Genomic DNA, 103,625 nt, shown 5'->3' on the forward strand with positions numbered 1-103,625 from the left:
TGAAAAATGTAAAAGAATATAATATGGTTATTGGTTATGTCACCTCAACACTGAATAGAGTCTAAAGAAGAAAAACATTTAGCAAGACTATTTATTAGCACGGTGCCCAGTCTAACATCATACTGTGCTTACATCTGTGATGAGAGACAAACTCAGTACCAAACTGTGAATCTGAGTTATTGACAACAGCAGCAACCTCGGTTCAGGTTTACGGTCCTCGTGCAGCTGGTCGCACGTTCATCTGTTAACATTTGGGGGCGCGGTGGGGGATGTTAATCAGAGGAGCAGTGCCTGAGAGAGGGCCTCTTTCTCACACACTGCCGAGTCCCCGCAAACAAGGAAGAGGGTAATGCCCTAGGCAGCACTGCATGGAGCCCCGTGGCCTGGTCGCTCCGGAACGGAGGAGAAGCTCTAGCTGCCAGAGCCTGGGAATCGCCTCTTCTCAGGAGATGGCTTCGTCCCTGCGTTCGCCTGCGCGCTGCAGTGTCAGCTGACAACCGTCCCTCCCCTCACAGCAGCGGAGCGGCCACTCAATAATGTGCGATGCGTGTGGAAGGCCGGAACAAAGCCTGTTGGAATCCTGCGGTGCTCCTGGAGGATCGCCTAGACGACCCAGCCCAGCCCCACCCACAGCGCCTGGCAACCTAGACCAGTCAAGGACGCAGCAGGAGATGGAAGAGCCTCCACGAGAGGCTCCGGCTAAACCCTTGGAACATGAAATTCCAGCCGCTCCCTCAACTGCTGGACACACTAATGGCCAGGAAGAAGACGACCAGAAGAACCAGGCCGAAAGGAAGGCAGATAACCAAAATGCTCACAGAATAGCTGACCAGATTGCCCTAAAAGTGCCTAGCCAGGCTGAATCCAACATATTTAGCCAAGCTACCAATGGAGTAGCTAAACAAAATGGGCATAGTACACCTGGTACTATGCCTGGCGGCAGAGTATCCAACCCTGCTAATGCTTCTGACCTTAGAGCATATGATCAGGTTGACCAAACACCGTCTGAACAGACTGAAAGCAAGGCATCTAGCCAACCTAATAATGTACGGTATGAACAGAGTGATGGCCAGGTGTCTGGCCTGACTGAGGAAAGAACAGCTGAACAGATTGAACGACATTTACCTAGCCAGGCTGAGAGAAGAACTTCTGAGCAGATTGATGGTGAACTGTCTATGCCATCTGACGGGAGAGGTTCCAGACAGACTGACCACAGAATGTCAGGCCAGGCTGAGAGAAGAACTTCTGAGCAGACTGGTGATAGATTATCTATACAGTCTAACCGAAGAGGTTCTGAACAGACCGACAACAAAATGGCAGGCCAGTCTGAGAGAAGAGCTTCTGAGCAGATGGACTGCAGAATATCTGGCCAGGATGAGCAAAGAACTTCTGAGCAGATACCCCACAGATTATCCAGCCTATCTGAGGGAAGAACTTCCAGGCAGATTGACAGTGTATCGTCCATATCATCTGACCAAAGACCTTCTGTACAGATTGACCGCAGAATGTCAGGCAAAGTTGAGAGAAGAACTCACCACAGATCGGCTGGCCTGGCTGACCAAGGAACTTCTGAGCAGACTGACCTCAGATTGTATGACCTGGTTGACCACAAAACATCTGTAAAAACTCACCACCAAGTGTATGGCCAAGCCACTCAAATAGCTGAACACCAGGCTATTGACCAAGCTCATAGTAATGCTGATCAATTTCCGGTTGACAACGCTGACTACAGTGAAACTGACCAGACTGACCACTTAGCAGACAGACAAACTAATCACAAAGTCCAACTGTCTTACTATGGAACACGTGGCCAGTCTGAAGGCAGAACATTTCCCCTGTTAGGCAATGGCAAGGAACACAAAGAGGCTGACTACAGAGTTCAACCCTGCAAATTTGAGGATAGCCAAGTAAACCCCAAGTCCAAGCTTTCAGCTGAAATGGAAATTCAACATGCAACCACTATCCCAGCCTGCAACCCAGTTGATGCCAGATTCACCAGTAATTTCCAAGCAAAAGACCAAGCCCTTTTCCCAAGACTCCCCTCCATTTCATCCAAATTGAACTATAGCAGCAGTCAAGAAAAAGCTCAAGCCTTAGTAACCAAATCTGTAAGTTAAATGGGCGTTTGAAACCTACCTGGGAGATCAGAGATCAAGATGGGGCCTGGGGAGTAGAAATAGGGGTAAACGATGGAAGGGCACATATTGCTTCAAGGATAAAGAATAAACCCACATGTTGTGGTATGTATGACCCATAATTTCAGAAAGGGCATGAGAAGGATGGGAAATAAAAGAGAAGTATGTCCTTCTCTACCACCCAAAGGCCATTCAGGAAGGATTACTAAACCAGGATTCAGGAAACCTGCATTTTAAGTCCTGGTTCTGCAACTAACTCTGTGATACTGTCATTCTCCCTCTCTGGGCTTCTACCAGGAGAAGGGAATTTGGAGTCAATTAGAGATCCCTATGAAGGGAAAAGTACTTGAAGTAGATTGGTAATGCCTAGGGTACCGCCCAGGACATGAGGTACATTATATTGCACCTGGAGTCCTGGAGGATTATCCAAGTGTCTCATAAAAATGTGTCTTTTCTCCAACTCCTGATGTTAAGTTCTCATCAACATCAGATTTCACTGATAATGACAATTCCTAGGCCCTTCAGGTTTGCTGAGGACTCTTTGGTGGGGGGATTTAAATTTCAGGATGAATTTTCGGAAGCTGAGCGCAGAAAGAGTTATCATATATGCAATCAAGCTTATAGGAGGTTCCCTTCTATAGTTTATGAAGATCCTTATCAAGTTTCACTCCAATACATGGAAAAACACCACATTCTGCAAATATTCCAGGTAAACCTCTCAATTCCTCTTTTTAATTATAAGTTTTTCAAGAGGTATAAGAAAGGGTGTATTCTGTTAAAAGGGATATATTCTAATTGAGAAGACAATAAGTGCATTAAAATGTAGTTACCATAAGTAGTAGTAAATGATAAACACCAAATAGATGATACCATCATATGAAGCCATTCAGAGGGATTAGAGGTCAGGTAGGTTGGCTGATAGGGAAAAACCTAGCCAAGAGTTAAACTTATAGCTAGTCTAGGAAGGAAGGACAAAATATTATCAATTGAAAAGAAGAGAAAACGGCAATCCAGGCAGAAGTATTATACTGTCACGTGTTGTTAATAACGAGGATATATTCTGAGAGGTCTGAAACATGCATCATTAGGCGATTTTGTCACTCTGTGAACATCAGTATACTTAACACAAATCTAGATGATATAGCCTACCATACACTTAGGCTGTATGGTATAGCCTATTGCTCCTGGGCCACAAACATGTGTTGTACATTATTTTAATGAATACTGTAGGCAATTGTAACACAATGGGAAGTATTTGTGTATCTAAACATATCTAAACATAGAAAACATACAGTAAAATTTCCATACGAAAGATTAAAAAGTGGTACACCTTTATGGAGTACTTAACTATGTATGGAGCTTGCAGGCCTGCAAGTTGCTCTGAGCGAGTCAGTGAGTGAGTGGTGAGTCAGTGTAAAGGCCTTGGATGTTACCACACAATACTGTAGACTTTATAAACATTGTACACTTAGGCTACACTAAATGTTCTTAAATTTTTTGTTTTTTCAAAAATAACCTTAGGTTACTGTAGCTTTTTTACTTCATAAACTTTAAAAAATTTTTAATCTTTGGTTTTGTGATAACGCTTGGCTTAAAATACACATTGTATAGCTCTACAAAAATATTTTTCTTTACATTCTTATTCTATAATCTTGGTTCCATTTTTAATTATTTTTACTTTTATTTTTCTACTATTTAAACATTCTTACGAAAACTAAGACACAAATACACTCATTAGCCTACACCTACACAGGGTCAGGATCATCAGCATCACTGTCTTCCACCTTCACAACTTGTCCCACCGGAAGGTCTTCAGAGGCAATAACATACATGGAGCTGCATCTCCCGTGATAACAATGCCTTCTTCTGGAATACCACCTAAAAAACCTCCCTGCTGGCTTACAGTTAACGTTTTTAAATAGGTAGACATAGTACTTTCTAAATAAATCACATAGTAAGTACCTAAACCAGCAAGATAGTCATCTATTTTCAAGTATGACATATTGTACATACTTCATGTGCTATATTTTTATACGACTGGCACCAAAATAGGTTTGTTTACACCAGCATCACCACAAACCCGTGAGTAATGTTTTGCACTATGATGTTAAGACAGCTACGATGTCACTGGACAATAGGAATTTTTCAGCTCCATTAGAATCTTTCAACACATCCCTATATGGAACATGACTAAACTTTCAAAAGATGACCAATCTCATGACCATCTAAGAATCCACATTCTCTAGAGGGGAAAAGAAATACTTTAAAATTGCTTCTAATTCTTCAAATTACAAATCTCATTGACCTCAGGATGTGGTGCTGGAACTTTATGATATCCCTTGACCTCACAAGAGATTATTGCCTGGTATGTTTATTTTTATGTTAATATTATTTACCCCCAGCAATGTACATGAACATATATCAACAAAGGTGTAAAACAAGAATGGCTTACCTCAAATGAAAACCTTTATTCTGAAATTTTTTTAATTTAAAGAAATAGAGCATAGACGAAAGAGCACAGATTTTACAATCTTTTGCAGTTAGGACTGAGCCCAAGACTCAAATCCTAACTTTGCACGTCTTAGCTTTGTGATTTGAGAAAAATTACTTAACTTCTGTGAACCTCATATTCTTCATATAAAATAAAGATAAATGATGTCTACTTCATTAACCCTGGTCTATGCCTTTTCCTTTTTCAAATGTCTTTTTGTTGGGAGAGTACTAATGGCCAGGTTTCTGGCTTTAATTAAGGAACTACTAATTATTAAACTGAAGGCTGAAACCTGTTGAGACAGTAGAGTTTTAATCATTTCATAATTTTCTTCACCTGTGAAGAAAAAATGCTTATGCATGCAACATTGTGGTAAGAAAAAGTAGTAATCAAATATGTGTTCAACAGAAATAAAGATAAAATACATAATGGAATGATGTTGGTGCCTTAAGTAGACCTGAATATTCTATCCTGAAATTTGCCTGATTGTTATGTTCTGCAAATGAGAATTGTGCTTTATTATAATTTTTAATTTATTCAATAACAACAAAAAATGGAAGTGAATCTAAAGTTTTATATATGCTTTTTCATAATATTGCAGTACTGAACATCATTTTTACCATTTAGAATCAAATGCCTCAGAAGCAAGTTTCTATGCAAAATTATGCAGTTTTAAATTTTTTATTCAAAATGCTTTCCTCTTACTGTTCTTCAAAGCAAATAATTTATTAATTTCTCAATCTAGCGAGATCACAATTCTCAAAACAAAGATTTTCTTCCAAATCTCCTCACTATCTCTTTGATCTTGGAAACCAGTAAAAATATCCATTGCTATTTATTATAAAACTTTTACTCTTCTAAATTTTACCTTAATTTGCCTAACTTTCTTAGTAATAATAAAGTAAGCTGTTACTTTTTAGAAATACATGAATTTATTCAAAATACCATAGTGAGCTGGAAATAGTGGTGTGCACCTATAGTCCTAGCTACTCAGGAGGCTGAGGCAGGAGGATCCCTTGAGCCCAGGAGTTTGAAGCTGCAGTGAACTATGTATGAGCTATGACAGTACCACTGCATTCCATCTTGGGTGACAGAGTGAGACCCCATCTCTGAAAAAACAAAAGCTATGGTATGTGTTAGATTAGTGGGAAAGATAGCATCAAATATAACCTGACCACATAACTTTTGCTCAGAGCCATAATGTGATGCCTTATGCTCTCTCTCTCAGCAGATTACTGAAAACTTAGTCTATGAAAAGCCAGAGGACCCCCTGAATTTTATGCTGTGCCAGGTATAGAATTGAAGAAAAAGAACAACCTTTTTATTCTCTTTATTGTAAAATACAGCACACATACAGCAAAGTGTATAGAACAAAGTATGTACAACTCTGAATTATTATGAAGTAAACATACCTGTAACTACCATTCAAGTTTTTAAAAAATAAATAAAACATGACTGGCATACCAGAAGCCCCCATCCTTTCCCTCACAGTTATTACTTCCCACAAAGGGATTATTTATGACCTTTATGATAATGATCTTCTCACTTTTCTTTAAAATTTTATCACTAAACCTAAATCATGAAACACTTTTGTTTAGATGTGTCAACTTTTGAACTGTATATAAAGGGAACCAAATAGTATGTAATCATTTGTGTCTGGTTTCTTATGCTCAAAATTATGTCATTGGGATTGATCCATGCTGTTGTACGTGGCTGTAGTTCATTCATTTTAATTGGCAGGGGTGTCCAATCTTTTGAATTCTTTGGGGCCACACATAAAATACACCAACAACAGTAACTGATGATAAAAAAATGCAAAAATCTCATAATATTTTAAGAAAGTTTATGAATTTGTGTTGGGCCTTATTCAAAGCTGTTCTGGGCCACATGCAGCCCACAAACTGCAGGTTGGAAGAGCCTGCTGTACAGTACTCATTGTGTAGAATACCATAATTTATTCCACTCTCTATGGGAATTCAGGTGGTTTCCAACTTGGAGCTATTACAAAATTTTTTGCTATAAACTTTCTTGCACATGTCTTTTGGTAACACATTTCTCTTGAGTGCATACCTTGAAGAGTAATTGCTGGATCATAGAGTATGTGTTTACTCAGCTTTAGTAGATTATTTCAAACAATTTCCCAAAGTGATTATACCAATTTATGTTCCCACCAGCAGTATGTAAGAGTTCCAGTTGTTCCACATGCTTACCAATGCTTACTACTATCAGTGTTTTTAGCATCAACCATTTTGATAAGTGAATAGTAATATATCATTACAGTTTCATTTTGCTTTTTCCTGATTACTAAGGCAGTTGCATATCTTTTCATTTGTTTATTGGCCATTTGAAAGACTTATTTTTCTATTGTATTGTCTTTTTCTTAATCATTGGCAACAGTTTTCCATATATTCTGGTTATAACTTTTTTGTTGATTATGCTTGTTGCAGGTGTCTTTTCACTATGTCTTCCCTTTCTTCCTCTTAACTGTATTTTTTCATGAACAGAAATTCTTAATTTTAATGTAGTCAAATTTAACAATCTTTTGTTTTATGATTAGCATTTCCAGTGTCCTATTTTAGAAGCTTCCCCTTAGCCCAAGCTCTTGACGGAGTCTGGCTCTGTTGCCCAGGTTGAAGTGCAGTGACACCATCTCGGCTCACTGCAACCTCCACCTCCTGGGTTCAAGCGGTTCTCCTGCCTCCCAAGTAGCTGGGACTACAGGCATGCACCACTATGCCTGGCTAAATTTTTTGTATTTTTAGTAGAGATAGGGTTTCAGCATGTTGGTCAAATTCGTCTCAAACTCCTGACCTCAAATGATCCTCCCAACTGGGCCTCTCAAAGTGCTGGGATTATGGGCATGAGCCACTGTGCCCAGTCAACCATAGTTTTCCATATCTCATAAAAGTTTCTTTGTGGTTGGCCTTTTTAAAGAGCAGGGGGTTGGGGTTGGTTTTGTTTGTTTATTTGTTTGTTTGTGGCGTTTCACATTTATATCCATAAGTGGTCTGGAATTGATTTTGTGCAGGGTGTAAGGTGGGATCAAGTTTCACTTTCTTCCAGTCAGATATTGACTTGACCAAGCGCCTTTTAGTAAAATCACTGTAACTTCCATATTGCTCTACTTGAATTATATAGTATATTTGTCCATCTTTGCTTCAGAACAAGACTGTCTTAGTGTGCATTACAATGTCTTAACATCTAGTAGAGCAAGTCCTCCCACTTTATTCTTCCTTTAAAGCACCTTAGCTGTTCTTGGACCTATGTATTTCCATATCAGTTTTTAGACTGACTTGTCAAGTTATAGAAACATACACACGTGTACACACACAAGCACACAGTAGTGGGATTTTTATTGGGATTTTGTTGAATCTGTAGATCAGTTTAGGGAAATCTGACAGCTTTAAAATGAGTATTTCAAATTGGTTATCCTCTCCATTTATTTAGGTCTTCTAAAATTTATCTTAGTACAGTCATTGTTTCCATAACAGTTTACATCTCTTTTGATAAATTTATTCATAGCTCTTTCATATTTTGTGCTATTGTAAATAAAATACTTACAATTTTAGTATCTAATTGCTTGTACAAAGTAAAACTAAGCTTTTTGTTAATCTTACATCCCGCAACCTTACTAAACTTATTAATCCCAATAACATATGTGTTTATTCTTTAGGTGTTTCTACAGATATATGTAAATAGTAACAGTTTTATTTTGACCTTTACAATTCTTTTCCTTTTTTCCTCCTTGTTTTATTGCATGTATTATACATCTTCTCTTTGACTCTTCAGATCCATCTTCCCGTCTTCTCTACCACAAAAATACTAACTTGGAATTACCAAATCAACAAGCTCTCATTCCTTCTGACTTGCAATTGGGTCAAGCCAATGGGAAACCCTGGAGGAAGATTATAAGAAGGAAGCAAGGTGAAATCAGGTTTATTCTCCTCGGCTTCTCCCCTATGAGGTTACCTTGATCTGTCTGTCTTAAGCTGTCTCAAGGCATCTTATTTTACATGACTATTTTTTCTGTATTCCAGCTGTTCTCTCTCCTTGACCCTTCCACCCTAAAGTAAGTTCAACTGCTGCTATCTTTAGATTACTGTATTGTTCCATGTGACTCCCAATGCCTAATCCTTTTAAAATAGCCCCTTTATAAATAAACTCTCATTGAATTCTATTATAAGTATGCCATCCATTTCCTGTTGGAATGCTGACTGATACAGTACACTGGTTAGGGATCTCCTGTTTAATTAATGCTGAATAGAAGTAGCTACAGTGGCTCACTTTACTTGCTTTTGTAATTTTCTCATTAATATATAATAGTTGCACATATTTTAAGGTGCATGTGATATTTTCATACATATATGTAATATGTAATGGTCAAATCAGGATAAGTAGGATATTTACTACCTAAAACATTTACCTTTTTTTCTTTTAGGAACATTATAATTCTTCTCTTCTAGCTATTTTGAAATACACAAGAAAATTTTTTTAACTATAATTTTCCTACTGTACTAAATACTAGAACTTACTCCTTTTAACTATATTTTGTACCCCATAACCAATTTCTTTACATCTTCCCCTCTCCTTTTCCCTTCCTGGCCTCTGGTAACCATGATTCTACTCTCTGCCTCCATGAGATCCACTTTTTTAGATCTCATATGAGTGAAAACATGCAATATTTATCTTTCTGTGCCTGGCTTATTTCACTTAACATAACGACCTCCCATTCCATCCATGTTGCTGCAAATAACAGGACTTCCTTCTTTTTATGTCTGCATAGTATTCCATTATATATATATGCCACATTTTCTTTATCCATTCATGTGCTGATAGACACTTAGGTTGATTCCACACCTTGGATTTTTTGAATAGTGCTGTAGTAAACATGGGAGTGCAGATATCTCTTCAAAACACTGATTTCCTTTCCTTTGGAAATATAGTTAGCAGTAGGATTGCTGGATTATGTGGTAGTTCTATTTTAGTTTTGTTTAGAAAACTTGATGTGTTTCTCATAGTGGTTATACTACTTTACATTTCCACCAACAGTGTGCAGTATTTCTCTTTCTTCATATCCTCACCAGCACTTAGTTTGTTTGGTGGTTTGGTTTTTTTGTTTTTGGTTTTTGGTCTTTTTGATAATAGCCATTCTAACTGGGGCTAGATGGCATCTCATTGTGGTTTTGATTTACATTTCCCTGATGATTAGTGATGTTGAGCATTTTTCCACATACATCTTGACCATTTGTATGTCTTATTTGGAGATAGGTATATTCAGGTCTTTTGCTTATTTTGTGTCATTTTTTGTTGAGTTATTTGAGTTCCTCTAGTTATTAATCCCTTGTCAGATGAACAGTTTGAAAATATTTTTCCCACTTTGTAGGTTGTCTCTTAACTCATTTTGTTTGCTGTGCAGAGAAGCTTTTTTTAAATGAAGCTAGATTATTTGAGATTACTTGATGCAATATCATTTGTCTAGTTTTGCTTTTTATTGCCTGTATTTTTGAGGTCTTACTTAAAAATCTTCATTCAGATCAATGTCTTGTTGCATTTTTCCAATGTTTTCTTCTAGTATTTTCATAGTTTTAGGTTTTACATTTAAGTCTGTAATCCATTTTTAGTTGATTTTTGTATATAGTTAAAGATAGATATCTAGTTTTATTTCTACATATGGCCATCCAGTTTACCCAGCATGATTTATTAAACAGTCTGTTCTTTCCCCCAATATATGCTATTGGCACCTTTGTCAAAAATGAGTTGACTGTAAGTGCAAGGATATATTTCTGAGTTGTCCATTTTGTTCCATTAGTCTATGTGTCTGTTTTTATGCCAGTACCATGCTGTTTTGGTTACTGTAGCTTTGTAGTATAATTTGAAGTCAGCTAGTGTGAGACCTAGTATTCTCTGATGGTTGTTTGTATTTCTGTGGGGTCAGTGGTAGTATCCCCCTTATCATTTCTGATTGTGTTTATTTGAATCTTGTCTCTTTTCTCCTTTATTACTCTAACTAGCAGTCTATCTATTGATTTTTTTTTTTTCAAAACACCAGCTCTTGAATTCACTGAGTGTTTGAAGGCTTTTTTATGTCTCTGCCTCTTTTAGTTCCACTCTGAGCTTGGAAATTTCTTGTCTTCTGCCAGCTCTGGGGTTTATTTTCTCTTAGTTCTCTAGCTCTTTTAGTTGTGATGTTAGGGTGATAATTTGAAATGTTTCTAGCTTTTTAATATGCATTTAGTGCTATAAATTTCCCTCTTAACACTGCTTTTGCTGCATCCCAGAGATTCTGGTATGTTGTCTCTTTGTTCTCATTGGTTTCAAATAACTTATTGATTTCTGCCTTAATTTCATTATTTACCCCAAAGTCATTCAGGAGCAGGTTCTTCAATTTCCATGTAGTTGTGTGGTTTTGAGTGGGTTTCCTAATTTTGAGATCTAATTTGATTGGACTGTGGTCTGAGAGACTGTTATGATTTCACTTCTTTTTCATTTTCTGAGGAATGTTTTACTTCCAATTATGTAATCAACTTTAGAGTAAGTATCATGTGGCACCAAAAAAAAAATGTATATTCTGTTTTTTTGGGGTGGAGAGTTCTGTGGATATCTACCAGGTCTACTTGGTCCAGAGCTAAGTTCTAGCCTTGAATATCTTTGTTAATCTTCTGTCTCAATGATCTGTCTAATACTGATAGTGGGGTATTAAAGTCTCCCACTATTGTTGTGTGGGGGTCTAAGTCTCTTAGGTCTTTAAGAACTTGTTTTATGAATCTGGGTGCTCCTGTACTGGGTGCATATATATTTAGGAGAGTTGGCTCTTCTTGCTAAATCAAACCCTTTACCATTTTGTAATGCCCTTCCTTGTCTTTTTTGTCCTTTGTTGGTTTAAAGTCTATTTTGCCAGAAACTAGGATTGCAACCTCTGCTTTCTTCTGCTTTCCATTTGCTTGGTAAATTTTCCTCCATCCCTTAATTTTGAGCCTGTGTATGTCTTTGTATGTGAGATATCTCTTGAATTCAGCACACCAATTGGTCTTATCTTTTTATCCAGCTTGGCATTCTGTGTCTTTTAATTGGGATATTTATCCCATTTATATTTAAGGTTAATATTGGTATGTGTGAGGTCCTGTCATCATCATGCTGGCTGGTTAATTTTGCATACTTGTTAATGTAGTTGTTTCATAGTGTTGTTGGTCTGTGTACCTCAGTGTGTGTTTATACTGTCTGGTAATAGTTGTTCCTTTCCGTGTTTAATGCTTCCTTCAGGAGCTTTTGCAAGGCACACCTGGTGGTGACAAAAATCCCTCATCATTTGCTTTTCTGAAAATTTTATTTCTTTTTCACTTATGAAGCTTAGTTTGGCCAGACATGAAATTCTGGGTTGGAAATTCTTTCCTTTAAGAATGCTGAATATTGGCCCCCAATCTCTTCTGGCTTGTAAGGTTTCTGCTGACAGGTCTGCTGTTAGTCTAATTGGCTTTGCTTTGTAGATGACCTTGCCTTTTTGACTGTCCTTAGCATTTTTCCTTCATTTTGACTTTAGAGAATCTGATGATTGTGTGTCTTGCAGTAGAACTTCTCATGGAGTATCTTACAGGGACTCTCTGGATTTCATGAACTTGAATGTCGGCCTGTCTTGCTGGGTTGGGGAAGTTCTCCTGGATAATTTCCTGAAGTGTGTTCGGTTCCACTCTCCCTGTCTCTTTCAGGTATTTCAATCAGTTATAGATTTGGCCTTTTTACACAGTCCCATAGTTCTCAGAGGTTTTGTTCATTGCTTTTCATTCTTTTTTCTCTAATCTTGTCCACATGCCTTATTTCAGCAAGATAGTCTTCAAGCTCTGATATTTTCTCTTCTGCTTGGGTGATTCAGCTATTGATACTTGTGTTTGCATCATGAAGTTCTCGTGCTGTGTTTTCAACTCCATCAGGACGTTTATGTTTCTCTCTAAACTGGTTATTCTAGTTAACAGCTTCTGTAATGTTTTATCATGGTTCTTAGTTTCCTTGCATTGGATTATAACATACGTTTTTAAAATTATACTCTAAGTTCTGGGGTACATGTGCAGATCGTGCAGGTTTGTTACATAGGCATACAGGTACCATGGTGGTTTGCTGCATCCATCCCCCTGTCATCTACATTAGGTGTTCATCCTAATGTTATCCCTTCCCAATCCCCCCACCCTCTGCTATCCCTCCCCGAGTCCCACCACCTTCTTTAGCTCTGCAAAGTTTGTTATTACCTACTTTCTGAAACCACTTCTGTCAATTCATCTATCTCAGTTTCAGCCCTGCTCTGTGCCCTTGCTGGAGAAGTGTTGTGATCATTTGGAGGAGAAGAGGCATTCCGGCTTTCAGAATTTTCAGTGTTTTTGCATTGGTTTTTCCTCATCTTCATGGATTTATCTACCTTTGATCTTTGAGGCTGATGACCTTTGGATGGGGTTTTTGTGGGGTCTTTTTTGTTGATGTTGTTATTGTTATTAATTTCTGTTTGTTTTTCTTCTAACAGACCCCTTTTCTGCAGGTTTGCTGCAGTTTGCTGGGGGTCCACTCCAGACCCTGTTCACCTGCATATCACCAGTGGAGGATGCAGAACAGCAAAGATTGCTGCCTGCTTCTTCCTCTGGAAGCTTCATCCCAGAGGGGCACCAACCTGATGCCAGCCAGAACTCCTCTGTATGAAGTATCTGGTGACCCCTGTTGGAAGATCTCACCCAATCAGAAGGCACAGATTCAGGGATCTGCTTAACGAAGCAGTCTGATTGTCCCTCAGTGGAGCTGGTACACTGTGCTGCTGGAGTCCTCCTCATCCAGATTGCCCAGAAGTTTCCAAAGTGCTAGATCAGATTACACCTCCTGTCTAATGTAGAATTGTTTTCTTCGTGATTTTTATGGTGTGCTGCTTTGAACTTCTTGGAGGTGTGGGTTCCTAGTTTTTATCAAATTTGGAAATTTGTCAGCCACTATTTTTGCAAATATGTTCCTATCTCCGCCCCCGCCTTTGAGGATTCCACTTACATGCATATTGAGTCACCTGAAGTTGTTCCACAGGTTACTCGATGCTCTGCTCATTTTTTAATCTCCCTCTATAAATATTATTTTGGATATTTTCCATTGCTGTGTCTTTGAGTTTACTAATATTTTTTCTGCAGTGTCTAAAATAATGTTTTTTAAAGTGTTGGTATATTTTTCATAGCATATATTGTAATTTTTATAGTTTTTCTTCCTAGAAGATTGTTTTTTCTTTTCTAGAGCTTTGGTATCCCTATGTTTTGAACATATGGAATATAGTTATAACTGTTTGAATGTTCTTATGTATCAGTTCGAACATCTGTACTAGTTATAGATTGGTTTCAATTTGTTGATGTTCCTCCTCATGATGGATAATATTTTCCTGCTTCTATTTTTCATTCTTTTTTTTTTTTTTGAGACGGAGTCTCGCTCTGTTGCCAGGCGAGACTGTGGGGCAATCCCAGCTCACTACAACCTCCGCCTCCCAGGTTCAAGCGATTCTCCTGCCTCAGCCTCATAAGTAGTTCATACTACAGGTGTGTGCCACCATGCCCAGCTAATTTTTTGTATTATTGAGATGGTTTCACCATGTTGGCCAGGATGGTCTCCATCTCTTGACCTCGTGATCCACCCTCCTTGGCCTCCCAAAGTGCTGGGATTAAAGGTGTGAGCCACAGCGCCTGGCCTATTTTTTATTAATTGATAAATAATAATTATATATATTTATGAGGTACAGTGTGATGTTTTGATACATTTGGAATTATGAAATCAGGATAATTAACATATCCACTATATCACATACTTATTTTTTGTGGTGAAATATTTAGAACAATACATTATTATTAACTATAGTCACCTTGCTATGCAGTAGAACACTAGAACTTGTTTCTCCTATCTAACTGAATCTTTGTACCCTTTGACCATTTTCCTCTTTCCCACCACCCCACCCCCCACCAGTCTCCAGTAACCACCATTCTGCTCTCTACTTACTGAGAATGCTGGTTTCCAACTTCATCCATGTCCCTGCAAAGGACATGAATTCATCTGAAAGAGTATATATTTAACATATAAGTGAGATCATACAATATATGTCTTTATGAGCCTAGCATATTTCAGTGGGCATAATGTCCTCTAGATTCATCCACGTTGTCACAAATGACAGAATTTTATTGTTTAAAAAGGATTCATTGATTCCATTTTGCATCTGTACCACACTTTTTAATTCATTCATCCATTGATGGACAGTTAGGCAGATTCTGTATCTTGGCCATTGTGAATAATATTGGAATGAACAAAGAAGTGCAGACATCTCTTTGACATGCTGACTTCAATTCTCTTGGATATATACCCAGAAGTGAAATTGCTGAATTATATAGCAACTCTGTTTTTAGTTTCTGAGGAATTTTCATAATGTTTTTCATAATGGTTGCATTAAATTACATTATTACATCCCCAAGGAGAGTGTGCAAGGGTTCTCTTTACTTACTTCACACCTTGCCAACATTTTTTTTTTTTTTTTAGAAATGGTGTCTCACGGGGCTGGGCGCGGTGGCTCACGCCTGCAATCCCAGCACTTTGGGAGGCCGAGGCAGGCAGATCACGAGGTCAAGAGATCGAGACCATCCTGGTCAACATGGTGAAACCCCGTCTCTACTAAAAATACAAAAATTAGCTGGGCATGGTGGTGTGTGCCTGTAATCCCAGCTACTCAGAAGGCTGAGGCAGGAGAATTGCCTGAACCTGGGAGGCGGAGGTTGCGGTGAGCTGAGATCGCGCCATTGCACTCCAGCCTGGGTAATAAGAGTGAAACTCCATCTCAAAAAAAAAAACAAAAAAAGAAATGGTATCTCACTCACCCAGGCTGAAGTGCAGTGATGTGAGCATTGCTCACTGCAGTCTTGAACTTGTGGGCTCAAGCAGTTCTCCCACCTCAGCCTTCCAAGTCACTGGTATTGCAGGTGTAAACCACCACACCCAGCATCTTTCATCTTTTTGATTAAAAGAGTCTAACGGGGTAAGATGATTTGTCATGATTTTAATTTGCATTTCCCTGATAATTAGTCAAGATGAGCATTTTCTCATATATCTGCTGGCAATTTTTATGTCTCATTTTGAGAAATGTCATTTTAGGTCTTTTGCCAATTTTTTAAATCAGGCTGTTTGTTTCTTGCTATTTTTTTTTCTTCTGCTAGTTTTGGGTTGGATTTTTTTCCTAGCTCCTCTGGGTATGATCTTGGATTATTAATAAGAGATATTTCTAACCTCTTGAAGGTTCAGTACTATCTACTTTCCTCTTAACATTGCTTTAGCTGCATCTCAAAGATTTTGAAAAGTTATGTCTCCATTTTCATTAATTTCAAAGAATTTTTAAATTTCTGCCTTTTGTTTTTCATGTAAGAGTTTTTTGGGAGTAAACTGTGTATTTTTATGTATTTGTGTAGTTTTCAGAGATCTTCTTAGTATTGATTTCTATTTTAATTGCACTGTGGTCTGAGAGTATGCTTGGTATAATTTTAGTTTATTTGAAGTGATTGATACTTGCTTTATGACTGAGCATGTGATCAACCTCAGAATATGTTATTTGTGTGGATGAGAAAAACGTATACTCTGTGATTGTTGGGCCGAATATTCTGTATAAGTCTATCAGGTCTAAGTGTCGAGTTTAATTCCAGAATTGTTTTGTTAGTTTTTGGTGTCAATGATCAATCTAACACTGTCTGTGGTGTGTTGATGTCCCCACTATTATTATGCGACTGTCAAAGTATTTTCATGGGTCAAGAAGAACTTGTTTTATTAATCTGGATGCTTCAGTGTGGGTGTGTAGGTATTTAGGATACTTAAATCCTCTTGTCGAATTGAACTCTTTATTATTATGTAACGCCCTTTTTTGTTCTTCTGGATTGTTGTTGGTTTAAAGTCTGTTTGATCTGACATAAGAATAGTGACTCCTGCTCTCTTTTGCTTTCCAGTTGCATAGTAGATCTTTATCCATCCCTGTACTTCGAGTCTGTGGTATCATTACATGTGAGATGCATCTCTGGAAGACAGCGAACAGTTGGGTCTTGTCTTTTTATCCAGTTTGCCACTCTGTGCCTTTTAAGTAAGGCATTTTGACCATTTACATTCAGGGTTAATGTTGATATGTAAGATTTTCATCCTGCTCTCATGTTGTTAGCTGATTGTTTTGTAGACTTGATTAATTGCTTTATATTGTTTGTAGACTCTGTGTTTTAGTGTGTTTTTATGATTGCATGATTTAATATTTTGTTTCTATATTTAGAAACTTTAAGAACCTCTTGTAAGTCTGGTCTTGTTGAAACAGATTCCCTCAGCATATATTTGTCTGAGAAGGACTTTATTTCTCCTTCACTTATGAAGCTTAGTTTGGTGCAATATGAAATTCTTGGTTGGAATATCTTATTCTTTAAGAATGCTGTGCTGAGAAGTGTGCTGCTAGCATGATTGGGTTCCCCTTGTAGGTTCCTGACCTCTCTCTCTGGCTGCCTTTAAGACTTTTTCTTTTATGTTCGTCTTGGTAAATCTGATGACTCTGTACCTTGGGGATGGTTGTCTTGTATAGTATTTCACAGGGGTTCTCTATTTTTCTTGAATTTGTATGTCCACCTCTGCTGAGATTGGGGACATTTTTGTGAACTATATCCTTAACCCTGTTTTCCAAGTTGCTTATTCTCTCTACCTTTTCTCTAAGTAATGCCAGTGAGTCATAGATTTGGTCTCTTTTCATAATCCCACATTTTTTGGAGGTTTTATGTATTTCTTTAATTTTTTTTATTTTTGTCTGACTGAATTGATTCGAAAAACTGGTCTTCCATCTCTGATATTCTTTCCTCACCTTGGTCAATTCTGCTTTAATGATACTAACTGTATTAGTAATTCTTGAAGTGAATTCTTCAATCCCATAAGCTCAGTTTCATTCTTTCTTAAAATAGCTATTTCATCTTTCAGCTCCTAAAATGGATGATTTTAGTGGATTCCTTGGATTGGGTTGCAACTTTCTGCTCAATCTCAATTATCTTCCTTGCCATCCAGATTCTGAATTCTATATCTGTCATTTCAGTCATTTCAACCTGGTTTTAAACCATTGCTAGAGGACTAGTCTGTTAATTTGGAGGTAAGGGGTCACTCTGGCTTTTGGAATTACCAGAGATTTTGCATTGATTCTTTCTCATGTGTGAGGGCTAGTATTCCTTTAACTGTGATAGAAGTTGAGTATAGTCAGTTGGCTTCATTTCTGGTTGCTTTCAGAGGGCTAATGCTCTGTGCAGGATCTTCGTGGCTGGATTTTTGCCTTAGGTTTTACAGATGCTGTATACTGGCAAAATATTTTTAGTGTTATAATTTGGGCTGAAATTCAGTAGATGGTGCTTAAGAGTAGTAGCCAGCAGATAAGCTCCTAGCTCCTAGCCCTCTGCTCTTTTGTATTTTGACACATTCACAGTAGTGCTCTGCAGTAGAGGGGAGAGAGATGACCACTCCCCCTCAACTAGGTTCCCTCCTGGGCTTTGGAGGAGCCCCCACCAATCACTAGCTGTGTACCTGCCTTTCCTTTGTTAGGTGTTCTGAGCTGCAGGGCTGCCTTAGGCAGGGGCCACAGCTGGCAGTCAGGCTATACCCTTCTTTAACTGGCCCTGTGGAGGGAGGCACACCTACTCCCCTATCAGTTTGAGAACCTGGGCATCTCACCTCTTTCATTGTTCTGAGAGTGGGAGCTTTCCTCTTGCTTGGGGGCCGCACAAGCCATGAGTCCCACCTAGCTAGGAGCATCAGGGGTGAATGAAGTCACCTGATCCATTATCCAGGCATTTCCTCAGAGAACACAGAGCTGTGCCCATCCACAGATTTCAGGCAGAGGTGTGACCGCTGTGCAGAAGCCCCAGCCAGGGAGTCTTGCATGTCTAGGAGCAGCAGGGTTGAGTGGAGTAGTCTGGCCCATCATCCAGGTGCTTCCTGGGAGAACCTATAGCTGCACCTGCCCACAGAGTTAGGCAGAGGCAGATCTTCTATATTGGAAGCCCCAGCCAGCATGTCACACTTGCCTAGGAGCAGCAAGGGTGGGTGGAGTAACCTGACCTGCTGTTTGGGTGCTTCTTGGAGAAACATAAAACTGTGTCTCCTGGCAGAGTTCAGGCAGGTGTGAGACCACTGTGCTGGAAGCTGACACTGAGCCTTACCTGGTGAAGGGGAGTGGAGCAATCTGACTGCTCTCTGGCACTGTGACTGGGGCCTCTCTTGGGACTATGGCAGCTTGCACCAGGCTGCTCCAGGGCCCAAGGCCAGTGGGTGTCCCTATGAATTTTAGTGTTGCTTCTACAGAAACTCTAAGTGGCTCTCACTATCAGTCTAGAGGCCCTGGGGGAGTCATGGGTGTTCTTCCATTCCCAGGATTACATAAGTCCCTGTGGGTAGTGTGGATCCCCTGGGGGTTCTCATCCTTTCCCCTTACTGGGGAGCTTCACTTGCCTCTAGGCCAGTCCCAGGTGACTGGATGCTCAGCTTTGCTCTTCTCTGTTCTCTATGTTCTCTCACTCCCTTGATGGATCCCCATGTAGTTTCTTCAGTTTTTTTCACTTTCCATCTGTCTTCTATTTCCTATATTTTCTTTGATTTCCAGTGTATTTTCCTTTACTTGATTGAGCATAGTTAGTTATTGTAGCTGCTTTAAAGTGCTTGTCTAGGGCCAAGCACAGTGGCTTATGCCTATAATCCCAGCACTTCAGGAGGCAAAGGTGAGCAGATGACTTGAGGCGAGGAATCCTAGGTCAGCCTGGCCAACATGGCAAAACACTATCTCTACTAAAAATACAAAAATTAGCTGGGCATGGTGGAACGCACCTGTAATCACGGATACTTGGGAGGCTGAGGCACTAGAATCACTTGAACCCAGGAGGCAAAGGTTGCAGTGAGCCAAGATTGCACCACTGCACTCTTGCCTGAGTGACAAAGTGAGACTGTTCAAAAATAAAGTGCTTGTCTAGTAACTTCAATGCCAGATCATCTTGGAGTTGGCATCTGTTGTCTTTTTCATCTAAAGTGAATTGCATTTTCTGTTTTCTATAAGTAGAATGATTTTAGACAATCTGGGATGTTGTTAATATTATATTGTGCAGACTGAGTTTAGTGATATTCTTCTGATGAATGTTGATTTTTTTAATGGCAGTTAATGTGATTAGATTCAAACTGCAAGTTCTCTCTTGCTTCATGTGATTGACAGGGGATAGCTCAAATCAATTCACATTACTTTGAGTCCATTCTATGAGTACATGTTTTAGGGGTCAGCCTGAAGTTCATATACAATATTGAGGAATCTTTTTCTCCTTTCTGAATTCTCCCTCACTCTTCAGAATCTGGTTATATTTGGCCAGGCTACTTCCCCTGATTCTTCCATCCAGAAAGACAGCAGGATTTCTTATCAGAGTTTTAGGCATTCTTGCACTGCCACAGCTATATATGGCTGTGACTACTATTGGGTTAATGTGGAAAAAATGAAGAACTCATTCTGGTCACTTCGTCCAAGTTTAGACTTTCCTTTAAAATTTATCTCTCTTTGTTTAGTCTCCAGAGCCTTCTGGAAGTTATGTTTTGGTTTGGTTTGGTTTTTGTGTTCATTTGTTTGGGGTGGGTGGGGTGGGTGTTGTATTTTGTACATTGTATACAGCTGTTATTTGCAGGAGTCATTTTTTAAGTGCCTTTTCCTATATTTAGAAAGTAGAATCTCCTGGTTAAAAAATAATATATGCATTTAAAGCTTTAGTACATAAATTTAAATATGTAGTATTTTCATTTAATTTAGTTCTAAATAGTTTCTAATGGGTATTATAATTTCTTCTTCAACTCATGGGTTTGGGGACATTATATTATTTTTATAAATTATTAGATATTGAATTTGTAGTTATCTTTTGGTTTCTAAGTCAATTGCACTTTGCTCATAGAACATACTTTGTATAATGTCAAATCTTTGATATGTGTTTGTTTTATGACACGGCATATGGTTAATAGTTGTGAATAAATTTTTTGAGCTTAAGAAAAGGTTTATTCTGCAATCATTGGCAAGTATTCTGAGTGTATCCATTAAGTCAGGCTTACTAAACATGTTGTTTTTAAGTCTTCTAATATGATTGTGAATTTGTCTATCTCCTATAGTTCAGTCCATTTTTGTTGTGTATATGTGCTTGGGGTTATATTATTAAGTGCATATGAATTTATAATTCTTATATATTTCTGATAAATTGAACTTTTTATTACAAAGGGTATATCATGAACTATGACCACTTGGTTCAAAATTATTGCGGCTATACCAGATTTATTTCTGCTAATAGGTAAATGGTATTATATTTTTCTATCCTTATGACTTTTAACTTTTCTCTGTTCTTAGGTTTTAGATGTGTTTTTTATAAATAGCATATAGTTGAGGTTTTGCTTTTTTATCATTAGTATTCAAATCTGGCAAGTTTTTAACCATTTACAAATAATACAATGAAAGATACATTTGAGGTTAAATCTCTTGTTTTTGCTATGTGCTATTTGTCCTACTTGTATTTCTCTTTCTTTACCTTTTGTCTTCTTTTATCATTCCATTTTTCCCTCTATTGACTGAGAGGTTATCTACTTTTTTGTTGTTGTTGTTTCTTATTGGGGGAATTTTTTTTAATTAGTAGACTTTATTTTTTAGAGCAGTTTTAAATTTTTAGAAAAATTGGGCAGAAATAATAGTTTCCATGTATCTCCTTACCCTTCCCTCACTCCCCACCACTAATTTCTCTTATTATTAACATTTTGCATTAGTGTGGTACAACTGTTACAAATTGGTGAGCCAGTATAGATATATTATAACTAAAGTCCATAGATTACATTAGGGTTCTTTCTTTGTGTTGTACATTCTGTGGGTTTTGGCAAATATGTATAACATGGATCTACTGTGACAGTATTATATAGAATGTGGTCACTGCTCTAATAATCCTCATAATATTTTATAATGGTTCCCATAGAGGTTATAACATATATTCTTGATGTATCAAAGTACAAGTTATTTGCACCAGCTCAATTAAGGACTTCTGTATTTTAAATCTCTACATATTTTAGCCTCACAAAATATGATAATTCCAAGTAAACCAAAATTGCAAGGGGAAAAAAATTGTTTTTCATTCTCCCTAGGTGCAGGAAATGATGAAAAACAGAGACAAAATGTGAAATCTACAAAGAATGAGCCTCTCTTCAGGATTGTTTACAATCATGTGTCAATACTCTATTCTGTTTTCCATCTGAAAAAAAATGGTTTTGAATAGACATTGATGGTGACTGTACCTGAATATGATCTTAATTTGTAAGTACAAATCTATGGGATATCTATGTACAATTTATATAACAATTACAGATATCTCTGAATAATCACACAAAAACACATTATACTTATGCATACATTGGTATTTCGATACACATTCTCTGAAATCCTTGAATAATAAGTTCACAAATCACAACTAGCACTTTATATGTACTTCTTATAAAGCATACAAACCTGTTTCCAAGCTATTTACAAAATATCTAATCAGAAAGTGTGTGAAAAAGAATTTATAACAGCATTTTTTCTCTTAATGAAAGATTAATATTGTGATATTTCTTCTTTTATTTTTGCTGTTTCTTCTTTAACTTTGTTTGTTATACTCTGCCATTAGTGGATGTGATTCTAATCTTTTCCTATGGATAGCTCACTTCTGATTTTTAACCTACAGCAAAACTCAAGCATGTTGTACTGCTCTGTACACACCTGTGGGTGAGGCAGAATGTCACTTTCTCATTACCTTTATCCCCTAAAGAGTATCTACATCATGTGGAATGTATAACCAGTTCAACCGGTATTTTAATGGAAAAAGCCTTAACTTGGTCTGTCTGGTATGAGGGTGTCTGCCCAAAGATCGTAACTGAGATGATCATCTGATACTACTTTTGTGATATGAACTTTCCATTTAATTTCTGTTTGAATGTTACGGGAGACTTGATTTTTTATATTGTTCAGTTCATGCATTGGTATGATTATATGGTTGAATTACAATAAATTAAGCTTCTGTTTGAACAAATCACACACAAATTCTACTTTTTTATATCTTTCATTTCTTATAATTATGTAAAAATTACTTTATAATTTCAAAGTTTACTTGTATTTTTTTTTCAGTTGTCCACAAAGTGTGCACATGGTCAAACTCAATAAATTGTTCTCATTCAAACAGATAAGTAGCTCTGTTGACCGTGGGCTGGAAAAACTAGGTGAAGCTGATAAACTTGCATAAACCTATGGGAAAAGTTTGAGTTATACAACTAAGGTCATATCAATTAGATGGCTGAATAAAATCATCCAAAGATAAATGGACCAATAATATTATTAGTGATTAAAAACTCAAATGTTATCAACAACATATGAAATTAATGATTAAATTTAATTCACTTGTTTTCAATCCTAAGACCAGACAATTTTGACACGTTTCTCAAAGCAGAACACTTGAGACTCAACCACACCAGCCACTTTTTCCTGTTGGCTTTCTGGGATGCCTTTCACAACTGTCATCTTTGACCTTTCAGCATGAGGCAATGGATCAGAGGGATGGGCTCTGTATGGTACAGTGAACCTGTCTAAAGATGTTTGTCTAGGAAGAAAAGGGAGAAAATGAAGATCAAGCTTCATATGCCATGACTCAGGCTCTCTACTGAAAAAGCTATCTAATATGGAAGATCAATCAGCTAAAAGTGTATTCAGTTCTTAGTCCCTAAGTGGAAGGAAGTAGTCCCAGCCCAGGAGTAAACACTAAAGTATCTGGGTGGAACTAATTGTCAAGCAAAAGAGAAAGAGGAGTCTCAGAATTGGCCCTTTTGGAGTAAAACTGACAGAGGATATGGATGAGTATGTCAAATATAAAAGGGAAATAAATGTTTCAGTGTCAGAGTAACCAGAGATCAAAATACATGACCTCCCTTGAAGAAATCCTTAAAGAAGCTTATGAAAAATAGGTTATTTATATAGATATGAGGTACGAGTGTTTCAAGTGTTGTTAGAGATGTTTATAACAACACTTATAACAATAATGGGCATTGTTAGCCCTGATTATTTTAGTAATATTATCAACAGTAATATTGGATTTTACCTGAGCAATTCTGATTGCCTTCCCTCAAATCATTCCCCAGCTACCCTGATTTCCTCACAGTAATAGCAAAGCTACTAACGCAGTTTTCCTCAATCTTTCTCCTCCCTTCTTGTGTTTAAAGAATAAATATGATGCCATTGGTTATTAGAAAAATGTAAATCAAAACCACAATGAGATATTACCTTACACTAACTATAATCAAAAAGACAACAAATATCAGAGGATGTGGGGAAATTAGAACCCTTGTATGCTGCTAGTAGAATGTAAAATGGTGCAGCCACTTTGGAAAACAGTTTGGCAGTTCTTCAGAAAGTGAAACATTGTGTTATCACATGACAGTAATTCTACACCTAGGTTGATATGGTTTGACTGTGTCCCCACTCAAATCTCATCTCGAATTGTAGCTCCTATAATCCCAATGTGTCATGGGAGGGTCCGGGTGGGAGGTGATTGAATCATGGTGGTAGGTTTTCCCATGCCATTCTCATGATAGCAAATGAGTGTTCATGAGATCTGATGGTTTTATAAAGGCAGTTCCCCTGCACATGCTCTCTTGCCTGCTTCCATCTAAGACATGCCTTTGCTCCTCCTTCTCCTTCTGCCATCATTGTGAGACCTTCCCAGCCATGTGGAACTATGAGTTCATTAAATCTCTTTTTCTTTATAAATTACCCAGTCTCACATATTTCTTCATAGCAGTATGAAAATAGACTAATACAGAGGTATATATATGCCCAAGAGAATTGAAAACATATGTCCACAAAAAAATCTTGTTCATGAATGCTCATAGCAGCATTCATAACAAAAAAAAATAGAAATAACTGAAATATCCATCAACTGATGAATTTATTTTTAATGTAGTCTATACATACAATAGAATATTACTTAGCCTTAAAAAGGAAGGCAAACTTTTCAATTGCTACATCATAGATGAACCTGGAGGACATTATGCTAAATAAAATAAACCAGTCACAAAAAGAAAATACTCTATGATTCTACTTATATGAGGTACCTAAAGTAGTCAAATTTACAGAAACAGAAAGTAGAAAGCTGATAACCCAGGACTAGGAGGAGGGCAAAAGGGAGCATTTTAATGGATTTACTTTCAGTTTTGTAAGATGAAAACGTTGTGGAGATCTGTTGCACAGCAATGTGAATATACTTAACACTACTGAACTGTACACTTTAAAATGGTTATAATGGCAAATTTTACATTATGTATTTTTACCACAATCAAGAAATGTTTTAATTCAAAGTGAAAAAAAAATGTGATACATTTATACAGTGGATTATTATTTAGCCATAAAAAGGAATAAGGTACCGATACATAACTATGACTTGTATGAGCCTGGAAAATATTATGTCAAATAAAAGCAGTCAGACATAGAAAACCACTATGATTTCATTTCTATGAAATGTCCAAAATAAGAAAAATTCAAAGGGACATAAGTAGATTAGTGGTTGTCAGGGGTTACAGTGAGGGGGTAATGGGGAGTGACTGCTAATGCGCATGAGGTTTCTTTTGGGGGTGATGAAAACATTCTGGAATTACGTAGTGGTAATGATTGCATAACTCCAAATATTCTAAAAACTGCTTAATTGTACACTTCAAAAGGATAATTTTATGGTATATGAATTATATACAAATAAAGCTATTTTTAAAAAAGAAATATGGAGGTTAATATTTTAAGTTTCACCATATGACAGGGAAGAAGAAGAATAGTTGTGAAACTCAGAACCAACAAAAATAAAAGTATCTTAGCCTTCCAGGAGAATTATCCATTTCCCCTACTCTTTACAAATTCCCTTGTTTTATTCTTTGGTCTTTGGTCTCTTGCATATATACTTTATTTTTAAAATTAACCTCCTAGTATTTCATGCCTAGTAACTCATTCTCAGCTCTACTCATCCATTCTCTCCACCTATCTTCTTTTGCTCTTATGTATTTAACCTCTTTAATAACGCTATGCTAAACCACCTATTCTTGTGAATAAGTTATGAGTATGTAAGTGTAATTATATCTGTTAGTGTTTTGTGCTCATATATCCCTAGATATATGTGTGTGTATAGGGGTGTGGGCAAGTATGGTTTCAGGTGATTCTGTGCCTATGCTTCAATCTTCATGTCAATTTTTTGGTTGGAAACATTGTAAGGATAAAACTCAGAAAACCCTGTATTTTTATTTGTAAGGATAAAACTCAGAAAACGCTGTTTTTATAAGTGACAAATAATATGCTAATGTTGCTAGTGCGCCAGTGTGTGAAGGTGCCTTTCTTCTCCTTCACCTTCCTTAGGGTCTCAGGCTATTTTTTTTATAGAGTTGGCAGAATTTGTAACCATCTAATACCAGGTGGAGAGTAGTAGTGTGGCCTATTATGAACACCTAGGGGATTCCAATAGGCAGAATAAATAGTTTGCCTAATTGAGAATTTATTTTAAGAAAAAGAATTCTCCTCAAACTCCATTAAGATTACAGTAAAGATTTACAAAAGGAAGGAAATTTACTGTAATACTTAAAGCAGAAGGGAAAGAGACCAGAGATTTTTATGATTTCTGAAAACAGAAAGTAGATGAGATAGCAATGACAGGTAAACTAAAGCACAAGCCACTGCTTAGAACTCACAAGGGTAGCTAAGTGGAGGCAGAGCCTCAGAGGGCTCTAAACTCAGTATTGGCAGATACAGAGAAGTAGGCTATGAGTATCTAAAGGACTCTTCTTTTCTAATGGCTTTTACACTGTTTTAATAACCTACCACTAGAGCCACAGCTGGTCATCACCAGAACTCTTCTACCTATGAACAGTTCTAGACAGCTACACTCGTCTAGACAAGCTACACTTCCAGAAATTGCACTGAACCTCATTAATTTTATAGGGAAAAAATGTGTCCAGTTTTTATATTAAGAAAAAAAAAATGAGATGATTGTCCAACCGCACTTTGGTCAAATAAATTGTGGCACATCCATGCAATTTAATTCTATCCATACAATAAATGTTGCTATAATTGTTTTTTAATTATTTGGATGAGTACTATTGGATGTACCCCATATTATATAACAATATAACTCTACATACATAACAACATACTTACACATATGCACACAAAAACAGTCAAATGGGGAAAGAGACAAACTGAAAAAAATAAAAGAATATAAAAATATGAAATCTTGAGTTGGGATGCTTTTTCTAAACATAATACCAAAGGCAGAAATCATTAAGAAAAATAATTACATAAGTGACATGAAAAACAAAGAAGAAACTATGGAGGAGGGGCTTCAAGATGGCTAAGTAGGTACATCTGGTACTCACTTCTTCCACAAAAAAAGGAACCAAAATAGTGAGGGGATGATCACACTTTTTCCAGGTTGTCTAAGACAGTGGTCCCCAAACATTTTGACACCTGGGAAATGGTGCTATGGTTTGGCCATGTCCCCACCTAAATCTCATCTTGAACTGTAGTTTCTCATAATCCCCATGTGTCATGGGAGGGACCCAGTGGGAAGTAATTGAATCATGGGACTGGTTACTCCCATACTGTTCTTGTGATAGTGAGTGAGTTCTCATGAGATCTGCTGGTTTTATAAGGGGCTTTTCACCCTTTGCTCAGCACTTCTCCTTCCTGCCACCCTGTGAAGAAGGTGCCTTTCCTCCCCTTCACCTTCTGTCATGATTGTAAGTTTCCTGAGGCCTTCCAAGCCATGCAGAACTGTGAGTCAATTAAACCTCTTCTCTATAAATTACCCAGTCTTGTGTATTTCTTCAAAGCAGCATGAGAACAAACTAACGTAACTGGTTTCATGGAGGACAATATTCCATGGACTGGGGAAGGGAGATGGTTTTTAACTGAAACTGTTTTACTTCAGATCATCAGGCATTAATTAGAGTCTCATAAGGAACATGCAATTTAGATCTTTTGCATGCACAGTTCACAGTAGGTGTTGTGCTTCTAAGAGAATCTAATGCCACTGCGGATCTGACAGGGTCATAGCTCAGGCAGTAATCCTTACTCACTGCAGCTCACCTCCTGCTGTGTGGCCCAGTTCCTAACAGGCCACAGACAGGCACCAGTCAGCTGCCTGGGGGTTAGGGACCCCTGGTCTAAGAGAGAACACTGTAATCCAACAGAGAAGTGATAGAAAGCAAGGAAGGAGAGGGAAGTGAGGCAGCCTGCTCTACCAGGATCAGCTGGGAACCTGGAAAGACTCCTCAATGTGGGGAATGGATAACTGTGAGATTCCCCAGTGGTCCACATTTCCACTGTGGACTCCTTCTATCCTAGCCATGGGAGAAACTTTTGACCCTCACAGGCCCTGAAACCAACACAGAGAACTCCCTGGAAACCACAAATTGCTCCAGAGAAGGAACCTCATGCTGAACCCCACAAACCTCCACATTCTATGAAGTTATAAATGGTGCCATTTTGAGAACCCACCCTGCCCCCAACTTGACTGTATCCTGCTCTGGAACTCAACAGCCCTTCCTATTTCCACATCCCTGGAGCCCCCACTAAGATTATCCAACTGTAGCAGGTGCTACCAGGGCAGAGGCAGTAGCCATCAGCAGTGACCCCAACCATCAACAGAGGGGAAACTGTGTACGTTCATGCATCCCAAACACAAACTCCACTACCTGCAGCTGCTGCTACCACAAGTTACTGTCACTGGGGCTGAAGCCAAACAGAAGCACGTGCCCCTCCAGCTGCATGCTTACGGCTGCTCCCACCGAAAGCGATCATGCCTTCCTCAGTAGAAGGGCAGTAGCACAATTGCTGCTGCCTCCACTTGAGCATTCCACTGGCAGCCTGGTTATCTCCCCAACCAGAGCTACTACCAGGGAGCCTGAGGACAGATACACTTAGCCTGGGTCTACTTTCCAATACCCATTGCCCAACCATGCCATCTGGGGCCTAGGGATCAATCAGCCCAGTTTACCATGACTGGCACCTGAGCACTCCTCCCAGGAACCTGAGGTCAGGACCAGCCAGCCTGCTGCTACCACCACAGCTGACACAGACCTTTATGCACCACCTACAGGCCTGTATATAGGCCCATCCAATCGACTGCAATAACCACCAACACCAACACAGACCACTTGGGACCCAGAGGATTGTCCCATCACTATTACTGCCATCGCCATGCCATAGCCACTTCCCAGGGATCAGAGAATCTGCCCACCTGCCCAGGCCATTTCTGCCACTCCTAAAGCTGTCCGGAAACCCAAAAATCAGCCTGCCTGACCCGCTAACACCAGTGCCAGTGTATACTGCCCTGAGGCTCCAAAATAGTCATTCTTCACCTACTGCTGCCATGACTGGGACTCAAAGACTGGCACACCTGGTGTACTAGACCCCAAAGAAATCATACAGAGGCCATAGTACTGCACACAACCAGAATCAAAGCCAAAGTGTCATATTCAATCAATACCATAGATACATCTTCAGGAATAAGTCCTCCCCTATGAAAGCAAATTTTAAAAATTGAAAGAAGTGATATTATATCCAATGCATAGATATCAAGGTAATGATGTACGATGAAAAAGTAAGGAAATATAACTACAAAGGTACATAATAATTCTCTAACAACAGATTCCAATTAGAAAGAAATTTACAAAATCCCAAAATTATTTAAAATATTAATATTAAAGAAGCTCAGTGAGATACAAGAGAAAAATGAAAAATAATACAAAGAAATCAGAAAGACAATTCAGGATATTAACAAGAAATATATTTAAGAGTATCATAAAAACCAAATAGAAATTCTGGAAGTGAAAAATTTCTTTAATGAAATACAAAATGTATTAGAAAGTGTCAACAATACACTAGATCAAGCAGAAAAGAAAAATCTCAGAATTTGAAGACAGGTCTTTTGTAATGACTCAGTCAGAAAAAAATAAAGAAAACAGAATAAAAAATGAGCAAAGCCCATGTAACACATGGGACAACATAAATTGACCAAATATACTAGTTTTTGGCATTCTGGAAGGCAAAGGGAAAACTAGAGGGGTAAAAAGCTAATTTAAGATAATAGTAGATAAAAATTTTCCAAATGTAGTAGGATATTTAGACAACCAGATACAGGAAACCCAGGGACCCATTGTATTGAATTGATAAAATTCAGTAAAGTCTTTTCCATGGGACATAGTAGTCAAACTGTCAAAAAAAAAAAAAAATACACAGAATTCTAAAAATAGCAAGAGAAAAGGTGTCTAGTCACTTATAAAGGAGTCCCCATCAGATCAACAGTGGATTTCTCAGTAGAAACCTTGCGCCTGCCAGGAGAGAATAGAGATGATATATATTCAAGATGCTAAAAGAAAAAAAAAAAACTGCCAGCCAAGGATACTATACCTAGCAAAGTTCTCCTTTGTCAATGATGGAGAAATAGTCTTTTCCAGACAAAGATAAGGTGAGGGATTTATTATCACTAGACTGGCACTGTAAGAAATGCTTAAGAAAGTCCTACACCTAGAAGTGAAAGGACAATATCTACCATCATGAAAAGAAAGGAAAATATAAAACCCACAGATAGGGAAAACACATAAACATGGAAAAGCTAAATTATACCACTACAGAAAACCACAAAAACAAAATAATAAAAAATGAGAACTAAGAATACGCAGAACAACCAGAAATCAATTAATGAAATGACAGGAATAAGCCTTCACATATCAATAATAAGCTTGAATGTAAATGGATTAAACTTTCCACCTAAAAGATACAGACAGGCTGAATAAAAAAGCATGGCTCAACTATATGCTGCCTATAAGAAACTCATCTCACCTATAAAGACACATATAGCCTGAAAGTAAAAGGATGGAAAAAGATATTTCATACAAAGAAGAACAAAAAATGAGCAGGAGTAACTAAATTTAAGTCAAAAACAACAAAAAGAGATATAGATATTCATTATGTAATGACAAAGGGATCAACTCAGTAAGAGAATATAACAATACTAACCCTATATGCAATCAACACCAGAGCATTCAGATATATACAGCAAATATTATTAGATTGAAGGGAGAGATAGACTTTAATACAATAATATTTGGAGACTTCAACACTCCACTCTCAACATGAGACAAATCATCTAGACAGAAAATCAACAAATGTCAAAACCTTGTTAATATCAAAACGTTGAAGGCTAAGATCTACTATCTGACAGCACAATAGGGTGACTGTAGTCAATAATAAGTTAATTGTACATTCTCAAATAACTTAAAGAATTATTTGGGGCTGGGCATGGTGGCTCACGCCTGTAATCCCAGCACTTTGGGAGGCCGAGGCAGGAGGATCATCTGAGGTTGGGAGTTCAAAACCAGCCTGACCAACATAGAGAATCCCTGACTCTGCTAAAAATACAAAAAATTAGTCATGCATGATGGCACATGGTAATTCCAGCTACTTGGGATGCTGAGGTAGGAGAATCGCTTGAACCCAGGAAGCAGAGGTTGTGGTGAGCCAAATCGCACCACTGCACTCCAGCCTAGGAAACAAAAGTGAGATTCCATCTCAGAAAAAAAAAAAAGAGTGTAATTAGATTGTTTGTAACTCAAAGGATAAATGCTTGAGGGGATGAATATCCCATTCCCCATGATGTGCTTCTTTCACATTGCATGCCTATACCAAAACATCCCATGTACTCCAAAATATATGCACCTACTATGTAGCCACAAAAAGGAAATGTATAAATAGTCAAAGAAATAAAAATTAAAACAAAAATTAGATACTGGTTAAATATATTTTGTAAACATTGTTTTTTCAATATAGTGTCTAACATACCTAAAAGTATAGAGAAATGGGCACTTACTTCCACTATTGAGGGGAGCACACACTTAGATTTTACAACCCTCTGAAATACAATTTGACGGCATAAATGAAACTTTAAAATGAGCATGCCCTTTAATCAGAAAGTCTAATTCTAAGAATTTGTTCTAAGGAAATAATGAATGTCTTTAAATTTATGTACAGAAATATTGTTGACAGCATTATTTGTAATATTGAAAAATTTAAAGTAACCTGAATTTTCCACCCAGGGATTCAGTTAAACACATAATAGCATATTCATATGGTGGGATGTAAAACATCCTTTAAAATCATTTTGTAAAACATCACAGAGAAAAATGTCCACACCATATTTTGAGTAAGAATAACTGTTTTAGAAAACTGTAAATGAGCAGGATAATTACATGGGGGGAAATGCAAAGAAGATGGGAAGTGCTCTGAGGGGTTTTTGTGTATGTTATTTGTGCTAGAATGGTATCTACACATAGTAGTCCCTTGAATAGTTCCTAAATTGATGAGTCTACACTAAAATATTCACTGTATTTATCACTGAGTAGGGAAGTATAGATTATTTTTGTTTTCTAAAATAGATATACACTCATCAGAATAATATGATGAATGTTGTTTTAAAAGCAGAGAATAATTTAAGGCAATACTTTAATAAATGCAGATACCTTCATATAACTGGCACTTTGGTCACACACTTTTGGCTCTTCTCAAGCATAACTTAATGTAATATTTTTTTTCCAGGACTGAGGAGAACTAATTCACCCTTAACCTCCCAAATCAGAAATTTTTGTATTCATTAGAAACGATGCTAATTTGGGTTAACCAGCAAGGGCAGAGAAAGAAAGACAATGAATGAACAACACCAGACTTTGATTTTGTTTATGAAGGAAATAAAACAAGGTGATGTGAGAGAAAGAAATTGGAGTGGAGAGGGCAGGGTTACTTTAGGTAGGGAAATCTGAAAAGCCTTCTCAGAGGAAGCGAGAGCTGAGCTGCACCTGAAGAGTAACAAGGAGTCAGCCCAGGAACAGCCAGGAGAAATGGATTTCCATTAAATGGAACAGCAAATGCAGAAGCCATGTGGTTGGAGCATACATGGAGTGAAAGCAGTACTTAATGAATTTGGAAAGTAATACACGGGTAACTTGTAAGCTCTAATAAGAAGTTTGGCCCTTATGCTGAGTGCAAAAGCTGAACTGAACTGTTTTAAGTAGAGGAACAACAAAATCTGATTTATGCTCTTAAAAATTCTCAGAACCACAACAAATTCAGTATTCCTTAAAAACTGGTGGCCAAGGGGAAAAAAAGAAGGTTCCAGGGTAAAAGCAGAGAAATACCACTGTGTTTACAAGACAAAAGCCTGCAATTTTCACTATAACCCTTAAATCCAGACAGAGTTGTTTATCTTCTTGAACTAACCAGGAAGTAGTGAAAATGAGTGAAGGTATTGGGGACTAACTCCTTCTGACAGCAATGCAGTTTCAGAGCTAGACTCAGAATTAAGAGCTGGGCCCAAGCCCTAGAACCTTCTAACATAACTGCTCAGGCCTAGGGAGAGACAACAGTGGGGAATGAGAAGAAACAGCCAGAGATATAGGACAGGCACAAAGAGAATATGATCTTGTGGAAAGCAGAAGAGGGAAGCGTTATAAGAAGGATAGAGTAATCCACTGTATTTATTGCTTCTGGGTGAGAATAAATAAAAACAAAGACAAAGTGTACACTGAATTTGGCAAAGTAGAGGTTGTTTGTGACTTGACAAACAATTTCAATGGAGTAGTGAGAATGGAGGCAAGATTGAATTTGGTTGAATTTTAAAGTGTAGATAGATAAAACAAACCAGTTGCTTAGGAAAAATGTAATTCTTCCAGACACTGAGACCAGCAATGTTTGCCCCTGGGACCTTTTAGACCCAAAATATAAGGTTGTATACAACATCTTCACCAATATCTCTACAATAAACACAATGTTGTATAGAGTAGCCCCTTTATATTGGACATCAGAGATATCACTGAGGGATTTCTTCACTGGGTGAAAATTTGGGCTAAATGATTTTTTATTGGTATATAGGTATTACATGCAATAATTCCATATAATAACCATATATGCTTATTGAAATGAACTAAAATCCTTTCCAAATGCAAGAGTCTACTAATGCTGGGATGTCCCTTTCTTGGAAAAGGTCCAGACATACTTTAAGAAGTCATCTTGTGGTGGCCATAATCTAAACATATTAACTGAGTTAAGTATCATCTCCAGGAGCTGAAGGAAATATGGGAATGTCAATTATTTTTGAGTGAAAAAAAAAAATAGCTGTGTAAGAGAGAAGACCCATTAAAGGTCAAAAGCCAAAATATATACACACTTTAGGAAAGTTGTCAAGGAAACCCCACCAAAAATTTGTCAAGACCAACTGGAGAAAAAGTCATTTTTAGAGGCCCTAAAGAATTGTGTGGACCTGAACACTTCGGGCACATCGTTTGCAGGTTTGACTCAACTTTTTTTTATTATTAACTTTTTTTTATTATTATACTTTAAGTTCTGGGGTACATGTGCAGAACACGTAGGTTTGTTACATAGGTGTTTTTAATACAGAAGCTGAGACATGATCAGTAACCTGCTTTCCTCCACAGGGAGCCTGAGTGTTCAGGCAGACTTATTCTCCAGCCAATACTGCAGAAGATGGCTTCTCACATATCCCAGGAAAAATATTCTACTCTCTATTAACCTCATTGAGCAGTTAATAGAAAAAAATCATATTTGCGATTTTAATTTTTAATACCATTTTAAAAGTTATACAGATCATGTAACTGTACTCAAACAGTAAGCGTGCAGGCTGTGAGGACAGGCTGATTGCAGTCCTTACCTCTAAACGGCTATGTAACAGTGGGCAGTTAGCATCCTTAGGCTTCAGTTCTCTCATCTGTAAAATGGGAGAATAATAGTATATTCCTTAAAGGGATATTGTGAAGAGTAAATTTGGCAGTACCTGGGACTTTTAGTATGTATTTAAAATATTCTAGACAACATCATGTTTTGAGAAGTATTTTTCCTGAAATTGGTCACTAGAGAAAGCAAAAGGCATTAAATAACCCACTTTCCGAACTTCCAGTAGGGAGGCAGCCTCTTTCCCACCCAGTTTGCACTACGACTCCCTCCCCTGCCATAGGAAAGTCCATTTGAAGTAAGGGATCTGTTAGGGAATGAAGAGAAGACGAACATTGCAGTGGTTCCTTGTCCCAAAGATGATAGAGGAAATCCTCGTGAGGATTGAAAAGTTTGAGTGTGTCTATAGGACCAAATCTTTTAGACCAGTTAAATATCACGAGTCGCGACCCACATTGAAGGGCAGATCATGGAGGAGCCTGGTGTCAGAGCTACTCTGACAGGCCATCTTTCTCCAGAGTTTCCGAGAAGGGCTGCTTAAGACTGTCCCACCTATATTGCAGCTCAACTTCTTTCTCTGCCCAGTCCTGTTTCTTCCTTCTCCCTGCCATGGGTGTTAATCTCAGGGCACTCCCTCACAAATACATTTCACATTAAATTTCGCCTCAGAGTCTGCTCCTGAACAACTTAACCTGTAACAAAGATGATGCTGATCCTTGAGGAACTCCCAAGTCTATTGATTAAAGCACTCAGTAAATTCTAACATTACTGCCGTTACCTATTCCTAACCCAGGTTAAATAAGCTATGGTGCATGTATACCATGATAGGTTATGCAGCCATTAAAATTATGCTCTGGGTGCAATGTATGACACATGATGGCTCCAGAAGGCAGAGAAAAAGGGAAAAGAAGGGAAGGGAAGAGAAAGGAAAGGGAGGAAAGAAGAGGGGAGGGAGGAATTGGACATCAGATAATTACTTGAGCCCTCTCTCTTTGCCTGAATTTTTCCCAATCAGTTCCTTTCCACATCTCTTGCTCCTAATCAGTCTTTGGGTCACCTACAGTATGAGCATTACTTGGACAATTACTATCTTTATGAATTTGGCATATGCAAGTTATAGAAGGTAAAACGGGACATGTCCCTACCCAGGTAAGCACATATCAGCATTGCTGTGAGTGGTCAGGACTAACAAGCCTTCAACACACAAAAGCAGAAGGATCAAATTACGCTAATAAAAACAAATCAAATCAAATCAAAACCAAAGCCTTGAGTTTGTATTCCAATAAAGTCCAGAACTAGGAGGGATCCAGGAAAGTGATGAGTGAGGCTGTGAAAATGCTTCCATCTGTCAGTCACACATTCCAGAGCAGCAGAAATCTGACAGCCTTCAGTTTCTCCCCCGCCTCCGCGAGGCAGGGCAGGCAGCGGCAAGCTCAGCCCACGTTAGGCGCCTCCTGCCAATCACAGACCACCATTCCTTGGTCCTGGAGGTTCAAAGAATTGCAAGGGGGCAGAAAAGCACCTGGGGCTGGTGCAGACTGCGAAGTGGGTCGCACCTTGTGCACAGAAAGAGGAGGCGCTGTGAGTAACCTGCTTTCCCTCTGCAGGGAAGCCCCTGGGCTTGAGGGTTGAGTTGCCCTCCTGGGAGGGAAGCTAGCCGTCTGGGAGGGAAAGGGGAAGGAGTTAGATTCTCGATTCATAGAGTCTGTCATTTTTTTTCTTTGTAATTTAGGGCATTGTAACTGTCCTGTTCTCTTTTACTTTGAACATTCAAATTGCTTTCTTAAAACCTTTGATAGAAGTCTTGTTCTCATTAAACTTCTGGAGATAGTATGCAGCCATCCTGCTTTCAACCTCAGATGTTCTCACAGAAAGACCAAGAAGAAAATCCAAGCACCCTGAGAAACCCTGTATCTCCTGATTAAATCGCACATAGACAGACACCTTTGTAGACCCCCGATTTTCTTGTGGAGTCAGGAAAGCGATAGAAAATTTAACGAAATAGCTCGTGTTCTTTCTTAATAATCTGTTCATACTAGCAGAGAGAAAGTTTCCTGTTCTTATTGTCAGAAATCATTTGGTCCTGCCAACTGGTAATGAAATGTGTGAGGCAATTTACTCACGGTATTCTCTGCAAACACTTCTGCTTAATAAATGTGTCAGTTGAAGTAAGTCAACAAAGTAGCTTTATCTACACAATGTAATTTTTACATAATTTGTTTTTACTCTTTACCAATTCTTTGCTCCACCAGGATCTGCAGGACATAAAGATAATTTTTGTTCTAATGACATTTTCATACAAAATACAAACAAGTTTCAAATAATGCTAGTATTATGTTTGCATTTGTTTATAAACCTAAAACCCCACTTCTAACTAGTTTTAAAGACTTTTAAGACATTTAAGAATGTGTATCCAGTCTCAGTGGCACATGCCTGTAGTCCCAGCTATTTGGGAAGCTGAGGCCACAGGATCAGGAGTTCTAATCCAGGCTGGGCAACATGGTGAGATCCTGTCTCTAAAAAATAAAATAAATTTTTAAAGAAGTTTTGTTTACTCGAATGTCTTCTTCTAATGAAGGACAATGTTTCTCGACCATTTCTTCCCTGACTTGCTAAGCACAACAGGAAAGAACTCACTTAGGTTCTACAGACATAGTATATGTAACTATATATACATATAGTATATGCACCCACAGGGCGGGGTGCACAGGGGCTATTCCTTTTCATGGAAAATATTTTGAGGTGAGTTGCGTACTTTCAGTCTGAGGCATTCCATCTCTAACACAGGCAAATACTCAAAGTATTTTGAGTATAAATAAAATTTAGGTTGCATAGTTTTCAGACCTTATGAAGAACTGGGTTTTCTTTTAATTAACCGTCTCAGTGAGGAGAAAAATTTCTTACTTTGCTTTCTGATCCAAAAGATTGTTTTGCTTTCTGCTATAAAATGGTCTTTAAAACCAACTCACCTATTTTTTTAACTGCTGGGAAGAATCATAGACTTTTAGGTTCAAAAGTGACCTTAGACATCATTTAATCAAGGGAAAAAAAATCTCAGAACTTCTTTTTGACTTCTGCTTACATTCTTAACCAGAGTAAACCCCAGTCAGCCCTGAAATATGCTCTGGAATTTGGGTCTTATAGCCACGCTCACAAACTTGACGGGCCACCATTCGCCAACTGGGACAGAGGCCACATTGGTGAGGGGGCACCGTCATACTCCCCCAGGATTCTCCATGGTACTTCTGCCCTGGAGCTGGGCATCCCTCTGGCATTGCCCACACCTGAGGCCCTCACGCAACTGAGTGCTTCTGAGCCGTTGCTTACAGCTAGTCCCTGATTTCCAATGGGTGGACGACTCCCATCATACTGGGAGCACCAGAAATCAAGAGCAGTGCTGTGCAGTAGAACTCTCTGTGATGAGGGAAATGTTCTAGACAATAGACACGGACCACATGTATACAGGGAGTGCTTGAGATGTGGTTGGAGCAACTGAGGAACTAATTTTTACTTTCATTGAATTGAATTCATTTGACTTTAAATAACTCCATGCAGCTGCTAAGTACTGTATTAGTCAACACAAGTTTGGAGCTTTAAAGCAAGAAAGTCTTATGGGCACTGTAAGCCATGGGTGATGGACCTGGGAGAAAGCTCCCCTTTTTGTTATTTCCAGGGACTCATCCTACCTTAAGCTGAAGCAGACCAGCAATTGTTGTGACCTACAGTCTCCACACCCATCTTTACTCTGAGTCAAGCAAGTGTCTGTTCTTGTCCTGGGTTTCAGGGTCAGGGCTAAGGCAGTAGCATATTGTGTTTCTTCATTCCTTCCTCTCCTATTTTTCCTTTTTTTTTTTTTTTCCTTTGTTAATCTAAATTTCTCTAGCATGAACTAGCGTTTGAGGTGTGGTTTGTGTGTTCTCTGTTGCAACAAACTTGGGTGAGGAAAAGAGGCAATGAACTTGAAAAAATAATCTCATGCTTACTGGGTGAGTCTCACTTCTTTTTCTTCTGCTTTGCAAATTGTTTTGTTTAGTGAGCAATTGTTTTTAGACCTATTCAATGTGTCTGGAAACATCAACTCTATGGATATGATTACTTTTTATAAGAAAACAAACTGAATGAAAACGCAAGAAAGGAAAAACAGGAAATAGAATTCTAGCCTTCAAAAAATCTGCACTCTTTAAAGCAAGGGAACTCCCAGGGTGTTGAGCAATTTGAGCAAATCATCATTGTACTAGGCCACAGGGCAGTTTTCCCACAGGGCGGGAGCACAGGGGCTATTCCTTTTCGTGGAAAATATTTTGAGGTGAGTTGCGTACTTTCAGTCTGGGGCGTTCCATCTCTAACGCAGGCAGTTGCTGCCCTGCCCTCTGCCTTCCACCATTTTCCACTTGTAAAATTTATCTCATCCCATTTGTTTCCTTTCCACCCCTGCCAGACAAGAAATCCAATATATGTGAGGGAGGCATTGCTTTAGAATAACATGGGAACGGTTCAGACAGCTTCTGCATACTGTGGGCTAAAAGAGAAGACAGGAAGGAAGATACATCACATCATCAGAAGTCACCTAGCCACAGAGACAGACTCCAACCCCCAAATCATAAGTTAGGAGGTTTGTCATTTTAGGCTCTACCCTCTCCTTGCATCTCTTTCCTTCTCATGGTGTCTTCCCTTGCCCTTTGAAAGTTCAGTAAGAGAAGGAAGCTGATAAATGAGCCATGGACATGGATGGCTCATAAGACTTGATGTGCCTCTTTTATATGAGCTTGCATTTTAATCAGGAACAAAGGAGTGATTCTCAAATTGTAGCATTCAGAAGTTAGGGTGAATAGTGAGGAGCTGTTGAATGAAGGGAGAGGACAGAAGGCTCTTTCCTTGCCAGCTTCACTTATGTGGCTCCCTTTCTGGCTTACCTTGTAGTAAGCCTCATGGGTAGGCTCATGGGTGAGAGGTCAAGAGTTTCTCTTAATTTAAAGAGACATAAATGTCAGTGCATCTCCCTACCTTGAAAAGAATAATGATTAGTCACAAACCCAATACAAGGCTGGGTTAAGAGTTAGGAAACCTGGACTTGAATCTTAACTCTTTTAATAACACATCACGATCATGAACAAGTCACTTCCTCTCTGTGAGCCTTAAATTCCTCACCTGTACAAAGCCTCCCAAGTTTGCACCCAGAACTGATATATCATGCCATGAACAGGCACCTGGCCAATAACTGTCCTAGGATAAATTATGCTTTAATTTCTCCCAAATTACATGATTTTTAAGACAAAAACTACTAAAAGTGTAGTCATTGTCTTCTAGTTGTGACACCCATCAATTAATTTAAAAGTTTATAATTTTGTTTTTTAATGCAATTCTTTGTCAAATTGGCTTTCAATGCACAGCAATCCATTTATTGTGGGTTCAGAATATCTTATTAAACAAACTTGAGTGAAGGAAAGAGGTAACAACATACCAGACTATATTGCTGTGGCAGAGGCTAGTAGGGAAGAAAAGCCATACACACATATCCACCGTGGTTTGAGCTTCCCTAAAAAGCTATTTGCTAAAGGCAGAGAGAGAGAGAGATAGGGGAGGAAGGATAATTCTGAGTAAGGGAAGTTGAGGAGAGAAGAGGTTTTTCAATTGGGCTTTGGAAGATGGTAAAGAGTTCAATAGGCAGAATGGGAGAAGGGACTCCAAAGACAGGGAGACTCTAAGCACAGCATGGTGGCATGACCAGGACACCAAGGGGAGTAGTGGAAAATGGGAGGCAAGCCGTTTGGAACCTGGACGGGTACTGCCTTGAATACAAGCTGAGAAGTTTGTACTTTATCTCTTAGGTGGTCCAACCACTCTTCCACTGGCTGAAAGGAGAATAAGATAGTTGGGTCTGGCCAAATACTACGGACTGGTCTGTCAGAATGGAACAGAAGCAAATCTGGATTCAAAGAAATTGGTCAGCAACAGAGAAAGGGTAGACAAGTGATGCACCTGGCAATAGTAAGCAAAGAGCTGGTGGCTGGGCTTGTGAGTACAGCGGGAACTACCTAGGGCTTTCCTTTAAATTGAGGCTACAGGGAACCTTTGAAGGGTTTTAAGCAGTGGGGGAGATATAAATTCAGAGCTGTGTTTTAGGACAGTGGATCTCAAGATGGGCTAAGTGGCTGGCACTTGGAAGCCATGTTTATCTTTGTGGAATACCAGAAAAAATGTGGTCTACTAAATTTAAAATAAGTAAGTAGATCATTCTGGCCTAAATTCATACCAAAAACTAGATTCTAGCATAGACAGGTGGCAGTAGCATCCATGATTTAAGAAAAATGTATAAGAGGAAAATATTTAAAATGACAAATTTTGATAGTAATTTTTCCTCAAGTTAGGAACTGACTGGAATAGTTTAATGCTGGCATCAAAACACATTGTCCCAGTAAATGGAACATCTGATCTGTGCTTTGGAGGATCATTTGAGAACCTCTGCTTTAGAAAGTTCACCATGGAAGCACTGTGTGGAATAGAAACAGAAAATGTTTAATTCATCTGATCCAGAAGTTAGGGGCTGGCAGTTGGAATTGGTAAAATGGTATCAGGAGACACCAGAAAATGATCATAGGTTCTTCTATCAAAAATATACATCGATCCCAATTGGATGGTGTGTTACTCGGGGTTCTCACAGAAATAGACCCAAAAGGAGATACATAAAGAGACAAAGAAGCTAGGTATGGTGGTTCACATTTATAATCCCAACACTTGGGAAGGCCAAGACTTGAGGACAGGGATTCAAGACCAGTCTGGGCAACACGATGAAACCCCTTCTCTACAAAAAATTAAAAACTAGCCAGATATTGTGACATGCACCTATGGTCCTAGCTACTTGGGAGGCTGAAGCAGGAGGATCACTTGAGCCTAGAAAGTCAAGGCTACAGAGAGCTATGATTGTACCACTGTACTACCTGGGTGACAGACCAGTACCCTGTTGAGAGAGAGAGAGAGAGAGAGAAAGAAAAAGAGAGAGAGAGAGAGAGAGATCAATCGTAAGGAATTAGCCTATGTGATTGTCGGGGCTGACAAGTTCAAAATCTATACAGCAGGTAGGCAACCTAAAATTTGGGGAAGAGTTGATGTTACAGTCTTAAATCTAAAATCTGCATACTGAAAACCCAGACAGAGTTTCTATGTTACAGTCATCTTAGGGCAGAAATGCTGCCTCTTCAGGAAGCATCATCTCTCTTAAGCTTTTCAGCTGATACAAAGAAGCCAGCCATGTTATGGAGGGTAATCTGCTTTGCTCAAAGTCTACTGATTTAAATATTAATCACATCTAAAGAATATCTTCACAGCAATATCTAGACTGATATCTGACCAAACAACTGAACACCTCTCCCAGCTAAGTTGACACACCAAATTAACCAGCACAAGGTGATCATTACAATATTTCTTTATCAGGCAGGCAGAGACAAAACTCAAGAAGTTATTAACACAGGCAAAAGTACTACCAGGCCCTGGAGAACACCACAGTTTATATTCTGTGTGTAGAGGAGTCACCATTTGTCCTTCCCTTTTGTTCTTTCTCTGTGCCTGTCCCTTCTGGAAAGGTCAATAAATTTATAATGTCTTTTTTAAAAATATCCATTAGCATGGAACTTTGTGAAAGCTTTTCTTTTTTAACCTAAAAAAGTGCATTAGTCTATCCCTATGCACAGGCATTTATTAGTCTTCAAAGAACCTGTATCAGCCAGGTCTGATCTTTTTCTTTTGTAGAAATTATATCACCTTTCCTCTAAGTATACCAGGAATGCAGCTTTTCCTAAAGATCCATCCAGCTAATGTATTATGAAAGTAAACTCACTTATCTCAATTTTCCAGGACTTTTCTGGAAGTCTTACATTGAATGGGGGGCGGGGGCGAGTCTTTGACACAGACTTTGTAACCTCAGTTGTGACCAGAGTTCTTCAACTTCACTCTTGAGTGTCCTCTTACTTCTTGGGTAACTGCCATTTGAACTCAGTAATTTGCCTATTTCTTTCTTTTCCCTTAGTTCTAGAATAGTAGTTACCAGTCACTCTGGGGTTAGCTATGTGTTTAAGAGGTTTAGAGCTGGTAAGAAGATGCTCTGTGAGACCAGGATTCCTACTCTTGTTTCAGCCAGAGAAGTACCATTCTGATCTGATTTCATATACTAGAGTTCCCTATTAAAATCCTATTTCCCTATTTCCTTTGAAAATGTTGTTCTGTACCAAAATAAAACAAAACACTGGTTTTAGGTACCTTCACCAACCACTGGGCTATTAGCTCTAGTCTGTCTGCTTTATAAGACAAAACTAAACAAAATTAATTGGGTAACTAATATTGTATTAAAACTTCACATATATTCTCATTTAATTTTCATAGTAACCCTTGAAGTTAGGTATTCCCTATACTCATTTGAAGATAAAGCTCAACAAGATTAAGTAACTTCCTGGGGTCACAAAACTAGTAAGTGGTAGAGCTAAGATTCAAACCCAGGTCTATCCAAAGCCCATATTCATTCCACTTCACCATATTCTCTAACCTGCTCTTCAACAAAGCTCTAGGCAAATCGTTAATTTGCACACTTATTTATTCAAATAAACATTTATTTCTTTACTTTGTCCTTTTATTTAGCAAAATAATTGAGTGCACCTACTATGCCACAAGGTACTATGCCACTCTGGACCTAGAAAGACAAATAAAACAGGGTCCCAAATGCCTTCTCCTATCTTAGAGACTCGCAGTAAAGTGCAGGATGCCCTTCACAGGTTGGTAATGGGAGGAAATCATGCAAAAGCGCAGCAGAGCAGAATCCTCTCTGTGTGTCTGTGTCGGGGAGAAAGTGGTCCCAGCACAACGACAACCTCAGGAGCCATCTCTGAATCACCTCACAGTCTGGGGCAGAGGCCTCAGAGCTGGCAAAGCCAGAGGGATGAGGCCCGAAGGCGAGTGTTAACTGTTCAAGAATGCTAATGGCATGCAAGGCGGGCCCCTCCCATGTGGATGTGCAGCTTGGTACCTGACTCTGGCCGCACCCAAGCACAACTAGGAAATGTTTTTCCTTTTCTCTCATGAATTCTTCTATGGAAAATATAAGTAAGTACAAATGGGTATCTTTGTGTAAGGCCTCCAGGTCCCTCCAGCAGAGCAGCCCTTATGCAGTGAACAGAGGGAAGGAAGAACAAGGCTGCTTCTCCTCAATCTAAGCCCTTGGCTGTTAAAACCTCCCTTCTATGCCCCTGGGGTCACTGATGCATAAAACAAAATCATAACCCAATACCTTGCCCTTCCTAAATATCCTCTGATTATAACTGATAGTTTCTTATATATGAAAACAATCTTAGTGCTTACCTATTACTTTGGCATCTTTTATCTCATTTAGTGATCACAGCAACCCTATCAAACAAGTTGTAGTTCACTTATTTGATAAATGAGGAAGTAGACACTAAGGAGAACACTGTCCAGCTTTACACAGTAATGACAATGACAGCACGAGGCTGAGACCTGAACCCTGGCATTCTGATGCCAAGTCCCATGTGGTCACCATTATACTACAGACATTAGACTATGCCGTGAGCCACTGGAAGCCTGCACTTGGCTCCCTCTTGACATTTGTGGCCATTTGGGGGATGCAGCAAATGTTTTAGGCCCTCTAGACACCAACCTTATCTAAAATACAAGTGGCCAAGTAGAAGCTATGAAATGCTAACCTCTCATTGACTTGCACATTGCACCTTTTACTTCTAAGAATTCTGGTCTTAGAGGGGGATGGGAGAGCTGCAGATTTTTTATACATCTAAACAGGTTTTCTGGAAAAGCATGTGGGTGCAGCACTGGGTTTGGGGGAAATATGCAAATACGAGTGTCCTGTCAAGGGGCTAAAGAGACAAGAAGCTGGAGATGTGAGTGAAGGTCTAGTGTTTCTGACCTTTGCAGAGTCTCCCGAGCAGAGAAATGTACCTGTTCTCTCTGCTTCTGGTGTTTCTATTTCTACTGAAAGCATTTGCTATGTACCATGACTTTATAAACTGTAGAGTGTTTAGTAAACAATCTGGGGCCAGGCAGACTTGTGTTTCAATCTCAGCTTCTGCACTTTTAGCAATATGGCCTTGGGCAAATTAATCTCTCCAAGCTTCCCTTTTTTTTTTTTTTTTTTTTTTTGAGACAGAGTTTTTGCTGTCACCCAGGCTGGAGTACAGTGGCCCAATCACAGCTCACTGCAACCTCTGCCTTTTAGGTTAAAACGATTCTCCTACTTTAGCCTCCCAAGAAGCTGGGATTACAGGTGCCTGCCACCATGCCTGGCTAATTTTCATATTTTTAGTAGAGACAGGGTTTCACCATGCTGGCCAGGCTGGTCTCAACTCCTGACCTCAAGTGATCCACCCGCCTCAGCCTCCCAAAGGGCTAGGATTACAGGTGCGAACCACCACATCCAGCCCCTTTTCTTTATACAAACAATGGCAAGAAAACAGATTCTCCCCCTAGACCCTTCGGAAGAAACACAGTCCTGATTTTAGCCCCATGAGACTCATTTTAGACTTCTGCCCTACAGAACTGTAAGATACATTTCTGTTGTTTTAAACCACAAAGTTCATGGAAATTTGTTACAGCAGCAATAGGAAACGCAGAACTGAAATACCCATCTCTAGGGTCTGTGGGGAAGATGAACATCAAATGCCTAACACAGTGCCGAGAGCATTGTAAGTGCCCAATAAATGGCAGTTTTCATCACTATTTCCTTATCTTGGAAGACAGGAGTAGCTAAATTATCATGTGCCATTGATGCCAAAGGCTCTCAGGGAGAAGAAGAGAATGCATAGTGAAAAAGGAGAACATTTTAGTGCCAGCAAATTCGGAATATCTTGCCCACTGATATATCCCCACCTTCCAAAAACCCACCCACAGCTGGGCTGCCTCCCTGGCATTTTCCATCATGTCCTTGTCGACATTTCTTCAATTTATGCTTTTCTCTTTGCTCAGAGCAAGTTTCTACCTCCCTTCCTTCTTTTCTCCCACTGTTATCTGCATATTCCATCCTAATTCTGACTCCTGCAATTCTCCCACAGAATATTCATTTGCTCTTTCCCCTTTGTCTAAACTCTGTGTGGCGGAGTCATCTCTGGAAAAGTGTACGTCATGGGGCATAACTGTGTCACCCGGCCCGCCTTCCCTGATCAGGGCCCCTGCAGCTCCTTTCTGGACCAATAAAGCCCCTCACTGCTCTGTCCTTCTGCAAGGCTCTCCTTTTTCCTTTGATGTGCATGGTCATTTCTGCTTTGAATCCATGCTATAATCGCACTTTAAACCCCTTGAAAGAAGAGATTGTGTTCTTTTACACGGTACATAGTCAGTACTAGTTGATATTGGTGCTGAATTTGGTCTCTACTGATTTCTGCCCTTTCCTCTCTATGCTTCTGTTATCTGAACTTCTACCTTTCACAGTCTATTGACTTTTGTCCCTAGTTTAGATACTAACCTAACTGGTCAGGAATAATGTCTGTACATACCAGCAATGAACTTTACAGTGTGACTCAACCAGCCACATGAGTAAGGCTCCCCCTTGGGGGAGTTTGTGCGGTCTAACATGCAACAATAACCGGAAAGAATGAATGAAATTTCTAAGCAGAAAGAAATGAATGGCATTTCTAAGCAGAAACTACACAGAGGTCTTGTAACAATGGCCCAGATTCTTCCATTTCTCCAGCAAACATGGATACAGTACCCACTGTGTGCCAAATTGAGCCAAAAATGCTCATAAATTTTAACTCGAATTGTCACATCTACCCAGGTAAACAGAAAAGGGAAAATATTTAGAGATGTCTAAACTTACTTGAAAGGCCGCTAATACTTACAGTGTAACAACAAGGCTAAAATTTAGCAAGGCTTAAGACAAACAGGTTTGCCTCCCATTGCTACCCTACAAAACTAGGACTTTGGCCAAATTGGCTGGTTTGCTGTCTCGAGGGCACCTTGCTCTTCTGTCTCTACTCCCTAACATTCCCTTTCTCTTTACCTGGAATGTCAGCCGCCCCCACCTCACTCCCACACATATCCTCCTCTACTCTATTTATCAAACCATACACATCCTGCAAGGCTTACGTCTTCCCACCTCAGGACTCCCACAATATTTAGTCTTGTTACATGTAGTATTTATGTGGGAACGCATCTTAGTTTCCCTACTAACACAAAAAACCCTAGACTACAATAATCTCCCTTGCATATCTTTGTATGCCTCAAAACACGTATTGAACCATTTTTTTGTTGTTGTTGTTTTTGAGACGGAGTTTCGCTCTTGTTACCCAGGCTGGTGTGCAATGGCACGATCTCGGCTCACCGCAACCTCCTCCTCCTGGGTTCAGGCAATTCTCCTGCCTCAGCCTCCTGAGTAGCTGGGATATTGAACCATTTAATACATTTTTATTTACAGCAGGAATGAATGAATTGATATTAATTAAATGTTGAGAGATACAAATGGCTTTTCTCAAGATGCTTCAAGTGCAGAAGCCCAAATGATTGACCCACACTCTTACCTTTGTGTTCCTTCCAGAAAATCCTCAGGGGGGTGAAAAACCCACGTTCAGCTGTGTACAGCACCAACGTTTATAAATAGTTTCTGGGAGTCAGTCCGGGCTGTGGGGAAGCTCGGGGACTCTGGAGTCACACACACCAAAGTCACTAGCCTAGCTCCACCACGTACTGGTTGTGTGACCCCAGGGAACTTAATTTACCAGTTTAAGCTTTAGGTTCCTCATCTGCAAAATGGAGTCTCCTCGCCTTTCTTCTCTACCTAATTGGGTTATGAGAATTAGATGCGTGCAGGCAAAGCACCTGGTAAAATGGCACACACCTGGTGGAAGGAAGTAAATGCTAGTCCCTGTTTTCTCTTCACTTCCCTCATATACAACAGGGAACTCTTTCATTTGCCAACTATTTCTTTGGAGATAATAAAATATTCAGAAAATAGGCCGGGCACGGTGGCTCATGCCTGTAATCAAGGCAGGCGGATCATCTGAGGTCAGGAGTTTGAGACCAGCCTGGGTAACATGGTGAAACCCTGTTTCTACCAAAAATACAAAAAACTAGTGGGGCGTGGTGGCACGTGCCTGTAATCCCAGCTACTCAAGAGGCTGAGGCAGGAGAATCACTTGAGCCGGGGAGGCAGAGGTTGCAGGGAGCTAAGATCACACCATTGCACTCTGTCTTGAGCAACAAGAGTGAAACTCAGTCTCAAAAAAAAATTTTTTTTCAGAAAATAATAGTTTTTAACAGCATCCTACAGTCCACATGGGAACCAACCGCTAACTCTGGCCATGAGTTTACCCTTCGGGTTTCCGTTTGCCATGGCCGAGGGCGATGCGGGCTACACCTGGGACCCTAGTGTGCTTTGGCCCTGCCCATCACCACCTCAGCTCTGCTCTTTGTGCCCTCCACCTTGCAGGGCTCAGTCCACCACCCAAAAGGATGCATTCTACACATCCTTGCCTGAAAAGAACTCCTGAAAGGCATTGACCAGGCCCTGGAAGGCTATATTTTTTTCCTTCTTTATGAAAGTTATATGATTACTAAGTTCAATAATCAAATGTTCTTCGTTGCTAAAAGATTATATGGCTTCGGTTTGGCTGCTTTGGGAACAAGGAGGCAATACGCAATGGCATGGTTTAGTCATGATACTGAAACTGTAGCCGTTATTTGGTAATGCTTTCCACTGTGCCTTCAGCCGGCGGGAAAATCCTGAAGATGGCCAAAGACGACTCCACTGTTCGTTGCTTCCAGGGCCTGCTGATTTTTGGAAATGTGATTATTGGTGTAAGTCACGATTATTTTTCAGGAAATTCTGCTCTTCTTGTAATCATAACTCTAGATTAATCAAAAGTAAGAGTTTAAAGGAAAATAATGCTGTAATTACTGGTTTCCTGGTTTTTTGCTTTAAGAAATGTGCTAGTAAATATGTTAGCTAGAATTTAACTATATTTCAAAAGATCATGGTTGAAAAGACAGGTATTTGCCTCCCGACTTTAAAATATAAGTATCTAAATGGAGTCATGTCAACCATGGTCAGTGTCTAAACACTCTGACTACGTACACACTTCAGTGTTTCTTTTCTACATAGCCTAGGTTTGATTTCCACAGGACTCTGCTGTAAGGTTGTTGGGGGCAGATGTTTGCATCATCTTGTTCTCCTCATACAGAGGCCAGTACCAGGGTGTAAGAATAATACAGAGGCCACACTGTGGGCCTGGTGACACCGGAGAACACTTGTTTTGCAGTCAAGAGCTCGTGGCCCAGCTCTCCCTCTGACTCCCCATATGACTCTGGCCATCACCTTTCAAGGCCGAGATTCCTCATCTATAAAATGTGGGTGTTGGCAAAGATAAGCAGCAAGGTTCCTCCCAGCTGTCAGTGATAAATATGACCAGGACCAGCTCAAATACCAGAACTCAGAAATGTGGGCCATGATGTGGGGGCCGGGGGAGGTTATCCTCACATGAGAAGGCATTGTTTGAGTAATTCATGCCCCAAGAACATTGTGGATGTTCTGAAATGGTGTGAGTCTGTTACTAAATAGACAGAATAACATGTGAAGGGATGTATGCAACCAGTTACCAAGATGGAAGTAGCTGTTTCATTTCCTGGCAATGGGGAGTTTAGATTAGTTGCATAAAACCTGTGCAGGAAAGGGAACCAGTCTGTCTTACCTTCCCCTCCACCCCCTTTCCCAAAGCTGCACTCCTGACGGATCCCACCCTTCATTTGCCCCCAGTGTTGCGGCATTGCCCTGACCGCAGAGTGCATCTTCTTTGTATCTGACCAACAAAGCCTCTACCCACTGCTTGAAGCCACCGACAACGATGACATCTATGGGGCTGCCTGGATCGGCATATTTGTGGGCATCTGCCTCTTCTGCCTGTCCATTCTAGGCATTGTAGGCATCATGAAGTCCAGCAGGACAATTCTTCTGGCGGTAAGACCTCAAAATTCTCTGGAGTTGTCTCCCTGAGCCTGTTTTAATGGACTCTTTCTTCTTCACTGAGCAATGCTTTGGCTTTCTGTGGGAGAGCAGGAAGTACCAGGTGAGGAGGGGAAGACTTTCCCTGCAGTGAAATTGTCCACGAGGAGGCAAGGATGCCCTCCACTGTTGCAAGTCCAGAAGGCTCCATTATAGAGAAGCCAAAAGGGAGACACCTGGGGGTGACCTGATGAGTATTTTCCATACTGTGCCTCTACAGCTGGTGTCTACATGCACCCAATAGGTACAGCTAGAAGCTATATAGGCCAAAGCAGAGACACAGTGAGAATTCATTCATTAGATTTTTTTCTCCTGACAATAAGTTGTTTAAAACATTTTTATATTAATTAGACATTAAAATATCAGGATATAAAATACAAAATATGCATACATTTTTAAAAGAAAGTATAAGCTTTCAAAGATTTTTGAGCTCAAGGCTGATGATTGTGTATCACGGCCTACACTCCCCACAATATCATCCAACCTGCTTTTCAGGACCCCAGAAAACCTTGATAAGCACCACTGTAGCTTGATAAGCACATGAGCTGTTAACCTTCAGTTTGTACCTGCCTGTGGGGGCTTTAACTCTGTGCACCACAGAGAGGCTTCTGCCCCAAATCACAGACAGCAAGACCATGCCCTGCCTTTGCAGATGAAAGCAAATTTGCAGGCAGCAGAGCTGAGAAACCTCAGTGTTAGGTCTGGACCCCTACTCTCTGCCTCCATACTCAGGGCAGCAGTTTCACACTATGATGGAACACACCTCCAATCCCCCACCCTTGAAATAACCCTTTTATTCTAATGCTGCAGGACCTCCGTACTCTCTTTATAGAATGAGTCTAGCAAGGTAAGGTGCTTGTTAGTTGACTCTTTGTTTAAACTAACCGTTGTCCTGGTACCAAGGGAATACAGGACATTTGCATTCTTTGGTTCCTTAGTGTGAGTTAGTTCCAGGGCAAATGTACCCATTTTTGGTGAGTGGGGAAAGGAATACAGTAAAAAGGTAGAGGAAAAACAGGCGTTCCTAAAGACAAATTCACTTGCATTCCAGCTTCCCTTTGGGCCAGCCATGTGCATGCCTGACAGCCAGAAAAACTGAGCTGGGGAGGCAAAGGGGCTAAAGGAGGAAGCACCTCACTGCATGCCTCCTTTCTGGAATGTCTTTATGAGGAGCCAGCAAAGCTATTGGCAAAGAGCAAGGCAGCAGCTAACACAGGGAAAAAATGTTCTGAGGCCTCTGAAGGTGCTCCTGCTGTTGACTCTGCAGCTAGAGCTTTATTCTGGGCTGGGTGGTGAGGGCGGCAGAGGGTCCTGCTTGGAGAGCCTCCCATACCCAAAAAGGAGGACAGTTTTCCTTGCCTGCCCTGCTGACACTGACCACAGTGCCCCATATCCCAAGAGTGTGTGCAAGGCTGAGGAAGGCAAAGATGGAACTCATGCAAACAGTCGCAATCCCAGATTCAGAGGTCATTTGCTGTTCAGATATTTTCCAGCCAGAAATAGGGGCAGTGCCATGTGGAGGCATCACGTGCACATGCAACCAGGTGCCCATGCGCATGTACACACACCACCACTACCACACACAGCAAGTGCCATTTCATTCATCCCAGCCAGTGTACTTCAAGTGTGGGTGTATGTGAAAGGAGAACACCAGGAAATCACAGTGTACCTGGAGGCTGCCTGCTCCTCTCTGATGAGGTTGGAGGCTTGTTAGGAAGGACCCTAGATGTTCAACATGATCCAGTTCATCTTTTTCCTAACCCTGTGATTCTAATTTTCAGCCAATTGGAAAGAAAATGTCTCCAAAATTCCAAAATTAAAGGGGATTTATGAGGCCTTATATTGTATGTGATTCACTGACTCTCTTGTCAGGCACTGAGCAGGCACATGCATGTATACACATACTCACATGTGCATGTATGCACACATACACAACAGTTTGTTCTCTTATACTTAGTTTTCCCAGTTAAAATAGAAACTCTGGATACTGCACTGAGGAAGCTCTGTATTCAGTGGCTATTTGTTCTCTGGAGAAAAGGAGAGAATTGAGCTGACCAGCACTAAGCCCCAATCCAAGCCACTGATCAATGAGGGTTTGTTGAATAACTACATGAATGATTATACTTACATGATTATACTTAGATGAATTTGCTGAAAAATCATAATTACTTGGGCAAGTCGCTCTTTGGGGGGGAAATGTAATTCTTTTATCTCATTTGTCTCCCTTCCAGTATTTCATTCTGATGTTTATAGTCTATGCCTTTGAAGTGGCATCTTGTATCACAGCAGCAACACAACGAGACTTTGTAAGTACAACCTCAAAAAGCAAAACGCTAACATGAATTATCATTATTATAATAACCAACATGTATTAACTAACCCCTTGCTACATGCCAGGCAAGCCAATATGCACAGTAATAATACATATAAAATTTTACTTAATCCTCATAAATCTATGAAATAGGCATTATCACTCTTGTCATTTTACAAAGGAAAAATATGAGACAGAAAGGTAAAGTGACTCGTCTAAAGTTACATAGCTGGCAACTGAAAGAGCAAGGATTTTGAACCCAGATGGCCTGACTCCCAGGGCCCAGGTTTATAATCCCCTGTGGGTCTCTCCACTCTGCCATGGCCATAGGCCTTCCAATGGGAGGATCTCTATTCTACCTCAGTTAAGACTTGCTCTCAATTTTACATCTTTCTCTCTCATTCTGTTTCCCGAGCCTAAGCCACCCTATAATATCTGTTCCCCTGGCCTCATACTGATTTCTCTTAAGATGGGAGCTCTTCCCTGCATGGGGACTTATGCCAACCTGAGCCAGCTGTAAATTCATGCCTCTGAGTACAGTTTTGCTCCAGGAGAGAATGTTCAGTGTCCCCAGGAACAGACCGACAAAAATATTTTCCTCTTCTTGGGAATTAGTGTGCTAACTCTCCCTCTTGTGTGGCCTCTTCCACCGTAGTTCACACCCAACCTCTTCCTGAAGCAGATGCTAGAGAGGTATCAAAACAACAGCCCTCCAAACAATGATGACCAGTGGAAAAACAATGGAGTCACCAAAACCTGGGACAGGTTCATGCTCCAGGTAAGACCTGCAGTCTTGGGGAGATGCCACTTTTATTTACTGGTGGGAGTGGGTGTCATACTCATGACTTAGTGGGACCCTATATTTTATTTCAAGCCATGATGATTAGCTTACATTTGTTGGGATGATTTTGTCAAGAAATTTAGATTGATCATATACTCTGCGCCTTAGAACTCAGGTATCATTTACATTAAAAGAAAAATATTTTCCCGGCCCCACAGTGAACCTGAGTGGTAATTACTGCCTGTTTACCTTTTTGGTACCTCTTCACAACTCCTGTGAGCTAGTCTTGCCAAACACCAGGCACTGTGACTTGATTTGAACACCCAATTTTCTCCAACTGGCAATCATAATTTACGTCCATGTTTATCTCAAATGCCATCAAAAGTCCAAGTCTTCCAGAATATCCATCATCACCCCCACATTGCCCTCTGTACACAAATTATTATCTTCTACATAACTACCAATCTAACCCAGCTTTCTCACTGGTCCCTGCTCCCACTCCCCACCCCACCATCAACTTCTTACAGTCATGAGCAAACTCCCCTATGGCCTCCATTCCTTCTATGAACTCTCTCTTTACTCCCTGTTTCTTGCTTCATTGGAAACTTGGCTATCTTCTAGGAATACTGCCCGCCCTTCATTTTCCTCCCATATCCATGTACCATAGGACTGGAAATTGGCTAGATGTCCTTCTTGCTCCCCTTGGCTGCCGTAAGATTTGCTTCCTCAATCTACATCACTCCTTATCCTTCCTTTTCATTACTTACCAGCCTCCCTACCCCCAATTGTTCTCCTGCCTCCATTAGGGATTTCAATATCTCACTCACTTTTGATCTCTTCAGTCATACTTCTGACATCCCACCTAGAGACTTCAGCAGCCACATGGATGACTCAGCAACATCTGGCCTCTCAATTCCTTCTCCTACCCCAGGGTGGAGGTTTTGTCTTCCACCCACCTCCACCAGCTTCCATGACCATAGCCAGCATGCCATCACCTATGACTGTGCCACTAAGAACATTCCACTCTCTGACCACTAATTTCTATCATTTCTTTCATGAATTCTAGTATCTCAATTCTAATAATTTTACCCCATTAGGACCTCCAATTAACTTTTTCACTTTTCCACTTTTTTTTTTTTTTTTTGAGACGGAGTTTCGCTCTTGTTACCCAGGCTGGAGTGCAATGGTGTGATCTCAGCTCACCGCAACCTCCGCCTCCTGGGTTCAGGCAATTCTCCTGCCTCAAGCCTCCTGAGTAGCTGGGATTACAGGTACGCGCCACTGTGCCCAGCTAATTTTTTTTAATTTTTTTTTAGTAGAGACGGGGTTTCACCATGTTGACCAGGATGGTCTCGATCTCTTGACTTCGTGATCCACCCGCCTCGGCCTCCCAAAGTGCTGGGATTACAGGCGTGAGCCACCGTGCCCGGCCTTAACTTTTCCACTTTTTCACTTTCTATCACCCCTTTCATGTTTTCTCTTTCCTCTTTGCCTAACCCATATTTAGGTCCAGCCCCATGGCCATTCCTTCCTTACCCTTCTCTGTTGGTCACTCTTTCCTAACCAAACCCACTGCAGAATACAGCTTTTTGCTCACTTTTCGTTTATACTCTAAGAGCTAAACATTGCTGAGAAAAGTCACATAACTATGATAATTCAATTTAAATTTGTGACCACAGAGCTCAAATAGGCACACAATATTTCCTAGGATATTTTCTCAGAAAACTCACTTGTCGCTATTCACATGTTCTTCCCTTCCTTCATGCCTGCCACATCTCTCTTCACTCTCCTTCTCAGCTGATGATCTGACCTCATATTAATAATACAGAAGCAATTAGACAAGAACCACCTCATCTTTCTACCACCAAATCTATGTTGATCTACATCTGTGCACTTTGCCTTCTCTCTTGTTATGACGCACGGGCTGTCCTATGTCCAGCTCCTTTGCTTCTGTTCTGCATTCTGTCTCCTTTGCCTCAACAGTCTTCCCTGCTCTGATCTGCCTCATCAGTTTGTCCCTTACATCAGCCTACATGGACACCTTAAATTGTCCATCTTATAAAATGGCTCCCTTGTTTGACATTCACCCACTATTCTGTTCTGCTACTGTTTTATTTCACAGCAAATCTCAGAAGAGACTCCTACACTTGTGGTCTCCATTTTCATCCCTCTCACCTGCTTTCTTCCACCACAGTTAGCCTCTGGCACCACCACTCAACAAAAACAACCCTGCTCATAATTACCAATGACCTCCATCCTGCCAAATCCAATAGCCAAGCTTCTCTCCTCATCTTCTTTGACATCTCATCAGCATTTGTCTCACTGGCCACTCCCGCTTAGTCTCCTCTGCTGGGTTGTCACCCTTTTCCCAAATCGGAAGGTTGGAGTGCTATGAAGCTCAATTCTGGACCCTTAAATCTTCTCTGTCCCCACTTAATCCTAGTTTGAAATAAGCCTGCCTTAGACTTAACCGTTTTTTCCCAGAATGCAGAATGGTTATTTTTCTTGGTTAGAAATTTCCCATAATATAGTGACAAAATTGTACATCCTTTAAAGATGGTTGATTTATCATCAAGTTTACTTGAATACATTCATTCTAAAAGTTCCAAGACACCCATAGTTTTAACTTCCTCCCTTTTGAAGGATTTTAGCAGAATTTATAATAAAGAAGGAAAGCTATATGATTGTGTTTTGTCCTCTATTCTCAATTCTATCCAGAGTGTAAGGGTATGTATTAACTGATCTCCCTTCTGTATGCGGAGACATAGCTGTATGTCACCAGGTTATTTTTTTCACTTATTTTCTCCCACCATAAAAATAATACCTAATTACTCTAAAAAAATGTTTAAATATATAAAAAAGCAAAACAAAAACAATTACTCATAACTTCACCACTAAAATTTTTAATTTTATGATTCTCAATTTGCTCATATATCAGAATAATTATTCCTCTCTCACATTGTTATATCAAGATATTAGTACAGAATCAATCATAATTAACATTTATACCATAAGCCAGGCACTGTATTGAACACAGCCAGTATATCAACTCATTTAATCCTTTAAAAAAACTCTATGAGAGAGGTACTATATTCCAATTTTACAGTTAAGGAAACTGAGGCTTAGAGAGTTTAAGTAACATGTCAATGGCTGCAAGGCTCGTTAATGACTAGTAAAGTAATAAGTGTAAAAATTATTTTACAAACTGTAAAATGTAAATTGTAAGTTATCAATACCTTCAGCTGTCGTTTGGGGATTTCTCAGTAAATGTAAGATATGGTACACTTTCCATATCTTCTTTCACTGTAAAATTTCAGTTGCTATATTCATGGCTCTAGTAGGGACCACAAAAGACAATTTTGTATCTCTCATCTGTTGACAGGACAATTGCTGTGGCGTAAATGGTCCATCAGACTGGCAAAAATACACATCTGCCTTCCGGACTAAGAATAATGATGCTGATTATCCCTGGCCTCGTCAATGTTGTGTTATGAACAATCTTAAAGAACCTCTCAACCTGGAGGCTTGTAAACTAGGCGTGCCTGGTTATTATCACAATCAGGTGAGTCCTGTCTCCTCCCAAAACTTGCCAGGAGGTTCTGCTGCTCTGTATGAGGAAAATATTGGTCAACGGTAGGAAACAGTCTTTCAGTAAGGAATTCTACATTCTTTTCCCTGAACTTCATGTTAACTATTTCCGTCTCTGTTAATAAACTGCAAATGCTAAACTAGGATTGATATGGGTAAATTTACATTTTATTAAAGTTAACAAAACATGAGAATTGCAATAGCTGAATCCAACTTTGTTGAAATAGACAATTTGTACAATGCATAGAATTGGTATTTCAAGGAATATTTACATTAAACAAAGTTTTGCTCTAATTTTGCAAAATGTAAATGGGAAGGGATCATGTGCAAAAATAATGTTTTGCCAATTCCAAAGCAATGACAATTGCCGAGGATAAAGGTAGCAATACCACATCCACATTCCTTATTCAATGATAAAGTAGGACAGTCTTAAAAAATATTGGGTTGGTGATTTGGACAGAAGGTAGTTTATATACAGATAGTTTTTGAAAAAGTTTCCAGACTGATGAGGATAATGTGATCACGACCATGAAAACTAACATTTATTGCACACTTACTAAATGCCACACACTGTTTCAAGTACCACACATACACTATCTCCTTGAATGCTCAGTAGGAGGTGACAGTAGGATCCCTGTTTTACAGATGACGACATTAGATATAGAGATGCTAATAAATACCTTGCCAAGGTCACACAACTAGCAAATGTCCATCTTTTCAGAAAACTCTCTGGCTTTTGAAACCCCAGCTTTCTGGCTCCAAGCACAGACTCTAAGCCAATGAAGACTTGTTATTATTCCCCAAAAGACCTGATGAGAACTCCCATATACTTGTAGTCAGCATCTGCTGACACTGTAACACTGAAGCACGGTGCTCTGCTAAGGGAGTTACCTCTTTAAGGAAAGCTAGTTGTGTGCCAGCTCATAAAATAATTGAGAAATGTCAGGCTCTTTTGTTTGGGAGTAGTATCAACTGCATTTTCAGATTGGAGGACATGACACTGTTGATCACCATATACCTGGCAGGGTGCCTGGACTAGGTCTGGATGCATTATTCCAGAAAAGGGCATGGGAGTGATCTAGATTATTTTGCAGCAGTGTCCAAAGCGACCCTCATTGAGCTTTACTGCAACATTGTTCTGACATTGTTTCAATCAGTTATATTCAGACTGTTACTAAAAGTTAAATTTGCTGCTTATAATCATGGTGTGCAATATAATTATTCTCAGGATTATAAAAGGCTTTCGGTATGTCAACATTGGAACTGGTTCATGCAAACCAATCTTGATTGAAATGTAATTGCATACAAACTGTATCACATCTTTGAAAGGAGTGAAAATAGGACAAATTATACGGGAGGACCCTTCTTAGAAAAAAAACAATAAAAATAAGCATACAAAATGAGGCACAGGCCTTGAAAGGGATTGCGAGTAAGGGGCCCTGAAGCTTAAGCTCATTCGCTTTATAGAGAAACCTCCTCTGGTAGTGGAAGTGGGGTGAGAGGCAGGGCCGTATCATACAGTGCCTTCTAAGCCATGGCAAGGACTTCAAGTTTCATTTTAAGGGTGTTGGGAAGCCATTGGAGAGTTTCAAGCAGGGGTGTAAACAAGGATGGCTCTGGAACTAGGTGAAGACCACAGGGTGCTAAAGTGAACTCAGGCCTCAGGGAGTCCTTGTAATCCAGGAGTGAGGCTCTGGTAGACCAAGGTAGTACCAGAAAGTGATAAGAAGCGTTTGGATTTGGGATGTATTTTAACAGTAGACCCCAAATTGTTGCATGTTGGGTAAAAGAGAAACAGCTGAGTTAAAGATAATTCTTAAGATCTTTCATTTGAGCATTGAGGTGAATGGAAGAGTAAATGGGGAAGAAATCAAAGTATAGCAAAGGCAGGGCATGTAAGTAGATTAATAAGGGACTTCGGCAGAGCCAGAAAGGACAGAACGTCAAGTTCTGTAGCCACTGGGTGGAGCCTAAACCTCAAGGTCAGCCCTTCTAGGATATTTGCTTCCAGACCTCATGGTCCATGGAACCAGCCCTGGTTATCGCGTTTCCTAGACATTCCCGTTGGTTCTCAGAGCTTTGGCAGAAGCTACTCAGATGGCAGCTCTAGCCTTACATGTGTATATCACTCCAGAACTTCGCACAATGACTAGAATAGAGTGTGCCATGTATAAATACTTACTGGATTGTGGCATGCATGAATGAATGATTTGGTGAATTAAAAAAACATCATTCTTTTGCATGCACACTGTGACCCTTCAAGGTCTCACTAGAATCCAGTAAAGATATGTTGAAATATAACAGCAAATGAGAATTCAGGGAGCATAATGCAGGGCTTCCTCTAATGATTATTAAAAATGCTAACAGGGGACCTCTGGTTTTCATGGACAGAAGCATTTTTATTTAAAAACAAACAAATCAAAAAGTAACTGCCTCCAAATAAATCACCAATAAAACCTTTGGGGAGGGAAAAATTCTAACTGAATTAATATTTTTGAATTTATTGTCCATATATTCAGTTTAGAAACAATGTTATGCCAAAAAAGCAGTACTTAATGAGATTAACTGATAAAGACACAAATAAATGTGATGTAGAATCATTGTTCAACAGTATTGTTTACGTTCCCTCTATAAAGCACTGTTAGTAGCTGGCTGTCTCCAGAGATGTGGAAATAGCCCGGTTATGTGAAATCAGACTTTTGGGTAGCATTGATTCAAATAGGAACCTGCTTTCCCATCAACCTCTTCTTTGTTTTCTGATTCTTCTCACACTAATGTGGAATCGCCCACTCCTTCAGGGCTGCTATGAACTGATCTCTGGACCAATGAACCGACATGCCTGGGGAGTTGCCTGGTTTGGATTTGCCATTCTCTGCTGGACTGTGAGTATTTCCCAGCACATATTTTATTTCTGAGAGGATGAGAGGGACAGACCTTGAGAGTGCCACTGGTTACCTCAACCACACTGGACAGTCTAGAAACAAAACCTCAGGCCTGAAGGCTGGTCAGGAAACTTCTGGCATCGGAGGAAGGACAGTGAGTTCCCTTGAGAGCCAAGAAGTAAACACCGCCTACTAGGAAAAGGCTGTGCCCTGCCAAGCAGCTCCTTCTTCTGGCTGACTGGTGTGCAAGTGCCTTTAGAGGGCTAGAGAGCCTCTTTCCCTTGCTAGAGTTCTTAGGGAACTGCCCCTTCCAGGTCTCCAGATCTCGTTAATTCATTACATCCACATATCAAAGACTGTCACCTATCTAGGTGGCCCCTGCCTGACACTAATATGCCCAGATCTTTCCAAAGAGCTGCCTCTGGCAGATTCATCCTTTCCTACTACCTACCTTTTCTGATGCATATGCAGCAAGAGATTAGAGCAGTGGTTTTCGGCCATGGCTACAGTTAAAACCCCGTGGAGAAACGTTTTTTAAAAAAATTGCTTGGACCCCAACCTCTGAGACTTTGATTTAGTTGATCTTGGGGTTGAGCCAAGGCATTTTTATTTCCACCCGAGATGATCTGCTATCAGGGTTGAGAACCATCGCATTAGAGAAGCACTCTCAAACTTTTCATTTCAGAACCCCCTAACTCTCAAAAATTATTGAGGACTCCAAAAAGCGTTTCCCTATGTGGTCTATATCTATTGGCATTTACCCCATTCGAAATTAAAATAGAAAATTTTAAATATTTATTTTAAAATAAGCCCATTAAAAGTTATCACACAATATTTTTGTGGGAAAAAAATAACTATTCTATAATAGTGACTTTTTTGCAAATCTCTTCAATGACTAAATAGACAGCTAGATTCTCATATTTGCACCTTCATTAATCTGTTGTAATATGTTGCCTAGGTCGACCGATTTGGAGAAAATATATCCTTCACATAGACATGTAATTGAAAAAAATAATGTTTTAATAATATTCACAATTATCTGAAATATAATTGTGAAGTATAATCTGAAGATAATTGTGACTATTCTTTAATACTACACAAAATTCCACAAGTAGTAGTTTCATTTCATTTCTTTTCTTTTTTTGAGTCAGAGTCTCACTCTGTCACCCATGCTAAGGTTCAGTGACTCAATCACAGCTCACTGCAGCCTCCAATGCCTGGACTCAAGTAATCTTCTTGCCTTGGCCTCCTTAGTAGCTAGGACTACAGGTGCACACCATTGTGCCTGGCTAATTTTTTTATTTCTTGTAGAGACAGGGTCTTGCTTTGTTGCCTAGGTTTATCTTGAACTCCTGGCCTCAAGCAATACTCCCACCCTGGCTTCCCAAAGCAATGATATTATGGCCATGAGCACTGCACCCAGCCCACAAGGAGTAGCTTCTTAAAGATCAGTTGCAATTTGGAATCTGAAATTATGTTAATGAGCTTTTCATACTCTGTTATGTTAAAATACATTATATTGGTTTGTCTTGCACTTTGCATAAATCTTCCAGCCATTTATAATTCTATAACATCATAGATTGCTTATTTGAAAAAAAATTAGTTCATTGTGTTTTGCAGATCTTCCAAATATTAACTGATTTATTTATGCAATTTCCAAATAATCACATGTGGCATTGATAGTGCCACACTGGAAAATAGCTTAAGGAATGGGATGCCATCAAGTTCAGGGTGACAGCTACAAGTTTTCCAAGCTTCTGATTTTTGCTTGAAAGCTCAAATTTATCATTGGCAATGAATATTGTCAGTTGTCTTCCCTGAAATGACAGACTCACTTTGTAAATTTTCAAGAAAATATCTGCCACATGCCCAAGTCTGAACAACCATAGCTTGCCTATTAGTCATTTTTTAAAGTAAAAATGGTGTTTCCTTTAAAAAAAAAAAAATACTTCAGTACACAGCTCAATCTTGCAAGTGCTTTAAGACACCATATCATTCTGCAACAGACTGCTTTATGAATGAACATTTCCTTTTTGTCATTCAGAATACTTAAAAAGATGAGTACTCAAAGGCCAAAATTTTATAAAATTGGTAGTTCTTACTGCTTCATTGAGGACAATCTCAAGTGAAACTGGCTTTTTTAAAGTTTTTCTTTTTTTTTTACTGCAAGTGCACAGCAGTGAAGATACAATGACCACTAACACAGTTTAGTGACTCTGCCTTGATTCTTGCTAATACTCCAGCAGTTTTACTTTCCACTGCTTTCACATCATCAGTGCAAATATGAAAACAGTGAAAAGGCAAATAAGTTCTTATTATTCAGATAGTCTTACATGATGGACTCCTGAACCATCCCTCCGGTGTTTACTATGTGTATTAATCCATTTTCATAGTGCCATGAAGAATATCCAAAACTTTATAAAGAAAAAGGGGATTAATAGACTTACAGTTCCACATGGCTGGGGAGGCCTCACCGTCATGGCAGAGGCAAAGAGGAGCAAAGGCACGTCTTACAAGGTGGCAGGCAAGAGCATGTGCAGGGGAACTGCCCTTTATAAAACCATTATATCTCGTGAGACTTACTCACTATTATGAGAACAGCACAGAAAAATCCGTTCCCATGATTCATTTATCTCCCACTGGGTCCCTCCCATGACACGTGGAAATTATGGGAGTTACAATTCAAGATGAGATCTGAGTGAGGACGTAGCCAAACCATATCACTATGCTTTAAGAAATGCTGGCTTAGGGAGTGATAAACTGAGCAAGGCAGGAAGGAGAGGGAAATCAACTCCTTCAAGGGATCCTTTTATGATCCCTCAACCCAAACTGTGAGGAGCTCTCCCAAAGTCCCGTGCACACCTCTATAATGGAACTTGTCCCTAATGATGTATTTGACTGGAAAAAGCTGAGAACCAGCTGTTCTTTGTACCCCTAGTGCCAAGCATTGCATGGAGTACAGACTCAATCATTTGTTGAATTAATGAAAGATAACAGTGAAGTTTCTATTTGTGCCATATTAGCAGGAACTGTGGGATAATGTTTAAAGGCTCTGAGTATCTTAGAACTCCATACCAGTTGTAACTCTTGATTTTCCACAAGTATCAAATAAACTCTGGATCTAGTTAATTCCCTCTTGAAATTCCAAAGAGTTCAGGAAAGGAATTAAATGATTAAGTGCATTGAGAACCTGCTATAAACAAGGCACCATGTCAAATATTTTTAATATTAAATTCCCACAACAGTAGCTAAGCAGGTAGCCAGTCCCCCGTCTTACAAGGAGCAGAGAAATTGAGTGGGGCTCTCACGAGTCGTGCTTAATAAGAGCTCTTAAGCATGCCCATTTCACTATTGCTTGCAAGGGGCTTTCTCTTAGTAATTAATTAGATAACTCTGAAGCTGACTGCTTGGGTTTGAATCCCAGCTCCACCACCTACTAGTTCTATGACCTTGGGTAAGTTACTTCTCTGTGTTATCTTTTCTCCCTGGGGTTTTGGCAGCATTAACTTCAGTTATACGGGCAACACTTAGAACAGTGCTTGATGCATAATAAGGTCTCCTAATAAACATTAGACTCTGTTATTATTTCATTATCTCATTCACTGCCCTAGCTCTGGGATAGGTAGAGATGTTATATTTATTTTATAAATGTAGAAACTGAAGCTCAGGAAGTTTAAGTGACTTGGCTAAAGTTACCCAGGAGTGAGTGCCAGATCTAAAACAGAGCCCAAATAAACTAAAACTAAAACTCAGCCCTTGCCTAAGTCAGATATCTTGAGTTATGTGGCATTCTTCAGAGGCAGTCATTCCAGGTCACAAGCATTTTAGAAAAAAGAGAAGTTCCCTGAGAGAAGTTTAATACTAGAAGCAAGGAATGTTTATCCTAAAATGGTACATACTAGAAACAGGAAGGCATTGGAGGATAAATGGCCTTGATGGCAAAAAGAGTTTAGCACAGATGAGAAGGCTACCCCAGAATACAAGGAGTCTAGGATGAGAACTGGGATCAGAATGTGGGGAACAGAGAAGCTGCCTCTGAGTGGCAGGTAATAAGTGATGTTTTGGAGCAGTTTGGATTTGGTGTCACATCTGACCCTGTGATGTTGCTTATAACAAGATTACTCTTAAAAATCTGTTGTCTAACAAAGACATGGAACCAACCCAAATGCCCATCAGTGATAGACTGGGTAAATAAAATGTGGTCCATACACACTATGGAATACTATGCAGTCATAAAAAAGGAATGAGATCATGTCCCTTGCAGGGACATCGATGAAGCTGAAGCCATCATCTTCAGCAAACTAACACAGGAACAGAAAATCAAACACCACATGTTCTCACTCATAAATAGGAGTTGAACAATGAGAACATATGGACACAAGGAAGGGAACAATACACACCAGGGCCTGTTGAGGGGTGAGGGGTTAGGGAACTTAAGAGGATAGGGTCAATAGGTGCAGCGAACCACCATGACACACGTATACCTATGCAACAAACCTGCAGGTTCTGCACATGTATCTCATTTTTTAGAAGAGATAAAGAAAAACAAAAAACTCTGTTGTCACCTAGGCCTGAATAAACCTAACATCATTTTTTTCCAAGAAAGAGGTGTTTCTAAAGCAATTCCTTATGAATTTGTCCTTGTTTTTTTCTATTCTAGTTTTGGGTTCTCCTGGGTACCATGTTCTACTGGAGCAGAATTGAATATTAAGCACAAAGTGTTGCCACCATACCTCCTTCCCCGCGTGACTCTGGATTTGGTGCTGGAACCAGCTCTCTCCTAATATTCCATGTTTGTGCCCCACACTAACATGTGTGTGTCTTACATCGCCAAGTCAGATGGTACGGAACTCCTTTAGGATCTCAGGCTCCTGCAGTTCCCTTGACAACTGCTTTTCATCCTAGTCTAGGATTCTGCAACATCTATATAGGCTGTTGAAAAGAGAATTAGGAAAATGCATAATAACTATTTCCATCCCTGCTTATTTTTAATTTGGGAAAATAAGTACATTCAAAGGAACCTGTGTTATCACAGTAACCCAGAGCTGTATTTGGCTAGCAAATCTGCCTGTATCTTTCACCGTTATCTAAAAGAAAACTTCCAAGGCTTCCATTGATCTCAGTACTGTCAGGGGAAGAGAGAAGTCTGGAAAAGATTGCTGAAATATACCTTTTGCCTTTCTTTCTAGAGTAGCTCCCATGTATGGAGATGGGTAATTCTCTTAATGCCACCTTCAGATCCTTTTATTCTCCAGAACAATTATTGCTCTTAACAGTAGCTCAAATTCCCTTTCATACCTTGCAGAGGTGGTATGTGTCTATTAGCCTCAATTCTTCATTAATTTAAAGTGTGGGCTGGGCACAGTGGCTTATGCCTGTAATCCCAGCACTCTGGGAGGCCGAGGTGGGTGGATCACCTGAGGTCAGGAGTTCAAGACCAGCCTGTCCAACATGGTGAAATCCTGTCTCTACAAAAATACAAAAATTAGCCAGGCATGATGGCAGGTGCCTGTAATCCTAGCTACTCTGGAGGCTGAGGCAGGAGAATCACTTGAACTCAGGAGGCAGAGGTTGCAGTGAGCAGAGATCGCACCACTGCATTCCAGCCTGGGCAAAAGAGTGAGACTCGGTCTCAAAAAAAAAAAAAAAAGTGTGGGGACTTCTGGGGACAGACCAGGGGCCTGTTATATATTTACTCAGTCTTTGCCCTGAATGGTCTCAACTTAAAACACCTTTCAAACTGGAGAGAAGCCAGCCAGCCAATAGAATGGAGTGATTTATAGGGATTTCTGTTTACTGTCAAAATATTTCTCATCTGAACTATGTTTCCATTTGTGGTCCTGAAGGAAATTCTTATAACTCAACATTTGTTTGTCTAGTCTTATAAATAAAGAGAGCTTTAAAATCTGTTCACTATCATTTTTACCAATGTCATATATGAGTCTAACAAAATGGGTTTTCCAACAGAGAAGACTAAAGCATAGGAATTAAAGTGGAGAAGGGAGAAACTGCATACACAGGGTGTGGCTTCCTGCCGGATCCTGGCTAACCCTGCCACATGGTTAAACGGTAGGAACCTCTACGTTCACTTTTCCTTTTTGCTCCTGCTACACTTACCCCAGAAGCAGTGATGAGACTAATGTTCTTCAAATCCTTTACCTCCTGCAATTGGAAGCAGTGGAAAGCTCACCAATGCTAACTGCAGATCTGTGTGTCCCTCATGAAAAAAACATACCTGTCACTTTGGCGTCCTGCTTCCAGCTGACTCAGACGCAGGCAGCACCCACATCCCATGCCCCCACCAGGCACCTGTGAGTGAGACTGAGCGCTGGGGCAGGGGAGGGACAACGAGGATTGGAGGGGACTTGGCTCGGTTGTAAAGCTGGCACAGGAGCCCAATCCCTGATTCCCAGGTAAGGGAACCAAAGGTCCATATCCTTGGCCCGCCTTGTCTCTCCTGAATGAAGACCATGGGATATCCAGATAAATGACACCTGGGTTTGGCTGAGAAGTCGGAACCTCTGTTGTCCTTTAGAAGACGGGAGCAGAGGTGGATCACGAGGTCAAGAGATCGAGACCATCCTGGTCTACATGGTGAAACCCCTTCTCTACTAAAAATACAAAAAATTAGCTGGGCATGGTGGCGCGTGCCTATAATCCCAGCTACTCAGGAGGCTGAGGCAGGAGAATTGCCTGAACCCAGGAGGCGGAGGTTGCGGTGAGCTGAGATCGCGCCATTGCACTCCAGCCTGGGTAACAAGAGCGAAACTCCGTCTCAAAAAAAAAAAAAAAAAAAGAAGACGACGTGAGCAGAGAAAAGGAGCTTCCTCCAGGCAAAGCTTTGAAACAGCTGTGCTCTCATCTCCCTCCCCACACTCTCTCCTGTGCGTTCTGGTGCCTTTAGCCTCCGCCACTTCCTGGGCTTTCCAGTGCCCTCGTCTCCCCACTGCCTGAGCAATTCCTTACCCAAACCCACTCCTGCCTTTGTTTGCAGGGCCTCATGCTCCAAAATTCTCTCTATAAGTAAAATTCCCTTCTTAGGATTGGATCTCGACTAGGTCAGGGGAAGGCCTTTCTGGAAACTAATTCAAACTAAGGGGTGAGTGACAACTCCTTTCCCCTCTCAGTCTGAATGATGTTTTCTTGGTAACTGAGGTTGATCTCTAGTTGGAATCCAGCACAGCAACGGGAGGGTGAAAGAGCCACTGTGGGACAAGGTGGCCCACCTGCTGCTCCTTAAATCTTATCCCCTGACTTCCTTACCAAGCAATAACTAAGAGAGAAGGGGCCTTCAGTGAGCCACTGCCCCCTGCCCCCTCTCCAGCTAGCTTCCTTCCTGGAGCCTTAGGCTTCTCCTTTATAGAAGGTGCAAAGTCTGCTATAAATGGGGGCAGGCTCTGCTCCTTCCAAAACCAAATAAGGTCCTAAACACAGGCACCTACTATGTCCAGGGCCTCCAACTCTTGAGGACACACCTTTCAGCTACGACAGAAACAAGGTCTAAGGATCACCCTGCGGAGTCCAGCCATTCAGCACAGGTTCCCTCTACAGGGCTCTCCAGTTTTAATCTCAGGGCAGTTTTTGTTCTGCCCAGTTCCTGCTTCCATCTCCCTCCACCTTTCCTGGAGGCCCAGCCTTGCCCCTCTTCCTTCTGGCTCCAGGGACTGGAAGTGGCCCCAAGCCAAACCTCAGGAAGGCTCAGCCCCAGCCCCAGAACCAGCCCCAGCCCCAGCCCCAGCCTCAGCATACCAGGGAGGCAAACGGGAGCCAGGAGGCTTGGCTCTAGGGACCTGGCAGCTTGCTGAGCGTGAGGCAGGCCCAGACAGAACAATCTTGTGAAACTTCCCTCTTCTCCAGCAGTTAGCCTGCTTATCAGGTGGGCAAAGAGTAATTAGTACCTAACACCAACAATGTGTCAGGCTACCTAGGGTAAGTTTTACCTGATTGCAACACCAGGCAGGTCATCATGCTCTCTTGGTTCCCTAGATTGCTCCACATGTTCCTGGCAGGCAAACAGTCTGCCATTTAATGTTTAAAAGCCCTCTGCTCCTACGTGTCAGCCTTGTAGCTTTTCTTCCTCTATATCAGCTGGAATAAACAGGTACTGCTTCTATTTTAAGCAGAAGATCATTTACTTTCTGGCTACCCATAAAGAAAAGGAATATTCGTCATGTGAACTTGAAAATCTAATCTCCTCTCAATCTCACACCCCGACCCCAACCAATCTGACTGACAACCTGTGCTGTGGTTGAAGAATTAGAAACTAAGCTAGTTTCTCATTTCTATCGATGGAACAACTTCCTTTCTCCTTTGGGTCTAGTATTTCCTCTAGTGTCTTAGTGTCTCTTCCCTGCTTCACCTCACCCAGATCCTTCTCAGCTTGTGTAAGTAAGACTGAATCAAAGAAGAACCCCAAAGGAGGCCAGCTGTAGACTATTGAGTTTGCTGTTGTATTATAAGGTTCAAGTGGCCAGATCCTGTGAGCGGATCCAGAAACACTGCAGAGAAAGGCAGCCTTGCCGAGAAACAGAGATCCCAGCCCCTACTCCAGCCAACCATTCCCCCAGCACACACCCCGACTCCACATATTGTTAAGATATGAATAGCCAAATCCTGAAGTTTGGAGAAATGGTACTATCATGCCCTACTTTCTAGTGATTTCTACCCTGAGTTCCTCTTGAAAAACAACAGCAAAGCAACAGAAGCTGGTAAGACACTCACAACTAGGCTCAACTATTCTCCTGTTAGACATAAACAATCTCACAGAATACCAGCCTCACAGGGTCACTCTGAGACCACGATAAAATGAGGCAATTCAAGGCCACTGTATAATTTTGCCTAAGCACAGACAAAAACAAGGGCCGGGCGCGGTGGCTCACGCCTGTAATCCCAGCACTTTGGGAGGCCGAGGCGGGTGGATCACGAAGTCAAGAGTGAAACCCTGTCTCTACTAAAAATACAAAAAATTAGCTGGGCATGGTGGCGTGTGCCTGTAATCCCAGCTACTCAGGAGGCTGAGGCAGGAGAATTGCTTGAACCCAGGAGGCGGAGGTTGCGGTGAGCCGAGATCGCGCCATTGCACTCCAGCCTGGGTAACAAGAGCAAAACTCCGTCTCAAAAAAAAAAAAAAAAAAGGTCACTGTGCCACCCACAAAAACCCAAACACCTGCTTTCTTGGCTAAAATTAGTGACCGCTTTATTACAGCTTTATTCTCTTGCTAGTTTCCCTCCCTACAAATAAAACTTGTTGAAATACACAACCATGGACTTGCCCCTGCTTTCTGATAATATCCAACATAGAGCAAACCCTTTCTTCAACCCTCCCCAAATGACCCAACCAAAGCCCAAATGCTGTGATCATTCTAACTTCCATTGAGTCACCTCGTGGATCCCCCATGGTGTGTTCTCACTCACTGCAACGACTGCAACTAGTCACAATCCCAAGTTTTTTCCACAATAGGGCTCTTGAATTTATTCCTCCAACTGAAATTTTGTACCCTTTGGTCAACTCTAACCAAGTTAATTTATCTGCAATGTGTTCCTGGCAGGTTTTAGCTGAAGGGCGTTGACACTTTCCAAGTTACTCTTCCTATCCTTATTTCCTCTAGGAAATAAGGTTTATTTATTCCTTCCTGGTATAGGTGTATTTATTTATCCATCACCATGAAGTGGTTAAGAATATGAACTTTGGAGTCAAAGTACTTGGCTCCAAATCCCAGCTCTTTGACAAGTCACTTAGCTTCTTGGAGCCTGCTTCAGAAAAACTGGTCTCTCCTCACACAGGACTGGGAGGATTCAGAAAGATAAGTAAAATGTGCATCAGCCTACAAGAGATGCCAATCAGGAAGTTACATCAGGGAAACTGTTACAGAGCAAGCACTTAATTTATTATTTATGTCCCACCCTTCACCAACCTCCGCTCCAAGCCCCCATGTCTCCCACTCACACACACACACACACACACACACACACACAAATACACACACATACATTCCACACATGGGTACACAAGGTTTGATAATTTTATTTAAATCTTAACAATTATCAATGAAACAATGGAGCCTTTACCTGTACAGGTGTGCTCCCTAGGGGCGGGGCCTCTAAACCACTCCCTTGTGTATATATTTAGAATTATCAGGCCCTCTCAGCAGGTATAAGATGGTTATCCATATACAAAAAAATCAACCAAGGTAGAAATAGCTTAAACCATCGAAGGTACTAAGGATAGGTTTTTTTTTTTTAAGTTGTAGAATGTGATTTGTGAAAAAGAACTTACGAAATGTAACAGAATATGCTCTGTCTTGCAGAACATGTTAATGGCTTTTGGTAGGGACTGTATATATGAATAGGATTGGGGAAAGTGGATTTCAAGTCTGGGAGAAAATGTCTTTTATCTCACTCAAGTCCATTCACAGAGCATTTTGGGGCTCCCAGGAACTCTATTCCTTGGGCCTTCAGTGGAAGTGAGGAGGTTAAGGGCAGAAAAACTAGGGAGGGAGTCAGGGACAAAGTTCTGAGAGCAGATGAGAAGAGGAATGCACTTTTCAGGGTCCAGAAAATACTAATCCTCTGTAGGAATTAAGACAATAAGGATATACATTCAGGAAAATTACCTCAAAGAATAAGAAAAGTCAAGAAGAAGGCAATATGGTGTAATCGTCTTGAAAGTCAGAAGGCCTGAGTTTGGCTCTGACTCTGCAATTTATTGCCTGTGAGACTCCTGAAAAGTCACCCTTCTGGCTGGGACCTCTACTTATTCATCTGGCCTCTTATCTCAAGAGTCAATGACATCAATAAAGTGATATCACAAACTGTAAAGTGCTTTAGAAATGAATGCCAGTATAGGTGAGAAAAAACTCAATAAAAACCTCAAAGTAACACACTCTTTGTGTTAGGTAGTTGTAATGTCCAAATAGCCTGCCCCATATAATCCTTAGCAAGTATAGTAGACAAAGCTATCTCTACAATATTCAAAACAGTAGGCCTCTTTTGTGGCAACTGACTATGAAAAAATGCACAGGGCAGGAACTGGAGGAAGCCAGTTCCTTTGAAGCCAAACTCCCAGCCCAGCAGGGAGGCGAGAGCAGGGAGGGAGGCAGCAATGAGTGGGCAGGTAGGCCCATGCCCCCAGTGTCACAGCCTTTGACGCACCAGTGCAGGGAAAGTGCCACAATGGCAGTGTCAAGGTCTTAAAAAACTATCTTCCACTTCAAGAAGTTTCGTAACAAGTCATTCGAGGGACCTGTATATTACCTTGGTTGAAAGAATTACCTGAAGAAAAGTAAAAGGCACAGTCCAGTGGTTTCCAACATTTAAAAACTGCAGATGTCAAAAAAAAAAATAGGGAGTTTCTGCATGGCACTAGCTATATTCCATTTCTATTGAGTAAGAAATTGAGTTCTCAAATACGGGTCTTCAAATTCCTTGTACACACCACTCTCTTCCATTGCCCTCCCCAACCATGACCAGGGAGGGGCCTACAACCTCCCAATTACCGTCTGTTAATATGGTCATAGTTAAGCAAATTGGGACAGAGCTCTAGAGATAGGTTCTACAGAAAAGAGAAGGGAGAGTGAAGGGGAGATTTACTCAATACACTACAGCCCCGTTAGCGAATCTCGAAAGAATGAAGCTCCTTTACAAAGTTTGAGCCTCTGCTAAGTAAAGAAAAATATGGCTGGGCACAGTGGCTCACACCTGTAATCCCAGCCCTTTGGGTATCCCAGGCGGGCAGGCTGATTGAGCTCTAGAGTTCAAGACAAGCCTGGGCAGCATGGTGAGACACCATCTCTATTAAAAATACAAAAAAAATAACTGGGAGTGCTGGTGTGTGTCTGTGGTCCCAGCTACTCAGGAGGCTGAGGTGGAAGGATTGTCACTTAAACCTGGGAGGTGGAGGCTGCAGTAAGCCAAAACTGCACCACTGCACTCCAGCCTGGGTGACAGAGCAAGACCCTATTGGAAAAAAGAAAAAAAAAAAAAAAGGAAAAAAAAAAAACCCCACATTTGCTCTTTGGCTCCCTGTGCTGAGTTAAAAGCTAAACCAGGCTAGCCCTATAAAGTATATTATCCTTTCAAATTCTCCTTCCCCACTTGGATGGTGACAACTCCTGTTTTTTCTTGGGAGCACCAAACTTCCTATTCTCTCTCCCTGCTTGGGAAGGATTAGATATTATTTAAACTTACTGGCTGGCGCTCGTTCATGTGAAAGTTTAACTGTTAAGGTGTCATACAGTAATGATGGATTGAGAACCCCTACGGCTTGCATGGTAAGCATAATGCATTCATGGAGAGGCCTAGGGAGAAAGACACAGACGGGCCTATCTTAAGACTGGAGCTGGTTGTATAAGGAGGTCACACATGAGATGAACAAGAGACATGGACAGAAGGATGGGAGACAGAGGGAGTGGAGGGTTTTGTTTCAAGCTCTTTAGAATTATGGATACTGAAATGAATATATCCTAGGGTTCAAACAATAAAAAACACAAAGGAACACTCAAAGCTTTTTCACATTTTACTACAGAGGTATTTGATAGATGTACTCATTATTAGTTAATATGTAAATATGTAAACTGCTAATTTATATCCTACTAGTACAAAATCATTTTACAAAACCTCTTTAAAAACTAATAGATAATGTGTTCTCTGGTGGGTATCACTGGAAGACGTACCTGGGCAGGTGCCTCCCTGCAGGCTATCAGCAGCTGCAACCAGGTCAGCTACTGCTGCCTCTGCGACCGACGCTCCGCCCTCCTGCTACCTCTTCATTCCCAAGTTCACTGCCTCTTTATTCGTCACCTTTTCTCCCCTCTTTTGTGGCCTTTTCTCAACTGGGACCCACCATTGCACAGACAATCGTACAGGATAAATAATTAACACTATTATATCTTCGTACCTTTCTACCTTGGACGAGAACAACTCTGATTCTCTCAGACATTCAGCAGTCTTGTTTCCTGTGACCTTTTATCCCATAATATATCACTTCAAATTTAAATACATCTTCTTCAGGCAGAGTCCTCAAACAGTCTTCATTTTATCCTTTGAGTCATCCTTTTATATAAAGTCCTTCAAGTATCCATATTAGAACGTGTAACCCTCATGATCAAAACAACTAAGAAAACTGTCTTGTTACAACTGTTTTACATTCCATATCACCAGGTGCTCTGCTAAGAAAATACAAAAAGGAAAAATTCAGCCCAACAATGACCTATAACAGGTTCTTAATGTGTGCTACTATTCAAAGTCTCTAGGCCAAAATTATTGCAACCAAAGAATCAGTTCTTCCAAACATCACCAAAAGATCCAGGGTCATGCACCAGACCAGAAATCCACTGTGATGTTGACATATAAAGGATTGTATTCCACAGACAGTAATTTGTAAGAACAACTACTCAACCCATCTGTTCTCCAGACTCGTGACACTTGGTGTAAGAGCTTCATCCTAAAGATAAAAAGAACAAATGTGAATGATAAGACAAGAATGTAACATGTTTGCCCCAAAATGTGGCAAACATATTTTTGTGAATTATTAACCTGTTATGTTTCCTACTATTAAGATGTTTTCCCCATTGAAGGTGACAAACATGATAGCTATGTATTCATGTGTCAGACTCCATGTGAGAACCCGGGGACCCATGATGAAAAGTGTCATTGCACTCAGTGAGCCCCCAGTCTACAGGACAGAAGGATGTGCAAGGAACACAGATACAGTAAGATATGTGCCATCCACTGCCAACTGATCCTTGGTAGAGTTTCAGGGGATCTCTGAATCTTCCTGTGTTGTAGGGAAAGTTTGTGTCTGTAGGTGGGGAAGTACATAGCTTTCATGAGCCTCCAAAAAAATTAGTATGTATGTAGATGAGGATGAATGAAGGGGCACCTAACTTCATGAGGAAGTCTGGCGAGGGGTCAGAGAGAAGGTAAATTTCAGTAAGGCTGAAAAAGAGGAATTCACCAAGTGAAGAAGGTGAAGGAAAGAGCACTTCGGGCAGAGCGACCACCCTGGGCAAGATGCACAGACACGCAAAAGAGCAGGATGCACTTGAAGAAGTCACTAGTGTGTCCAGAGCCATCTGGGAAGATGGGAAGATGAGTGGGCGGTGAACTGAATAGGTTCTTCTTGCTCAGCAGTGAAAACAATAAATGCTGGTTACCCGTAACAATATGGATGCGGATCAGACACATAATGTTAGGCTAAATAAAGTCAGAGAAGAACAAAATGCAGTGTGATTTCATTTACATAAAGTTGAAAAACATGCAGAACTAAGCAATCTTTTGTTTAGGGATACACACACATGGGAAAAAAAAAACAAGAAACAGCAGAAATAACTATCATTATCACAAATACTTATCATAAAAATTCAGAGAAGTGTTACTTGGATAGGTGGATGGGGGAGAAGAGAAGGGGAAGGCTATGGGATTAGGGAGGACCACACAGGTCATGCACGCAACGTGGTGGTGGGAGATACCAGCAGTGTTCATGGTATCAAGAATCTTCAGACTTTTCATACAATGTAGGAGTACTCTTTTGTATATACTCAATAATTTTTTTTAACATAAAGAGAAAAATGCATGCCTATGGACAATGACTAGAAGAACACAGAAAATAGAAATAGCTATTTTGTTGCAGTGGTTGACTCTACCAAAAGGGCTAACAGCCATTTAACAATGCTTTAAAACATCAACTTTAGGCCAAGCGTGGTGGCTCATGCTGTAACCCTAGCACTTTAGGAGGCTGAGGCAGGAAGATTGCTTGAGCCCAGGAGTTTGAGACCAGCCTTTGGCAACACAGGAAGACCTTGTGCTTACAAAAAATTTTTTAAAAATTAGCTGAGCATGGCGACACATGCCTGTGGTCCCAGCTACTTGGGAGGCTGAGCCAGGAGGATTGCTTGAGCCTAGGAGATCGAGGCTGCAGCGAGCACGCTCACGCCACTGCACTCCAGCTTGGACGACAGACTGAGACCCTGCCTCAGCAAAAATAAATAAATAAATAAACTTTAACAGGGCCCTTTAATCTCAGGCTAAAAGCACTTCAATACTGTTTTTAAATGTAGACTATAACAAAAGCACTAAAAGCCCCTTAATACTGTTTTAAAATTTAAGGGGAAAAATCAGAACAAAGAAATCTAGATTCTTCAATCAAAGCCACATAAAGAACTGGCTTATCTGCCAAGATTCTTCAGTGAATAGGCCAATTCCCAAGGCAGGAAAAGTACAAGACGAGCTCGGAACATCTCATCACACCAGAGCACAGGGAGGGAAGCTCTCAAGGACTACTGTGGTTGTGTCAAAAGGATTCAGGACGCAGCTTGAAGAAGACCCCACTGGACAAAGATGAGGCAATATGAGTACCAAAAAGTAAATGAACTACATCCTGAAGGATGCTAGAAAACACCAAGTCATTAGGCTGAAAAACATTTAATTAGTGCTTGACTCTTTCTCTTTATTCTGCCTTTCCTATAAAAACTATACCCCAGAGTATTCAAATAAATGAAAAGTACTTTGTAGAAAAATCTAATAAATACAAAAGGAATGATATAATTAGAATATTACAATGTTGCAACCCCTAATTAAATAATAAATCTAGAAATCAAGCATCAATGACTGCTGAAGTTATTAGATAAAAAACTGATGGGGAATCTCACAAAGCATAGATTAGACTGGCAATATCTAAACTCACAGATCAATCCTAACATCACAAAATGATACAACCAGACATTACATCCTGCTGTTTTGACACTAGAGGAAGTGCACAACACCACAGATGAAAATTCCTGCCCAAAAATAGTTTTCAGATTCTGTTCAAGTCTCCAGAAAGGCAGAGAAATCCCAGTGTGATGGCTACTATTGAGTGTCAACTTGATTAGATTGAAGGATGCAAAGTATTGTTCCTGGGTGTGTCTTTGAGGGTGTTGCCAAAGGAGATTAACACTGGAGTCAGTGGACTGGGAGAGGCAGACCCACCCTCCACGTGGGTGGCACTATCTAACCAACTGCTAGCGTGGCTGGAATAAAGCAGGCAGAAGAAGGCGGGAGAAGTTGACTTGCTGCGTCTTCTGGCCTTCATCTTTCTCCTGGGCTTCCTATCCCTGAACATCAAACTCCAACTTCTTCGGCTTTTGGACTCTTGGACTTACACCAGTGGTTTGCCAGGGGCTCTCGGGCCTTTGGCCACAGACTGAAGGCTGCACTATCGGCTTCCCTACCTTTGAGGTTTTGGTACTCAAGACTGATTTTCTTGCTCCTCAGCTTGCAGATGACCTACTGTGGAACTTCACCTTGGGATGGTGTGAGTCAATACTCCTTAATAAACTCCCCTTCATATATACATCTGTCCTATTAGTTCTGTCCCTCTAGAGAACTCTAATACACCTAGTTTACGAGAAAATACAGAGGTCGGGGGACATGTTAAGTTATACTACCAGCAAGCAATTGGAAAAATCCATAATGCAAGGAATTCTGTTGGACAAATAATCTGGCTTGTTCCATAAATAAACATCAAGGAAAACGTAAAAAGGGGAGAGGGAACCTACAGATTAAAAGAGATCATTCAAATGCAATGTGGACCTTGTTTAGACACTGATCTGACCAACTGATTTTAAAAATAAAAAAGCACTTAACACTGACTGGACATTTGATGTCATTAAGGAGATACTGTTAATTTTATTTCAGGTATTATAATGGTATTGTGATTCCTTTTTTAAAGCCACTTATATTTTAAGAATACATACCGAAGTAGTTACACGTGAAATGCTATGACGGCTGTGACACGTTTCTAAATCCAATGGGGTAAGAAAAAAAGTGAGGGAAAGAGAGGCCATGAGTTAAGAACTCAGTGCACCACTTTCTCTCCTTTTGTGTCTGTTTCAAAATTTCTTTAATAAAAATCATTTAACAAAGTAAACTGTCTCAAATCTGATCGAATTCAACATAGTCTGTATTGACAGAACAGCCCAGGGAGGCAGCCTGCCAGGCAAGTGAATCCAGAACTTACCGTTCTCCATTCACCTCATTGCCTCTGTCCCTAGTGTGGAAGATCATTGTATATTTACCCACTTCAGGTAGGGGCCGGGATATTTTCATTCTATGGAGTTCAACCCTAGAAAAATAATAGAGATTTTTTTTAAGTCCATCCTATTTATCTACCACTAGGCAAATAAAAAGCATCATTTGCAAAAATTTACACACACACACACAGTGTCACAAACATTTCAATTTCTTATAATGGTAGAACTTCAGGCGATAAGCCCAAAAAAGAATCAGATTTAACATTTATTACTGGGATACAAAGGAGATGTGTTAATTTATACTTAGTCATTTTCAAAAAGAAAAAAAACTGATAAAGTACGTATTTGTTTTGTTGTTGTTGTTGTTTTTGAAATGGAGTCTTGCTCTGTCACCCAGGCTGGAGTGCAGTGGCACAATGTTGGCTCACTGCAACCTCCGCCTCCCGGGTTCAAGCAATTCTCCTGCCTCAGCCTCTCGAGCAGCTGGTACTATAGGCACACGCCACCATGCCCAGTTAATTTTCGTATTTTTAGTAGAGACGGGTTTTTATCATATTGGCCAGGCTGGTCTCAAACTCCCGACCTCGTGATCCACCCGCCTCAGCCTCCCAAAGTGCTGGAATTACAGGCGTAAGCCACCGCACCCAGCTAACGTACTTATTTCAAAACATCCTGAAGAATAGAAGAATCAAGTCTGTTAGGATAACCAATTTACTTAGAGTTGCCTTCCTTTTTTTTTTTGGAGATGGAGTTTCGCTCTTGTTACCCAGGCTGGAGTGCAATGGCGCGATCTCGGCTCACCGCAACCTCCGCCTCCTGGGTTCAGGCAATTCTCCTGCCTCAAGCCTCCTGAGTAGCTGGGATTACAGGCACACGCCACCGTGCCCAGCTAATTTTTTTGTATTTTTAGTAGAGATGGGGTTTCACCATGTTGACCAGGATGGTCTCGATCTCTTGACCTCGTGATCCACCCGCCTCGGCCTCCCAAAGTGCTGGGATTACAGGCGTGAGCCACCGCGCCCGGCCGAGTTGCCTTCTTTTAACAAAGAAAGGAATGGTCATTTATGGTCACAAGCTTTAAAGCCACAATCCTAGGTTCAAATCTAGACTCTGTTATTTACAACCTCAGTAAGTCAGTTCACTCTTCCAGGTCTGTTTCCTCATCTGTAAAATGGCAATGGTGATAGAGAGTTGATTTCAAAGATTCAAGTGATATAATCTGCATGGAACATGCTTGTACTCTGTAATGTATTATGTAAGTACAAAGAAGGGTAGTGCCTGTTGCACAGGTGAATAAATAAGCAGTAAGTCTCAACCAACTTTCACGTTCAAATCATCTGACTTTATCCACCACATTAGTTGAAAACCATTCTGAAGACCATGATGGTCTTTTCAAATGAAAGCAAAATTTGAGGCTCCCCTCTACTTTGAAGCTGAAGGGTAGCAGGAGAGAAGACAGTGAAGACGTGATCAGGGCAAAATTCTACTAATCATCTTAGTAAAGGAGATCTGTGGAAGATAATGGGGATTGTTTATCACTAGCCTTCACTACTCTTGTCCTGAAATGTAGCAGGTACCCTCCGTCCAATTCCTAAGCTATGGCCACACAGGCTGCTGATGGGCTGGGCTGTCAAGAGCTGTTGCCCATCACTACGGCCATTTCTGTAGAGCCCCTGGCCAGGGAAATCCATTCCCTCCTGCTACAAACATTCAGAGGCTCTCAGCCTAGACATGAGAACAAGACCAGCATGGAACCCCTGGGTTCCTTAAGATGAAGCAATAAAAAAATTTCTGACAATCACATATCTAATCATTCAGACCCCCAGGTTAGAAATTTCCTTTCCAGCCAGGCACAGTGGCTCACGCCTGTAATCTCAACACTTTAGGAGACCAAGGCAGGCGGATCACCTGAGGTCAGAAGTTCAAGACCAGCCTGGCCATTATGGTGAAACCCGGCCTTTACTAAAATTACAAAAAAAATTAGCCAGATACCACAGCACACATCTGTAGTCCCAGCTATTCGGGAGGCTGAGAGTGAAGAATCATTTGAATCTGGGAGGCAGAGGTTGCAGTGAGCTGAGATAGTGTCACTGCACTCCAGCCAGGGTGACAGAGCAAGACTGTCTCAAAAGAAAAAAAAACAAACAAAAAAAAGAAATGTCTTTTCCAAGAGGCAACGGCAGGAGGGAAAGGGGTCTCCTTGATACCCAGAAGGGCCTTGTGATTACAACTCTAAAGATATCACCCCAAGTTCTTGAATAATTATTTATTTCTAGGAGTTAGGGATATCTATAACTATCTGGCCTCCAAATCCAAGTTCAAGGGAAGAAGCTGTGGGTAGAGGCCGGATTTATTCCCTTTCAGCCCGTCAGAACAGAGAGCAGTCCAAGAGAACCTAGGGTAATGCCAACAGCCCAGAGTCAGGCCTGGGGTAAGGCCACCTGGGGTCAGGTCCCCACAGCGTGTGGGGCTGGCTAATGCTTCAGCATGTGCATCTCCCCAAAGGCTGCTGGCACTCCCTGCTGGGGACACTGGGAACTGTGCAAGGACCCCCTGAGGTCTGACAGAAAGCATGAGGCTCTTAACAGCCCAGTCTCCAAATTACAGTTCAGCAGACACCTTGCAGTCTGGGATTTCCCACTCACTGGTGTCTCAGTCTTTCCCACTAACGAGCCCATGAGGCCTCCACCAACACTTCTGGACCCCAAATGCCCACAGGCCAGAAGTAAAATGCCACTGGCACAGAACGATGTGGGCCATCCTGCCCTCCCTCTACCCGCTCCACTCTTCTAGCCCAAATCTGCAGCCTAGTGACCTGCTGGACTGGCATCTAAAGGGATAAATATAAATGCAGGTTTCTAGAGCCACACTGATCGCAGAGCCCCGTGAAGGGGACCTTTCTCTGTTGTTCACCTGAGTCTGAGGTCATCGTCTTCGCCTCCCCATCCCCAGTAGTTGTTAGAGAATCCATTCACCTTGAAAAACTGCTCTCTGCTTAGGGCAGTAACACCCCCAAAATATCCACTGTAACGTAACCTGGAGCAAAAGAGAAGACAGAAATGGTAAGAATACTAGTATCAAAGGTCTCTAATTTCAGGGCTGGCATTCTAGGAACCCCTGGGAGACCATGCGCTTCCACCCACCCACTCCTGCTTCTCCTGCACCTCCCAGTGCTCCTGGCCTGCCCTGTCTTCTCTTCTTTCCTCGATCTAAACAAACGCTCACCTCTGCTCAGCAAGCGAGGTGCCGCCTGACTGTTAGTGGTGATGTTTGTATGTAAAGCCTACAGAAATACCTGTCAACGTGAACTACCCCGTCAGATATTGATAACAGATTACATCTTGTGTCTCAGTCCAGTGAATGGTAACAGCTGCCAAGGGCACTGGGTTAAGAAGGATTCTGAGGCTGCATCCGGATTCAGCATGAATGCGTGTCATGATGAATATATCTTTTCTTATTTCACTTTCACTTTTGCAGGGGAGGTTTGAAGGCAGGAGACAGTTCCTGCACACACACACTGCACGCACACACTCTGTATGCAAATCTCTACTTCTCGGCATGCATCTCCAGCTCCGAGTCTGTTTCCTGGATAACCCAACACATGTCAGCACCCCTGAAGTTTCTGGCCTGGCAACTAGATAAAGTATAGGTAGTGCTGTTTGTGAAAATAGGCTGTAAGGAACAATAATTAGGTTTTGAAAGGAAAGACAGTGAATTATGCTTTAGATAAGCTGAACTTTAGATATACCTGGGGCTTTGCCAGTAGGCAAATAAGATACAGGGTCCAAGCTCACAAGAGAGGAGTGATGAGAGATACAGCTCTGGAAATAAGCTGTTATCACGTAGTACCTGAAGGCACAGGTCGAGAAATCCCCAACAATCTAGTCGGTGAGAAGAGAACAAAGGGTAGACCCAAGGGGTTCAGCTCTGTGGAACCCTGGGAATACCAAAGAGAAAAAGAGTCAGAGAAAAAAGATCAGGAGGTAAAAGTCAGGGAGTACCTCCCAGCCTCCCAGTTATATAGGACTCTCATTATCAGTGGACAAATTTGTAAATCTGAGAAATAAAGGTATCCCTTAAATATAACATCTCAACAATTCAGAAATGCTAGTTAAGGTAGCTTAATAACTTGGATATTACTAAATTAAAAGATGTGAATATCTAGAGAATTTTTAACTTTAACTTCAGGTCAGACTGTTCTAGGACTGACGAAATATTTATGGTTTTCCAGATAAAAAGAAAAACCAAAAGGAAAGATCAATAAACATGTAGATACTTGCCATCAAACAAGTGGCATCCCAAAAGCTAATCTGGAGTTCAGTTGTTTCTTTCTATTTTCTGAGAAAATACTGGGGACTCTGTTTAACCCATAACAGAAACAGATTTACCTATATGCCCCCAACTTAAAATACTGGTAAATGGTATTTTTGCATCCTGCAATAAAACAAACAAAAGGAAATAACGTGCTTAGAAGGTAACTATCACTGACCCCAAGACATCTATTAGCAGTGTCTCATTACCATGGTTCTCGGAATGTGTTTTATAGAGGCGAGGGATTCTTAGCTGCCTGAACACCAGCTGCCTCATCAAGATGTGGTGACCAGGCAGGTACAACCTGCTGACACCAACAGGAAATCAGCATGAGAAGGAGGACGATGTGGCAGTGACCACCACCCACCACGGGCAAGACAGCTGGCTAAACACGTGAATGCGGAAGCCCTGCCCTCAGAGTTTATAACCTAACAAGAGAGGTGAGCATTATCAGGGTTCTGAACAGAGAGGTGTTGCCACATCAGGAGGAGGGAACCTGGAAGGATTCAAACAGGCAGAAAAATGGGGGATCTCCTGGTGACCAGAGCTCCGTGAGGCAAAGCACAGGAGAGAAAAGCACGGGCTGCCCAAGGACTGCCTGGAGATGGGTGAGCTGGAGTGAGCAGGAGCAGAAGAAGACAAGTCAGCAAGAAGAGTTAAAGAACTGTTTCTCCACACCTGTAATCCCAGCATGTTGGGAGGCCGAGGCAGGCGGATCACAAGCTCAGGAGATCTAGACCATCCTGGCTAACGCAGTGAAATCCCATTTCTACTAAAAATACAAAAAACTAGCCGGGCGTGGGGACACACGCTTGTAGTCCTAGCTACCTGGGAGGCTGAGGCAGGAGAATCGCGTGAACCCAGGAGGTGGAGGTTGTACTGGGCCGAGATCTCACCACTACACTCCAGCCTGGGCGACAGAGCAAGACTCCATCTCAAAAAAAAAAAAAAAAAAAAACTGTTTCTTGGGTACCTGTGAGATGGCAACTATCTCTGTTTATTGATCTTTGCTTTTGTTTTTTCTTCTTATCTGTAAAAGTATACATATTTAATTGGCCCTGGAATGGTTTACTTATTTGTAAAGGGCTGTAAGGCCCAAAGGTGGGGAAAATGTAGTCATAAAATAACAATAGAATCATTGTAGGAGGAGGCAGGTATCAAAGGAGTTCTTGCCAGTAAAATTTACCACCAGCTGGTCCAGAGCTTTATCACTGACCCACAGGCAGTGAGAAACAAGATTTGTTTCTGGCTTCAGCAGAGTCTGAGACAGCTGGGGCAACTTAATTTAACTTCTTCCTTCTGCATGTAAGGTGAAAACCTTTCTTGCACATGTACTCATGGGGCTGCTGTGACAGTGATGAGGCATGTGCTGACTTAAGCTCTGTGGCACTGGCACACACAGTTGCCAGCAGGGGGCAGACACTCAGCTGCCTGGAAATGAACTCTCCCACCACAGGGTCTTTGCCCAAAGCAACAAAAGCAAGTAGTCCAGAAGGAGGGTAACTCCTACCTACGTTACTTATACATACCACTCTCCAGATGCAAAAGATGAGGTTGCTTACATGATACACACAAAAAAGAGAAAAACATAAATGACAAACCAGGGCCCTAGAAACATTTAAATCACATAGAAAATTAAGATGGGAACTACATTAGAACTCTGATCTGCAAATAAGATTCTTTTCCGTTTCTAAAAGAGCGCCATGGATTTGGCTCAGAGCCTCTTGATCAAAAGGGGAAACATATTCAATTACTGAATCATATTAAGAAAACCTGTCAGTTACTCAACAAAGGCTTTCTGATACGTAGTTATAAAAGAAACATCTGGCCAGTTAGAATGGCAAGTTAAAAACAGCAAGATTCATACGTGCGCCGTTTCTCAGAGTGAGGAGCATCTGATGAAATCCACAATTGTGACACCAAAGCATGAGTGAAAATCAATTCCCGGCAGGAATGTCCAAGAGCTCAGCCTTCTTATGGTTCAGCCTAATACAAAGATAAAATCTAGAATCCCAGCAAAAAAACCTGTCCGTAAGCAATCCTCTGTGATTGCTTAGAAATGAACCAGGCAACCAGGTGTTTAAAAAAATCTGAGCAATGGGAAGTTTAAGATTATCATCTAAGGCAAGTGTCCAAAATACAGGTGTTCTGTGTTGTAAATAGTGACGTCTTACTACAGAATAAGGGAACAGATAGTGACATGCTTTTGAGAAAACCAAATTGCCCAGCCATGATACACTGCTTTCCTCAATGCAGAAGTGACTCAAAGAAACCAGAAAACAAAACCTCTAGATAATAAGATTAGATCCAAAGATCAAGTTTCCCCAAAGAGAACAATCCTGGGGTTCTCCCCTCGCCCTCTGCATCCACAGCCCCTGCCCTAACTCAGACATGTGGCATCTCTCCACTCAGCTTTTCCCGTTTTCCCTTGCTCCATCCAGTACAGCCAAGATCAGCTGAACCAAGCTTTCTCCTGTCCTTCCCCCGCTGTAACATGTGTCAACAGCTCCCCAACCCCTGCCACAGCAAATCTAAACTCCTTATTGGACTAAACAAGGCCTGTGTAATCTGGCCCCTGCCTAGCCTCAGTTCTTGCCTCTTCTCACAGACATTCCTTCTAGAATGCCAGTGAACTACCTGCATTTTCCCCAAAACTGTGCCATGCTCTCTGGCATGTCTTAGAACTCTGCTGAGAAGCTCTTGTTGGTTCCACAGGATTAAGGTACCACCTTCCCTGGGGAACAGCTTTAAATCCTTCCCTTTAAGGTGTTCTTAATGACACTGTGCTGTCACCCACCAGTAGTTTGTTTATGTCCTGCAGCTTACATAGGGATTGGGTTTTAAGTCAGTACCTGAGGCAAGAGTTACCTACACGATGTTACTCAAGAATTCTCTAAAATCGCACAATATGAGAGAGCAACGTGGAAGCCCAGAACAAGTGAGGTATCGAGGGACTCACTTTCTACTTCACACTCATGTAGAGTACATGCTGCTGGGATCTCCTGTATTATTTGACAGTTTCACAGTTCTCTCGCTCCTGCTGCCTTCCTCTTCCTCTCTTCATTTGTCCCTCTCTCCCCTCCTTACCAAGTGCTTATAGTTGTATTTGCAGAAACACAAAATTAACACAACTCCACTGTAGCTACCTGTCTCTCCACACTGAAACTCAGTGGGGAGCTCTCTGAGGGCAGGCGCTCTACCTTATTCAAACTAGTCTCACGGCCTCCAACACAGTCAGCGCCACAGATGTGAGCACTCATGAACGGCAGGGCTTGGGGAAGCTGATAGGTAAGTGTGCACACATGAGGGAGTATAGTGTTTCATTTGCAGAGAAACGTTCTGGGTCACTATTTCCCCTTGGCTGTGCTTGAGTAGGAGCTGGTATAATCAAATAAGGCTGAAAAGCAGCTATGCCCTTCTGAGGGGTAAAGGAGAAGAGGAATGAAGACACAGATGGTGGCATCTGGCACTTCTCACAGTGGCTTTGAGAGAAATGGCTTTGTCCTGGGTGTGCTGGCTCCCACAAAGACTACTCAGAGGATATGTCCTCCCCCACCTCTCCCCATACTCTAGAAAGAGGCCACAGTCTGGAAAGGGACGTCTCAACAGAGGTCTCACTTAAAGGGAAGTCTCAACAGAGGTCTCACTTAAAGGGACGTCTCAACAGAGGTCTCACTTAAAGGGACGTCTCAACAGAGGTCTCACTTGTTGCCTCCTAGAGGGGGGAGTCGGGAATAGACAAATAACATTACTTGCATTCAAGTCAGTGTGGGAAAGCCTGCAAAAGCCCCCCAACAGGGGCGTTGGGAGTCGGACTGGCCACTGCCTGCGATGCTTGGATGACATTTTTCTCCAATGCTTTCCCTTGTCTTTGTGATCCTCTGCCAAAGTTGTTGTAGGGTTTTTTCCTCATTACAATCTCTAACTTCATTTTTGCACTTTAAGTGATATATATATATCATAGACAATTTTTCCTATTTCTCATTTTCTTAAGATATTCTGAATGCTTTTTCTACCCAGTCTTGATCACAACAGTTGAGCTTCTCATCCTAAGCCACCCTCAGCAGAGCCACCTCACCTGTACCCAGTGCTGTTCCTGCCAACTACCAGATGCTTGGGATTGTCCTCACACTTGTAAAGGTTGAAGTCATTCTCGGGTACCAGGTCCACATCATGGAATATAAAGCAGTCCCAGTTTTCTTCCTTGAGAGCTTCTAGATAGCCCACATTCAAGAGTTTGGCTCGATTAAACTTTTTACCTCCAGCCTAGAGATACGAAAATTAAAACTTGAGAAGCTCCTGAGATAAAATTTCATAGTGTTGCCCTCTTAGTTAGGATTCAGGAGGTTGTATTATTCTTGCTAACACACAAGACGATACTTGTGACATAAACATCTAACAGGGAAGATGCAATGACAATAAAAGACCATTTGGTTTTTTCTATATGCTTCACACATACTTATATTTCAGAACTAAGAAACATTAATTGAAATCTGAAGAGTTGTTGTTTAATGGTAGAGAGCTCCAGTTTTGCAAGATCAAGTTCTGGAGACTGATTTCATAAATACACTGCATATATTTATGCAACCAATATATTGCATAATTATACACAGATACAATTCATGGAAATATTCTTTTTTTTTTTTTGAGACGCAGTTTCGCTCTTGTTACCCAGGCTGGAGTGCAATGGCGCGATCTCCGCTCACCGCACCCTCCGCCTCCTGGGTTCAGGCAATTCTCCTGCCTAAGCCTCCCAAGTAGCTGGGATTACAGGCACGCACCACCATGCCCAGCTAATTTTTTGTATTTTTAGTAGAGATGGGGTTTCACCATGTTGACCAGGATGGTCTCGATCTCTTGACCTCATGATCCACCCACCTCAGCCTCCCAAAGTGCTGGGATTACAGGCGTGCGCCACCGCGCCTGGCCCCGGAAATATTCTTAACATTACTAAACTGTACACTCAATGGTTAAGACAGTAAAAGTAAATAAAAGTTTAAAAAAGGCTAAGAGGATAAATTTTATGTCGTGTGTTTTACCACAACTTAAAATTTTTTAAACACAGCTTTAAAATACAAATAACTCAAATAATCAATAATATATTGTACACTTAAAATGTGTTAAGAGTATAAATCTTAAGTATTCTTACCACAGTTACAAAAAGCAATTTCACTTAAAATTTTAAAAACACTTTTATTTATTCCATATAAAACTACAAAACCTTTCTTATATACTAGTCATGTCAATTAGTATTACTGCTTCACAGTTCAACCCTAGGTTAATCCCAATCTTATCCTCTGTTATGAATTTACACTAAGCTTCTAAGAGACTTAGTTAATAGCTTGCCAGAAAGGATCAAAAAATCTTGACCTATAAAAAGAGAAGGTTATTGCTAATATTTCTAAGCTACTTTAAAATTTCTTAGAAATCCCTGTAAGAGAATCCTGTTTTAATGCTAATGGTGGAGGCTAATCCTCACAGTGGCCTTATGGAGACAGATCTGTCACTGGATAATAAAAGAATGCAGTTCAACCAGTAATATGATTGAAGCTGTAATAAAATAATTTACACTATTTTTTTTATGGCTGCTTTGTTAAAATTCCTTCAGAATGAATCCCAGTTAAGTGGTTTATCATAAAAGTACAAGCATTTCTCAGATGTTACCACAATGTCTTCCTGATAAGAATAACACAAAGCAGAAATATTTTTCTCTTTTTTTTTTTTTAAATTTGAGATGGAATCTCACCCTGTTGCCCAGGCTAGAGTGCAGTGGTGTGATCTTGGCTCATGCAGCCTCCACCTCCTGGGTTCAAGTGAATCTCCTGCCTCAACCTCCCGAGTAGCTGGGCCTACAGGCATGAGCCACCACATCCAGCTAAATTTTTTTTTTGTATTTTTAGTAGAGACGGGGTTTCACCATGCTGGCCAGGCTGGTCTTAAACTCCTGACCTCAAGTGATCCACCAGTCTCGGTCTCCCATGTGCTGGGATTACAGGTGTGAGCCACTGCACTCAGCTCAAAGCAGACATGTTTTTCTATTCATAAAACTAGTACTATGCCTTGTGAGTTACTGCCCTGAGTAAGAACTCAGAATCAAATAAATCATACCTATAAGCAACAACCTTCAAAACAAAAATAGCTATAAAACAATATAATAGTAACATTTTGTTCCAAGTGCTAAAATCCAGGCATGGGTGTACTATATAAGCACACCGATTTCCAAGAGCCCCAGTTTATCACCAAGTCTATACCGCAGAGCTGGTCCTCTGAGTTATCCAAAGTTCCACCTAAACAAATATTACCAGTTCTAACAGTAGTCATGATTTTGCTGACATACTTAGAATTTGTAAGAATTTGAGGGAGGATTATTTGGATGGCCCAAGATAATTGTGACAAACTTAGACACTGATGTTTAAACTGATGTCTTAGTTTTCTTTCAATAAACTTTGGTGCCAAATAGAGGTATCTTTAATCACCCACTCCACTCACCTAAAAGGTAAGCTCTTCAAAAGCAGCCTATAGTTATACTGTGCTCCTACCAAATCATGCTTCTGGAAGCCAAATAAGTGAATCCAGAAAGTGAAAATCAAACATAACATGTTTCACATAATAAATAGTGGCAAAGTTCAGGGCAGAAATGTGGGGGCAGCCATAGAGCACCACAGCTACTAATACAGAATATTCGGTCAAATCCTCTGTCTAGATCCCCATTGAGTAGCTATGGGCGATAATGACAGACAATTCCAGAATCTCATCATGTAGTGCATGGCAAGCACAGAAAGAAACACAAGGGACCAGGAAGCCTCAGGGAAATCTGAAGGTAATCACTGCCTAACATGGAAGGGCTCACACAACAGGCTTCCTCCAGAGGCTCCTTTAAGGGCAGTAAAATTTCCCGGAACTTGAACCCATAACTCCACACTTGGAGACAAGAATTTCCTCTAATCCTTTCAAGTATAAATGAGGTAAGAGAACTCTTTTTTGATGATAGTCTGATGTTCCTTTTACCCAAGATAGACAAACAGTCACATGGCCAAGTTCAGCAGCGAGAGGAGGGTCGAGGTCAGGCCCTGGTCTGCCCCCATGCTCACCTGGTGGATGACGTAGATGCCATAATCTAGCTGCTGCCTCTGCAGGAAGGGATGCAGATGTTCCAGCAGGTACATCAGGTGTTTCTCTCTGTTCCGGTGGGGAACGAGGATGGCGACCCTCTGTAAAGCTTTACATTCCTCAGGGCAATACCGGCCTCTGGACACTTTGGGATTTTCTGCCTGTACCTCTTCCAAAGTAAGATCTGGTTTGAAAATGAGCTTGCTCTGACCTTCTACAATGAACAAAGCACACAAACAATAACAGTAGCTACTTCAAAAAGTGTTGAGGTTTACACAAGCTAATATGCATAGACTATCGCCCAGCTCACAGTGGGCGCTACAAATGTCAGCTTTTATTATGATTACTGTAAAGGCTCATTTAGTCATGATGATAGCCAGAGGATCATGTGACTAAGGTTACTGGCTGCAAAAGCAAGTGGCGGATATATAATATGAGCATTTCCTTGTGGCTGGGTAATCAAAAGTCCTCTATGATTCATCTGTAAGAAGGATATGTAGACTGTCCTGGTGAACCCTGGTAAGAGCAAAGGTCAGAGCTAGACAGAGTAACTCTTCAAATTTGGTCTATCCTCTTTTCCTTCTCCAAATTCCAGGAGGAGGGAAAAATCTCTTAAATATCAACAGCATTCCACAGAATCAAGCTCCTGGACAAGGCACTCCTCCCACTCCTTCCCTAAACTCTGGAACTATCCTGACTCCCTGTAGGTAAAGCACTAAAAAGAAGTGGAAACCAGTCTCACTCCCTAACCCAGCTGTAACAGGTACTTGTGGCCCTGCAACAACTCTCCCATTTTGCCACCACAACAGACATTTCCAATCGAGCATAGCATTTGCTCAGTGTGTCTGGAAGCAATCCAACCAGACAAAGCCCAAAGCCATCCACAGGAGGAAACAGCTCAGGTTGGTTTTGGTTTTTGTTTTCTAAATCGCACATATACTGGTCAGACTGTAAAATCTCAAGATGTTTGCAAAGTGCACTATCCCCTTCTGAGTAAAGCAGTCATATGCCCTTCCTGTGCATAATTCATTGCACATAATTTGCCATGCCTTTTCAGTGTGACCATCCTCTAACCTGGCCATGGCTGCACAGATCAGGCTCACATGTCTAACGACACCTTGGTGCTCTGCCCAACAGGAGGCAAGGTTAGCAACTTCTTCAAGCCACCCAAAGAGAATAATTGGCCTACGAGAGCCTTCCTGCAGGGTCTGCATGCAAGACACAACAATCAGTAATGCCCTAAAAACCAACAGTAAGGAATGGAGGTACACAGAAGGCAATTGTGAGAGCTGATGCTGGGCTACGGAGCTACTAGAGATAATGGGGTAGCTGTTGAGATGGTCTCCTGTGTGGCCTGTTCATAATGCCCATCATTAACCTGACTGAGTCTCTGTTCTTGCACCCTGAAAGAGCCTCATGCAACAGGTCTGATATAAACTAGTCTCCTGGCTCACCTTCTCATCGTCATAACTTTTTACGTGCCCTAACCAGTTTCCGCTTCCATTTACTCTCTATCAAGTCTCCCTACCCCTCCCTCTACCCCACCATCTCTCAAGTTCTGCCCCTCCTTGGGTCACTAATGGCCCATTTTAAGTTATCACCAACCACATCACCTTTAGTCCAGTATTTGCCCAGTAATGAGTCACTGCCCATCTATTCTTTATGAATGAATTTACTGTTTAAATATATTGTGAATATTTTAAGCTAGGGGAATAATCAGCCATATTTGCATTTTACTGACTCATTTTCATATCTCAACTTGTATAATGTATGAAGGAACACACAATCGGGAATAACATTTTGGCTTTTCTGTAACTGACTAAAGAGAAGCGGCATGCCAATATGAATACGGTACAGGACTGTGACTCAACTAGGAAAGGGGTGTGCAGACTAAAGGTTTGTGTCCCCCAAAATTCATATGTTGAATTCCTAATCCCCACTGTGGGACCTTTGGGAAGTAACTAGGTTTAGATGAGTTCATCATAGGGGTGGAGCTGCCATGTGGGATTAAAGCCCTTATAAAAAGAGCAAGAGGAATGAGATCTGTCTATCTCTGTCTTTCTCTCTCCTTCTCTCTTTCCCTTTCCTTCTATGTGTGTGTATCACACACACCAGGGAAAGGCCATGTGAGGACACACCCAGTAAGAGGGGCCTCACCAAGAAACTGACCATGCCGGCACCTTGATCTTAGACTAATTTACTGTTTAAGTTGAGAGGCAAGACATAAAAGGTGAATCAAAATATACAACATATTTAAGAAATAAACACTAAAGATCACATCGAAAAACTTAGTCTCTGTCCCTTGACTCCATAGTTTTGGCCAAAGGAATATAACAGATGTGACCCCAGTGGAGGCTAGAACATGCCTGCATTTCTCCTCTCAAGCTCTTGTGCTCTGCTGATACAGGCTAGCCCACTAGTTTCAAGAGGAGGACAAGAGGCATATGGGGTGGGGCCACCAGCCTAGATCACTGGACCCTATTAATAATGTCTGCTGCTGAGACTTTTGTGGCTGGATAGTAAAAGTGGGTCTGTTCATATGACAGACTACTATACGTCAATGAAAATGGACAAACCATAGCCACACACAACCATGAGAATAGATCTCACAAAAATAATGTTGAGCAACAGAAGCCAAACACAAGAATATATAACATACGCTTCCAACCTGTAAGATTCAAAAACAGGAAAAATCTAAGTGTAGAGTTAGAATCTTGTAGACAAAGTGGCGACTGAAAGAAGCATGGGAATTCCTATGGTTCCAGCAAGATGCCATTTCTTTTTTTCTTTCTTTTTTTTTTTCTTCTGTGCTACACGAAGCATTTGTAACTTCTTTTCATATACTTTAAATTCTGGGGAACATGTTAGTTACAGTGCAGGTTTGTTACATAGGTATACATGTTAGTTAGTGCAGGTTTGTTACATAGGTATACACATGCCATGGTGGTTTGCTGCATCCATTGCCCCATCATCTACATTAAATTTACATCTAGACAACTATGTTCATTTTCTGAAACTTAACCAAGCAGTACACTTCCGAGTTTTGTACTTTCTTGTACATGTAACATTTATTTTATTTGAATGTATAGTTTCTGTGACACAGGAGATGTATACATTTATGGGGTATATGAGATGTTTTGATACAGGCAAGTACATGTCATATTTAAATAAAAACTTTACATACTACTTACATAAAAGTAAAAAGGGAACACTTACTGAGGTAAGGAGACACAGAAGGGCAGTTGTCAAGTTCTGTCTTCCTCGTGGATGCTTCATTGGTCAGAGTTTTTCCCTTCCCCAAAATGATGGCCTTATGGAAATTAGCCATGAACTTCCTTGCTTTAGGAATCTCTTGAATGGCACCCACAAAGTAGTTACTGGTGGCCCACCCAACCACCATCAGGCACAAAGTCAAAAGCAGCAGTAATCGGAATTTGTAGGAAAGGTGGAAAGTCAGGTTGAAGCCCATGTTTTTTATTATGTGAATAATATGTATCTCTCTGCTTCACTGCAGGCAAGAAAGCTTCAAGTTGAACTTTTCCAATCTGATCGCGAACTTGATGACAACTGAAAATACAATGCCTGCTTTTGCTCGTAGTTCTGTCCAACAATCTAAAAGGCAAACACAAAAGACACGTTGTTTCAAATGGAAATTCTATCCTGAAATAATTCACTTCGGCACAAACTGAAAACCCATACCCGATGGACCCTGACTAACCGTAACGGTAGGTCTCCCACTAAGGGTTTAGAGATCCGAAAACCAGAGGTTTTAGAGGTTCCAAGCATCAATACATCACAGAAGCTCTCTCTAGGTTATTGGCCAGGCTGTCTGTCACCCAAGAAGGGAAGCCATTTCCAGATGTTGGACAGAACAAATAGGCAAGGGAGACTGCAAATGCCCTGAGATGTTAGCTGGGCACAGCCTAAGACACAGCCCTAATGGTTCTCCGCCTCAGTTGCCCCTTCCTGGCACAGCTTTAAGGGAGTACTTTTAAAATGTGAAAGCTTGTTACAGAAGCACATTTTGACCCAAAGAGAAAATAAGGGAAAAGTTCTTCCCCTCTGTGAGAGCTAGAAAAGCATGGTCCTTGACAACAGGGAATGAGTGCTGTATTAACCAAGAGGTACTGGCACAGGGCACACTGCAATGGCGGGCAGGAGAAAGTCTATCAAGAATCACAAGAGAATCCCTAAACAGAAGATTAACTATCTATCTATAAGATAACATTTAAGTAACTGAGAGACCCTTAATTCTCACCACAGTCTCAGAGTTATGTTCTTTTTCAGTCAAGGCTGTCTTGAAGTGGCAGGACAGCCTTGACTGAAAACAAATGCAGGCAACATGAAAGAAGTTATTTTGGGCAAGATGTACCACTCTTTTCCTTTCTAGAAGTCTGCCCTGTAGTTAGTTAAAATGATCATGTTTTCATATTTGCTTTTCCTCTACTCAATTCAACCAGTCTTTTCCGAGTACCTGCGATTTTCAAGCAAAGGATATAAAGAGAATTAAAGCCTAGTCTTTGTGCTCAGTTTATTTCTATCTTTTTCTAGATCTCAATTTTTGCAATTTCCTGTCAAATATGCCAACAACTCCAACCCAAAGTGGGAGAAGAGATTCAACAAGATGGGTAAAATACTGAGAAGTCTTAAAGATAGGTGATAGGTACCTGAGAGTCCATTTTCTTTCTCTCTACTTTTGTGTATGCTTGAAATTTTCCATAATAATTTTTTGAATCTGGCAAGGAAGATAAGCTATAACAAAAAGTAAGGCAGCATAAGTGCTACCTATCATTCTTGGAGAATCTCTAACCACACACATTTTTATTCCACCGAAGTGGGTGGGGAGGACACCGTGCATCACTTTATAAATATTTACTAAGGATCTGCACCAAAGAGTAAGGGTATGTTCATTCAGCAGCTAAGAGCACCAAAATCAGCATTACAATGTCTCTGAACCTATCAGGTACTTTTGCAGACATGTAAAATTGCATGTAAGTACACTTGATATTGTACCAGGCACATGATCCTGATGCCTTGGGGCTCCCTGGGCAGCACCAGAAGACGGACTGATTTGCTACTCTTTTAACTCCTGCAGAGTTCCTGGGAGTTTACCTTTTGCACACACATTGTCCCACCTTCCTTAGGCCTTGGTATTCATCATCCCAATCACAGCTCCTTTAGGAGGCTTCTGAATGATCACTGGCCAGATCCTAATGGGGCAATGGTTCCCTGGGCAAGGTAAGGAATGGGATAAAAATGATGACAGCCATTTACATGTACAAGTCATTTAAACCCAAAGATTAAGCTCCTAATGGCCCAACCTAGAAGCATTTGAGTAATTAAGAAAAAAATGATGGTACTGTATTTTAACCCATAGGATAAAATGAATATCCACTAGTCTATATTGATAAAAATGATCAAACAAATAAATGAATGGAAGAGAAGGGGCAGCTCTTTTCTTATAGTAAATTCCAACTAGTAAGAAAGTGGGAGATGGGAAAAAAGTCACCCTCGGCAAACACCGCAGTAAGAACCGTTGCAGACAAGGTTCACCAATGGATGCTAAACAGGCAAAAATTTGAAGAGAAACAGGATAGTCTCAAAGTATCTCCCGCAAGATAATTCTTAACCACAAAGAGAAAGACAGTGACTTGGTAGTGGAGAAACCCAGCTGCTCACCATAACATCACTTGTGTGGTATTCGTGCTAATGGTGCATAGCTTCATTAGAAGCATGAGAAAACATCAGACAAGTTCATTCCACAATCTGCCTAACTGGTACTCTTTAAAAGAATCAAAATCATGAAAAACAAGGAAAAACTGAGTAACTATTTCAGAATGGAGGAGACGGAGGAGAAAGAAAAACTAAATAAAATGCAGGATCCTTGATAAAATACAGTGGGAACAGAAAACAAAAGGACATTAGTAGGAAAATTGATGAACTTTAAATAAAGTTTGTAGTTTAGTTAATATTATTTATCAATGTACTATGGTTATGTAAGGGGTGTTATTAGGGGAAGCTAGGTGAACTCTCTGTACCATTTTTACAACTTCTCTATAAGTCTAAAATTAACTAAAAATAAAAGAGTCAGAGACTAGATATAACCCAAGTCAACAAATGACAGTAAATTAACTTAATTCTAAATGAGAATCATTGTTTTTGTATTCCTAGTGCCTCAAACCAACGTGACATATCTCAGGTGCTCAATTTAGTAACAAATGATGGACTAGGATATATACTAGTTGAAATACATAAGGACACATCATAATTCCAGGCTCTTGCTAAAAGGAATGAGACATTAAAAAAAGAAGGGGGGGAAATAAAGATTAATAAAATTAAACGACTACAAAATTCCATCTGAGGAGGATTTTAAATATTTTAAAGGCTCACCCTGATACTAGCTCCTTTCACTAATATCAACACTATTCTACAGGTAGGGACCTCACCTTTAATAAATGGCACTTTTGGTCATGCCCACTACCTTCCACTTCTCTACTTCTAAAAGTGATACTTGGCTTGGGGAGGAAGTGCTGTATGGCCTGCCCCTGCCTTCATGAAGCCACTCACTGCATGAGCTCCACAACACACTGGAACACAGTGTACCTGCCTCTGGGCAAATGCTGTGGAAATCCACATTTGAAGCCAGGTGGTCCTGCAACACCCAAACAACCAAAGTTATTTTATGTAGTATATGTTATACAGCATAATACAGAATTCACCAGAATTTCTGATGGGAGGTTTCAATAAAAGTTCATTGTGTACTTATATGTTACTTTCAGCTACCCCTAAGAAATCAACTGTGGAGTCAGTAGGAGCTTACTTTCTGCAGTCATCAGGGGCACCTCACCCTAAACCTTCTTTAAAAGGTTTAAAAAGCTCTGATGTCATGGGTATAACAGGGCTCTGAAGTCACAAAGAGCTGAGTTCAAATTCTTCTTACCAGATTCATGAATGGCTTTTGACAAGTAACTTAAATGTTTTGAATCTGTTTGGCCATTTACTTAAAAAGCACTTTTCAACATCTGGTTCCAAGAGTGCCTTTATCAAATACATAAGGGAATGTGTTAAAATTGCAGATTCCTGGGCCCCACTCCAAAGCCAACAGGTCAGAACAGCAGCCACTGGGGCTCAGAAAAATGAAATTTTAACAAGCTCCCCAAATGATTCTTATCTGCATTAAAGTTTCAGAACCACTGATATAAGAGAATGGACCTGGAATGCAATATAGATCTTTCAGATATGTTAATTTTCCCTCTGGTGAAGAAAAGCAGTAAGAAGATATGTGAACATGAGATTTTAAAAATGCATTTGAAAGGTTTTTTATTCCATCATTTAGAAATATATTCTAAGAAAATAATCAATGCCAAGTGAGGTGGCTCATGCCTGTAATCCCAGCACTTTGGGAGGCCGAGGCGGGAGGATCACCTGAGGTCAGGAGTTCGAGACCGGCCTGGCCAAAATGGTGAAACCCCATCTCTACTACACATACCAAAATTAGCCAGGCATGGCAGTGCACTACTCGGGAGGCTGAGGCAGGAGAATCGCTTGAACCCAGGAAGCAGAGGTTGCAGTGAGCTGAGATTGCGCCACTGAACTCCAGTCTGGGTGGCAGAGTGAGACCCTGAAGGAAGGAAGGAAGGAAGGAAGGAAGGAAGGAAGGAAGGAAGGAAGGAAATAATCAGAGAGGTAGACCATGACATTCAAACAAATGTTGCTAAAATAACCAAAAATTGAAAAGTACAAATGTTAACGATAGGGGTCTGATTTAATTAATTACAATATACTTTCATTAAAATGGTGCTTAAAAAACCTACATGGAAAAGTATAATAGTTAAGTAGAAAAAAAGATATAAAAATGTATATAAAATATAGGCTGGGCTTCATGGCTCACACCTGTAATCCCAGCACTTTAGCTGGCCAAGGCAGGCAGATCACTCAAGGTCAGGAGTTTGAGACCAGCCTGGCCAACATGTTGAAACTCCTCTCTACTAAAAGTACAAAAAGTAGTTGGGCATGGCGGCCCACGCCTGTAGTCCCAGCTACTTGGAAGGCTGAGGAAGGAGGATCACTTGAACCTGGGAGGCGGAGGTTGCAGTGAGCCGAGATCGCGCCACCGCACTCCAGTCTGGGCATTACGGCGAGACCCTGTCTCGAAAAAACAAAAAGGAGCATATAACATATAATACCAATTATGAAATAGATGTATGTGTGCATGCCTTTCATATACAAAATGACAGAGAAACTGGTGGTCATCTCTTAATTATAGAATTAGGGAAAACCTTTCATTTCTTTTGTATCTTCTAATTTTTCTAAAATGGAGTTTTCATCATCAGAAACAATGTTGTTTTCTGACAAAATGACTACATAGTTTTCCTTTAAAATACAGTAGTCCCTGGTTTCACTTTCTGCGGTTTCAGTTAACCACAATAAGATATTTTGAGAAAGAGATGACATTCACATAACTTTTATCACAGCATATTGTAATAGCTATTCTACTATTAGACATTTTTATCTCTTACTGTGCCTAATTTATAAGTATTATAGATATATATATAGAAATAAAACAGCATATATAGGGTTTGGCACCATCCATGGTTTCAGGCATCTACTTTTGGTCTTGCAGCATATCCCCCAAAAGTAAGGGAGACAACTGTATATTAAAATTTAAAGATAGCATCACAGACAGGAATCACAACTTTTAGTTACATAAAGTTTGACAATTCATTCATATAACCTTTAAGAAAACCTATTCTAAATAGGCCCAACAAGCCGAAATCTCAAAGAAAAACCAGAGGCTGTTAGTAATTCTTCAGTGCCAGAGAACCCTGTGGTCTCTGTTTGAAATGCCTATTCTCAGGCTGCAGACCCAGAGATTTTTATTTCAATGGGCTGAGGTGGGGTCAGGAAATCAATATTTTTGCCTGGGCCTGTCACTCACGCCTGTAATCCCAGCACTTTGGGAGGCCAAAGCAAATGGATCACTTGGGGTCAGGAGTTCCAGACCAGCCTGGCCAACATGGTGAAACCCCATCTCTATTAAAAATACAAAAATTAGCCAGGAGTGGTGGGCCTGTAGTCCCAGCTACTCAGGAGGCTGAGGCAGAAGAATTGCTTGAACCTGGGAGGCATAGGTTGCAGTGAGTCAAGATTGTACCACTGCACTACAGCCTGGGCGACAGAGCTAGACTCTGTTTCAAAAAAAAAAAAAAAAAAAAATTCGGTATTTTTAACAGGAGCCTAGATAACTCTGAGACATGCAGCCAGGTTTGAGAGACCACTGCTGTTCACTGATGGTTTAAAACAAAGAACAGAAAACCATCACTGACTTGTTTTGGATGTTTCCACTGAATAAAAGATCTTCAAAGAGATGATTAGTTCCCAAATCATGTGCATGCATCTCTGGGAAAGGCACGCATCAGTATTAGCTCAGCTTAAAGTAGATACTGAATACTTATTATATCAAAAAGTATATAAACTATAACCACAGAGCTGATTTTATTGCCCTCTCTATCCATTTCCTCTTAGATTACGCAAACAGTTCAATTCAGGTCAGTACTTCTTCACAGCGGATGTTTTTAATCTAATCAAAGATCTAGGTACTCGAAAGTTTTTGCAATTTCATGGGGTTTACAGTTTCCATAAAGAAGAAACCTGCTCTAGAAGACAAAACAACAAAAACTTCCGAACTATATCCAATCAATTCCGAACTATATCCAATCCATTATCTCCTCCCGCAAGAGAGACCTTCCAGCACTCCCCGCCTGAGTCTCGGGAACTGCCCTCCGCGCCCTCTTCTGAATTCAATTTCTCAATCCGGACCCTGAATCCTATTCACCCTGATCTGAGACTCCTTGATTTTCTTGCATTTTCAAGGTATTCTTTTCCTTTCTTTAAATATTAATTTTAAAAAAACCACATAACTATCCTCCACACTCAAATTACCATTTTCTTATTCCTCCTTTTCATAACCAAACGGCTGGTGAGGTCTACCAGTGCCCTCACCACCTCCACGTCCCCATCCCTCATCCACTACGGAACACTTTGCAACAGGGTGCACGCCCACCCTCTGTTGATAACTGCTCTCCTAAGGCTACCAACCCATACGCCTCTTCTGGGTCCAGAGCCCTCTGGACTTCCCTTTCTCAAATAAAGAGATAACAGCCCTTATCTAAGGGAAGACAGAACATAAGGGATACAGATCAACAGACACTGGATGGCAGTCTCCGAAGTCCTTTATAACCCAGGTGACCAGCGCCTTCGGAGAAAGGTCAAAGGTCGCCGGCCCTTCGCAGGCCTGGTGCTGGGGTCAGCTGATCAGTTTCCCCGTAAAAACGCTGGAGAAAGAGGGTTTCCAGGAAGAAGGGGCTTTTTCAGGTTGATGCACCTGGCGGAGAGGTGCTGGGGGTGACCCCGGAATCGTGATCCGGGGCGTGGAGGTGAGCCCTGGATCTTTTCCTACCTGGCAGCCCCTCGCCTGGCTCCCCGGGCCCACGGCAGAGGCGGCGCCGCGGCGGGACGCCAGCACCTGAGCCGGCGCCTCCCGCCAGGCTCGGCCTCCGCAGGCCACCGGACCGGCCCATCGCTTCGGCTGAGGCGGGGCTGCCCCACGGAGGCCGCCGCGCCATCTCCAGGGCCGCCCCGCCCCAGCCCCGGGACCGACCCCGGCCGCCGCCCGGCTACCCTCGCACGGAGCCCGTGTCCAGGGAACTGCACATCCCGGGCACCGGCGGAGCCAGGGCCGCGTGTACTCACCACAGAGACGGCCGCGGCGGGCGAGCTCTGCCCGGGGAAAGTGGAGGCCGCGGAAAGCTGCTCCGGGACCGCCTCCGCTGCCCAGGAGGCGGCTCCTGAGTGCGAGCTCCGCCTCCCGCGAGGCCCGGGCCCGAGGGGCGGGTCCGCCGGGCTCTGCACGCGCCTGGCGCTTCAGCCCTGCCCAATCGACCCCACCCGGCGCTGGACGGGGCACCGGGAGGGAAACGGAGGGTTGACGCCTCGGCCTCTCGGTGGCTTTAACACTCTGTGCCAATAGTGTACTAGGTGCTGGGCGTTTCCTAAATTCCATCCCCTTAAGTACTCACAGAGCAGTAGGAAAGAGATCGGGACCCTTCCATTTTACAGAGCAGGAAACTGGGGCTTTAGAGGCTAATAAACGTGCTTTACATTACCATGAAAGATTTCAGCCCTCTCAACTGCAATAATAATAGTAGTAGTAGTAAAAATAATATTTTTCCCATGTTGCAGGACTATTGAGAATATTAAAGAAATAAAATTTTTTAAATCCTTATTTCTTCGAAGATATTATTACAGAAATCCAAGACAGAATTACATTTATACTAAAGATTTGAGTGAAAAATTATGGTAGGCTCTCTTTAGGCAGTCGGGATAGCTAGATTCTCCAGGACAGCCTCCCACTGCACTCACGGGAAAGTAGTACGTTTTCCAAGAACCACCCATCCACTCCACCCCAAAAGGAACAAACCATAGCTAGAACCAGTGCTCGGCTCACCAAGCTTCATAGCAAGAATTCTGAGGCTATACTGAGGCCACGTGGACCCAATGTAGGCCCTTGGAAGCGGGAAAAGAGGGCCACCTAGTGGCAGTTAAGTATAAGTCAGTGAAATAGGTCAGCGCTACTCTTGAACAAGGTTCAGTGTGAACTTACTTTTTTGTTTGTGTCCGCTTTATAACATGCTGTAAGGGTGTATAACCACATTTAGTGAAAAATGACATTACTGGATTTAATTCAGTGACATTATACAAGCAGTTACTTGTATCCACATAGATAATCCCCAGGTCTTGAGTATGAGATGCCTAGAAGCATAATGTACCTGTCACAAGAATCACTGAGCTTTTCTATATTTGGTAGCTGGTAGGTTATTAATTGGAAAAATTAGGTTATTGCCTTCAGTAAGCGTAGGAAAGCAAGTAGCAAGTGATATCTACAAAATCAAAGATAGCTTTCCACTCTACTTTTGAGTTTTAGGGTGGCTTTCACTGGAACACAGAGAGGCATTGGCATTAATAAAATTGTTTCCTAGGGTGTTTTGTTTGGTTTCATTTTTTGCATCAGCCCAGAAACCCAACAGTTGTTCTGATTTTTCTTGCTAGAGCATGAGCCTTAGCTAAAGCCATCTGTAAATTATGGTCCCATTGATCTCCCAGCAGGAAATAGGGAAAATAGAAAAAAAGGATAAGATATTCATGACAGCAGAGAAGTGTTGATCCATGATCTTGAGAAAGCTGTCCATGTCTAGGATGCCATCTGCTTCTGGGGAGAAACTTCCCTGGTTAGCTTTACCTTAAGATCTCCAATTTGTTCATAGTTCCAAGAGTTTGAAGGGGCCCTATTGAGTTGCAAGGTATGGACCCAGGACTCGAGGCCCTGAAGTCTTATTACAGGTGGTGAGAGAAGAACCTGATATAATCTCTTCTAATGGGGTACAAGAGCATTTTTCCTCAGATGGGATGTTATTTCCAGAAGACTCAATCTCTGAGTTCTAGATTGTGAAAGTTGATTGTACTCAGTCAGTGAATCTCAAAAGACTTTTTTCACCAAAGTAGTGAAAATACACTTCAGTATAATGGATTAAAGCTTTGCAGTATTTAGTTATAGCAAAGCTGATAAGAACAAGAGATATGTGAGATTCTATTATTAAGGACATAGGACTTCCTAGAAATAGTTTTTTATCTACTCCATGATGAGTAATAAAGTACAGAGTTTTTTATAATGGAAGACTTAAGGACTCAGGAAGAACCAGGTGGCCATATGGGACCTCCGTGAGTCAACACTTAATAAATTTACATCCTTTTAAATATGTGTTGGTTTGTTTGTTTGTTCCAAGATGGCAGATAAGAGGTAGTGCTAGTATGCCTCTCCCACTTGGAAGGATAGAACAGTGTGTGGCAATTAAGACTGTGAACTTTTATTCTAAGAACCACTGCAGGAAGTTACCAGGAAACAGAAAGAATTCGTAGATCCTATGAAAGAAGCAGCACACCCGGCAAACTCTATGAAACAGGCAAAAAACTGAAAAGGGAGAGCCTGCCTCTGAACACACATTCCCACTGGGGAATCTGAAAATCCAAATCATAGAAGGCTTTAACCTTACTTAGAGCTGGAATGGACTTAGGGAGCAGCACAAAATACAAAAGTAGAAGCAGCAGCAGGAAGAGCCTTGGAGGCACCCTTAGTCTCCAGCTTGAGCCCAGGAAAGCCATCCCTGATTTTATGTGACAGGGGCCCTCAGGGATGGCAGCCAGCGAACTTAGGAAGGAATCACAGGGTGAAAGAAGCTACCAACTGAATTTTGTGATAATTTCAAGTGGGCATGAACACCCTTGAATGGAATCTGGGATGGGGGCATAAATGGAACCTACTGCAGACACGAGGGCAGAAGCTGGACACCCAGCATTGCGAGCAGATGGGGAGGGGTGGGACCAGAAACATGCTTGCTTTCTCAGCAGCGAAGCTCATGGCCCAGGGCAGGTCTGAGTTCTGCACACCAGCTGCCTGGATCTAAACTCAGTGCTGTTAGTGGGGCATCATGAGCACAAGACTGGCCTCACCAACTCTGTGGGAGCTGGGTGAGGACTTTCACAATGAGCTAATCCCCACTCCCCTTGCACACTCTACTGCACAGCAGAGACAGCCATACTCCCCTCTAGAACATAACCCTATTGGCCTGAGAACCACCCCTCCCATCCCCCACAGGGGCTGTGGCAGGCCTTGCCCAGGGAGAATCTGAACTCAGACCTGCCTAACGCTGCCCCTACCTGATGGTATTTCTCTACCTGCCCTGTAGCTTAACACAAAAGACACAAACTCTTGAGAGCTTTATGGGCCTACCCCTTGCCTAGGAAACCAGAATACTTCCCCTAGAGAACTTAGGGCAAATTCAAATGTCACTACTACTGCCACAGCTGGTGCTCTCTTGCAAGTGCCACCTCCTGGCTGGGAGCCAACCAACTCAACCCATTACAACAACTCTTGACAGAATAACACTGCTTCCAAGAAGGAGAAAACAGCTAATACCACTCCCTGCAACACTCTGGCTAACCAGAGGTCCTGAGTCTGTCCACATGACAGCTTCACTACTAGCATAACCAGCATTCAAGAAAGCCAACACACTGAGCCTATCTACAACTAAGAAATCTCACAGAGTCTACATCACTCCCCTGCCACCTCCATCAGAACAGGGCTTGGTATCCATGCTGGGAAACCTGAAGACAGATCACATCACAAGACTTTGCAGACATTCCCCAGCACCAGCCCAGAGCCTAGCTGGGTGGCTAGACCCAGAAGAGGAAAAACAATCACTTCAGTCTGACTCTCAGAAAGCCCCATTCCTAGGGGAAGGGGAAGAGCACCACATCAAGGGATCACCCCGTGGGACAAAAGAATCTGAACAGCAGGCCATGAGTTCCAGATCTTTCTGCTGGTGGGAAGTTTCTCACAGCAGAGATACAATTGCAGTGCTGGGTACAGCAGGGAAAGTTTGTACCTATACCCCAACAGGCAGGTGGCCTCTGTGATTACGAAGGGCCTTGGAGAAGGGATCCTTGTTCCCTCTGGCACTCCACTGCAGACACAGCTGAAGCTTCCCCCACAGGAATGCAGGATGGAGGCAGCTATAGACAGCCTTGCTGGAACAATCCACAGTGAGCACAGCCCCACAGAAGAAGCATCTCCCATCCCCCCACCCCCCTCCAGATTCAAGCCTGCACAAGAGGCAGGGTCACAATTCCTCCCTACTTGAAACATCAACATTCCTATAGATGAAAAGAGATACCTGACCGATGTGAATAGCTGAAACACTGGGACAGAGTGAGACTTTGAGGTAAATAGCTTTCTTGCTGTCTTGAGAGGTGAGCTGAGGTAGTTCCTACTCCTCACCCTGATAAAGCCTCAGGACATCGAATTGAGAGCTCCCCCAGCCATCTTCATCAAGGCTAGGGCCTGAGCCCACCATTGGGATTATATCTATTCACCTGCCTTAGCTATAGCTAGTGCCTACCCAAGAATCTCTCCCCTGTTGGCCTGAAGCCTGAATCATCAACTCAGTAAATAAAATACTGGGGAAAAATTAAACAAATAATATGGATCACAAGAGAATGAGATAAGCTTCAAGAGATCCCTGCCATTCCAACTTCATAGGTGACTTTGAACTTGCCCATGCACAAAGTACATAACTACTACAACCGGCATCAGGAGAATCAATGCACAAAGACTCTCTATAACCAAGGAATTCATACAGAGTCTTCACCCCTACAATCACCAAGAATCAAATTAGGATGAAATAAATGTTAAAGTCTAATCCTTAAAAGGGAAAAAAGAAATTTTTAAAAATCCAATCAAAAATAAATTCAAGAACAATTTGAAGAAATAGTCTACCAAAAGGAACCAGAAAAGTATTTCTGATACTATGACAAAACGGTATTCTATAACACCTTCAAAAATCATCCTAGCTCCCCAACAATAGATCCAAAACAAAACAAAACTCTGAACTGCTGATAAAGAATTCTGAGGGTTGATTATTAAGCCACTCAAGGAGAAGCCAGAGAAAGATGAAAACTAACTTAAAGAAATTTTAAAAACAGTAGAAGATATAGATGAAAAATTGTACAGAGAAACAGATATTATAAACAAAAAAGCAATCACAACTCCTAGAAATGAAAGACACAGTTAGGGAAATACAAAATACAGGGGAAAGTTTCAACAATAGACTAGAACAAGTAGAAGAAAGAACTTCACAGCTCAAAGACAAGACTTTTGTTTCCCAGCTGTACTAGTTTACACTCCCACCAGTAGTGTAAAAGTGTTCCATTTTCGGCACTGGCCAGTCTCACAGCTTTTAAGATTCTTTTCTTTGTCTTGACTTAGAAAACCTGATGACTGTGTACCTTGGCGACAGTCTATTTGCAATGAATTTCCCAGGAGTTCTTTGAGCTTCTTGTATTTGAATGTCTAGATCTCTAGCAAGGCCACTGAAGTTTTTTTTCAATTATCCCCTCAAATAAGTTTTCCAAACTTTCAGATTTCTCTTCCTCCTCAGGAATACCAATTGTTCTTAGACTTGGCCATTTAATATAATCCCATATTTCTCGGAGGCTTTGTTCATTTAAAAAAATTCTTTATTTTTGTCTGATTGGGTTAATTCAAAAATTTATTCG

The 103,625-nt window shown here is 41.0% G+C and overlaps 3 protein-coding genes and 1 long non-coding RNA gene across 7 annotated transcripts; 3 read left to right on the plus strand and 1 right to left on the minus strand.

Annotated features, from left to right (window-relative positions):
- Positions 1–671: 671 nt before the first annotated feature.
- TEX55 (testis expressed 55) lies at positions 672–5,923 on the plus strand. Its single transcript, XM_012463900.2, has 4 exons — positions 672–1,224; positions 1,321–2,108; positions 2,701–2,844; positions 5,855–5,923. The coding sequence occupies exons 1-4, from the start codon at positions 672–674 to the stop codon at positions 5,921–5,923; spliced, it is 1,554 nt and encodes a 517-aa protein (XP_012319323.2).
- A 1,627-nt stretch (positions 5,924–7,550) lies between these two features.
- B4GALT4 (beta-1,4-galactosyltransferase 4) lies at positions 7,551–98,280 on the minus strand. Of its 4 annotated transcripts, XR_010342002.1 has the most exons (8): positions 98,208–98,280; positions 90,672–91,067; positions 87,437–87,669; positions 84,424–84,611; positions 78,948–79,070; positions 76,022–76,126; positions 14,626–14,679; positions 7,551–8,521 (listed from the first exon to the last, which is right to left on the minus strand). XR_010342002.1 is itself a non-coding variant. In XM_012463955.2 (7 exons), the coding sequence occupies exons 2-7, from the start codon at positions 90,922–90,924 to the stop codon at positions 72,334–72,336; spliced, it is 1,035 nt and encodes a 344-aa protein (XP_012319378.1). In that variant the 5' UTR covers positions 90,925–91,067; positions 98,208–98,280; the 3' UTR covers positions 71,525–72,333. The 4 variants fall into 4 exon arrangements, 3 of the variants coding, with proteins under 3 accessions (XP_012319378.1, XP_012319379.1, XP_064230724.1); XM_012463955.2 differs by lacking the exons at positions 7,551–8,521; positions 14,626–14,679 and adding an exon at positions 71,525–72,466; XM_012463956.3 differs by lacking the exons at positions 7,551–8,521; positions 14,626–14,679; positions 98,208–98,280 and adding exons at positions 71,525–72,466; positions 92,568–92,665.
- UPK1B (uroplakin 1B) lies at positions 35,982–64,425 on the plus strand. Its single transcript, XM_012463957.2, has 8 exons — positions 35,982–36,040; positions 48,174–48,262; positions 49,218–49,418; positions 51,695–51,769; positions 52,430–52,552; positions 55,938–56,117; positions 58,942–59,025; positions 63,686–64,425. Exons 2-8 carry the CDS (start codon positions 48,194–48,196, stop codon positions 63,734–63,736), a joined length of 783 nt encoding a protein of 260 aa, XP_012319380.1. The 5' UTR covers positions 35,982–36,040; positions 48,174–48,193; the 3' UTR covers positions 63,737–64,425.
- Positions 87,118–92,119, plus strand: LOC105725035 (uncharacterized). The gene is made up of 3 exons (XR_001109191.2): positions 87,118–87,310; positions 90,970–91,180; positions 92,007–92,119. It is a non-coding gene; the product is annotated as an uncharacterized LOC105725035 (long non-coding RNA).
- Positions 98,281–103,625: the final 5,345 nt, after the last annotated feature.

The sequence above is a fragment of the Aotus nancymaae genome, unplaced genomic scaffold, assembly GCF_030222135.1.
Source record: "Aotus nancymaae isolate 86718 unplaced genomic scaffold, 86718_ANA_hifiasm-v0.15.2.pri h1tg000011l, whole genome shotgun sequence".
NCBI classification, from domain to species: Eukaryota; Metazoa; Chordata; class Mammalia; order Primates; family Aotidae; genus Aotus; species Aotus nancymaae.

Bases quoted from the DNA above. Each gene is read 5' to 3' on its own strand.
- B4GALT4 (XM_012463955.2), bottom strand. From the start codon at position 90,924: ATGGGCTTCAACCTGACTTTCCACCTTTCCTACAAATTCCGATTACTG. The intron at 79,071-84,423 runs GTGAGGTGGCTC...CTTTTGCTCCAG, and splicing joins AGGAACAGCACTGGGTACAG to GTTACGTTACAGTGGATATT. The intron at 76,127-78,947 runs GTGAACAACAGA...TTATTTTTCTAG, and splicing joins GACGATGACCTCAGACTCAG to GGTTGAACTCCATAGAATGA.
- UPK1B (XM_012463957.2), top strand. From the start codon at position 48,194: ATGGCCAAAGACGACTCCACTGTTCGTTGCTTCCAGGGCCTGCTGATT. The intron at 56,118-58,941 runs GTGAGTCCTGTC...CCACTCCTTCAG, and splicing joins CTGGTTATTATCACAATCAG to GGCTGCTATGAACTGATCTC. The intron at 59,026-63,685 runs GTGAGTATTTCC...TTTCTATTCTAG, and splicing joins TTGCCATTCTCTGCTGGACT to TTTTGGGTTCTCCTGGGTAC.
- TEX55 (XM_012463900.2), top strand. From the start codon at position 672: ATGGAAGAGCCTCCACGAGAGGCTCCGGCTAAACCCTTGGAACATGAA. The intron at 1,225-1,320 runs GCCAGGCTGAGA...ACAAAATGGCAG, and splicing joins GACTGACCACAGAATGTCAG to GCCAGTCTGAGAGAAGAGCT. The intron at 2,845-5,854 runs GTAAACCTCTCA...TCTCTCTCTCAG, and splicing joins ACATTCTGCAAATATTCCAG to CAGATTACTGAAAACTTAGT.